We start from the raw sequence: 144,179 nt of genomic DNA on the forward strand, positions 1-144,179 counted from the left end.
ATCCTATGCATGTCTACTCAGAAGTAAGTTCATGTTTAGGGAGGAAGCACATAAAAAATATTTTATTTCTCCAATAAAAAATGGTTTAAAAATAAATAAATAAAAGATTAACAAGTTGTGAGTTCCTGCACCTTTTTTTTCACAAAAAAAGCTCTGCACAGAGGTCTCCAGTTTGTATACTGCTGGTTTAAATGAAAGGTAGGTTGGTCAACATTGGATGTGTGTCATTTCCTGTGTAAGAGCACATTAACCCATCACGCATATTTGCTAATTTTTCTCTTAGCTTGGTGTTTTTCTTGCATTGTGTATACTTTTAATATGTAATCTGGAAATTGACTTTTGCACCTCCAACACAGTGTGTGTTATCTTTCTCTGCAATGAAACCCTCTGAATAAAGCTAGCCAAACATGATCTGTAACATCTGAAGTCTCTGTGTGCCTGTATATACGCCTTTCATAAAGTGGGAACCTTGTGCTATACAATGGGCAGCCTAACAGCTTACTTCATAGCATAAGAGACCCTATCCTTCCACAGCACCCATTTTGAGGCCTTGCACTGAAGGAAAGATGTAAAATGCGTTGTAATGTGATCTCTGAATGAGGCCTCTGAAATGCAGAGCTTTACTTGTCAGTGGCGTAGTTAAGGCATCTGGTATCTGGGGCACAAAATTTTTTAATACCCCCCCCCCCCACATGGCCTCCCTGCAAGCTCAGAAGGCCACTTTTTTGCCTAGGTTCTGCTGTCAGGGGTGTGGGTTGGATCAGGCTGTAACAACCACAAAGTGTGAGCAACTACCCTTAGTGTCCCAATCCATTCTTTAGGTCACCTCACCTTATCTTACTATATGATAATTATATGGAGACTCAACAAACACAAAATGGTGATACTTATAACAAGGAACAGATGTATAAAGATTAAACAAAATCACAAGACAGCATATTGGTAGCATACATAGGTCCTACAAATAATACAGAGGAAAATTACAATAGGGATCAACCAGTATGTTGGATAGTAAACAAGAGGATATAGTATGATAAGGAGAACATTCACAAATCACTTTTCATAGCACCAAAAGCCTGTTTTATAAAATACACAGTTAAATCATAGGTATTAATATTTATTATTTATACAGTGCCATTTTTGTGCATGGCTGTTAACAGACAATCCAAATGATGAACAGCCTCCTGCCCCCAAGGGACCCTGCAGTTTAGACCAGGCTTGGAAGGAATGGATTTGGATTGGTGAGCGTTGGCAAAGAGCTACCTCCTACTGCTTCCTTGCACTCAATTTCAGATCTGAATGCCTACATCTGCCCTCCACTGCCCTTAACTTTCCTTCTCTAGCTTACAGCAGGCAAGGTGATTTTGAAATTCTTGCATGGCTGTTTCTATCTCATTTGTAATAAAATTGTTTCAGTCAAAAGTATATGGAAAATATAACAGTCAGGCCTCCTCTGCCACCACCACCTTTAAAAAAGAGAGAAGCCAAGAGGAACAAATGGTTAGGAATTGAAATTTAGGGGGCTGGAAAATTAAGTTTGAAGTATTGCTTAAAAGGTTAAACTGTTAAGGTGTGTGTGTGTGTGTGTGTGTGTGTGTGTGTTTCTTTTCCAAAAATAATATTTTCTTTTGGTTTGCTAATGAACTTTAAAGTACATTTAGATCATGGTGTATGATCACAGTTCAATTCTGGATCAATTTCAAATCTCAGCTCACCAAGACCATTTCTTTTGAATAAGGCTCTTTTATGAATTCTGTTTATGCACACATTTTTTAAAAACTGAACTTTTAAAAATATAAATATTAAAATAACTTGCTGGTAAATTACCTACTTTTTTTTTTTAACTACCCCTGCTTCTGTGCTTTTTAACAGTAGCCTGATCTGCAGACGTTACCAGATTATAATACTTCATGCTGTAAAAAGTTTCACCTGCTGGTTTTTGCAGGTCAGCTCTCTGTAAAAAGTACAAGAGAAGCCATGCTGTTTGTTTGCTTGGTCAAATGGCATCCCTACTTACTGGAATTTACCAAAACAAATATCAAGTCCTTCCAAATCTAATCATGAAGAATTGAAAGAAAAAGAATGAGAAGTTTATTGTGCTGATATACTGAGTATATTCTGGTGCAGCAATGCCAGTGGGAATTACTCAGTTACAAACTGCCCACAGGGTCCTGGCCTAAATGAGTAACAAAGACAGCAATTCCAAGCACACTTACTTGCGATTCAGCCCTAGAGGGCTTTGAGTCAACATGTATAGGATTGGCTAAAACCATGATTTAACACAAACTTTCCAAATCATGAGAATGTCTTGGACATCATGGGATGCCCAGAAATACATATATTGATATATTCTTTTAATATATCATTTGGTTTTTGGTTGCACTCGATTAACATATTCAGACTTTGGCTAAACCCCCTTGAGAGATTCTCCTGTAATTTCATGACTCCTGGAGTTGAATCTGCAAGGGGAGGGAAACACTAGATAATACAAGACTCACAACAAAACAGTGAGAGTTGAAAACACTGTTGATATAATTCCAGAGAAACTCCAGTCTAGAGGAGTTAACAGCAGAGAAAAGCAGAAATGACTGACAAGACTTGGACCCATAATTAAGATTTCAAATCTAGGCTAGATGTACTGTGTGATCAAATGTATCCCATGAGGATGTGGCTTTGAATAGATCATGCGGATACAATTCTGGACCTAGATCCTGCAAGCACTTATGCACATATCACTGGCGTTTTGAATAAAACATGGGCACAGAGCTACTCAGAGGTGGTACGTGGGCACAGAAGTACTTGTGGAGTTCAAATACGAGCATTTTAAATTCTCACCTCAGTACAAAAGATGGAAACAAAACAAATTCAGTGCCGTTCAATGGAACTTACTCTGCAAGGCAGACAAAAATTGTAAGTCTCCAGAGCTATAAATGAGGATGAGCTGTAACAGTCTTGACTGAGTTAATGTTCAGTTTTTCCCCCTGGAGAAATGAAAGATATTCCCTCCCCCCCCCCCCCACCGTCACAGTGTACATGATTGAAATTTGCCTGCCTATACTTTAGGAAGAGTGCTTTTTGCACACCTGGCATCCTATAGCTGGTCTTGGCTATAGAAATCATAAAGCACTTCCACTCACTAATATGTACACAGGATAATTAAAGGAGACAGATGTAGTTCTCTTGGGTGCTATCATGTTCCGGTGCCAGTTTATTCCTCATTGAGAAACAGCGCTTCAGGTCTGTGGCAGGGGCTCTGTCACTTTGCCGCTGCTCCTGCTGCCGCCGCCGCCGTCTCCTGGGGGTTCCTGAAAAAGAGTAAAGGAAGCACCCTGCTAGTTTCATTCACCAGGTTGACCAGTGGCTTGTCAGGGCAGGTGATGAGATGCACACTGCCTGCAAATGATGGTCTTTTTTTCACACGACTCAGTGTGGGTGTGTGTGGAGAGGAAGGAGCAGCAGTTTCCAACCTGTGTGCTATGAGACTGCAATTAATTCAATCACTGAGCTTCCATATGCCCAAAGTACCCACTCAGAAAGGAGGCTGCTTGCTGCAACTCTGCATGGTCCACTTCTCAGGCATTGTTGCCTTCCAATTTGCCTCTAGGGGAGATTAGTCATTCTGCCATGTGTTTGCATCAGGTGTGCCAAGATTGTTACATTGTTCGTTCAATTTCCTGTTTTTATATTCTCTTTTACAGCTAGTAAGTCACTTTGGGCTGCCCAGGGGTAGAAAAGTCAAGGTAGGAATGTTTTGAAATAAATAAAATTCCTCTCAATGCAGGGAATCATCAAAATTACCAGCCCTCAAAAGAGGCTGCCTGTTGCACTTCTGTGTAACTCACTGTTCTGAGAGTGCCTCCTTCCTTTCAGGAGACATTCCCCTTCTCACACACTCTGAACATGAGGGCTGGCTGAAATTCCCCCTCTTCCCGATGTAACAGCCACATGCGCAGGATAGGAAAAGTAGAAGGGCATTTTGGCGAAGCTCAAGGATGCGCTCACAGTGGCCACTGGCTGACAGGTGCCATATTTTCCACAGAATCCCCTCAAAACACAACTACCCTGGTATACAACGACATAGTGTCATTTCAAGAAGTGTTCTGGAAAACAAAATGGCAGTTTCTTACCAGCCAATTGCCGTGCGACAGGCAGTGGCAAAAATGACACACACACCCCAAAAATAGGTCATTTCACCTCTCCCTTGGGCAACCATTTCATCAACTTCAAGCTGAACATTTTCATGGGATAATTTCACCTCAGTCCGACATGTAAAAATGCATCTTTGGAGATACAAGACTGAAGCATACCTCCACTTCTAATTCAGAAAACAATTCTGTTAGCCTTAGCTAACAAATGTTTAAGACAACTTGCTTTATGGAGAAGACAAAAGTGTATAGGGTGAAGAGAGGAAGGAGAAAGGAGACAAAAGCTGTAAGAGAGTTCGTGAATAAAGAAACCTGTTAATGTCCAAGCCTTGCCTGCCATGCCCTCTTTGCTGGCAACAAGATACAAAATAGAACATTAAAGACTGTGATATATATTTACCAGCAAGGAGGGTGAGTTTATTATTAGTACAAGCAGGAATATTTCCTTCTGAAAGAGGAAGGAGTGGGGGGAATTAAGGAGCCCCCTGAGTCAATCAAAACGACAGGTTGGTGATTTTATTATTATATTTAGAGACTCTGGGGTCCCTTGGGGGCTGTTGGCTGGACTTTTGCACGTGGAATTTTCCATGCTTCATCTCTCTGTGAAATGAGAAGATGGATGCTGTGTAATTTCTGGTCATTAACTAGCTTTCCCTCTGTAGGAGGAATGAGCAGGAAGTGAAGGCCCAAAGACAAGTTCTCACCCTGCATCCTGGAACATCTCCCTTCATGCCTTCTTTTTGGTCTATTATTTTGTTTGGAAATGTAACAAGGTAAGGGACGGCTGCTCCTGAAGGGTTTTTCTTTTTCCAATTTCAGAGTTGTATGCGTGTGCTTCCCACACTCCCAGTTCCCTCCGCATTGCCTATTATCTAATCTATTTGCTGCTAAACACTGGAGACTTAGGGCCCAATCCTATCCAATTTTCCAGTACCGGAGCAGTCGTAATGCAGCCACAAGGTAAGGGAACAAAGGTTCCCACACCTTGAGGAGGCCTCTGTGACTGCTTCCCCATGGCAGGGTGCAGTGCATATCCCATAGGCACAGCAGCACTGGCACTGGAAAATTGGATAGGATTGGGCCCTTAATCTTGGTCGGGACTGACAGAGTTTATATTAAGCATTTCTCAGAGCAACTTCTCTGAGCAGATGAAGAAGAGGCAGGCGAGACCAGCTCACATTCCTGCCCTAATATTGTGGGAGGGAATCTGCCTTCTTTCTTTCCTTTTCACTGTTTTTTTTTTTTTCTGAGGGGGAATCTCTAGTAAAGCAAATCCTCAGCTGATATAAGGCTCCAAAGCTCTGCTTGGATTGATGAAGCCAAACCTATTTATATTAGCCATAGGTCTGTACTCTGATCCAACCATGGCTTCAGGCTCAATCTGGAGGCACACCACAAAGGCCTATGTGTGAAGCAGGTCAGGGACACACACTTTCACAGCTATTTGCATATGTATTCCATAAGCAGACAGCTGCTCACACTTGAAAACAAGAGTAAATGGAAGCACTAAGTGGAGATCAGTGATACTGGCAGCCTGCTCCTGTTCCTGCAGACCTGTTCCTGCAGGAACAGACCTGTTCCTGCAAAGTCTTGCAGTCACAGAATACAGGACATTTGCCATTTTTCTCCTTCACATGTCCAATGGCAACTGAACATTAGAAAGAACCACACAGATCATTTCCTCCAACACTTACACATTCCATGTATAAACCACCACTGTTGGCTCTGTGTCTTCATTTTAGAGTTGAAACAGACACTATTGCTGAAGTGATACACCTCCCACCCTCTACCCATTCTTCCCCATTTCTCCCCATGACTCATTTTTGTTGGTGGGTGCTCCTTTCCCTGCCATCATTCAGTGGGCCTACATGGCCTCTCTGAAAGTGGTCCGGAAGTGTGTGGCTATGTGTCCTTCCAGAGTGCCATTTATGATGACTGTAAAGCATCTACCACTGCCAGAACCCTAGTTTGCGGTGGAGCCCAATAGGATTGCATAGCAAGTCATGGTTCTGTCAATCCTTACAAACCTTCGCTGGTGAAGTTTCCTCAACTTTCCTAAGAAACGTCTCCAGTAAACTAGCAGGCAGTTTGGGAGAAAAACAGATTAGCTTTCCTGAGAAGAAGGGCTGTTGCATTTTTGTTATATGCATTTGTGAGTTACATGAAATTAGATCTTAGTATTCCATTCACTCCCTCCTTCCATCCTTTCTGTGCTCCATTATCCAATCCTTGGCAAAAGTTTTATAATCTGAATGAAGTGTGCAAGTGAGTACATTTATGCAATATATTTGCATGCTTTGGGGGTCAAATAGAAACAGCTATCTTTAGTACAGTTTGCAAAGTACAAGCTGGAGGCTACTTGAACGTGGATGCTGACATTTAGTTATTGTATGTGGTGCATCCTGGCTTTCACCTTTTAGGGTTTTGTTGTTATCCTTACACAACAGTCTACAACAACAGAAGTAAGCCAAAAGGGGAAAACAAGTCTGCAAGTTAGTTGGGAAAAGGAGCTTAAAGATCATGATACACAACGGAAAGTTGGCAGCAGTCTCCCATAAGTAGCATACCTAAGCCAGAGTCTTGAATGAGTACAGAGCTGAACACTGTCAAGTCTATAACTATGATGGTTTTCTCTTCCTTTTTATCAGGGTTTTCAAATTATGTTGCAACAAACTTTCATCAGTTAACAACTTTTCTAGTTTTCTTTTATTATTTTGAGATTTTTGCAGTCAGGTAGATGTCATTGATTGGTTTGTTTTATCCAGACATCGAGTCTTTCCCAAGGACCTGGGGTGTCTGGTTTTTGTCCTATTTTGCTGTTAAATATTGGTAATTTCTGTGGCCCCTGTTATTAATAATTGCTCCTCAATTATTTCTTCTTCTTCTTCTTCTTCATCATCATCATATATTTACACACAGTCATATTTTGACTATATTTTGTTTATATCGACCTATCGAGTCCTCCCCAAAGACCTAGGATAGGTAGCTGTTTTTTGTCTTCATGTTGTTGCGTTACAACTGTCACCGGAGTATATGTGATGTTCCTAGTAAAGCAGCCTTTTGTAATTGGCTGATGGTACTTGTGCTCATTCCAATGGTGTTCAAGTACTTTTTAAGCTGTTTTGGGATAGCACCCAAAGCCCCTATGAATATTGGTATTACTCTTACTTTCTTGTGCCACAGTCTTTCAATTTCTATTTGCAGGTCTTTATATTTGATGGTTTACTCTAAATAAAGACAGTTTTAGAAAACTGTTTTCTAAACTGTTGTTGTTATAACCAGATAACTAGGGACTTGGATAACAGGGGACGCAGATAACGGGGGATGTTAATTGAAACCGCAGATAACTGGGAAGCTCTGGAGGGTCTTCTGAGCCTGGCAGAGGCCGTGTGCATCCACCTGTGGTCTCTGCTGGGTTCAGAATGACAAAAAATAGAGAGAAAAATGCAACTTCCTGTTTCTCTGTGAAAACCAGAAGTGACTTTTTAATGCCTGTATTTTTGGAATATGTGTGCTGTCCCAAGTAAGCCTGCTTTCTGTAGTTGGTGCATAGTAATTTCAATAAGGATATTCAGCTTTAGTATTTTAGTATAGTGCCTAGAGCAGTGCCTCCCTTTAGGGGAGTGGTCCAGTAATGGGTGTCCTGACAGTGCCGCAGCACTTGCAGCACCAAGGGGTTTGTCACCCATGGGTTTGATCATGGGGCCAGGGGGTTTTTGCGCAAAAACTGGAAGTGCACTCAATCTGCAAACGGATTGATTTCTAGCATCAGGGAAGACCGCAGAGGGGGCAGTGGGCATCCGGGACCCTCCCCAAGGTCAGCGGGACCTTGCAGGTAAGGGGACAAAACCCTGGGTCCTTGCGGTGCCGTGATTGCAGCGGTGCCATTGGGATACCCCCTGCTCCCACACCTCGTGCTGCAAATTCTTACCTGTGGTTCAAATGTCTGAGTAGGACTTTAGGAACTGCTGGTCCAGAGTACTGATAATGATTGGTACAATTTTAGCCTCTATCTGCCATAGGTGTTCAAATTCAGTTTACAAATCTTTATACTTCATTATCTTTTCCTATTCTTTCTCTTCAGTTCTTGCACCTCCAGTTATTGTGGCATCATCTACCCAGATCTTTTTCTTTTTCACAATGGTCAAATCTAGGGTATTGTGGGCTAGGTGTTCTTACAGAATTACAGAAATCTTACAGAATTTTCACTTTCAGTAACTTTTTCAATAACTTCTATAACTTTCAATATCTAGCAGTGATAATTAATTAACTTGAAATATTCATCTGAAGATACTATTATTATTAATTAGAAGTAGGCCTAATAGGTGGTGATATCCGGGTGGCTTGTATATTGCAGGGTATCCTGGGCATTGTGTCTCATACCTGGTCAGGCCACCCAGCAGAGAGAGGAATAGGTGTTTCCTCATATTTCCATGGTGCTTAAATGTGATTCTTTTTCTTATAGGACAGAATGGCAACATTTTAAATGGGATAAAATAGAGGGGTGCAAGCTGAATACCATCTGGGTGAGTGAAACCAATGGAAGTTATTTTGCTAGTGTAATAGTTCATGGGGTGTGCACATGATTTGGATTCAAACCATAATGGGAAAAAATTATTAATGCCCTCAACTCATTGCTGTGATTTTGCTCCAAATCACCACCCTCCTAGCCCATTAATACAAATGAAAGGGCCAACTTACACATCTCAATGTGTAGCTTAACCCTAAGAACTTAGGGATCCTAATTCTTGGAGCCAAACTACATGATTGGTGCAAACACATATTTAAAACCCTCCTTGCCATTTATTTTAGAACAAGATAGCTTGAGGAAGGAGATGGGAAAGTAAGTCTGGGAGTGACCTACCCAATGCCATCTAGAGTGTCCTTGGCAGAGGTAGGATTTGAATCTAGGCTTTTCCAATGTAATTCAGTGTGACTGGATTTGGCTGGGAAATCTAGCTTCCACACCTGCCTCTGTCATGGACTTATGCAATTTGGGACTAGTTACTACCTCGGCTTCATTTCTGCACCTGAAAAATAAGAATAAGAGTAGCCTATTTTATAGGGTCACACAATAAATTACTCAAAGATATTTGCAAACGAAAAAAATGCTATGATAATGATAAATAGTGTACTGCCATCTAAGTTAAAATTGTCTTGATTAATAACCTATTAACGAGACTATTCCATGAGCTTTTTAACAGGCTATTTGGGTGGCCAGACTTGCTCTTGACAGGGAGTCACATCAAAGAAAAAATGGAGAGAGTAGTCTTCATGAACTTGTATAGTCTTAAGATTCTTGAGGAAAGGCAAAAATCCCACTGGTTGATGGGGAGAGGTGGGATGTTTTTGCTTGCTAGCTCAAGAACAAGTTATGCAAAAACTGAGGGTTGAAAGGCTTAGTAAGGAGCACACATTGCCCTTAATGTTTATTCTAAACCCCTTAAGGAGGCCCACTTTACCCTTCAAGAGCTCTCTGTTTTGTGGTCACTACACCGTCACTTCAACTTTCAGATTAACTTTCAGGTTTTGATGGTCATGAATATGGATACTGTGTTGAATGTCCTGTTTCCTCTTACTTTTTGCTGATTTTTTTCCTAATTTTTGGACACTTCTAACCCCCCAGAAGCTCTGTGCTGGCTCTGCTCTGTGCCTAAAAACTGCAAGGAACTGCTCCTGCAATAGTCTTCCCTCTTTGCTTGAAATGCCATTATATCTTATGTGGATTGTGGGTTCCTCTTTATGCGTGGAGTAGCCAGGTCTCCTACTGACATTGGCATGTACCAACTGATTAGGTAAAGTGCTGGAAAGGAGAAGCCAGGTGGGTTTCACTCCTCCAGTCAGGCAACTTTATGACATCTTCAAACCTCAGTTACTTAAGTTCAAGCAGAGGGATCTTCATGCGTTTCTGCCAGGTTTGCCAAGATATCTAGTGTTAGTTCATAGAAGGCACACCCCACTCCAGTAAGTGCAGGGACCAGCATTCCTGGGACATTGTAAGTAGCTAGAAGTAGGGACTGTATTTGTAGCTAGATGTGCTTAGTGAATAATTTTGTTGTGTTTGCTCTTTTTCACTCCAAGCCAGTTTGCAAACTTTCACTGTGGGGGTTTTGTGTGAGTAGCATCCCAGCTTCATCTGCTGGATATTACCGAACATGGGCAAGTTTTTCTCTGCATTCATCCAGCCAAGTTTAGGCATTTTCCATCAACAGGCATGCACTTTTTTCTGCCACCCTTTCCCCCACTTTGTTTATTCCATTTTGTTTTGAATTTTTAATAAACTGCTAACATTTTTACTCTTTGCATGTCTAGTCCATGTTCATGGGTAGTTCAGTGGGTTGTCTGATCGCTCACAGGAACTACTGTGATTTGATCTTTAATAAGAACCTCAGGGGTTCTATACTTTCTTGGGAGGGGGTTCCCAGATGGCCCTCTGCTTTGTTCTATAGCTTGGAATGAGTTAGAACTAACAGCCTCCCTTTCAGCCACTGGCCCAGGAAAAAGGGAAAGTAGAGAGCAGGAAGGGATGCATGAACACTAACTGCTAGGTGCTACTACCCTTGGCCAGCCAGCCTTCTCTCTGTACCTCCCTGTATCCATCTCCCTGATAGATGCTCATCACTATTCCTGTGTCTATAGATTCTCATCATCCCACTTCCTGTGCTGAGCAACTTTGGAGAATATGGTGACACAGCAGTGGGTTATGAATGCATAATTTTGTGGCTGAGCTGACAATCACATGAAAGCACATCATGCTAATTGGCCTTTAGTCCCACTGATCCTAGCTGGACTCAAACCAGTAGTTAATATGAAAACAATTTTCTGTCCTAACAAAGGTTCCCTGGAGTCTTCTTATTCTCATCCATGGAAACATTCTGGCCATTGGGAGAGCTTTTGATGTGAATTGCTTTCCTCCCTGTTTTGAAAGTACACACAGGATGTGGTGAGGACCCCAAGGATTATGTCTGCATATGAAGAATGTTCACTGTATGGAAATACTTTTTGTTTGCCTCACAGGGATAAATGAAAAATACAGGTTTAACAGGGTAGTTACCAATGCCACACACTTTTTTTTCCTGTTCTGATGGTTCCTTCAAGATGTTTTTGTTGACTCACTTGTTTTGGGTGTACAATCTGTTTCTGCATTTGGAGAAGAGAATACCAGGGACACATGAAAAAAGAGGATAACAAAAATAAGTGATTATTACTTTTGAATAATGTTTAGCCTTACAACTCAATATGAAAACAGGTAGGTGTCTGCTATTGTAGAAAGTAATGGAAGGGGGCTCAGATGTTATCTGGGTGAGACAGGGATGGCTTGGAGACTTGGCAGATCATATATTTCTTTAGCAAAAGCCATCACCACTCTCAGGCTAATACAGGTGAAACAGTTAACCTGAGAAGGGAGAAAACTTGCAAAGTTCCTTGGGGTGCTTTCCAATTCATCCGTCACAGTCTTTTTTTATGTGCGCATATTGAGAGAAGCATCTAGGAAGCTAAGGGAGGAACTGGATGTGATGGGGCTTCACTCAAGTGTTCACATTATTTGCCTATAAAGATGGACAAGGGGTCTTAGTTTAAGGCTGCAATCCTAACCACACTTTCCTGAGAATAAGCCCCATTGAACAAAATAGAACTTACTTCTGAGTAGACCTGGTTAGGCTTGTGCCCTACGTCTAATATTAGTTTTGGGCTGGATGAAGGTCAATACTTAGCACAGACAAGACAGATATTCTGTGAGCAAGTGTTTATCTGCTCAGGGGGATGGTTTGCACTCCTCCAAATGAAGTTGCAGTTTGGTATCTCCTTAGATCAGTGGTTTCCAACTTGTGGTTCATGGACCACAGGTGGTCTGCTAGACCCTAAAAAGTGATCCGTGATGTCTCAGAAAAAAAGATGATTGTCTTCTATCACTTCCAGCATCTTGCTGAGGGAGTGCTCCCCCACGAACCACCAGAAGGTATGGAGAACAGACACCTGCAGCCACAGCCAGCACTTCCTGCATCTTGCTAAGTGAGCATTCTCTCATGGACAACCAAAGAGCACAGAGAACAGACTGCTGGCAGCCAGCACTGAAGTATCAGCTGCAACTGTGGGCACTCCGTTCTCTGACCTCTCTGGTAGTCTGTAGGGAAGCACTCCCTCCAAAAGCTTTCCCAAGGACTACCAGGGAGGGTGGAAAACAGACTGCCTGCAGCCAGTACTTTCAGTGTCTCACTGAGCGCTTCTCCACCGGCTACTAAATTTAATTGTAATTTTTGTGCGTAGGGAGTTGCATGTGGTCCACAACGATTCTAATTTCTGCCTCAGAGGTCTATGGGCTTCTAAAGGTTGGGAACCACTGCCTAAGATCCAGCTTACAGCCCAATCCTATCTAATTCCCTGAGCGGCGATGCAATGGTGCAGACTCCACTGTACCCTGCAGGGGTGTTTTGACTTCTTGGGGTAAGGGGACATTTCTCCCCGTGCCCCAGGGTAAGCACCAGCAGCCATCAGGTCCAGGAAGGGGATTTGGATTCAGCGTGCCACTACCACTGCCGAACCCATCCCCTTCCCAGGCCCAATCCACACATCTCCCACCCATCTCCTTGGAAAGCTCTGGTGGGCCTTTCAAGGTCAGCCAGGGTGCTTGGGAAGGGTCTGGCCATCCTGCTGGCACCTAGCAGGCCTAACATCCAGCACTTTATGGCTGCCAGCACTGGCATAATATGAATATGAATTCTGCCAGCATGGCAGTGTGATAGAATCAGGCTGCCCATCACTGTAAGTCCAAGTGGCTTCTGTGGAACGGAGTGTTCTCCACCAGCTGATGCTAGTTCACCAGGTATGGCCTTTCTTGGATATAGTCTAGCTAGCCACAGGTACCAATGCTCTGGTAACCTCCAGTATAGTGTACAGTAATGTGTTGTGTGTAGGTCTGCACTTGAACACTGCCCAGAAATTGCAATTAGTCCAAAACACAGTTGATAGGCTACTAACTGGGGCTGGCAACTCGAAACCTAGATCACCAGTGCTCAAGAGCTTCATGGGCTCCCATTGAATTTCCAAGCACAATTTAGAGTTCTCGTACTCAAGTTATGAGCTTTACACAGTGCACTGAGATATCTTCAGAGGTCCTCTTCCAGATAGGATAAGGTGGGTTACTACACTGGAAACGGTTGTTGTACCCTGATGTGGAACTCTTCATAGGGTGGCTTGGCACAGGGTGGCTTGGCACCGCCAAGTGAAAACCTTTTATTCCCCCAGTTATAATTTCTGCTGTTGCTGACTGCCATAAAGCAGTCAGCACTGAATGTAAAAGGCGATCTAGCAGCAGTAGTGCACTCTGCCAGGGTGCTGGCAGGAAGGTCGGAACCTTCCTGTCCACACCACAAATCCCCAATTGCTTGCAGATCAACATAAGATGGTGGAGAAGGTGGAAGGGGCAGGAGGAGGGCAGAATGGGGAAGTGGGGAGGCTATGGGAGGGGGTGGATCCAGCGGTGATGCATGCAGCAGATCCTATCCCCTTTTCAGCAGCCTCCCCACTTCCTTTCTCTCCCCGAACTTGTGCTAGTGGAGGTCCAAGGAGACCTATTGCGGAGTGGAAGGCTTATAGAGGTGTAAGGGGATTTAAATCCCCTTTTGCCTTCCAACCCTCCTTTTCCTTCCTCCCTACTAGATACAATGCACCTGTTTTTGGGCATGACTGCACCACCAGAGAAGGGAAGAAAAGATAGGATTGAGCCGTAATGCTTTTATTTAATTTCCTTCCAGACTTTTTCCTCAATGAATAGCAAGGGACAAGGCTGGGGACTGGAGCTGATCAGGTTTCTTCTTTTTCTTTAATTTTTTTTTTCAGTTGAGGTGCTGATGCATAACAGGAGAAAACAGATGGCGGTTGCCATGACTTGTCTGGTACAGCTGGGATGAGCAGAGGCTAATTTTGAAATCGCAAAATTAGATTATGCATTAAGCAAGGATTTCTATGAGCATCAGAGACACCATTGTGATTAGGTGGGGAACTAAGTCCCAGTTATTCTGATCCTTTGCCCTGAATTTTCAGCTTTTTAAAGAGCAAACCTATAGCCTCCCCCACTTTTTCTTAACCTCCAAAAATAAGTGAAAAAAGCATACTCAGTATTCAAGGTAGCCGCTTTGGAAAAAAAAAATGTTAATCAGCTTGCACCTTCCATTTTGCAGCCAGTAAATAGAAAAGTATTAGATGATTAACACATAACTGTTTCTCTAATATTATTAAAATTAATTTTTATTTTATTAAGAGTACTTAAAATGTTAACACAACTTTAATTTGGACATATTTGAACACTTGTATTTAAACCTTTGCTATTTTATGCTGAAAATAATCTCTGTTCCCTTTAAACAGGGGGAAGGCCGACAGGAGTCTGGGGGAAAGCTGACAGGAGCCGAGGGGCATCCGGTTCGGGACTCCTCATCCCTATGGGATGAGGATGGGGAGGTTAGAGAACAACAAGACAAAGGCAGAGTAGGAGAAGAAATTGGAAAAGGTAGGGTGCTGGGATGTGATAGACGGTTTGGCACAATGAGAGGATGCGGGGACAAAGGAGCGAATAAGCAGCGCATCCTGGGGCATTCCGTGTACAAATGCTTTTATGCGAATGCCCGAAGTCTACGAGCAAAGGTGGGAGAACTGGAATGTCCGGTGACAAGGGAAAATATTGACATAGTGGGCATAACGGAAACCTGGTGGAATGCGGAGAATCAGTGGGATACCGCAATCCCGGGCTATAAACTCTACAGGAGGGACAGGCAGGGGCGTGTTGGAGGTGGGGTGGCTGTTTATATTAAGGAAGGGATAGAATCCAGCAAAGTAGAGATTGAAGGTGGGTCCAACTCCACCGTAGAATCTCTGTGGGTTAAATTACCAGGCTTGTGCAGCGATGTAATACTGGGGGCGTGCTATCGTCCTCCAGACCAGAAATTGGATGGGGACCTTGAAATGAGGAAACAGATCAGGGAGGTGACAAGGAGGGACAGGGTTGTAATCATGGGGGACTTCAATTATCCTCATATTGACTGGGTCAATTTGTGTTCTGGTCACGATAAGGAAACCGGATTTCTTGACATGCTAAATGACTGTGGCTTAGATCAGCTAGTCACGGAGCCCACCAGAGGACAGGTGACTCTGGATTTAATATTGTGCGGTACGCAGGACCTGGTTAGAGATGTAAACGTTACTGAGCCATTGGGGAACAGTGATCATGCTGCGATCCGTTTTGACGTGCACGTTGGGGGAAGAATACCAGGCAAATCTCTAACAAAAACCCTTGACTTCTGACGGGCGGACTTCCCTCAAATGAGGAGGCTGGTTAGAAGGAGGTTGAAAGGGAGGGTAAAAAGAGTCCAATCTCTCCAGAGTGCATGGAGGCTGCTTAAAACAACAGTAATAGAGGCCCAGCAGAGGTGTATACCGCAAAGAAAGAAGGGTTCCACTAATCCAGGAGGGTGCCTGCATGGCTAACCAGCCAAGTTAGAGAGGCTGTGAAGGGCAAGGAAGCTTCCTTCCGTAGATGGAAGTCTTGCCCTAATGAGGAGAATAAAAAGGAACATAAACTGTGGCAAAAGAAATGTAAGAAGGTGATACGGGAGGCCAAGCGAGACTATGAGGAACGCATGGCCAGCAACATTAAGGGGAATAATAAAAGCTTCTTCAAATATGTTAGAAGCAAGAAACCCGCCAGAGAAGCGGTTGGCCCTCTGGATGGTGAGGGAGGGAAAGGGGAGATAAAAGGAGACTTAGAGATGGCAGAGAAATTAAATGAGTTCTTTGCATCTGTCTTCACGGCAGAAGACCTCGGGTAGATACTGCTGCCCGAACGGGCCTCCTGACCGAGGAGTTAAGTCAGATAGAGGTTAAAAGAGAAGATGTTTCAGACCTCATTGATAAATTAAAGATCAATAAGTCACCGGGCCCTGATGGCATCCACCCATGAGTTATTAAGGAATTGAAGAATGAAGTTGCAGATCTCTTGACTAAGGTATGCAACTTGTCCCTCAAAACGGCCACGGTGCCAGAAGATTGGAGGATAGCAAATGTCACGCCTGTTTTTAAAAAGGGAAAGAGGGGGGACCCGGGAAACTATAGGCCGGTCAGCCTAACATCCATACCGGGTAAGATGGTGGAATGCCTCATCAAAGATAGGATCTCAAAACACATAGATGAACAGGCCTTGCTGAGGGAGAGTCAGCATGGCTTCTGTAAGGGTAAGTCTTGCCTTACGAACCTTATAGAATTCTTTGAAAAGGTCAACAGGCATGTGGATGCGGGAGAACCCGTAGACATTATATATCTGGACTTTCAGAAGGCGTTTGACACGGTCCCTCACCAAAGGCTACTGAAAAAACTCCACAGTCAGGGAATTAGAGGACAGGTCCTCTCATGGATTGAGAACTGGTTGGAGGCCAGGAAGCAGAGAGTGGGTGTCAATGGGCAATTTTCACAATGGAGAGAGGTGAAAAGTGGTGTGCCCCAAGGATCTGTCCTGGGACTGGTGCTTTTCAACCTCTTCATAAATGACCTGGAGACAGGGTTGAGCAGTGAAGTGGCTAAGTTTGCAGACGACACCAAACTTTTCCGAGTGGTGAAGACCAGAAGTGATTGTGAGGAGCTCCAGAAGGATCTCTCCAGACTGGCATAATGGGCAGCAAAATGGCAGATGCGTTTCAATGTCAGTAAGTGTAAAGTCATGCACATTGGGGCAAAAAATCAAAACTTCACATATAGGCTAATGGGTTCTGAGCTGTCTGTGACAGATCAGGAGAGAAATCTTGGGGTGGTGGTGGACAGATCGATGAAAGTATCGCCCCAATGTGCGGCGGCAGTGAAGAAGGCCAATTCTATGCTTGGGATCATTAGGAAGGGTATTGAGAACAAAACGGCTAGTATTATAATGCCGTTGTACAAATCGATGGTAAGGCCACACCTGGAGTATTGTGTCCAGTTCTGATCGCCGCATCTCAAAAAAGACATAGTGGAAATGGAAAAGGTGCAAAAGAGAGCGACTCAGATGATTATGGGGCTGGGGCACCTTCCTTATGAGGAAAGGCTACGGCGTTTGGGCCTCTTCAGCCTAGAAAAGAGGCACCTGAGTGGGGACATGATTGAGACATACAAAATTATGCAGGGGATGGACAGAGTGGATAGGGAGATGCTCTTTACACTCTCACATAATACCAGAACCAGGGGACATCCACTAAAATTGAGTGTTGGGCGGGTTAGGACAGACAAAAGAAAATATTTCTTTACTCAGCGTGTGGTCGGTCTGTGGAACTCCTTGCCACAGGATGTGGTGATGGTGTCTAGCCTAGACGCCTTTAAAAGGGGATTGGACAAGTTTCTTGAGGAAAAATCCATTATGGGTACAAGCCATGATGTGTATGCGCAACCTCCTGATTTCAGAAATGGGCTATGTCAGATGCAAGGGAGGGCACCAGGATGAGGTCTCTTGTTATCTGGTGTGCTCCCTGGGGCATTTGGTGGGCCGCTGTGAGATACAGGAAGCTGGACTAGATGGGCCTATGGCCTGATCCAGTGGGGCTGTTCTTATGTTCTTATGTAAAATGCACAGCCACACTGTTCAACACCTGGGAAGCCGAGCTATGCTTGGATTTTGCTGTTCCTGTTTGATGCCATCTCTGTGCATCTGGAAATGCAGCAGGGCTCTGGCACAGCAGCTGAAGGGGTCTGCACACTGGCACGGATGCCTTAGAGGGATTATGTGGGGGGTTTACAATGCCCCGCACAGTGTACCCTTTACTTGTTTCACCTCTGTACCGTCGCCCCTCATCTTAAGCTCAGTTGACCTATGGAAATGCAATTTCACCTTTGTATAGGTTTTGGCAAGCTGAAACAAACAAAAACTACACCAGTTTAAATACTGCAGGCGATTCTGCCTGCCATTCCATTTACTAAATACATGCTTGAGAGTGAACACGAATTGGAGAATGAAGCTGCTGTTCCCTCCATTGGTTTCAGTCCCCACCTGTCACTCATAATTTTTTAAAGAAACAGTATGCATTTTCTGTATGTGAGGGATTTTCAAGGTGAGTATACCCAATTTTAGCTTTTTGCGCTGTTTCTGGAATGTAACCCATGTGTAAGACAGGCTGACTGTATTTTATATAACATATTGATCATGCATGGATGTCTGCATCTCATTTTAAATGCATTTCTTTTGCCAAACAGATGTGAAGAGTAAAGCTACAGCTTGGATATTCTACAATTGTTAAGGTAAGATGCAGGCTTGACCAATTCTACAGTACTACTAACTAGTTTCCCCGGATCCTCATTAAATGGGCAAATTAATATTGTGGGAAAAATCTAGAACAGGGATCTCCAAACTTTTTGGCCAGAGGGCTGCATCAAATATCTGGCATAGTGTGGAGGGCTGGAAAAGAAATTTAAAAATAAAATTTAAATAAATAAATTAGAGATCGAACTTAGATGAGTGAATAAATGAATGAATGGGCTCATTCATTCAACCTCTCTGGCCCTCAGAACACCCTCCAGACACAATCAGAGCACAGTTCTGGTCATGTTCAGTTAAGTGGGCCAGAGGCTTTCAGGGGACAAGAGGTTGGCTGCGGGCCGGAAAGATGCTTGCTGCGGGCCACATCTGGCCCCCAGGCCAGAATTTGGAGACCCCTGATCTAGAGTGCAATTTAGTCCTTCTGGACAATATAGAAAAATCTTGAAGATGCATAAGCTAGACATAAACAGTTACATGTGCAAAAATTTCCTAACCAAAGGGATAGTGTTCTGAGAAGCTACACTAACAGATAAAGCCACAACCTGCTCTTTCCATCCTGATGACTAGATAACAAAGAGTAGACATGAGCAATGCTCTTTCCAGGATGTCTGTCAACACGCATGATATTGGATCCAAAGATGCTCTTTTTGAGCAGAAGGCAGCCCCCTCTTATTGCCCCATGTCCCATGCTATTCTGAAGGGTCCCCTGACTGTGTGGCCACTTCAAACTGAGCTATGCCAAGATCATATTGACACAAAGCAAAAGAGAGCAACCCTTACAGTCATTATGCCAATAACACAGGCCTACAAAAATTAGGGTCAGAAAAGTTTCTCCCAAAATTTATGGTGATTTGATATGAATTTGGGGTGCCAATTCCAAAAACGGCATCCGTTTTGCCCTATCACATCTAGTTTTGGAGATACAGTATAGCCTCATTAGTGAATGGTTCAAGCAGCTTCCTCATGAGGAAGCTTCTTGAACCATTCACTAAAGAGGCTATGCCGTGCCTCCAAAACTAGACATGATAGGGCAAAACGGATACCATTTTTGGAAGCAGCACCCCAAATATACCCAGGAATTGGTGTAACGTTTGGTGGAACATTTTGGTGGAAGCAAAATGTGTGTTGGCCTGTGTAAGTGGCCATCAGGCCATTTAACTCTATGGCGGGGGGGGGGCACGCTAAATCCAGCCTGCTCTTCATCCTCATAAGCAGCTGACCCATGTTGTCACTGTTGACCTGACCAGGAAGAATTGTGTGCACAGCACCCTTTAGTACGTGCAATTTCCCCTCCAGCTATGGTACATGTATGGAAGCCTGTTTCCTCCAGCTCTGCATTTCTCAGCATATGTCCCCTGCCACACCACTTCACATGGTCCACCTATAGGAAGTACCACTGGAAGTAACTGTCAAAGATGTCATCACCAGTTACTTCTGGCACAAGAACCACTGGTTGAGAAAAACCACTCCAGCTTGATCATGGCATAAATCACTGGATGAACTTATATCCAACTCTAACTCTCACACAGCAAATGAATTAGAAAGGTGTCCTCTAGCCTCTCAAATGCTGTAAGTATGCTTGAGTAATTGCAGTATATGAGTTCTTGGAGAATCCAATTAATCCAAGTCAAAATGTGCTAGATTCAAGTCATTAAAACTATGCAAGGCATTAGGCAGAATAAACATAATATGATGCAATCTATGACATATCTGCTGGGCATGGGGGGAAGAGATAAATGAATCTTATTTCCAAGAATTTTCATTATGATATTTTTGTTGTTGGTGGTGTCAGAGAAAGAGAGATGCCTGCACATGTGTGCACAGACCCTTGGGATCCAGATATTAGATCTGCATAAAATAGGGAGCAGCTGTCTGTGTTTTAAGGGAAAACTACAACTTCAGCCAAGATTCATTCTTCCTTTCTGCTCTTCCTTCCTATTTTGCATTCACGTCTCCTTTTGTCTCATCTTGGTATATCTAATACTGTTAGAGATGGTGAGCCCAATCCTATCCACACTTTCCTGGGAGTAAGCCCCATTGACTCTAAAGGGACTTACTTCTGAGTAGGCATGAATAGGATTGGGCTGGATGACATTGGGAAGTAGGAGGATAGCCCCTAAAATGTTCACTATCAGTTTTGTTTTTTTTGACTACGTAGATAGCTATAAACACTACTTTGAGCATGCACATGTGCAAGCTTGATCTCTGCGGCCTGCAAGTTTGCTTATAGGGTTGATACCCAGAGATGGCAGCTGTGCACATCTGGATTCTGTTTAGTAAAAATGGATGTCTGCAAATAATAACAAAAAACCAAGAATTGCCATATTTTTTATAACATGCTTATGAAGGTCGGGAATTCACTGCAGCTTTTTGGTCAGGAAGCCCAAAGCCGAGCATGTCAAGTATGTACTAATTTGAGAGGTGTATTTTTCTCAGCCTATGGCAGTACAAGAAGGCCTACATCTGAAAGTGAGTCTGATATTTTGGACAAACATTTTGACCTTGTGGTTTCTCAAAGCAGGCACCAGAATAAAGTTGCAGTGGAAGATCTTTTCATCTCTGTGTATTCACCTACCAAATTACTGTAATAAGTTGCCATGCATTCCAAGATATCCTTTAGATGCCCTTCTGTCACATACCGTGTTTCCCCGATAATAAGACACTGTCTTATTATTTTTTTTGGACAGAAAAACACCAGAAGGCTTATTTTCAGGGGAGGGCTTATTTTAATGAACATTGACAGCAATTTTAATAAACAGGTAAATGTGAACAAATCATGCCTCCTGAGTTCTTCTTTTATCCTCCATCATGCCCCCTGAGTGCTTATTTTATCCTCCATCATGCCCCCTGAGTTCTTCTTTTATCCTCCATCATGCCCCCTGAGTTCTTCTATCCTCCATCATGCCCCCTGAGTTCTTCTTTTATCCTCCATCATGCCTCCTGAGTTCTTCTTTTATCCTCCATCATGCCCCCTCACTCCCGCTTACATACCGGGTTTTTATGTTGTCCTGCCTCAGCTCTCCTCCGCGGCACTGCTCTCAATGGCGCCAGCAAGCAAATCACTGGGGAAGAACAGGATGACGCGCTCACTGCTGCAGCTCTGATTGGATGCAGCTCGGAGCGCGGCGTGCGTTTCACCCGGGGGGGGGACACGGTGCATACAGAGGGTACCGTAATGTAGCGTGTAGCGCAGGGGATCACCTTCACTACAGTAGCAATCTCAATAGGGCTTATTTTCGGGGGAGGGCTTATTTTAGAGGAATCTTACACAGTAAGGGGAGGGCTTATTTTCGGGATAGGTCTTATTATCGGGGAAACACGGTAGCTAGTGGCTTAGAGAACATTTAAATTATCCAGCCACATGGGTGGGTTAAACTAGGCAGCTCTTTCTCACAAATTGGCGCCTCGCACAACACACACCCATTAAATAGTGCAGATTTAATGGGAAAGACCCATGTAGTCTGCCCTTGTGCATATGGCTATTAAATTGTGCATTTAAATGCTTTCCAGTCCTGGAGGAGATGCTCACAGATAAACAGCTTTCGCACAACTGAAACAACATCTGAAGAACACCAAGATCTTCACTAGTCTTGAGCACTAAAATCTTACTGAAAAACCACAGGGTTCTTCTGGAGATTTTTGTTATTATCTTGAATGAAAATGTAACATGTCAACAGCTTTCTAGGGTGATGGGTGAAATCTTTTGGAGGGTCTACATGTCAAGATAAACTTAGTGTGAATGCTCAAGGCAGCCTGTGGATTTCCTTGATGTCCTCCTGCTTCGGCTCTCTCTAGCCCTGCTGCGAGTTCGGATGGAATCATAACAGGTTTTCACTCTGCAGTTTTTCTTGGACACATCTTAGCACCATAAATAAATCTTCCATGAGAAGATGGCTTAAGTTCAGGACCACACTGGATTCTCATTTAAAGCCCTGCAATGTTCCAGGCTCAGGTCTTTTGTCTTTTTCTAGTTCACTATGAAGTTTCCTGACACAAGCACTGCAACTGTTGACTGGATGGTTTTTAAAGGAGATGCCTGCAGCTGAACATTGTAGCTCTGCCATTTGGTGGCTACCTAGTATCTGGAGACTCTAGAAAAGGACAAGTTCTGGTAACAGTGGAATCTATTATTAGCTGAGGAGGGGTGTTCAGTACTGGAGAAGAAAGCTCACAGCCCAATCTTAACTACCCCCCCCCCCCCCCCGCTGATGAAGCTGTGCCAATGGAATATGATTGGGGTTAGAATCTGGTCCAAGTTACTGCCACTGGATATCACCTCCTCCCTCCTCTATTCTGCCTCTTCCCTCCCCACCCAGAAGCTTCTCCATTCCTCCCCCTCCCCACCCTGTTCTACCCCATCCCATTGCCTGCCTTCTGTGACAGCTTACCTGCCATAGCACAGGTTGCCCTTTATGTGGCACGTCAGGGCCACCACCACCATTTGTGGCAGTGCTTCTGGCCATTCTGCAGCATTGTAAAGTTTGCAACTGCTTGCAACATTGTAAAGGCAAGCATGCTGTCATACGTGCCTGTATGACTCTGCAGAGGCCAGTTAGGTTTGGGCTGTTACAAATGTAGTTATACACACAGCCTTTCATTATTCTTTCCAAAAGATAATAAAAATGACAGTACTGGGTGTTTCTGACTCAGCATTCTTCTGTATTTACAGTGGTGGCTAATGTCACCATTGTAAATAGATGTCTCATATATAATATATTTCACAAGTTAAATGAGATTCCATCTCCTGTTTGCCCCAGTACTTAGCAGTCAACAGTAGGCTGTCTGAGCATGGAAGCGTTGTGGCTTTTAGGCTGTAGCTGACCTGGCTTCTGCAAGTGAACACAGCTTTCCATCTGAGAGGCTTTGGGTGAAGATACTCAAAGGTGAGATCCACACTGGTGGACTTCCCTGCAAGGGTAACTCAAATTGGAGCAAAAAGAGAAAAAGCAGGGAAGAATGGGAGCAGCATCCAGTTCCTTTTCCTGAAATGAAACTGCAATAGTATTCAACTACTCTGTCTGTGGATATAGTGGTCTCCTTTTACAAATAAAATATAAAAAGCAACACTCTCTCAGAAGCCATGCCTTCCTGGCCAAAGGTGACAATAAATCCCTGCAACGTGAGTTAGGTAAAGATTCTGATTTGGTGATTCATGACTGAGGTTTTCATGCGGCTGTCCATCTGTAATCTGAAATGCTACAGCCTGGCCACAGATTTTCCTCCTCAAATGGGCCGTGAGAATTTGGCCTTAGTATTTGTTCCTGTAACCCATGTTGCTGTTCCATTGTCAAGTTTATCTTAACAATCTTTTCAGGACTAGAAACTTATGAAAAAATAAATAAAATTTAGGAGTTTTTCCTGTCCTAAAAAGAATCTGTAGACCACTCTTAAGTGTTCTGAAGGCAGTCTGCTGCCTATCCCAATTTGAACTTATTTGGAGAGGCCAAAGAATCTCATAAACTGAAAAATATTCCTCCATAATTGCCAGCTCACATCAGTGAGGGTGTTAAGAACTCTGGTTAGGAATTTCTGGCTTTTTGCCTCAGAGGGCAGAGAGCACTGGCAGATAGTATTACACCATTTATCACAGACTCATATCTTTCAGGACTGGAGAAAACACCCTATTCTGATTCAATTGCCTTCAGCTGACTAGAATATTTTATGTAAGTTACCACTGGCCTTTCAATGCCCTTGACAGCATTTGAAATTATAAAGCTGTTTTCTGTCTCAGTCATTAGCATATCTCTACGACACCAAGCTACTTTAAAATAACTTAAAATTTGTTGAAATCCGTAAGATGACTTCCTTCCAGAGGATAACCTTTGCAAGGGTTTGTGGTAGGGTTGCCACTGACATTTATTCTGGACATTGGACTTAGACCATTTGATCTCTGGTCAAAGCAAAAGGCAAGGCAGCTATGGCTCCTATTGCTCATTCCCTCCCCAGTTCTGTTGTCCTTTCCTCTCACGTGCAGTGGTGTTCTGCACAGAGATTCAAAAGGGCAAGACTGTATATGGAAAAGGAAGGTGTTATTGCTGATGCGTTTCTCCGACTTTCAACAGGAAATGGAAAGGTGTCTAATCTCCAGGTTACAAGGTAGAAATGCAAGTTTGCTTTGCCCCCAGCTATGGGCAAATTCAAGTCACATGGTTCCTCTCCAAACCAATTACTGTAAGCATCAAAACTAACCTCAGGCAGATTACATAAATGAGGTGCTGAGCAAGGATTTACAAGGAAAACTACAGTGCACTTATTGCTCTGATTACACTTTTATTGTTGATTATTCTTTTCTTGAGGCCACTGTAGCCTATTCATGGCTGGGAGTAATGATGCCTTCCTTCAACTATATGTCAGATTCTCTTTTCCTAGCACTGACATAGGTCACAGGTTAAATGTAATCCTTCACATTGCCATTGGAGTGATGTGATGGAGATGGCTGTGTGCCCTTCCTTCACATCACAGGCTCCTGTGATGCCCATGACATTACTGCCCATCCACATCACATCACAGGCTCCTGAGTGCCCATGACATTACTGTAAACAAGGGACACATTTCCTTCTCCCTGCCATGCCATTGCAATTTTCTAGTGCTTTAAAAAGCATGTTCTAATTTGTTTCTAGGATGAGGACTTCTCTGGGTTTTTTTTTTTTCAGAAATGGAAATACAAGAAAAGCTTTCCCTTGTCTACCTTTTCCCTTGCAGCAAGTCCCCATTGTGGACTTTTCTGTACAAAAATGTTGCCCCTTTGCAGTAGGCATACATGTCAGCTGTTTTTAAAGAAAGAAAAGAGACACAAAGCCTCTAGATTTTTCCCTGTTCAGAAAGGCTCCCACTCTAGATCAGGGGTGTCCAATGTTTTTGGCAGGAGGGCCACATCAGCTCTCTGACACTGTGTCGGGGGCCGGGGCAAAAAAAGAATCCCTTTACATTTAAAATTTGAATAAATTTACATAAGTTTACATAAATGAATATATTAAAGATGAACTTATATGAATGAATGAAGGTCTTGCAATAGCTCAAGGCCTATAAAAGGCCTTGCACAAAGCAAGGCTGGCCTTTCCTTTGCTGCTGCTGCTGCATCACAGATGCGAAACAGCAAGCAGTGGAGGGAGCTTTCATCCCACAGCTCACACGAGAGGTCAAACAGTCGCCCTCACGCTGAGAGAAGTTGCGCTGGGCCAGTGTGGGCTTCAACAAATCTCAGGAGGGCCAGAGGCTCATTGGAGACTGGGGGCTCCCTGAGGGCCGCATTGAGAGGCCTTGAGGGCCGCAAGTGGCCCCCGGGCCGGGGTTTGGGCACCCCTGCTCTAGATGATCAGTATCAGTGGAGCTTGGGATATAAGCAATAGATATACAGAAGTGTGATAGAGAAACCACTATAGGCTACACTGTAATACCCTCATTGTCTATAAACTCAAAATTGGACCCAGCTTGCATGAGAACAGGGTAAAAAGACTGGATTGGTTATATTATAGGAAGTAGCAAAGATGCTCCTGGGAGCTGCTGCATCTTGAAATGCAGGCATCCTGCCAGGCTAATGAGGCCACAGATTGATCAATTGTGACCTTAAGAAACAACTCCTTTGATACACAGTGACTCCTTTCCTGCTCCATTTGCCATTAACAAAACACTTTTAATCCAGCTTTAGGGGTAGATGGCAAACTACCATCAAGGCAAAGCCAAAGAAGATAAATTAAAAGTATCACAATCCTATCCTTTCCTTCCCCCGCCAATCCCACACTGCATCGTGTAAGGAGGAGGCGATCCCAGAAGTGGGTATGGGTAAGGGAACTTTTGTTCCCTTTGGTACCAGAACAGCATCCCACCCGTTATCAGGAAAATAAAGAAACTGGGATTTCCACTTGCATAGTTCAGCCAAAATTGATTTTTAGTATAGAATTTTGGAAACCCCAAATGTTGCCTTTGTTTTTCATTTACTTTTCTGAGCCTTGAACCCATAATGCCGTTGCGTGATCCTGCCAACAAGAGCCAACTACTTATTTTTGTATTAGAAATAGTAGGGGGAAGAGAAAGCATGGGAATTGTAGGATTCAAGCAAGTACTACACAGTGTTGTCTCCAGACTGCTGCTGTTTCTGAAACAGCCCAGATCATCAGGAACACTTCAAACTTCCATTAGCTGACCTGCTGGGTAAAGCATCATGTTTGCAAGCAGTCTGTGTCAGCCTGCAAGGTCAGCAGGCCTCTGATCACTTGGATGCTTTCAGCAAACAAAAATTAATGCAAGTGGAAGAGTCCCCACAGTCTTAGCGAAACAGCAAGAAGGACATTTTGCCAAATGTTTGTCCATATTTTGCTGTTCTATACATCCAGGTTAATATTTGTATGACTGTTAAAAACACTTTTTGGTAAGTTGCAGACTGACATATGGGCAGCAATCCAGTTTCTGTTCTCATGTGAAATGAGGCTGGCTGACAACCATATCAGTTCATTTGGAACTGTTTTATCAAATTCCTGGATTATTTGTTGCCTTATTGAACACCAGGATGGAGAAAAGAGGTGAGGCTAGATTCAAATATAATGTTATATATTCAGCAAGACAGACTTCCAGTATTTTTACAGTTCTCAGTAATCCCTCCCAATAATGAAGATGATTAATTTAATAAGGATCAGCATTCTGAAAGGAGGCTGCTGCCATGTATTAACATTGCTCACACATTAAACTGTCCCTGGGTTAATTCACCGGTATGTACCTGAGTACAGTTATTCACATATTCCACTCAATGCGAGTATAATCTATGTATGCAGGTTGTTGTACATATGAGCCCAGGACCAGTAAAAAATGAGCCCAGATACAGTCATTCACCCAGAAATGAGAATCTTTGTTCAGACAGGTCCAGTATAATGTGTGAATAACCTTATTAGCCTCATGGATGAATGATTAATCCTAAATATAAAATCAGTGAAGCTTATAGTCATGTAAATGCAACAAGACTACATCAGATCCATGGAGGTCTTCACTAGATCGATTAGCCAATTGTTCTGAAGCACTCTTGAATGATACTCAGCAGTGGACCTCCTATAGGGAGAATGGGGCAAAAGCCCCCACGTGGGAAGCCCTAATGAGGCTCCGAGGGTGGTTGGAAACTGCTTCTGGATTTCCAGAAGCACAGTTTAAGACCATGGGGAAGCTTCAGACAGCTTCTTCCGTCAGTCCTGGAGTCAAGCGAAGCTCCGTGGCAATCCAGGTGAGTGGGGGGGGGGCTTCATGGCATTTTGCCTCAGGGTGCCTCTAGGAGAGGTCCGCCACTGATGAGAATTCAGCCATTTCTTATCCACAGGTGTTAGGTTTCAGGGGTGTGGGGCTAAGCAGTAAGAGTTTGCAGAGAGAGCAAGAAAACCACAAGTCCTACACTACAAAGAAAGAGAGCTCATTATTCTCTATACTCCCCAATATATGCCTACTTCACACAAAGATATCCACCATTAATTGATTTTGCTTGAGGATAAGGAATGACAAAATTCTCATTCAAGAGAGAGTCATCAATTTATATATAGCGAAACCTTTTATGTTGCTGAAAAAACATTTTTCCATCTCTGACTTGCCATCTGCACTGCTGTGTATGTGCATATCCATAACAGCCATTTAGATCTCTGGCAGAACAACCTAACAAACTTGCTGCCTCTGTGACTTCATTCAAAATACACTAGGGCTACAATCCTATAGGCTTACCTGGAAGTAGGTCTCAATGAATTCATGAGTCTTACTTCTGAGTAGACATGCTGAGGATTGAGCAGTAGAGTTAATTGTCCATACTAAAGTTAATGAAGAGTTTTGCACATTCATTTCACTGGAGTTGAAATGTTGATTTACTTAACTCTTGTTTTAAAAAAATGCCAGTCAAAATGGCAGGGGGGCTGGGAAGGCACTATCCAGTGCAGTAGCCAGCCTCCCTTTGACTGTCAGCAGCAAACTGCTCTATATTCACATCAAAGAGATCAGCAAAGCAAGTCTTCCGGCCAGTTAAAATGGTCATTTTCTAACAGCTCAGGAGCAGTCAAACAATGGCACACCATCATTACACAAGTTCTTCCTAATTTCTGCGGCTGCTTTACATAATTGCCTGGCTAAACACAGAGTTGCCTACTAAGTGCTGATTCATTGCTGAGACTGGGTTTCCTCTGGGATGGTATCCAGATCCTTGGTGAATCCCTTCCTGCATCAATCTGGCTGACTAATCCTTTGTTCTAACTCAATATGAATCAAGGCTGGAGAGGAATCCCAGCACACTCTTCTAATATCCCTGAGCAATTTCTGAAAATAGGCCAGAACTGATACACTCCACCACCTAGTTAGATAGCTGAGGTGAATCACAGGCTCCAAACATTACGTAAGTGAATCACCAGCAGCAAGGAAGAACAAAAATATCTAAGAGTTTGGAGAGAGATGAAGTTGAATGACTGAGCAGGAGCTGCCTTATTATCCATTATCTGTACTCTAAGAAGACAGGGAACCTATCAGAGAAAGGTTCAAGTTCAGTTCTGTTCAGTTTTATTACAGTCACCGACCAGCATAAAAATAACAATACATTAATAGTATACAATTGAACATACATACAACCCATCACAGCATCCTAACATAGGCTCTTGACAACATAAAATACTAACAATTAATAGATCTAAGTCTAGATAAGACTAAGTTTTGTCTAGTTATTGAGGATTGAGTGGAGTACAGTAACTGAGGAAGGTACTTCTGAAAGTCTTCTCGTCCATATTGAATTAAAAAAATATTCAGAATATGAATACTCCTCTATGAGCAACCTGGAAGTCCACAATCCACACTCTTCCTCCTGATGCTAACTGCAGCGGCTAAAAATTTAGCCACCCTTCGCGTTACCTCTGGATTTGCATCTGATAGAAGAGAATTAATATAATCTTGACCTGGGCATTTGGTGAGCTGTTCTAACAGTGGGGAGATATGGGATAACCGTATATCCTTATACAAAACGCAAGCCAGCCTTGCATTAAGGTCTCCAGCAAGCACCACATGGGCCCTAGGATGGTGGCTGAGCAGTGTCCCTACATACTCCTCAAAGGCCACCCATAACGCCTTAGTTTGTGACTTTCTTGATGGGGGGGTGGTAAATAAGTATTGATTAATTCAAACTGGGGAAGTTGAACCAAGACTGACATTGCATGTTGTTTAAATGATGTAAGCGGACATGCATCAGTGCACACTGAGGTGGCAATCAACACACCCAAACCACCTTTCCAACGACCCCTTCCACTCCCCAAGCTTGCTTCCATAGAGTATTCCTGATATCCATTTTGCCGTAAATTCCCAGATGTCCAAGTCTCTTATACCATTATTATGTCCTTGCTATACAGGAATTCCCTTAAAGTGGGGTCCCAGTGAAGGCCACACCAGCCATGCACATTCCATGTTATAAGTTCAATCTTATTTTTATGCTGGTCGTCTACATGTCATTGGGGAGCCACTGAGATTCTGCTTGTGTCCTGATTGCTTCCCTCCCTCTCCTCTCCTTTTACTGTCAGTTCGCCTTTCAGCCCAATCCCGGAAGTCATGAGATCTATAACATCACTACTCGCTGTTTGTTGGACTGCAGTCACATCCGAGCAGTGCACAAGTGCTTCTACACAAACAGTGTTAGTCAAACCACATTGGGAAGCAGGACAAAAAATTCAAGTATTTTAGAATCACCCTAAGTACAAGTACAAACATTTGTTTTAATTGTAATAGATACTGCAGACAAGGCCTGTTCCTCCTGGTTCCTGATTATTACAAGCCTGATAAGATATGGTCCAGAGGCATTGCAGGATTAAGGTCACAATCCTAATCCACTTTCCAGCAATAAGGGCAATGCAGCCCTGAGGTAAGGGAACAAGCGTTTGCTTACTTTGCGAACGCCTCCATGGGTGCCACCCAACTGCAGGATGTAGCACATGTTCCATTTTCAGCACTATGCCAGTGCTGGGAAGTTGGTTAGGATTTGGGCCTCAATGACTTTTTAAAAAAATTAGTTTCAGGGCCTATGTAGCTCTGTAGAACAGAACTGAAGTTTGTGAGTTTCTCAGTACAGATATTCCCCTGTATCCAGTGATCCAGTTATCCTTGGTTCTCCGCTCCCCCCCCCTACTTCCTGCTTCCTGGTAATGCGCATGGGGTGTGTGCGCATATGGAGAAGGATTGTACTTCTTATTCCCTCTTATTCAACCTCTTACAGGTTTCTGTATCTGTAGGGAGGGCCAGGAATGCATCCGTCTTCTGATATGGGGGACTCCTGTAATCAAGTCAACCTTCTTTTGTGGGTTTAGAACACCTAGTAGTCTTCATTAATAATAAACACAGTGGGCTCTAAAAGCTTCAACTTTATGGCAGTTTTCCATACTATTGATTAATTCTTATTATCTATGCTATTGACTAATTCTATATGAAGTGCTTTGTGTTGCACCAGATGCTGATTTAGTAGTAGTGATTCAGTAGTAAAACTGAAGCAAGGAAAACATATGGAAAGAGTTTCTAATTAATTGTAGTACTTCCTAACCCCCAGCTCCAGTTCAAACGGAACATATGAAGTTCAGTCTTCATAGGTGGGCTGCCAGGAACAGAAGGTTAACTGTTGTACTACCAGTTCCTTGGTGCATTTCACAGCTCACCAGAGGGTATCATAGCACTTCTGAATTCTTTAGAAAACTTCATGCACATGTGACCCAGTGCCAGCACCTGACCGCATGAGGTCTCCTATAAGTGAATTGTTCAAGAGCAAATGATCCCTAAACTACCAGACGTTTTTTCCCAGCTCCCCTATTTTCTTTGTTGTCCTGAGAAATCTACTGTAATGCTACAGAGCCATGCCTGTTGAAGACAGCATAAAAGATGGTAGGTATGAGATTCAAAGTCTGGAAGCAAACCCAGAACCCACCCTGCCCCGTTTCCCTTGTCCGCTCACATGGTGGAGTTTGGATACTGCACCCAGCCCACCTCCTTGTACACGGCGTTCACATGAATGCAGATGAGGCTCTTCATTTTGGCCCAAGCTCTCTGAACCTCTGGACTGGAGAACTCATTGGCGTATTCTTCTGCAAGCACTTCCAGCATAACGCCAGTGAGGATCTGCAAGAAGAAGAAGAAGCAGTAACAATTAGGGGAGAGGTTCCCAACTTTCCCCCAGCATTTTAAAACATGAAATTGCCATTAGCCCTCAATTATTGCCAATGAGGACTGCTTGCTGTCATAACTGAACTTCTACCTTATTAGGGGTCCAAAATAAATGGTAAGTGCCATAAAGTGCCAAAGGTAACCTGCCATCCAGTGCTGTATCATCTGTCTAACAGCTGGATCTGGACATTGCAGGAATCACAGCAGCAAAAATCCTAAAAAGTAGACTGCATTCACTTCTGACCGTTTGGCGCATTACAGTATTTAGGTGCACACAATGTATGTCAACACTACAAATTTTTAAACAGTGTCAAACCTATTAAACTGTCAGGGCTCCCAACCAAACAACTATGGGAGCTGTAATTCTGTTCAGACAGCCCTAAGAAAATATTATCCACGCCCTTACAAAAACTGCCATTTTTAGGGCTCTTTTAGGGATTCAGAAGCCATTCTAGTAAAACCAATGTCAAACTGACTTCCAAAACGGAGACAGACACTGCAGATAGATAAAGGGGTAATGGTAGCAATCTCTTGCAGCAAACAGGACAAAAAGTCTTGTAGCACCTTAAGAATGAACAATTTTTTGGTGATGTATGGTGATGTTGGGGGTGGACTAGAATCCCAACACTGTAAACCAGGGGTTTCCAAACATTTCAGTATGAGGGCCACATTGTACACATTTACAGTGATGTCACTAGGGTTCGCATCACCCGGTGCGGGATGCCAGCACGTAACCCCCTCATGCAGTGGGTGGGGCAACACCCCAGGTGGTGGGTGCAGTGATGTACCATCACTCCATCCCCACTGGTTTTTGGGCTGTACCTTTTGATAGAACAAAGATAGAACACATTCTGCATGAAATTATGCATTGAGTGATATATAACATGCTGGTGTTATTCTTCCAAACTGTGATTTTAGTGATTTTGGTCACTAGTGGTGTCACCCCCCCCCCCGGGTGTCAATTAACTAACACCTTATAACAGCAGTTCTCAAAATTTTAACACTGGGACCCACTTTTTAGAATGACAATCTGTCCAAGACCCACCAGAAGTGATGTTATGGTGGAAGTGACATCATCAGGCAAATTAAAATAAATAAGTATAAATAATTAAAGTAAAACATAAGAACATAAGAACATAAGAACAGCCCCACTGGATCAGGCCATAGGCCCATCTAGTCCAGCTTCCTATAACTCACAGCGGCCCACCAAAAGCCCCAGGGAGCACAGCAGATAACAAGAGACCTCATCCTGGTGCCCTCCCCTACATCTGGCATTCTGACATAGCCCATTTCTAAAATCAGGAGGTTGCGCATACACATCATGGCTTGTACCCCATAATGGATTTTTCCTCCAGAAACTTGTCCAATCCCCTTTTAAAGGCGTCTAGGGTAGACGCCAGCACCACATCCTGTGGCAAGGAGTTCCACAGACCGACCACACGCTGAGTAAAGAAATATTTTATTTTGTCTGTCCTAACCCGCCCAACACTCAATTTTAGTGGATGTCCCCTGGTTCTGGTATTATGTGAGAGTGTAAAGAGCATCTCCCTATCCACTCTGTCCATCCCCTGCATAATTTTGTATGTCTCAATCATGTCCCCCCTCAGGTGTCTCTTTTCTAGGCTGAAGAGGCCCAAACGCCGTAGCCTTTCCTCATAAGGAAGGTGCCCCAGCCCCATAATCATCTGAGTCGCTCTCTTTTGCACCTTTTCCATTTCCACTATGTCTTTTTTGAGATGCGCGACCAGAACTGGACACAATACTCCAGGTGTGGCCTTACCATCGATTTGTACAACGGCATTATAATACTAGCCGTTTTGTTCTCAATACCCTTCCTAATGATCCCAAGCATAGAATTGGCCTTCTTCACTGCCGCCGCACATTGGGGCGATACTTTCATCGACCTGTCCACCACCACCCCAAGATCTCTCTCCTGATCTGTCACAGACAGCTCAGAACCCATCAGCCTATATCTAAAGTTTTGATTTTTTGCCCCAATGTGCATGACTTTACACTTACTGACATTGAAGCGCATCTGCCATTTTGCTGCCCATTCTGCCAGTCTGGAGAGATCCTTCTGGAGCTCCTCACAATCACTTCTGGTCTTCACCACTCGGAAAAGTTTGGTGTCGTCTGCAAACTTAGCCACTTCACTGCTCAACCCTGTCTCCAGGTCATTTATGAAGAGGTTGAAAAGCACCAGTCCCAGGACAGATCCTTGGGGCACACCACTTTTCACCTCTCTCCATTGTGAAAATTGCCCATTGACACCCACTCTCTGCTTCCTGGCCTCCAACCAGTTCTCAATCCATGAGAGGACCTGTCCTCTAATTCCCTGACTGTGGAGTTTTTTCAGTAGCCTTTGGTGAGGGACTGTGTCAAACGCCTTCTGAAAGTCCAGATATATAATGTCTACGGGTTCTCCCGCATCCACATGCCTGTTGACCTTTTCAAAGAATTCTATAAGGTTCGTAAGGCAAGACTTACCCTTACAGAAGCCATGCTGACTCTCCCTCAGCAAGGCCTGTTCGTCTATGTGTTTTGAGATCCTATCTTTGATGAGGCATTCCACCATCTTACCCGGTATGGATGTTAGGCTGACCGGCCTATAGTTTCCCGGGTCCCCCCTCTTTCCCTTTTTAAAAATAGGCGTGACATTTGCTATCCTCCAATCTTCTGGCACCGTGGCCGTTTTGAGGGACAAGTTGCATACCTTAGTCAAGAGATCTGCAACTTCATTCTTCAATTCCTTAATAACTCATGGGTGGATGCCATCAGGGCCCGGTGACTTATTGATCTTTAATTTATCAATGAGGTCTGAAACATCTTCTCTTTTAACCTCTATCTGACTTAACTCCTCGGTCAGGAGGGGCCGTTCGGGCAGCGGTATCTGCCCGAGGTCTTCTGCCGTGAAGACAGATGCAAAGAACTCATTTAATTTCTCTGCCATCTCTAAGTCTCCTTTTATCTCCCCTTTCCCTCCCTCACCATCCAGAGGGCCAACCGCTTCTCTGGCGGGTTTCTTGCTTCTAACATATTTGAAGAAGCTTTTATTATTCCCCTTAATGTTGCTGGCCATGCGTTCCTCATAGTCTCGCTTGGCCTCCCGTATCACCTTCTTACATTTCTTTTGCCACAGTTTATGTTCCTTTTTATTCTCCTCATTAGGGCAAGACTTCCATCTACGGAAGGAAGCTTCCTTGCCCTTCACAGCCTCTCTAACTTGGCTGGTTAGCCATGCAGGCACCCTCCTGGATTAGTGGAACCCTTCTTTCTTTGCGGTATACACCTCTGCTGGGCCTCTATTACTGTTGTTTTAAGCAGCCTCCATGCACTCTGGAGAGATTGGACTCTTTTTACCCTCCCTTTCAACCTCCTTCTAACCAGCCTCCTCATTTGGGGGAAGTCCGCCCGTCGGAAGTCAAGGGTTTTTGTTAGAGATTTGCCTGGTATTCTTCCCCCAACGTGCACGTCAAAGCAGATCGCAGCATGATCACTGTTCCCCAATGGCTCAGTAACGTTTACATCTCTAACCAGGTCCTGCATACTGCACAATATTAACTCCAGAGTCACCTGTCCTCTGGTGGGCTCCGTGACTAGCTGATCTAAGCCACAGTCATTTAGCACGTCAAGAAATCCGGTTTCCTTATCGTGACCAGAACACAAATTGACCCAGTCAATATGAGGATAATTGAAGTCCCCCATGATTACAACCCTGTCCCTCCTTGTCACCTCCCTGATCTGTTTCCTCATTTCAACGTCCCCATCCAATTTCTGGTCTGGAGGATGATAGCACGCCCCCAGTATTACATCGCTGCACAAGCCTGGTAATTTAACCCACAGAGATTCTACGGTGGAGTTGGACCCACCTTCAATCTCTACTTTGCTGGATTCTATCCCTTCCTTAACATAAACGGCCACCCCACCTCCAACACGTCCCTGCCTGTCCCTCCTGTAGAGTTTATAGCCCAGGATTGCAGTATCCCACTGATTCTCCGCATTCCACCAGGTTTCCGTTATGCCCACTATGTCAATGTTTTCCCTTGTCACCAGACATTCCAGTTCTCCCACCTTTGCTCGTAGACTTCGGGCATTCGAATAAAAGCATTTGTACACGGAATGCCCCAGGATGGGCTGCTTATTCGCTCCTTTGTCCCCACATCCTCTCATTGTGCCAAACCGTCTATCACATCCCAGCACCCTACCTTTCCCAATTTCTTCTCCTACTCTGCCTTTGTCTTGTTGTTCTCTAACCTCCCCATCCTCATCCCATAGGGATGAGGAGTCCCGAACCGGATGCCCCTCGGCTCCTGTCGGCCTTCCCCCAGGGATCAGTTTAAAAGCTGCTCTGCCACCTTTTTAATGTTATGCGCCAGCAGTCTGGTTCCATTCTGGTTCAAGTGGAGCCCGTCCCTCTTGTACAGGCCCTGCTTGTCCCAAAATGTTCCCCAGTGCCTAACGAATCTAACAAATAATTAAATAATTAAATAAGCATAAGCCAGCCCAGGTCCTCCAAGTGAATTTCCTCTGTAGCCTGCCTGCAATAACACCCCCCCCCTCCAAAATCAGTAAGGTTTTCAGCCCTACCCAGTGCCCAGCAATTTAAGAACTTTTGTTTAAACCAGATCACTGTCAGGATCCACCTGGCTTTGCAAGTATCAAAAAAGTTCACCTTATCAACTGAAGCCTCTGTTTTGATCCTTTTTAGTTGGGGGGGGGGAGGCTGCCTTCTGGAGCATTTGTTGAGCTCCAGTTCCATCAGATCAGGACCATTCTGGTGGCTTCACATTCCCCTTTGCCTGGCCTGACCACTGGCCAAGGCATGTTTGCTTACTCGCAAGTAAACGCGACCATGAGGCTTGGTTCTCTTTTCCATAGGGCTCAATACATTTGTCTGCTTGGAGGGAGGGACTTCCTTCTCAAGTGTTTTTTGGAGCTGCGTTCATTGGATCAGGACCATTCTGGTGTTGTTGGATTCCTCTCAGCCTGCCCTTTCCGACGGACTAAGGCAAGTTCACCTACACATGAGTAAACACGCAATAATTCTCAGTTTTTACTTTCTATAGGGCTCCATGCATTTTTTGTTCTCCAGGTTTTTGGCCATAACATTTGATAGAAGGGAGATATTTCACTCCGGTTTTTTGCATTGCATGCTGCTGGAAATTCCACATCCATCAGTATATAACATGATAGGATTTCTCCTAACCACTGCGATTTTAGTGTATCACCCCCCTGTGCGTGTCACCCCCCTGTGTGCGTCACCCGGTGTGGTCCACACCCCCCACACACCCCAGTGATGCCACAGCACATTTTTACATTTTTGAGTGCAGAAAAAAATCAGTTTTATAAATGAATGAATGAAATGTGAATGAATGAATCAGTTTTTCTTAGATCTCTTTGTAATCAGTATGATATCATCCAAAACAAAAGAGGAATGTGAATCACAAAGAAACAGTGCCATGCTTAAACTGAGAAATGATGTATAAGGAGTAAAAATAACAAACATTAGCAAATGCTCCAACAAAAAAATTGCTGCAGGCATGATAAAATCTTGTAGTGTGCTGATGGTGGGTCCCAGGCTGTAGTTTGGAGACCCCTGCAGTAAGTGATAGACTAGAAAATGCAAGAGGTTCAGTAATGGCCCAACCTTCTTCAACTTTCCAGCGCTAACGGGGCATGCACCACATCTTGTGTTGGGGGATGGGCATTCATGGAGACCTCCTCAAGGTAAGGGGATGTTCATTCCCTTACCTTGGGCCTGAATTGTGTCTGCATCACTAGGATTGCATTAGGCTGCCCATTACAGCAGAATCTGAAGGCTAAGGTACACATGGATAGTTGTTTAATGCAGTGGTTCTCAAACTGGTGGGTTGTGACCCACCAATTGGTGTAAAAGTTCCCTGTCCCTTTAAGGGGCAGGGAAGGGGAGAGGTAGGGATGCATGTCCGCATAGGGGGACAAGGGGGAGTGCTTGTGACTAACATTTCATAGGCAGGGCTGCAGCAGGCTGCCGGAGGTGCCAGGAGCCCTGCGCAGCTCTCCCTGAGGCTTGGAATGTTTGGAAAAAGCAGTTGCAAAGCACTTCCGTTTTGCAGGAGGCACTTTGCTCTTGCTGTTTCCGAATGATCCAAGATTTGGGGGACTGCTGCGGAGGGCTGCTCAGGGCTCTCCTGCAGCCTGCTGCAACCCTGCCTATGTAACGTTAGTCACAAGCACACCCCTTGCCCCCTGTTAGCGATGATAAGTCGCTGGGCATCATGTCGCTGCCCTAGTCTCTCCCCCCTCAAAGTAAAGCTCCCTCAAAGTTTGAGAACCACTGGTTTAACCTATCAGTCACCCAGGCACAGTCATAACTGTGGTTGAGATTTGTTCCTTGAGTGACTTGCAGCCATTTGCACTGCAAATGCTTTTCTGCACCACCTGCGGCTTGCTTATGGCATGCTGATCTGAAGTGCATAGGTGGCTCTGTGAATGCTAGTGGATGCAATTATCCAGCTTTGGTAGCCAGCATCTGCACTAGACATTATGGTCCTTTCTGAAAGTATCAATCAATTATACTTTGGAAATCACAGTTGTGATGTAGAACAATTATAGAGTGATCCATCCATTCATCATTCCCCAATGCAGCCAGTGTATGAATGGAGGATCTTATGGCTACCTTAACAAAGTGGTGACATCATAATAATGAACTCCTCTATGAAAGATTTAACCATTTTTGCCTGGTACACATTTGGTCCCTGTTGCATATACACAACAATGGGCAGAAATAGCTTAAGGACATAAAGAAAACAGCTCCCAGAGGTGACTGCAATTTCTGTTTTCATACAGAGGTCATCAAATTGCAACCTCTTGGAATAGCAAATTAACCACAGTGCAGCAGCCTTTCAAAATAAGTCTGCAAAAATTTCTATTTGCAAGCCTACCTTAAATTCACCATAAGAAAGTTTCTGCCCATCATTTCAAAGAGGGATTGAAGATTGTGGGCCCCTGTCAATTCATTTTAACTGAGGATGTGTTGAATGCCATTGATCAGAAGAGAACAGCGCAGGAAGTGGGCTGCAACTTTTAACTGATTAGTTGGCTGAAAAAATTGGTTAAAAAATTTAAATTGACTTAAAGCATAGGAACTAAGGCTTTTGTGGTTGGAATTGTCTTGAAAAACAAAATTCTTCCTACGGTGTTTAGGACCACGTTTCCCAAGTTCAGCTCTTCCTAACATTTCGCCCTTAACTGAATGCTGAAGGGCATTGTCAAAGGACTAAAATAACACCTACAGTGCTGAAACCATCCTGCTCCTGGTGGTTTCAGAATTTTAGGTCTTATTTTACAGTCCAATCCTGAGCTGCCTGGCACGCTGGGCTGCAGCGGCTCCAAAAATGGCTGCAGCCACATCCAGCATGCTCTAGGCAGCTGCCGGCAGCTCCTCAGAAGAAGGGGACTTTCACCCCCTTCCCGTGGGTAAAGTGAGTAGCCCTGTGATGGGGCTACTCAATTCTACGGTGACCCAAAGGATGCCATAGAATCAAGAGCCTCCGTGTCATTGGTGAGCCCGACACAGAGACTCTGGATCCAGTGGAGCAAAGCTCCACCGGTCCCACCTGCCTCCCGCCCTGCTCCCTCCCCCCTGAATGCCTCCCCCCCACCCTCTCCCTGCCCTCCCTCCACCTCCTCCCTCCCCGGAATGCCTCCTCCCTGCATCCTCCCATGGCTCCACCTACCTCTCCACTGCTAGGCGGTTCGAGTGACCGCCAAGCAGCAGAGCTCTGGTGCTTGCCTGGTGCTAACCCAGTGCCAGCCAGCACTGGGCTAGCACCGGCGCGGCACCTGTGCTAGGGCCCGCAAATGTGCGTTATGGCACGTTTGCGACAGTGCATGCCGGCGGTGAGCTGGCACGCCAAGCTCAGGATTGGGCTGTTACTCTTTTGACAATGCCCTTCAGAGTTAAGGGCCAAACGTTAGGAAGAGCTAAACTTGGAGAATGTGATCCTAAAGACCATAGGAAGAATTTTGTTTTTTATGACTAAAAGCAATCACTGATGAATTGGGAAACTTTTTTTAAGAAGTTAACTGTTTTTAATACAAAAATTGCAGATGACAGATATCATCATAGAAGGCGTACCCCCTCTTCACTCTCTCCCAGATGGGGCCTGCTGTTTTAACAAATGAATGCACCACCTGAAGTCTACTTTTTTTTATTGGTAGGCTACCGTAATTTGTGAATATAGGATTGATTAAAATTCATCTCATGACTAAGATTTCTTTAATCAGCTGACAGCTGTAATTGAAAACAGACACAGCTGCCATCCATCATCCATTAAGCAATCTCACTTATCTGATTTCATTGGCTATTCAGTTCTATAATAGACATTTCCTAAACAGAAAAAAGGTGTTCTCAAAACTTTTCTGCAAACATCTTCCCAGAGTCTGAAGAATCTGTGAGCCTCCCCCAACATAAGAGGGATGAAACATGAGGAATACCTTACAAGGGATTCCGCCTACTTAGCTATTGCGATTGTGCAATCATGATCACTGTTTGGCATGGGGGTTCCAGAGACAGTCTGAAAGACCAGGGCAAAGGAATTGACCAATGAAAAAATCGTGCAGCCAGAAGTATGACCACATGTCAAATCCATAAATTAAAGTCAGAGAAAACATATGCATAAGAAGATTAAGAATGTTTCAGGGCCAAATCTTATCCAACTTTCCAGTGCTGGTGCAGCCATGCCAATGGGGCATATGCTGCATCCTGCGGTACAGGGGCATTCATGGAGGCTTCCTCCAGATAAGGGAACATTTGTTCCCTCTCCTTATGGCTGCATTGTGGCTGCACTGACACTAGAAATTTTGATAAGATTGGGCCCTCAAGCACTTGTGGTAATGGGCTTGCAGCACTATTTGGACTCCACCTGAACTTTCAGACCAGAGTAAACTGTGTGTCATCATTGTCCATCCATCCCCCCATACTTGGGCACTGCTTACCAACCAGAACTCACAACAAACACATGTTTATTGACTTTCGACTTCTGTCTTTGAGCTTGCCACTTGGTTTCCTTTGAACTCTGAATGTCCAAAGTCTTGGAATTCTCTTTACCTTAAAGTAGAATGGTTCCACTTTGTGCTTGACAGCATGTGCCTTTCCCACCAAGGCTAGAACAGAGGACACCTTTTCGGGATCGTAGATGTTCTCCACAACACTATTAATAGCCCCCATGATCCGCCTGGCGTGTTTACGCAGCTGTGGACTCCTTTCCATCTCTAATGGGTCCTCCATGTGCTTGAACTGACTGAAGTACTGCTTGGCAAGTGGGAAGTTGACAAAAAACCTGCATGGTGCAGACAAGGAGACAAAAAGAGAGGGAAAAGAACAGTGAAGTCAGTCTGAAAGAAACAAGTTGTTTATAAGGGACCAGGAGTCTTGGACCAGATGCCTTGACATCTAGATGCCTTGACAACAGATGCCTTGACAACAGGGCTGAAGTGATCACCCTACTATCTGCACCACCAGGTCAACTTGAAAATGGAAGGAATAACTGGCCTGAATTCTGTGGCACTACAGCACCACTACTACACCTTTTGGATCAGCAGGAATCAGGTTATCTTAGGAGCCAATGAGGCCTTTTTTGTTTTTTTAAACACAAGGGAACATTCAAAAATGCTTCCATGTCTGCCAGCTGCACTGCAATCTGAAGTAGTACAGTCCTCTCTGCTACTTCATTATTTGATCTCCTCACTCTGGTTTCCTTGATCTGGCTTCTATGCACATTCATCATTCAGTGCCTGATACATCAAGTAATGGCTTGCATGCCTGAAAATAATCACTGTAGGTCAAACACTATAGTCAGAGCTTTTATATCAGCCAACATCACCTCAAACCACAATACAGGTTCAACCTTGTTATACGTAGATTTTTTATGCACCGACTTTACTCAACACAAATGGCCACTACAAATGAGAAGGAATGTGCTGATCCCTGCAGAAAGGGGAAAATCCATTCCTTTAAAATCAGTTTTAAAAACAGCTTTTCTCACTGTTGTAGAGAGACAGTCATGCAAGCAATTACAGATATAACCTGGAAAAATGCATGGATTTTTCAAAGCAATGAGAAGGGCCCTTTAAATTAAAGGAAAACAGTTGTTTAACAATAGCCTTGAGAGAGGGCAGCCAGCTGACAACCCATCAATCATTTCCTCTCCAGGCACTTAGCTTCACACTGAGGCAAGCGACCTCTCCTTTCCCTCTGAGCACCTGAAAGAAAATTAATCACTTTGCAATCACCATTCACTGGTGATCACTTGCTGGCTCAGAGTTAAGCCTTTCTAAGCACCTGGAGAAGACTGATTGATGGATTGTCTGTTTAATGACTGTCCTACATCACAAAAGTCAGCAAGGCTGTTTTTAAATCGCCTGGCAAAGGGAAACTGATTTTTTTAAATTGATTTGCTTTAATATGATTTTGCCATCCATGTGAGTTCTGGAAACAAAACCCTTGCAAATAATGAGACTCAACCTGTACTCTTGAGAAGCAATCAGTTGAGGCCAGTGCAGAGGGAGAGCATCCCCAGACAAGTTGCTGAATCCCCCCACTCCCCCCCCATTCCTAGACCCTTGTGGTAACTTAAAGGAAAAGCATGTTGAGGAGAGCAGTGGCGTAGCTAGTGAGGGGAGGGGGGTGATCTGCCCTAGGTGCCAGCTTTGGAGGGGTGTGTGTGACACAAGTGAACAAAATCACTAAAATTGCAGTTTTTAGGAATAATACCATCATGTCATATGCCATTCAATGTGGAATTTTCAGCAGAATGCAATGAAAAAAACTGAAGTGAAATATCTCCATTCTATCAAAACCAAAAACCCAGAAAACAAAAATGCATGGAGCCCTATGGAAAGGAAAAGTGAGCCATATTTTAATTTGGGATGTATGTATGTATGTATGTATGTATGTAGGTGTCCAATGACACCTGAATGGTCTCAATCTGATAAACACAGCCCCAAAAAACACCTGAGAAGGAAGTCCCTCCCTCCAAGCTGATGACTGTATTGAGCCCTATAGAAAGCAAAACTGAGTCTGCAAACCTAACCACACTTTCCTGAGAGTAAGCCCTATTAAACAAAATAGGACTTACTTTAGAATAGACCTGGTTAGGATTGAGCCCTGAGCCACATGGTTGCGTTTACTCATGAGTAAGCAAGCATGCCTTTGCTCCTGGTCAGGTCAGGCAGAGGAATGTGAGGCCACCAGATTGGTCCCAATCTAATGAACATGGCACTCAACAAATGCTTCAGAAGGCAGCCCCCCTCCTTAAAAGAACAGAGGCTTGAGCTGGTAAGGTTATTTTTTTCTTTTTTAGACTTGTAAAGCTAGGTGAGTCCTGATGATGATATTCTAGAAATATAAGAACTGACATTGAACTGGGCACTGGGTAGGGCTAAAAATCTCACTGATTATTTTGTGGAGGGGCTGTGATTGCAGGTAGGCTACAGAGAACATTCACTTGATGGAACAGGGCTGGCTTCCCCTTATTTCTTTGTTTTTCTTTAATTTAATTATTTATAATTATTTATTTTAATTTGCTTGATGATGTCACTTCCAGCCATGACATCACTTCCAGTGGATCCCAGATAGATTGTCATTCGAAAAAGTGGGTTCTGGTGCTAAAAGTTTGAGAACCACTGCCTTAACTCCTAACTGACCAATGAGACATCCTCAGGGGGAGGGGGTGATACACTCTAGTGACCAAAACTGTGAAAATTGTGGCTTTTAGGAATAATACCATCAATTTATATACTATTTGATGCAGAATTTCATTCACTGCTTATGGGGGAAATATTCATTGCATTTATTTTCTGGCCATTATTATTATTCATTTCATGTCATGACTATTACTATCTCTCAGTCTTACCTCCCTCACAGAGTTTTTGTGAGGACAAAATAAGGGGAGGAACCATGCATACCACTCTGAGCTCCTGAGAGGAAGGGTGGTATAAAAATGAGAAAAAATTAATTATGTCATATGGGGTGAAAAAAATTTATGAACCCTGGGTGTCAAATGACTAAGCTATGCCACTGGAAGAGAGTGGCCATTTCTGCCCAACGTTGCATATATGCAACAGGGACCAAATGTGTACATCTGTGGGCTGGGCAAAAATGGGTTAAGTAATGCCGGGCAGCCCAATCCTGAGCTGCCCGGGGTGCCCAGGCTCAGTGGCATCGAGAAGGGCTGCCGCTGGATCCTGTGCTTCCCGGACTACCATGGGAAGCGCCTCGGGAGAAGGGAACTTTTGTCCCCTTCTCCCAAGTAAGGTAAGCAGCCCCGCAATGGGGCTACTCACTTTACTGCTGACCAAAAGGTCGGCAGTAAGGTAAAGGCACTCATGTAGGGCGTGCAGCCCTTGAATCCTGTGGAGTGGAGCTCTGTGGAACCGCCTCCCATCCCTCCCCCAGGCACGCCTCCAGTCCACCCCCTCCCCAGGTCACACCTCCCCGTCACACCTCCTCCCCGCCCTCTCTCTGCCCCCTGCCAGCCTCCCCCCTCCCCGGAACACCTCCTCCCCGCCCCGTCCCTGCCCCGCCTACCACGGCATGGCTTGGCAGTCCGGGAGAATGCTGAGCCACGAAAGCTGGGCGACCGCCCCGTGCTAGCCCAGCACCGGCCGGCACTGAACTAGCATAGGTGGGAGCCCGGCAGTGAGGCCTGCAAACGGAGCCATGCCGCCGAGCACAGGATTGGGCTCTCAATCAGCCCTGATAGGCAAAATCCTCCTGCAAAAGCAGTGAAAGCACCAGAAAAAAGTATGTATGTTTAGGGTTGGAATATTAATATGAAATATAGTACATCGGGGAGTGGTTCAGAAATCTATGGGTCAAAGTTCACCCCCAATACATACCCTAATGAAGAGAATAAAAAGGAACATAAACTGTGGCAAAAGAAATGTAAGAAGGTGATAGGGGAGGCTAAGCGAGACTATGAGGAACGCATGGCCACCAACATTAAGGGGAATAATAAAAGCTTCTTCAAATATGTTAGAAGCAGGAAACCCGCCAGAGAAGCGGTTGGCCCTCTGGATGGTGAGGGAGGGAAAGGGGAGATAAAAGGAGACTTAGAGATGGCAGAGAAATTAAATGAGTTCTTTGCATCTGTCTTCACGGCAGAAGACCTCGGGCAGATACCGCTGCCCGAACGGCCCCTCCTAACCGAGGAGTTAAGTCAGATAGAGGTTAAAAGAGAAGATGTTTCAGACCTCATTGATAAATTAAAGATCAATAAGTCACCGGGCCCTGATGGCATACACCCAAGGGTTATTAAGGAATTGAAGAATGAAGTTGCAGATCTCTTGACTAAGGTATGCAACTTGTCCCTCAAAACGGCCACGGTACCAGAAAATTGGAGGATAGCAAATGTCACGCCTATTTTTAAAAAGGGAAAGAGGGGGGACCCGGGAAACTATAGGCCGGTCAGCCTAACATCTATACCGGGTAAGATGGTGGAATGCCTCATCAAAGATAGGATCTCAAAACACATAGACGAACAGGCCTTGCTGAGGGAGAGTCAGCATGGCTTCTGTAAGGGTAAGTCTTGCCTCACAAACCTTATAGAATTCTTTGAAAAGGTCAACAGGCATGTGGATGCAGGAGAACCCGTGGACATTATATATCTGGAATTTCAGAAGGCGTTTGACACGGTCCCTCACCAAAGGCTACTGAAAAAACTCCACAGTCAGGGAATTAGAGGACAGGTCCTCTCGTGGATTGAGAACTGGTTGGAGGCCAGGAAGCAGAGAGTGGGTGTCAATGGGCAATTTTCACAATGGAGAGAGGTGAAAAGCGGTGTGCCCCAAGGATCTGTCCTGGGACCGGTGCTTTTCAACCTCTTCATAAATGACCTGGAGACAGGGTTGAGCAGTGAAGTGGCTAAGTTTGCAGATGACACCAAACTTTTCCGAGTGGTAAAGACCAGAAGTGATTGTGAGGAGCTCCAGAAGGATCTCTCCAGACTGGCAGAATGGGCAGCAAAATGGCAGATGCGCTTCAATGTCAGTAAGTGCAAAGTCATGCACATTGGGGCAAAAAATCAAAACTTTAGATATAGGCTGATGGGTTCTGAGCTGTCTGTGACAGATCAGGAGAGAGATCTTGGGGTGGTGTTGGACAGGTCGACCCAATGTGCGGCAGCAGTGAAGAAGGCCAATTCTATGCTTGGGATCATTAGGAAGGGTATTGAGAACAAAACGGTTAGTATTATAATGCCGTTGTACAAATCTATGGTAAGGCCACACCTGGAGTATTGTGTCCAGTTCTGGTCGCCGCATCTCAAAAAAGACATAGTGGAAATGGAAAAGGTGCAAAAGAGAGCAACTAAGATGATTACGGGGCTGGGGCACCTTCCTTATGAGGAAAGGCTACGGCGTTTGGGCCTCTTCAGCCTAGAAAAGAGACGCTTGAGGGGGGACATGATTGAGACATACAAAATTATGCAGGGGATGGACAGAGTGGATAGGGAGATGCTCTTTACACTCTCACATAATACCAGAACCAGGGGACATCCACTAAAATTGAGTGTTGGGCGGGTTAGGACAGACAAAAGAAAATATTTCTTTACTCAGCGCGTGGTCGGTCTGTGGAACTCCTTGCCACAGGATGTGGTGCTGGCGTCTAGCCTAGACGCCTTTAAAAGGGGATTGGACGAGTTTCTGGAGGAAAAATCCATTATGGGTTACAAGCCATGATGTGTATGCGCAACCTCCTGATTTTAGGAATGGGTTAAGTCAGAATGCCAGATGCAAGGGAGGGCACCAGGATGCAGGTCTCTTGTTATCTGGTGTGCTCCCTGGGGCATTTGGTGGGCCGCTGTGAGATACAGGAAGCTGGACTAGATGGGCCTATGGCCTGATCCAGTGGGGCTGTTCTTATGTTCTTATGTTCTACCCCAAAATACACTTTGCCCCTTCTCTTCTTCTCAATATATATTTTTCTGGTGCTTCAGATTGCACCCTTCTGATTGTCCCCTGTTGCTGACATTAGCTGCACTTCAAACACATTGCTAAATTCATTGGCCTTGTCTCCAATTTCAGCCTGGTCAGTGCATGCAAAAAAGCACACCCCAACCATACTCCACTCCAGCTGTCACCTCAGCTGTCTGAGATTCTGACTTGCTCCTACAGCCCTTTGCACACGAGATGTTCCTAAGAAGTAGGCTCTTCTGGGTCCCACTTTATTATTTTCTCCCTACTTGGCTGAATCTCACGTAGGAGGTTGCCAGGAAAGCCGTGTGAAGCTGTGAATAGAATATCCGTAGCTCCTGCTGCCTTCCCTAGACATCTGGGATTTATCAGCCAGCCTAAAATAGGTTTTGATGTGTGAAGAGTGTGTGGCAGCAAAAGGAGGAAGAAGACTAGAGATTGTGTATGTGTGTGTGTGTGTGTGTGCACGCGAGAGCATTCATGTACGTTTATGTATGCGTGCATGTAGAATAAGTTATTTGTAGGATTAAGCAGAAAAGGAACTGCTTTTTTTCTTATCTGTTTTCTTTAGCTTTCCACCAAATTAATTCCAAATGCCAGTCTGTCAAGTCTGCTTTGACAGAGTAAAGAGTGCACATGGGTAGCGGATTACCACCCGCCCCCCCCCCGTCCCCAGTTTCCCCCTGCTTATAAACTCCTGGGTGCATTTACACAGATGGAAAGTGCTGTGTTGTGTGTTTTATTCTGCTCGCAAGAACTATTTTGCCACAGATGTTGCCAGCCTACCTTAATTCTCTCAGGGAGGTAAGCAACCCAAGATCAAGTGTCCAGAGCAGGCCCTTTTCTGGAAAGCTTGCAAGCTAAGCAACCTAAGGAGATGGCTTTGTAAAATTTGAGTGCAAAATGTATACACATCTGGACAATAGTGGTTTATTACTGAGTAGTAGTTATTTTTAAAATGACGAAATATGGGGTTACTTAGGGCCCAATACTGACCTAGGCCAACACTGGCACTGACTTCCAACACTGGTGCTGACCTCCACTGCCAGTGCTGGGTCTTTCAAATGTGCTGTAAGGCACGCCCATGACACCTTGAGCCAAGTCAGCACCGGCACCAGTCCGGCACCAGTCAGCTGGCGCACTGGCCAGATGCTGCCCAGAGCTAGGTAAGAGCACCAGGAGGCTCGGGGATGGGGGTGGGGGTGTTCCAGGGCAGGGGAAGGAACAGGGGCAGGAGGGAGCGGGACTGGTGCAGACCTGCTCTGCCGGAACCTGAACTCCATGTCCGGCCACAAGGCCAGACACAGAATCTGTCAAGTCTGCACCAGCCAAATAACCAGCGCTGACTTGAGAAGCCCCATTGTGGCACTCGGGACTTCCCCCAAGGATACCTCTGGCAGCTGCTGCAGGGCCGCAGGATGCAATGGTAGCCATTTTGGTGCTGTTGCAGCCAGCGGCAGCACTGCCTTTAGGATTGGGCAGTTAGTTAGATGCCTTTCTTCACTGCTTGGCTAAATTGGGCTTACCAAGCAGGATTCCACAGATTTATGTCTTCCAAAGAGTCCTTTTTCTTAGGTGATTTCAGAGTCCAAACAGCCTCAGCTGCATGGTTTCTAGGCCACTTGCATATATGCAAGTGCATTCACAACATATACAGGAGCTTAAGTCAAACCATGTCTGCTTCATTTGCATTAGGTAGGAAAAGAGAGGTCATTATAGTTGCTGTTTCTTTCAAAACTCCCAAAGTCCTGCCTTCAAATAAGATCCAGATTTCTTGGCCAATTAGAGCATGACAAGGTACAAATGACATCATGTACGAAAGCTGGGAGGGGGTGATAGGGAGGGTTAAGCATGAAATATAATGGCTTGCCTGTAGAAAAGCCCTTCAGCTTTTACATTAGGAATTCCAGGAAGGATGTACTTGGTACCTGGCACTTTTCTGGGGTAGTCTAAGCAGTTGCTTCTATTTCCTGTCTAAGTGTCAGACAATTAAATATACTTTAAAGTCGACTGTGTTGCTGAATGGCATTTTGCCCCATTAAAATGGAAGTCAGTATATCAAACTGCCCAAGGGTTAAAAATCATGGCCAATATGAGTTTGGTTAACTGCAGTATGTACCAATGTATCTGTGGTACAATTCTTTCTCCGCAGAATCTGAATTAAATTTCCCCTTTACCCAACTCAAAATGTGACTATCATATTTCCCCCTTTCCCATCTCTCAATATCCTCAGGGTTGTGAGGTCACCCAGTGAGAACCATGTCTGAATATGGAGTTGTACCCAGATCTTTTGGTTCAAGCCTCATGGCTACCAGTGAGCTATTCAGCAGCTGGCAACCCTTATATTGTTGCATTTACCTCATCCCAGTAATATCAATGAGCACTCTGTTGGATTGTCTTAAGTACTAAAGGGTTCTTTTCCTGTGGCTGCAATCTTAACCACACTTTCCTGAGAGCTAGCCCCATTGAATAAAATAGGACTTACTTCTGAGTAGACCTGGTTTAGATTATGCCCTATGTTCTCAAATTATTTTTCATACGTTATATTTCATCAGTCCTTATCCCAAGCATGTAAGGCAGGCTGGTATTATTATACCCATTTTGTAGATATGAGGAAGGAAGGACGGGGGGGGGGGGCAAGATATAGTGATATGTATAAGGCACTTCCATTTATTCATGGCTGAGGTGATTTTGAGCAGAATTTCCCAACTTACAAAAACTGAGCTGCCACACAACAGTGGTTTATTCAAATGGCCAGTTTCGATGAACCAGTTTTAATTCCTGTCACTTTGGATTGTGAAGTGGTTGAAAAGTCCATTTCCCCTGACATGTTTGGTGGTCACTGGAACACTTGCCTTGTTATAGGATTTCTTGTCTTACAGTAGAAAGCTGAATGAGATAATGCTAGGGCAGGGGTGCTCAAACTTTCAACTTTAGGGATGCTGGACCTTTAACAAGTGTATAGAAGAGAGAATTAGTTGCACCTGCTGCAGTTCTCTCTTGTATACACTTGTTAAAGGTCCAGCATCCCTAAAGTTGAAAGTTTGAGCACCCCTGTGCTAGGGTTTATTTGCAGCTCTGTGTTTAGGTGGGAACATCCGACAAGAGCCTTCACATTCCTGGTTAACACGTTTCTGTCATGCTAAACTGGAAGTACAGTATATGAAGACTGGCTTCAATCCCTGGTTCTTCCAGTTTTCAAAATGAATCTCAGGGAGCAGGACTGGGAAGGAGTTTTGCTTGAGATGCTGAAGGGTCACTGTCAGTCAGAATACACAGTACTGGGTTATACGTGAACCATTCATTTGACTAAGTGAAAGGAAGTTTATTTTAGCATATGTAATGTGCATCAGCTCATACCAACTGAATGCTGTCATGCCTCAGTCAGGTTCAGAGGCCAGCAGTAGAGTTCTGGAGCAGGCAGAGTTCTGAGAGGAGGGAGCAGAAATGGATACATTATCAGGTCAGAAGTCAAATTTCAGTGTAGCAAACTACGTAACAGCCCAATCCTATGCATGTCTACTCAGAAGTAAGTCCCATTAGAGTCAATGGGGCTTACTCCCAGGAAAGTGTGGAGAGGATTGGGCTGTAAGTCTGGAAGGGAGCAGAGGTAGATATGTGATCAGGGGAGGCAAACAGTTTCATGAAGATGTGGTTGGGGAACTGGGGAAGTTGGCATAGCTGCACTGGCCAAGGAACCAAGCCTGAAGTAATAATTTCAAAATTGGTGAGCCAAAACCTATTGATTCCCCCAGTTCATTTGCCTGGTTAGGCTGGGGAACAGCAGTACACTTTGTTGCCATCTTCTAGGTGGCACTCCACCAGGGCAGCAAAAATAAAATCAAAGATACCCTCTGCATGAGAGATGCCCCAGTGGCATAAGGCCCTGTTCGTAGACACCCACATCTTCCAAAGACTCACATTACAACCCATAACTAGCTGTTGTACAGAGGGGCAGGGACCAACACAGGCTGAGGATTTGGGTGCAAGTGAGGCATAGGGCACAAGCCTAACCAGGTCTACTCAGAAGTAAGTTCTATTTTGTTCAATGGGGCTTACTCTCAGGAAAGTGTGGTTAGGATTGCAGCCATAGATGCAAACAAAACCTTCTGAATATATGGCACTCTGTTAATCTGTTCTCACCTCATAATAGGGGAAAAATAGTTGTGTGAATCTAGGCTTAGAATCAGAAAAATATTATTGTATATTGTTGGGAGCCTTTGTAAATCTAATATTTGCCGTGGCATAACATGCAAAATGGAAATTGATAAAAAGCAGATGCCAGAATACTGATTCCATGGAATTCCTTCTCTGATTAATTCCATTCTAAGCTGCCTCTGCTGCATTTTGAGACATACATCTGGACAAACATGGACAAGATGTCCCTCATGCAATTCTGTCTTCCCCTTGGAATGAGTGGGGCTTACACAAGAGCCATGTTGTTGCACAACCAGTGGGGCCTTGTTTAGGTGATGTATATTTGTGAATTGTGCCCTTAATCAACAGCAGAAGTTGAGAAACAATGTTATTAAGGTATGAGATTGCTGCAAGCATTGGGAATGTGCTTTCAGTTCCCATGTGTTTGCAAGCAAAGATTTGTTCAATGTGCTGGAGGAGTAAAATCATTACCAAGGTTTGCCAGGGGACTGTAGTTTAGCATTACTATAATCTTTCCAGTATTAGTCCAAAGTTCATAAGTTTAAAAATGGAGGAGCTGCATTTGGCAACCTTGTTTCTTTTATCTATGCATCTGGTAAGACTTCAGAGGGATTCTCATAAACCTTTGTACACTGAGCAAAGTTTACTTATAAGCCTCTTAAAGTAAGGGTACAGTCATAAACACTAACAAGAGGTGTAAGCAATACTGTATGTGTTTTGTGATTCTGCAAATGTTTGGAATTGAGTACAGGGTTGCAGAATGCCCTATCCTGAAAGTGCAGGGAGCACACAGGGAGTGCTATGGGGGTCCCAGTGCAGGACTTTGCACAAGAGTCCCTAATAGCCTGGCGCTAAAATTAAAATGAGTTTATATCATCATAATAGAACTTGTATAGATGACCTTTTATGAGTAACAATGGATCAGTGTTCCTCCTAGATCTATTTGCCTGCCAACCCTGATTCTGAAGCAATTCTTGATTTGCCAACTCTGATCCTGAAGCAATTCTTCAAAGAAGCTTAGTTGAAATGGAGAAAGACTTTTTACTCTCCCCCCTTTAAAAAAAGGAGATGTTTGTTTTAGTGCTAGAGAAGTGGAGCAAGCATACTTCATAGAAAAAGTTCTTGAATGGGAGGAAGTAGCTTGCCTTACACTATTTTTGGCACAGTTTTTTTTTTAAGGGCTATTTCAGTACAGAGGAAGAAGGATATTTTCATTCTTTAAAGGCCTGTTTTCAAAACTCACTAAAATCCTCCAAAACTGACCGAGTAGAAGGGTTGTTGCTCTATGATGTCACAGGTATGCCTGCTTACACTGCAACAGTGAACACTGGCAGTGCTAGCAGGATGTTGCATCAAGAGTGTGTGTAACTGCAACCTTAGTAAAACTAGTTTTTCTAGCAATGGCAGAAAGAAGCTTCTCTCCCTAAAAAGGAAGAACTACAGCTGCACTGCATTTTGCTGTTAAAACATATAGCACAAGATGGCAAAGTTAGATGCAGCTATGTTTCACTGACAACGATGGAATGGGACAGGAATAATTCAGTTTATCCTAACAGAACAGCAGGGATGTGTTCAAGTCAATAAGCCTGAGTCTCAAGTTGAGTTCTGAGTCAACTCGTGAGCCATAGCAATTGGCTGTTGCAACTTGCCTCATGAGAAATTTTGAGTCTTTCAAGTCAAGTCATGACTTTCAAGAAACAAGTCAAGTCATAAGTCAAGGGTTTCCCCCGAGCATAACTTCACAGGAAAAAAAGGAGGTAGTGGTGGGGTGTGCATGGGGGGGGGAGGGAGCTGTCATTTAACATGCCCCTGATGCTCCCATTCCAACTGCATTCCAGTCACCTACATGTTGAAGACCCCCCCGGGTTTCCCCGCCTTCTTTCTCCCCTCCCTGGCTTGTGCAGAAAAAAAAACTTCAGCCATTTGTTCCAAGAACTCCTCTTCCCATTCTTTGGGTGCCTCTTTCTTGTCCGTCACTCCCTCATCCAGAAAAAAGACTGTTTGTTCCAATGGCAAAGAACCAGAGCCCCCTCCCTTGTGTCCTGGTTGTCCCTTGTGCAGCCAAAAAAACCCTAAAAAAACTCCTTAATAATAATAATAATAATAATAATAATAATAATAATAATATACCGCCTTTCTGGTAATCGGATTACTCTGACTTCATCTTCATTCAAGGTGGTTCACATAGGCAGGCTATATCTAAATCCCCAAGAGGATTTTTACAATAACAGAAAGGTTCTATCTTTCAAGAACCGCACAACATTTCAGATGGATCTTTCATGGTCTGGTACCACTTCTGGCCCCCAGTTGCCTTCCATGCTGGCTGACAAGCAGCTCCTTCATCTCTCACTTGAAGGGCAGCCAAGACACTTCTTTGCTCACACCAAAGAGCAGGTGGAATAACTCAGCTCAGCTTGTCAGCTGCTTCAAGGTCTCCTCATTCACAGAGCTGCCAGTGGCCTTGAACTGGCGACCTTCAGATGTTATCTTTGGGCTAAGTGAGGCTCTACCCTCTAGATCAGACCTCCTGCCCAGACCTCCTGCTCCTTAAGACTTCTTCTAGACCAGACCTCCTGCTCCTTAAGACTTCTTCTAGACCAGACCTCCTGCTCCTTAAGACTTCCTTCTCCCCTCAACCCCACCAGCCACCACCTCCAGGAACCACCTACCATATCTGCTGTTCCTGTCAGAATGAAGGCCATCTTTCGGTTTGCCCATGAGGTCTTTAGTGCAATGTGGAAGTGGCAAAAGAAAGTAAGCCAGAACACACACACACACAAAAGAGAGTTGGGATGCACGTCATTTTGAATCCCAACTCTTTTTTAGAGTCACTGGCCACAAGTTGCGAGTGATGTGAGTCAACTTGAGTCATCAAAAATCGTGTGCTTGTGCAAGTTGAGTCAACATAAGTCAAGTGCCCATCCCTGCAGAACAGTACAGGATTGTGCCTGCTATCAGTTCAAGTTCTTATAGACTGTGTTATGTCTCCCCTTGACTCCTACCCAGTAACAGTATCTAAGTAGCCACTGTTATTTTAGAAGCACTGTCCAAGCACCACAGCAGATAATGTTTATAACTACAGTCTCAACTGCTATGTACTTGGCCATATAAATACTACACCCAGGTGACATCAGCACTAGATTCAGGGTCATTTCAAAAACAGATGTGAGAAGAAAGCTTCCTTTTGAAAGAACAGACAAGTCAGGTAGAATAAATCAGACTTTTTATAAGCCTACTTTAGTCTAGAAATCCTAAGTAACCACAAGTGCATACACAATGGTTAATGGAGACCAGTCTCTCACTTCATCCCTAAGCAAGCATTGGAAAGAATGGAAACCCTTAACATTCCAGGGCTCTTGGCAGAACATAATTGTGAATACAATATTGTTGTTCATAGGTGGTAATGGGTAATTAATTCACACAGCCAGCCTAATTCTAACCAGTGCCAATGAAGCGGGGCCAGCATGGCAATGCTGCATCCTGTGCTGGTAGTGAGCAGACTGGAGGTCTCCTCGAGGTGAGGGGACATTTGTCCCCTCGCCTCCGGGAAAGCCCCAGCTTGTGCAACAGGTCTACTCGCACCTGCACCCGCAATGTTGGCTTTCAAGCACAGGGAGGGGGATAGTTTACAGTGTGTACCAGTGCCACCAATCGCACCCTCTCCTGGAACAGTGCCACCAATCCAACCTTCCCCTGCCCCTCCCTGCCCTCTGCCTGTTATACCCCTCTTCCCCCTAACCTCTGCACTGCTCAGAGCAGTTCTACCATGCTTTGGCATGTGTTCCCCTTTCACTGGCAATGGCAGACTGGCACTGACCTTCCTGTTGATGCCACTAACGCCGAGGTTGTAGTAAGAAAACTCAGAGTCTTGTGGACGTTGGTGCTCGTCAGGCACCAACTTCAAGCATTCCACATCCCCTTTGTTACATACTATATCCTTGCTGGCAAATGCCCATTCTTTTTGCTCCTACCAGGGCCTCTGAGAGGAATTTTATCAGGGGATACAAAGTTTCTTTTTGGCCCCTTCCCAAAGAGGGAAGGCATGAAACAGAGTGGGGGGGGGGGTTGGCAATGGAGGGGTGGACAGAATGGGGGCAAAACAGGCAAGGGGAAAGTGGCAACAGCCGGAATAGTCTTTGGAGCCCAGGTCTTCCAGTCTTCCCAATGCAGAGCTCAGGTCTGCCTGCCCGATGTTGGCAGCTAGATACAGTAATACAGAAAACCAAACACATTCCTCATTGTCTCTAAAATCTTTCCTATATAGAAAATCATTGCAGGAGATTAATATCATTGTATTTAGGCTCACACTAGAATGGAAAGTGTCCTGTGTACCTCAAAACCAACGTCTCAAAACACATAAACGAACAGCCTAACCGGTCAGCCGGTCAGCCTAACATCCATACCGGGTAAGATGGTGGAATGCCTCATCAAAGATAGGATCTCAAAACACATAGACGAACAGGCCTTGCTGAGGGAGAATCAGCACGGCTTCTGTAAGGGTAAGTCTTGCCTCACAAACCTTATAGAATTCTTTGAAAAGGTCAACAGGCATGTGGATGCGGGAGAACCCGTGGACATTATATATCTGGACTTTCAGAAGGCGTTTGACACGGTCCCTCACCAAAGGCTACTGAAAAAACTCCACAGTCAGGGAATTAGAGGACAGGTCCTCTCGTGGATTGAGAACTGGTTGGAGGCCAGGAAGCAGAGAGTGGGTGTCAATGGGCAATTTTCACAATGGAGAGAGGTGAAAAGCGGTGTGCCCCAAGGATCTGTCCTGGGACTGGTGCTTTTCAACCTCTTCATAAATGACCTGGAGACAGGGGTGAGCAGTGAGGTGGCTAAGTTTGCAGATGACACTAAACTTTTCCGAGTGGTGAAGACTCAGAAGTGATTGTGAGGAGCTCCAGAAGGATCTCTCCAGACTGGCAGAATGGGCAGCAAAATGGCAGATGCGTTTCAATGTCAGTAAGTGTAAAGTCATGCACATTGGGGCAAAAAAATCAAAACTTCACATATAGGCTGATGGGTTCTGAGCTGTCCTTAACTGATCAGGAGAGAGATCTTGGTGTGGCGGTGGACAGGTCGATGAAAGTGTCGACCCAATGTGTGGTGGCAGTAAAGAAGGCCAATTCTGTGCTTGGGATCATTAGAAAAGGTATTGAGAACAGAACGGCTAATATTATAATGCCGTTGTACAAATTGATGGTAAGGCCACACCTGGAGTATTGTGTCCCGTTCTGGTCGCCACATCTGAAAAAAAACATAGTGGAAATGGAAAAGGTGCAAAAGAGAGTGACTAAGATGATTGCTGGGCTGGGGCACCTTCCTTATGAGGAAAGGCTATGGCGTTTGGGCCTCTTCAGCCTTGAAAAGAGGCGCCTGAGGGGGGACGACGACATGTTTGAGACATACAAAATTATGCAGGGGATGGACAGAGTGGATAGAAAGATGCTCTTTACACTCTCACATAACACCAGAACCAGGGGACATCCACTAAAATTGAGTGTTGGGAGAGTTAGGACAGACAAAAGAAAATATTTCTTTACTCAGCATGTGGTTGGTCTGTGGAACTCCTTGCCACAGGATGTGGTGATGGCATCTGGCCTGGATGCCTTTAAAAGGGGATTGGACAAGTTTCTGGAGGAAAAATCCATTACGGGTTACAAGCCATGATGTGCATGTGCAACCTCCTGATTTTAGAAATGGGCTATGTCAGAATGCCAGATGCAAGGGAGGGCACCAGGATGAGGTCTCGTGTTATCTGGTGTGCTCCCTGGGGCATTTGGTGGGGCTGCTGTGAGATACAGGAAGCTGGACTAGATAGGCCTATGGCCTGATCCAGTGGGGCTGTTCTTATGTTCTTATGTCTGCAATAGCTGCAGTCGGTCAGCTGTGTCACTGAGCTCCTATACACTCCTTCACGGTTGCAGATCCACAAACTGAAAAGCTACTGTAGCAGGTCAGTTTCCCCCCAGATGTGACTCTGTTAAGGAAAGTCTGCCCTTCTGGGCCTGGTGTGTCTGGCTCCTGGCAGTAGTCGCCACCACGTGCCCACGGTAATACCCCCAGCATCCCACATGAGCAGTGAGTCTGGGTGAGATTGGAAAATGGAAGGACATTTCTGGTCCCCTCCTTTGGCTCCTGGGCCCCCTTTCTGATCCTGGGCCCGGGTACAAATTACCCCCTTCACCCCCCTCTCCTAGGCCCTGGCTCCTACCATGGTTAAAGTGCATTGCTTGGTTTGGGCCAGATATAAAATCTTGCTCTGCCAAGTAGCCATCCAGGTTTGAGGGACAGTTGAACTAGTGCAGAATCATACTCTCAGTGTGCCCCTCTCCCTTTTGTTCTTGTGCTGCTACATGAAGGTAAACTAAAGTGCCTAACCTGCCTCTAATATGCCTTTCTACAGACCAACTAGGCCCCCCCATACTGTCTCTGAATAGTGATCAGCAACATACAATGGATTTTCATTAAAATACATTTCTATGCTACTTGTGCTTATCCATCTTTTGCGCCGGCTCTCCCAAAAGTAGTAAAAACTGAACGACCTAGCAACGGAAGGGCTGCTTCCGTTTCTGCCTAAGTATTAAACCGTTGCTGTTGACCTTCTGCAGACAGCCGCTCGTCCTTTCTGTGCCGTTGTTATCTTGATTTCAGCATCCCTGGCTTTGATTTATCAAAGGCTTTCAGAGACGCCAGACAGAAAGAGCAGAGGCCACTGCTGTGCTCTGCAGCAATTGCCAGCTTTACAGAATCTTGTCCTGTGTAGTCATTTCACCACCACAGGCAATGCATTCTGCTAGATATAATGGCCCTTGAATTCACTCTGTCTTCATTATACCTGTGGATATTACCGGAGACCCAAAACATCCCTTGATTCATAAATCTAACTTTTCAATCTGTGGCTCTGTAAGCCCTTCATTCTGAGTGTCTATTTTAGTTTTCATAGACGTGAATGGCACCTGCTGTGGAAAAGGCATTATGGCAATTACTGCCGTTTGACCAGAAATTATCTGATCTCATGCTATGATACCTGTATTTCTTCCCCCAAAAGATCTTGCTGGAATGTTGATTGCACTGTGCGCATTTTTATTTTCAATCGCATTCCTTTTGAAACATATTCTTATGCACTAGTTTTCACAATTGGCATAACATGTTCGCAAACATGCAGAGTTGGGCTTGGCAGTTGATGACATGGGGCCTAATCTGGCTTCCCAAGAGCTTCGTCTACCCTCCTAGATCAGCATTCCTCAATATTTGTCTTCCACTGTGCCACTTTGCTTTGGAAGTACCACCTATTGGAAGTACCACTGGAAGTAACTGGCGATGATGTCATCACCATCATCAGAAGCCAAATGCAACTCGACAGGCACTGGTGGGAGGCCCAGAGCAGATGGGAGGGCTTTTTTGAGCATGCAAAAAATGCATTCTGGAGTTCTGCCTGCCAAACAGAGTTCCTACTGCTGCTTGTCACATTGAGTTGCTGGTCTAGCTGCCAGGTAGCATGGGGTCTGGGGGTTAAGCAAAATGAATTTGATATACATACTATATGTAGCATAGACATATCTTAGATGATGAACTTGACATCATCATTAGACGATGAACTTGACAAAAACTGTCATTTTTCAAATATTTATCATTTATTTTATTTATTAGATTTGTATTCTGCCTTTCTCCCCAAAGGGCACCCAAAGCGGCTAACAATCAAGTTAAAATACAAACAAAATAGTTCATGATTGTGAGCCAGCACTTTGAATAGCTGTCCAACAGAATAATGAATGTCCCTTGGGCTCATGTCAGGTACACCTAACCATTTTAGGGCCCAATCCTATCCAACTTTACTGCGCTGTTGCATCCACAATGCCGCCCCGCGGTAAGAGAACAAACATACCCTTACCTTGAGGAGGACTTTGACTGCCCCCCCACTGCAGGGTGCATTGTGTGTGAATTCCGCTCCCCTGACCTGTCTTCTATTGACACATGCACCTGACTCCAGATCTAGAGCTGATTTTCTCCCCCCTACCCCCATACTTCAGGCAGTCAGTTTTGAAGAAAAAAATACAGGTGCCTAGCACATTTATGCAAGTAAACATTTATACAGCACCTACATAAGAACATAAGAACATAAGAACAGCCCCACTGGATCAGGCCATAGGCCCATCTAGTCCAGCTTCCTGTATCTCACAGCAGCCCACCAAATGCCCCAGGGAGCACACCAGATAACAAGAGACCTCATCCTGGTGCCCTCCCCTACATCTGGCATTCTGACTTAACCCATTCCTAAAATCAGGAGGTTGCGCATACTCATCATGGCTTGTACCCCATAATGGATTTTTCCTCCAGAAACTCGTCCAATCCCCTTTTAAAGGCGTCTAGGCTAGACGCCAGCACCACATCCTGTGGCAAGGAGTTCCACAGACCGACCACGCGCTGAGTAAAGAAATATTTTCTTTTGTCTGTCCTAACTCTCCCAACACTCAATTTTAGTGGATGTCCCCTGGTTCTGGTATTTTGTGAGAGTGTAAAGAGCATCTCCCTATCCACTCTGTCTATCCCCTGCATAATTTTGTATGTCTCAATCATGTCCCCCCTCAAGCGTCTCTTTTCTAGGCTGAAGAGGCCCAAACGCCGTAGCCTTTCCTCATAAGGAAGGTGCCCCAGCCCCGTAATCATCTTAGTCGCTCTCTTTTGCACCTTTTCCATTTCCACTATGTCTTTTTTGAGATGCGGCGACCAGAACTGGACACAATACTCCAGGTGTGGCCTTACCATCGATTTGTACAATGGCATTATAATACTAGCCATTTTGTTCTCAATACCCTTCCTAATGATCCCAAGCATAGAATTGGCCTTCTTCACTGCCGCCGCATATTGGGTCGACACTTTCATCGACCTGTCCACCACCACCCCAAGATCTCTCTCCTGATCTGTCACAGACAGCTCAGAACCCATCAGCCTATATCTAAAGTTTTGATTTTTTGCCCCAATGTGCATGACTTTACACTTACTGACATTGAAGCGCATCTGCCATTTTGCTACCCATTCTGCCAGTCTGGAGAGATCCTTCTGGAGCTCCTCACAATCACTTCTGGTCTTTACCACTCGGAAAAGTTTGGTGTCGTCTGCAAACTTAGCCACTTCACTGCTCAACCCTGTCTCCAGGTCATTTATGAAGAGGTTGAAAAGCACCGGTCCCAGGACAGATCCTTGGGGCACACCGCTTTTCACCTCTCTCCATTGTGAAAATTGCCCATTGACACCCACTCTCTGCTTCCTGGCCTCCAACCAGTTCTCAATCCACGAGAGGACCTGTCCTCTAATTCCCTGACTGTGGAGTTTTTTCAGTAGCCTTTGGTGAGGGACCGTGTCAAACGCCTTCTGAAAGTCCAGATATATAATGTCCACGGGTTCTCCCGCATCCACATGCCTGTTGACCTTTTCAAAGAATTCTATAAGGTTTGTGAGGCAAGACTTACCCTTACAGAAGCCATGCTGACTCTCCCTCAGCAAGGCCTGTTCGTCTATGTGTTTTGAGATCCTATCTTTGATGAGGCATTCCACCATCTTACCTGGCATGGATGTTAGGCTGACCAGCCTATAGTTTCCCGGGTCCCCCCTCTTTCCCTTTTTAAAAATAGGTGTGACATTTGCTATCCTCCAATCTTCTGGCACCGTGGCCGTTTTGAGGGACAAGTTGCATACCTTAGTCAAGAGATCTGCAACTTCATTCTTCAATTCCTTAATAACCCTTGGGTGGATGCCATCAGGGCCCGGTGACTTATTGATCTTTAATTTATCAATGAGGTCTGAAACATCTTCTCTTTTAACCTCTATCTGACTTAACTCCTCGGTCAGGAGGGGCCGTTCGGGCAGCGGTATCTGCCCGAGGTCTTCTGCCGTGAAGACAGATGCAAAGAACTCATTTAATTTCTCTGCCATCTCTAAGTCTCCTTTTATCTCCCCTTTCCCTCCCTCACCATCCAGAGGGCCAACCGCTTCTCTGGCGGGTTTCCTGCTTCTAACATATTTGAAGAAGCTTTTATTGTTCCCCTTAATGTTGCTGGCCATGCATTCCTCATAGTCTCGCTTGGCCTCCAGTATCACCTTCTTACATTTCTTTTGCCACAGTTTATGTTTCTTTTTATTCTCCTCATTAGGGCAAGACTTCCATTTACGGAAGACTTCCATTTCCATCTACCTCCACATCATGTTCCAGACTGGGGAACGAAGAGTGATTAATGGCTCATGATAGCCACAAGGCTTAACCAATCAGCAAGTCTGCACAATCAACTTCTGTTCAATGCTTCTGAGCTCAGGTCTTTAAGAGTTTGTACTTCTGGCCCAAAAGTGTACTTGTTTTTCTGCAGTGCTTTTACAAAGGCAAAGAATAACCTAATGAACAATAGCAGCACAATCCTACACTTGGAAATAAGTCCCACTGTATTCAGAGGGGCTCACTCCCAGGTAAGCGCGCATAGGATTGCAGTCTGAATTGAGCCAAAAAAAAATACTAGCTTATCATGTTCCAACTTTCATCATTACTGAAAATTGCCTGGCATTTAAACAGGAAGGATCACAATGATTACATAATCGAACAACACCAGGTGTTTAATAGCTGAAATACACAATAGCTGTTTTTTTCTTTTACTGAACTGAACTAAGTAAAAGCTCTTAGACCCTGATTTTGAAAAAAAGCTAAAATGTAGTTGGGTGCCCTCCCACCCTAGTTTACTGTATTGGCTGTGTTTTTTAAAATCATTCATGAATTCTATTTGGTACTTTAGGATGTGATTCATAGAAATAGAAGCCATTGTGCTGCCCAAATAAACCACTAATGGGGATATTTGTCATGATGGTTAACCAGGTCCTGATTTGTCATCCTTGCACTTACAACATAACATATTGTATGACACTCCTGATCCAAGGTTGACCACTTTGTGTTCTCTGTCAAAGACAGCCTGTTTAGTCATGGAGCCCTTCAGGCTGATTCCCAAGTTTTGTCAAGGGTAAAGTTGTAGTGAACAGAAAATAATGTAAGAGACAGAGCCCTCCAGTTTCCCAAGGGAGGAGGTATTGTGGTTTCTCATAGTGTAGGTTCTCATACAAAAGGAAGCTGTTAATTACTCATAGACTTCCTTATAGTGACTTGCCAGAAGCAGTGTTTTAACTATTTATTCCTCTTTCAGTCTACCCAATTTCTGTCCTGCCCTTGCTCCAAAAAACTTAGGGTAACTTAATGTCCCATTTGAGGCAGGGATTAATCTGCAAAATACGGACCGGTCCGAGCAGGGCCAGTCGAAGACCCCCCAACAGCCTGTCAGATGCTGATCCCCCATATCTAGTGATGTGCCAATCTCCCCCTTTTCATGCAGCAATGTTCTAATAAGGATAGGGCTTCATGTGGTTGTTTTTGATGAAAAAGAAGAGGCAATGCCCTTAATGGCACATTTAGGTGCATGGTCAGTTTGACTCTGTTGGGGGCATTTATGTTGCTGTTGCAGATTACAAGGCTGTTTCGTAATTTACCTCACAGAACTGTTGTGAGGGTGGATGGATGAGGTAAGGGAAAACACTCAAGTTTTTTATGTATTACAGTGTATTCTGATACTCATTTACTCAGAAGTAAGTCATATTGTGTTCAGGGGGGCTTACTCCCAGGTAAGTGCATATAGGATTACAGCCTAAAAATGCTTTCTCAACACCACACAATAGTATTCGGAATCAGCAGTGTGGAGCCATAGATTGGCCAGGTGTTTCCTCTCAACTTTCAGATTGTAAAGGTTTTGTTATGATTTCAGTGTTTTGGTCAGATTGCATTACTGCTATCTTGTATTTATTATACATATGAGGAATGAATGCAGTGTGCTAAGTCGTAATTGGTTAAAAGAGCTTGACTCAGTTAGCTTTGCAAAGCATAATGCTGATCAAGGAGACACATCTATCCAAGAAGGCATTGATAATACCAGTGTGGTGTAGTGGTTGGAGCAGTGTTTCTCAACCAGTGATATTCGTACCACCAGTGGTACTTGAGGTGGTGTCCAGCCATACTTGCAGGACCCCCGGACCCCTGGCCCAGTAGCAGAGCCAGAGGGGTGGGGCAGAGTTGTAAGTCCAATATGGCTCCGAAACTCGCCATGTAAGCTGCCCCTCCCCCTTGCCCTTGAGAACATTCCAAGGAGCAATTCCAAGGCATCTCCTTCATGTTGCTTTTGCTCCTGGACAGGCTCCAAGAGTGGGGGGGGGGAGTGCAGCTTACACTGTGAGTTTCAGAGCTGTGTGGGTCTCACGGCTCCACCCTCCTGTCTCTGCTACTGCCACTGCCTAGCAGTGAGACCAGTAATGCAATGCAACAAGCAGCAGTAGGAGGCTTGGCTCGAATAGCAGAGCTCTAGTGTGTGCTTTTTACACACTCAAAAAAACTCTCCCATGTGCCCTGAGTCTCTTGTTACACTGTGTCTGGCCTCCCAGTCCAGAAGTAATTGGTGATGACATCATCACCAGTTACTTCCAGTGGTACGTCCAACAGGTGAACCATACGAAGTGGTACAGTGGGGGATAAACATTGAGAACAGCTTGGTTATAGGGTTGGACTGAAACTGAAGACTCCTGTGTTCATATTCCCACTCAGCTATAAAGCTCTGTGGGTGATTTTAGATCATTCAGTAATTCTAACCTAATTTACCTCAAAGTATTTTGGGGAGGATAAAAGGAAGAGAGGAGAGAACTGTATGCACTGCCCCAAGCTCCTTGGAGAAAGGGTGGGGTAAAAATATAAAATACCTGGTTAATTTTTGAAAATTGATGCTTACAAAAAACATGCTTACAGAGCACCAGACCAGGGCTACCCACCTATACGGCCAGCTGATGTGGGTTGCATCAGTGGCAGATTGTGAGGAGTCCAAGGGGACAGCAGATTTGGGGTGCCTTTCACCCCAAGTCTGCTGCAGCCCCCACCTACTGCTCCCCCCAACCCGCCACTGATGCAAGTCACAACGTTCTGCTTTCCACTCACTCAAGCGAGGCGCAGATCATTCCCCTCCTTACACTGGTCCTCATGCACTTGTCAAGCCTAGGAGTGCGGGACTTCTAGTTTTATTTACAGGGACAGCTCTTTCATTCACACTGTCCCTGTAAATAAAACCCGAAGTCCCAAACTTCCAGGTTTGATGACAGCACACAAAGAGCATGGAAAGTGTTTGGGGTTTTCTCTGGTAATGCAGAGGCAGCAGACGTGAGATAGCATCAGGTGGCATTCTGGATTGTGCCATCCCTGTACCATTTCCCTGACTCTAGAATATTACTAGAAAATATAAAAGATACAGCCTTCTTTATAACCTTGCAGTAGCATACAACAGAAGAGATATTCCACAGTTCTTTATTGTTTCGTGTGTCTTCAAATTTAGTGCTGGCAGATGAAAAAGATTACTTATTTCTCTGCAGTTTGTAATGCATTTCAGCAGATCATGGACAGGGTCTCTCCAAGAGTCTTTTTTTGTTGTCATTTTTCACATGACCATGATCAGTCATGAATTGATTAAATGCTTGTGGAAGTTCTTAGGTTTTTGTATCAAAGGAATGAAAGTATCAAATTACTCTGAGATGAGAACACAAATTCCGTTAGTTGAAACTAATGTTACCGATATCCTGTTTGTAAAATAATAGCAGTCAGTTCTTTAGAGAAAAGTCTTCCACTACATAAAATTTTCTTTGTAACTGCTTTGTGAACTTTTTTGTTGAAAAGCAATATATACATATACTTATTAATTATATAGTTTAAAACCAGCAAAGACTCTTTGTTCTTTATTGTGAAGTAGACTAATTGCCCAATCCTATCCCCTGCCACGTTATAGCATGCAGCTGTGTCAACAGAGTGTGCACTGCATGCTATGGTGGAGGAGCGATCAGACAGCCTGCAGGAGGTAATTTCTACTTGCCTCCTAGTATACCGACCAATCATCTATGGGTCTTCTTGGATCTGTGATGGCCATTTTACCGGGGTTATGGCAGGTTGCAAAATGGGAGATAGGATCCTGTGAAAGTCACTGCCACTGCACCCAGCGCCTGCTGCCCTTGACATACCCCCAGTTGCTCCCCCTCCCTGCTCAGTTACTCCACCTGCTGTCCCCCCTCCCACGCCAGCCTACCTGGCACCATCCAGGATCTGCAGCAGTGGGGACCTGCCACTGCAGCTGTCTTGCTACAGCAGCCTCAAATGGCCCAACAACAGTGCAATCTTCACACCATTACAGGGCCTTTTATGCCAGTGGAACACTAGCGCACTGCTGTCATAAAAGCCCCATAGGATTGGACCATAATACAGCCCAATCTCTAGAAACAGCATAAAACATGCACTTTCTTCTTGGTTGCTTAGCCATCACTTGCATCAGTTTCAGGAGTTGGCCGGGTCAGGTACTAACCAAGGGCCCATAGCCATCAGAGGGCCCATTAATTCCTCAGTTTTGGTGGTAGGGGTAGCACCCAATGCACCCTCAGGGGGTGACATAGAACCTCCAGCAACATGGTGTTCGCACTGGTTTAGATTTACTTTAAGGCTGAGGACTTCTGGCCACTTTGGAACACCCTTGAATACTCCCATTCTCTATGCATTTGTCTAGGTCTTCCTTGGCTCCACTTACTGTTTTTAACATCTGCACTGCTACTTATATACAGTAATTGCATACTCTTGGGTTTATCATGAAGTAATCATATTTCCATGCAGCTGTATCCGTTTCCCATGCTGCTGGTTGTACAATTTTGTGTTAAATGGGGAATGTCGTAAGAAGCAACCATCTCCTCGCCTCCTCTCAAAACAAGGCAAAAACTTTGCACAATTGCTAAGGAATTCTTCACTGATACTGTGCCACCCATGCTCCCCACACTTTAAAAAAACAAGCCAGTCTGACATTTGGCCAAGTGGGGCTCTATATGGAAATTGATATAATCCCCTTTTGACTTGTGGGTGTTGAATGCGCTGAATTATACATCCAGATCTCTACAACAATAAAAAGCATGCCATGTGCATTGCAACCTTACTTCACCTGTTGTCACTGCAGTGTAATGAACTAGTGATGCTATTACCAGTCTCCTTTTTCAGATGTGGGACCCAGTCTCAGAGAGAGTGGCTTATGCAAAGCCCTGGACCAACAGCATCTATGGCCAACCTGGGCTTAGAACTCAGCTTAGAACCAGCACAACACTCTTTCTGGGTGCAATCTTAACCAACTTTCCAGCACTGGCATAACTGTGCCAGTGGGGCATGTGCTGCATCCTGTAGTTGGGAGGCAGTCATGGAGGCCTCCTCAAGGTAAGGGAATGTCTGTTCCTTTACCTCAGAGTTGCATTGCTCTTGTGTCAGTGCTGGAAAGTTGGTTTGTGATTGCAGCCTCCATTGCGCTTCTCTGTTAATCATTTTAACCTCGCTTACGTGCAGGTGGTCCAGTGACACAGACAGCTCTTCCAAATTTGTAGTAGCTCAGCTGTTGAATTATTTACTGATGAGAAAACTGCAAAAAGCAAGCTGAGTACAATTCTGACTGCTTTTCCTCTTGACGAGCCTCTCCACATGACCTAGTTCTCCTGAAGGGGAATGATGATGATCAATTAACCAGCTGTGAAATATGCAGGCATGAGTGAGGGAGCTGACTGGGCTGGAGCTGCTATCACAGGTACTGAGAGTTGCAGAGCGCTTGCTGTAATGGTGCACAGGCATTTGCCAGGGGGGCTCTTAAGTGAATTCAGGGATGGGGATGAGAGAGGAACTTAGGAAGTATTTCCTACCTGGGGTTTCTTTGTATCCCTTCTCTTCCCACTTCATTGGTCTGTTTTTGTCACAGTCATATGGTGGGTTTTGAACATAAGAACCCTGCTGGGTCAGAGTAAAATTAAACGTATGGCCCAATCCTACCCATTGAGTATGACAGTGTAAGTTGCCTTCTGCTGTCACAAATGCAGTAGCACTGTCAGAAATGCTGGGCAATTCAGAGCTGCTGACAGAAAGAACCAGTGTCTGTGTGTGCCTGGTGCCACAGAGCCCAGCACATGCCAATCCAGGTAAGTCAGTGGTGGGGATGGACTGTGGGCAGTTTGGGGAGGGTTAGGAGTGGGGAGGGAGAGGACAAGGAGAAGGGAGTGGGCTGGAAAGGGGGAGAATCTTGGTGGCAAAGGTGCATGCTGGAACCGATTTGTCTAGCCTACCCTGCCCCCTTCTTGGACTTACACCAGAAAAATAGCAGGAATGGGTCCAAGGAGGTGGCCAGAAGGCCAATGAGAGAGAAGTAAACAAGTACTAACTCCTCATTGGTCTTTTGATTGGCTCCCCCGCCACAACATACAACATGTGCTCCATTGGCATGACTGCATGGTATAGCATGGTAGGGGATAAGATTGGGCTGTTAGTCCAACATCCTGTTTCTACCAGCGGCCAACCAGAAGCTTCTGGGAAGCCTAGAAGCAGGTCACAAATGCAGAACATTGATGACTGCTTAACTTCCCTGGGAAATCTTGGGCTTGTACTGGATAAGTCACGAAAGACATCAATGCAGTGCACAGCTATAGTGAAAAAAGAAAACTCCGTATTGGGAATCATGAGGAAAGAGACTGAAAATGAGGCTGCTGGATCATAATCCTTTAAATAAAAATATATTCACTTTGCACTTCTTTACAACGAATCTCTTTGTGGCATCACACCACCACAGGTGGCCTGGTTGGTGTTCCTCTTCCCCTCCTTCTGGCAGCCTCAGAGCTTGGGTAGGGAGGGTGTTTACTTCTCCCTCCTCTTCCTCCTCCTCCACTAACTATGCTTGACCTGCAGCACAGGGAGAGGGAGCCTCCTCGTCAGGGTCTTCCCTCTCTGCGGTAGCCTCCCCAGCCTCATCATAGGCTTCCCCTTTATCTTTCCCCCAAAAAAGCATCCACTCGGTTTGCAGCCTCACTCCTCTGATGGCCTGTGGCTGCCCTAGTATGCCTGCTCCTGCTTCCTTCTGAGGGCCATAATCAGTCCACCCCGTCCTCTGGCTGCAGGACCAGCAGTTCATTGGCTTCCCTTACCTGCTCTGGGGGTGGGGCTACCTTTCTTCATGTTGGGTGATGCCTCTCTGGGTGGGGCTACATTGCTCACTCTTGCCAATGAGCATTCCTGCCTCTCTGGGGAATGAGGCTGCCTCTTGATCCTGCTGGAAGACTCATCAGGGCCTGCTGGGTTGCCACTGCTGATGGGGGGAGGGAGGCACCCCGGAGAAAGCTGAGTCCAATGCTGGACACTCATTTTGCATTTTGTTGCCTCTTCTTCACAGCCTGCTTGGGTTTTCAGCATACTGAATAACAGCCCAATCTTAACAGCATTGGTGCCACAGGGTGCAGTGGCACCAAAATGGTAACCGCTGTATCTAGCAGCCCAGCTGGGATTGCCAGAGGTCTCCTTGAAGGAAGGGGCTGCAATGGGTCTCCTCTAGTCTGCACTGGTTGTTTTGCTGATGCAGACTGGAGGAGCTCCATGTCAGGTTTTTCAACCTGACATAGAGCATAGGATCCTGCAGAGGGCTCTGCCAGTCCCACCTGCCCCAGCTTCTCCCCTTCCCCCATCCTCTCCCATCCCAGAACACCTCTCTTCCTGCCCAGAAATCCCACAGCACCACCTGGCAGTGCACCTTACCAGGGGCGCTTCCCTGGCGCCTGCATTTGGTGCTGGACCCAGTGCCGGCACTCCTTGCTCTCCCAGTGCTATATACATAATAAATATAAATATAACAGGTATTTATATACCGCCTTTCTTGGTCTTTATTCAAGACTTTATTCAAGGCGGTTTACATAGGCAGGCTTTATTAAATCCCTATTAAATAGGGATTTTTACAATTTCAGAGAAGGTTCTTTCTTTCAAGAACGACTACATTCAAGGTGTTTCATTCCGATCTGGCTTCACATTCTGGCCTCCATCCTCCCACGCTCAGAGCAGATGGAATTGCTCGGCTTCAGCTTGTCAGCTGCTCCAAGGTCACACGGTGCTGGTGGCCTCGAACTGGCAACCTTGTGGATGTTATCTTCAGGCAGACAGAGGCTCTACCCTCTAGACCAGACCTACATGCTTTATGGTACATTTACAGCACCCAGCACCAGCGTTGGAGCTCAGCACCAGTACTGGGAAAGTATAGAATTGGGACCTAATTCAGTAGCATCTGCAGACTTGGCCATCTCCCTGCCTAGCAATGGCTCTAGTTCATCTATGTTAGATGGCACTGGTCCCAGTACAGATCCATAGTGTGGGGTCACTGCTCCCCATTGTGAAAACTGTTCATTTTGGCAAATATGCAGAGTACTAGGCTTGTTTTTTAGGAAGTTATGGTGAACTTAGATCCCATCTGGCTACAAAAAATGCACAGTGATGCCATTGTGTGAGAGAGAGAGCAGTCGTCATCGTCCTCATCCCCCCCCCCCGGTTTCAGACCATATGTGAATATTCCTCAAGTAAAACTACATTTCTAGTTTCTATGGTATAAAAAAACCCAGCTACAACAAGTGTTGCAATTGCAACCTACAACTATATAAACATTATTCTTGCTGCATTATTTTCAATGAAATGTGCCTTAGGATGCATATTCAAAAGCACAAACCACTCCTGTTCTATTGCAACTAGTTGCACATTCTGTCACCGATGGTCCTATGGATTAGTGTAAAAACCTGGTCGTGCAGCACTGGCAGGAATGAAGCTGTGTGAAGCAAGGTGCAGAGTGAAGACAATGCAAGGGCTTCATTTGTCCTCAGTGAGGTCATCTTGTAGCCATATCTGACAGCTTATAGCCCTCTTCAGATGTTATACGAAGCATGGACGCTATTCCCCAGTAAAGCATTCAGAAACTACATTGGAAAGCAAATCAAGGTGGGGAGGACTGTTTATCCAACAATCTCTTCAGATAAATGCTGTAAGTGTGATCAGCAGGGTATGTTGGGGTGTGGGGTGGAGTGGGATTTAAGAGTGTGTCAGCATTGAATGGGGCTTTCTAGTGCACTGTCATGGATGCAGTAATGCTTTGCAGATTTATGTGGCTCAGTAAAATAATCACATACACCACATGATCCCTGATTGGGTAGGATCATACGGAGAAGAAGCCCTTCCAAGTAATTTTTAAAAAATAGTGCTCAAGCAGCATCAAATTGGGCTATCAATGGCTGCAGACAAGAATAAAAAATGAACCAGGCTGGAGTTCGGGGGGCTTTGGTGAAGGTTTTCATCATCTCCCTTTAATGACAACTTTCACATAAAGAAAAACATCACAGCAAAAACATTTTGATGCAAGGTTAGTTCATGCAACAATCAAGGGTAAAAGGCTGTGCATGTGTTAACCTTGTGTGCTTTCATTCATCTCTTATCCCATGTTGTTGATTTAAAATACAGTATGCGTCACCTCTATTTGGCAATGATGTTATCTCACAGAGTACTCCTTGGAAAAGATCTACACTTCTTTACCAGATTTTCCTCTGTCTGGTGGTGACCACTGGTAACACACACATCTGTTTTGATTTTATTATTCTTGTACCCCGACATCTGTTGGGTCTATACACAATGACAGATACATTTATACACTGATAAAAAAAAATGTACCAGCATGTTTTCTCCTCTTTACAGACCAAGGAGTACCAGGGCCAAATCTATCCCATTTTCCAGCACTGGTGCAGCTGTGCCGACAGGGCATGCACTGCTTCCTGCAGTAGGGGGGTAGTCATGGAGGCAACCCAAGGTAAGGAAATGTTTGTTCCCTTTTCTCAGGGCTGCACTGCAGCTGCACCGGCATTGGAAGGTTGGATAAGTTTGGGCTCCTAATCACCGTGGCCACGGAGCAGAGTTTGAAATGTGAACAAAAAGCTATAGATTTTGAAATATTTTAAAACTCCTTCACCTGAAAATGGTGTGATTTCTATTTTATGATTAGCTTCCAAGCCTCTTCCTGAGTTCTCTAATAGATATAGGGCACAATCCTAACCCCTTATGTCAGTGCTCTCCAGCATCGACATAAGGGCAATGCAGCTCTGAGGTAAGGGAACAAACATTCTCTGATTTTGAGGAGGCCTCCGTGAGTGACACCCAACTGCAGGATGCAGCACACGTCCCGTTGGCACCGCTATGCCAGTGCTGGAAAGCACTGACATAAGGGGTTAGGATTGCGCCCACAGTGACTTTTCAATCCCCTCCCCTGGGATTTACTGGTAGTTATTACCAGGCTATAAGGAACATCAAAAGAGCCCTGGTAGACCAGGCGAAAGGCCTATCAAGTCCAGCATCCTGTCTCACACATGTTAATAACTACCAGTAGCTTCTGGACACCCACAAGCAGGAGAGAAAGAACCTCTTGCCCATCACTGCTCTCCTTCAGAGACATACTGCCACTGAATCTGGAGGCAGTGTATAGCCATTGTGACTGAGAGCCAGCGATAGACTAGCCCTCCACTAATATGTCTAATGCCTTTTTGAATCCATCTTAACTAGTTTCCATCACTATGTCTTGTGGTATTAGAGATTATTGACAGTAAGAAAAACCTCTGTTTATTGCTTCCTTTTTCAATAGCACAGGCCTACAAAACTGAGAGTCTGAAAAGTTTTTCCCAAACTTTATGGTGGTTTGATATGAACTTGGGGTGCTGATTCCAAAAATGGCATCCATTTTGCCCTATCACATCTAGTTTTGGAGATAATAGTATAGCCTCATTAGTGAATGGTTCAAGCAGCTTCCACACGAGGAAGCCAAGGTGTAGGCTTTCTCATGAGGAAGCTGCTTGAACCATTCACCAAAGAGGCTATACTATATCTCCAAAACTAGATGTGATCGGGCAAAACGGATGCCATTTTTGGAATCAGCACCCCAAATATGCCCAGGAATTGGTGTAACGTTTAAGGAAGCAAAATGTGTGTTGTGTTATTATTTACATGCTATTTGGCAACAACTGACACTGCTTCTTCCACACATCCGAAGTAGAATTTTACTTGCTTCCTGTCTTGCCAAGAGTCTTGGCATATAACAACAGATTTTGTTTGGTGAGCAAACTAAGGTGTCTGTCAGCAGGTTTTAAGAAACTCATAATGTGTTAACACTGGGCCCAATCCTATCCTACTTTCCGGAGCAGATGCAGCTGTGCCAATGGGTAAGCATGATAGTCACAGTGGCCTCCTCAGGATAAGGGAACATTTATTCCCTTGCCTTGTGGCTGCACTGCAGCTACATCAGCACTGGAAATTTGGACCCCTGTGTTGCCATTGTCTCCATTGTCATAGTTTGTTAATAAATACGTATAATATCCCAACTTTAAAGTTTATTTGGACAGCAATCCTAGGTTGCTACAGTCCTCAAGTTGCTGGCTCTGGTGTAATCTTTTCCTGGCATTACTTGGGCAGCTGGCGTGAAGATGGCAACCTTCATTTTCTTCCAAATTTCTTAACTTATCAAGGCCATTTATTCCTATTAGCAACTGTTACCCTGCACATGCCCGATCTCGTCTGATCTCGGCAGCTAAGCAGGGTCAGGCCTGGTTAGTACTTGGATGGGAGACAGCCTGGGAATACCAGGTGCTGTAGGCTTATACCATAGTCTTTCGAGACTGAAGGTTGCCAACCATGTTGTTATTCCTCATTATAAAGGCAACTGAGGTGCTGTAGGCATAATTAGTTTCTGCATCACACCCCCAGTTGTATTTGCCCAAGGATGTATTTGGTTGATGGTGCATTTTCAAGGACTGTAGGAATCTCTGCTTCTTCCAATAGTTAGCCAGATCCATCTTCCTGTTTCAATTTATCTGGATGAGACTGCTGGTCAACAGCCCCTGCTCTGTCTCTCTTGGTTAGTCATTCAATATCAAATTGCTACATTGAAGCAGAAGTCTCTTTCTTTGAATCACAGGGTGGATCTTTTGCATTTCCCATGTGGAAAATGTACCCATATGCCTCCTGATCTTGTGCCTGGCTCATCACATGTTCAGACTACATCAACCAGCATTTGGCAGTCTTGAATTGTGAACTTATTTGAACACCTGTTGATTTGAGATCTATTCTAGAGCCATTCTTGACCATGTCAGGGAGTCAATCCATTCATTCTTGGTTATTAGTCTACCACCAGCTGTCTCTTTTCATCCTATACATCCTCAGTTGAATTGTGGCATACACTATTTTCATTTGAATATGCACTGAATGAATTCAGTGCCAATTCCTTGTAACCACCTATGTACTGTCATTTGTTATTGAACCAATTTACAAGACGGAAGGACACAAAGATAGCTGCTAATCATCTTGTAGTTGATAAAATGATTGGCTTTTGATACGATACATGCACATCCTCCATTTCCTTGTTATCGGTGAGCTATACTTGGAAATACTTGCCTGCATTTGAAATTGGGGTTAGGTCTCTTAAAGCTGAAGAGAAATATCTGCTTTGTATCATTTCCAGTGTCAAAAGTATATTATGAATCTTACCTTAGGTTATCCTCACAACACTGTGAGGTAGCTTGGCAGAGAAGTAGCAATAAAAATCAACTTTTGGAGCTGAGCAGGGCTTTGAACTGAAGTCTTCCAGAGCCAAAGAAAACATCGGATAACTCTTTCACGTTGCCCACCCCTCCACCTCCCAAAGCTGTACATTGCTACCACAACATTTTTCTGAAGGTAGAATACACATCCTTAACTTTCCTCATTACTGGTTTCTATTTTCCCGTGCCTGGTGGCACAATGACCTAGAAATGGTGCTCTGTCCGCTACCTTTAGAAATAAGTTTTGCTGAAGGCAGGGAGAAGGAGGAATGTCTAAAAAATCCCCTAACCTATATTTGAAAAATCTGAAACAAAAGCAATTCATCAGACAATTCAAATTTGTCTTCTCTGTCTTTTCCCTGCAAAGTGATATTTAGATCTGCAGAGCAAAACCACAAACAGCTTTATTTTTCTCAGGCTGCTGTGGAAGCCTGCTTGAAAATTAAATTTCAGCATGGCCTGAGTGCTGCAAGAAACAAGGTAGGCTATAATATTCCTCTTTTCCAGTCCCATTGCTCATTCTTTGGGTTAAACTACCAGGGTTTTCTTGGGGTTCCCCCTATATTTTGAGTGACCATTGACTCTTATGTGTACTGACATGGTAAATCTAGGGATCATTGTGTTAGTTAACGCCAGTAACAGATGTAACATTTCTGAAATCGATATTGTTGTACTATTATTGCAGACAATTATCTGGAACACTCCTTATGTCTGCTGTGTTCCAATTTATTTTCTTTGGGGAAGAAAAAAGTCTAGAACAGCCATTTTCAACCTTTTTCAGCTCACGGCACACTGACGAGGCACTAAAATTGTCAAGGCACACTACCAGTTTTTTTTTACTTACATTAAATTACTACATTACAATTCATTTTTAATTAATATAATTAATACAATTAAGGCTGCAATCCTAACCTCACTTTCCTGAGAGTAAGTCCCATTGAACACAATAGGACTTACTTCTGAGTAGACCTGGTTAGGATTGTGCCCCAAATCATTACATGACAAAGGGCTCAATCCTAACCAGGTCTACTCAGAAGTAAGTCCTATTTTATTCAATGGGGCTTACTCTCAGGAAAGTGTGGTTAGGATTGCAGCCAAAGACTCACAAGAAGTTTGGAGAGTATGAAGTTTGGAGTATATGTGATTCTGCAAAGGAGGAGAAAAGTTATTAAAGTGTAATGCCAGAAAGTGCTGGCAAAGAGAGGTCAGACTGAGCACATAGTGGGGTGAGGGGCAATGAAGATACATGATTGAAAGAAGTGCAGGATTCAGCTGGAGTGGGGGGGGGAGAATGTGAGGAAAGTGATTCTGGACCTTTGAAAGATATGGAGGAGTGAAGGGAGGGACAGTAAGAGAGGTGCTGACTGTAATTATGAGATTTGGGGGGGGGGAGAATGTGCCTGTGGGAGGGAGTGGGGTGGGGAGAAGTGCCAATTGCCTGCTCCTATATTTAAGGAAAAAAGAGTGTGACCAAAAGCCCGATTCTAGGCATGTCTACTCAGAAGTAGGCCCCACTATAGTCAATGGGGCTTACTCCCAGGTAAGTGTGGATAGGAGTGTGGCCCAACACCCTTCCCCTAAAAGGCAAAAGACAAGGCAGGGAGGGTCGCTCTGGGGAGTTGCAGGCAAACTGGCACCAGAACTCTTTTATCCAGCCAGTTCTTGGACTGGTGGCCTCAGCAGACTCGCTCCCTTCTGACCTGCATGCTTGCTCCTGCTTCCCTCCTTCTCACTCACTCAGCAGGCTTTTCTAGCTGCCCAATCAGCATGCAGGGGAGAACAGGACCGGACTTGATGCCCAATCCTAGGTGTGTCTACTCAGAAGTAAGCCCCACAATAGTCAATGAGGCTTACTCCCAGGTAAATGAGGATTGGGTTGCAGCCTTCCTCTCACTCAGCAGCAGGAGATGCAAAGCAGCCACCGGCTGCCACATGAGGGTCAAAGCAGCCACTCCTCCCCCACATGAAGGGCTGCTGCCTGTCTCCTCTGGCCCTGCTGCACACCTGAGGCTGGAGGTCTGGTCTAGAGGATAGAGCCTCCATTTGCCTGAAGATAACATCCACAAGGTCGCCAGTTCGAGGCCACCGGCACCGTGCGACCTTGAAGCAGCTGACAAGCTGAGCCGAGCTATTCCATCTGCTCTGAGCGTGGGAGGATGGAGGCCAGATCAGAATGAAACATCTGAATTGTTGTGGCTCTTGAAAGATAGAGCCTTCTTTCAATTGTAAAAATCCCTACGGGGATTTAAATAAGCCTGCCTATGTAAACCGCCTTAAATAAAGTCTTGAATAAAGACCAAGAAAGGCGGTATATAAATACCTGTATTATTATTATTATTATGCTGCGGCATAGCAGTTGAAACCCACTGGTCTAGAAGCTAGATGAAAAAAACTCTTGGGCCAGGTGGGTGGAGAAGGGAAAAAACAGTCTGAATGCACATCAGACTACAAATTGGAATTTGCTTATGGTACAGATGTCTGTTAACATAGCATTGCTGTCACGGAGATGCATACTCCAGGGTTCATTCTGATGCACAACTCCTAGTATACCTATAAACCATGAGAGCTGGATTGAGACCTATATGGGTAAAGTCTTATGTACATCATGCACCAGCAAAATAATCTATTTTTTTTAGCCCTTTCCAAGACAGTCTATGCAAATAGTCTTGCAGATCTCAGTCTGCTCTTCGGATCCATGCAGCAAGGCAAGGTAGCGAAATGGAAATTGCGGTACACCCCAGTAATCTTGCACATGTGTTGATACATGTACAAATGCATTCTCTGGCTCTTTCTATAATATAACCATTTGCAAAACCGCTTTCTCAGGGAGTGGTAAGGAGGAAGCAACTTTCTTATTGCTAAAGTTGAAGAATACCCAAGACACTCTGTGGGCTTTCCATGGATATCTGGGTGCTGGGGAGTCAAAGCAGAAAGCTATGTGGAAATAAAAGGACAGACTTTGCACATCCCTACTGTTCCTTCTGTCACTCCTTTTTAAGAGCCTTTGAGTTGAACTAAACAATTACCCAGCCCAGGCCAGAAACTTTTACTTCCTCTTAGTGCACATGACAAACATCTCATGTATGTGTGTGGGGTTTTTTTTGGGGGGGGGGGTATATCACCACAGATCACAATTCTCACCGCCATTTTTGTGCCTTCAGTTTATTGTATACAGATTTGTGTGTAGTCCATCATATCTCAACAGAAAGTTGACCTGTTGCTGACATTACCGTCATTTAGCATAACCTGCAACTGGCTTCAGGTCAATGAAAACCAGCTGTTTGATAGGAATCTAGGAATCAAGAATCTTGACCTCTAGAGCTGGAGTCACTGGGTCTGTACAAAGAGTCTGTTACAAGGTCACCCCAGTTTAACAAGGTGGTGTGATGTAATTTGTGACCCAAGGATCAAAAGCCAGCTCTTACATGTTTGATAACCTATGAAACAAATGGTTGTATAACTGTAATAAAAGCTGACTTACATGATTTTGTAGGATATGGCAGTAAGAAATAATTAATGTTTAATTTCACCTTCCAATTCTCCAGGAATGTTTGTTCTTCCTTAAAGAGGGCACTCTGTGTTGAGCCAAGCCGTCTGGGACCTTAGACTGTAAGAGAGCGTGTCTTTCTGATATAGTTGAACAAGTTCTCTTATCTAAAGGGCTTTGTCACATGGCAAAACCCTCAGACAGTTTTACAGTTTGTACATTTTCTAAGTATGTGGATGTGGTAAGGTGATAATAAAGTAGTGAATGGGAAAGCAACTACTCTACAGTTTTGAGGAGTTACTACTGAAAACTACCTGAAATTTGATTGCCAAATATAGGTAGTTGCATGTTTACCAAGTGACTACTGAATATCACTGGAGAAATCCTGAGAGGCCTCACAATTGACTCAATGGTGAGAAAATGCTTAGTCAATATCAGGTAACAATGAATAGATCTGAAAAAATAACCAAGGATATTGCTCATTATAGATACAACTATACTCTGTAGCTCATTTTGCTATGAAACCTGGGTGTGCCCCAGTGTGGGTCTTTTTTTCTGCTTACAACTTGCAGTTTTCCTGAAGCTGTAACCATATGCCTTAGCAAACCAGGTAAAGAATAACATGACCTATACCTTAATTAACTGAGCAGCAGGGAATTGCTAGTCTTACTGTTTCAAGGCAACAGAAACAAATGGACTTGAAATCTAGAAATTCTTCACAATGAACAAGGAGTAACTTTCCTGACCTCACACTGTCTTCTCTTAGTCAGTCAGGAGGGCTAGGAATTAGAATCCTAGTGACATGGGTCCTAAAAGAATCCTAGTGACATGGGTCCTAAAAGATCATATAGTGCAACTGGCAGCCCCAGGAAAGCATTATGCTGAACCTGAAGGATCTTAATAGATTTCTGTCCAGTTAATAAATGTCCTTTTGCGTGAGTTCATGGGAACTGTTTGTGGATACATGGGCATTTTTCCTCACTGGAAAACACCTGCTTAAATATGAGCTCTAGGTGAAGGGTCTTGGATTTTAGTTGGAAGGATGTCTTGTAATAGGTGTGTGCCTACACTTGGTTTGGCAGGTAAATTTTCCAAAAATTAGCAGTACCATGAAGTATTCAGAATTGCTGAGAGCCTTATTCTCTGTGAAACTATCACATTCTGGAACAAGGAACACTCAGGGAAATGCCCTAAAACAGAGGACATCTCCTAACTCTAACCTACCCCCACCAAATCTCATAGGAGTGAAAGATTTGTGAGAAAAAGTCTTACCAGATGATTTCAAAAAGGTAAGTGTAGGTTAAGATTCTGAGTGACAGTTCTGTTTATATCCTGTAGTAGCACATTGGCACATATGCAGCCTAACTGTACAGGACTGAAGCCCAGACGTTGTTTTGGGGAAGATTGCTTTAATAACATCCTGTCTGGACTAGTTTCCCCTCAAAAAACTCTTCTGGGAAACTTCAGAGAAGGTGAAAACTAAGAAGGAATCACCTGCACATACTTGAGTGAGTGAGTGAGGTAATGGTCAGTGAAAATCCCCAAATTTAGCTACATTCTTGAGCTAAAATCAGGTCAAATACTCCTGGATTTGAATGAATTTTTTAGTTTCTCATAACACTCATGAGTACCTAAGGCTGCGATCCTATACACACGTTCCTGAGAGTAAACCCCATTGAACACAATGAGACTTACTTCTGAGTAGACATGACTAGCATTGCACTGTAAGTCCCTTTCTTTCTTCTTGATGAAAAAACTACAAAGTCGTTTAAAATAGCTTCAAACACAGTCAGGATGGGGAAAGCACTTTGCTAGGCAAGATAAATTAGTGAGGAATATTGGTCATTTCTGGGTGTCTTCTCAGGACTTAACTGCTCATGATGCTGGAGATCTGTGACGGGGGGGCACAATCCTAACCAGGTCTACTCAGATGTAAATCCTATTTTGTTCAATGGGGCTTACTCTCAGGAAAGTGTGGTTAGGATTGCAGCCAAATCTAATATTTTTTTTAAAGACATTAAAGAAAACTTTGGTGACCCCTAAATTAGATTGGGGCAGCAGTACCAGGAAAAGCGGGGGTAAACCTTTCCCCCTGTACCTCTTCCCTGATCAAAAACTCCCCCTGTATGAACCTGTGATTACTCTCATTCAAAAATAAGCCAGGCACTCATACTGTGTTTGGAACTGGAATTTAAATCAAAGTTCAGAAAGCATTTTTTAAATCAGCTCCAGCTGGGTGATGTTACTGTCTCCCATCTCCGATCCTCTTTCCCAGCTCAGGCCTGATATTCTAATATTAGTGAGAAGAGAACCAGCCCCTTGCTTTCATGCTGTATAGTCCTTGGGACTTTCAGAAACACAGTACAAGGGCATGTACTGAATTAACACTTTAGGGTCATTCTCACAGGGGGAAGGCCACAATCCACAAGGCACTTAAGGAGGTGTATTTGCAGCTAGCGAGCTCCACTGTACTAAACAAAACTGAGGTAGGTTAAGGCAAAGCAGCTGCCTTTAAGGGCTTGTGGATCATACTGATACAAACATGCATCAATTTTAAACTGAGGGTCTCGGTGTCTTTCCTCTTTATCCTACCAGGGAGACCAGATATAAACACAGATTCTTTCACCTGGCTTTTGGATAGATTTCTGTGCTGCCCGCCACCCACTGCTGTGTGGCAATTTCAGTGTGACATTTCCAATACAGTGAAGCTCCCTTGCATCCAGTGTTCATTTACCTGTCATCGTTTGCCTCACTCCATCCCTCCAGCTGGCAACCTTCATGCCAGCCCCAGGAGACAACTTCAGCATTATCTTTTATACTGACACTGCAACCCAGCTGATGAGCAGATGGTGCCGACAAGCTTCAGCAGCCCTGTTTGGGATTTATCTTGGCTCATAAGTTGCATTATTTCACCCAGGAATCTGGTGTATATATAATTCCATTAGCAAAAAGCTAAATCAGAACCACTGAGCAGAATGCCACACAACAATTCCTTCCTTGTAAACCCCCCCCCCCTTTGTACACACAGAATAAGATGACCTTTCTGACGGAAATATTGTTTCCCACAAACTACAATAACAGAGGTATTTCCCCTCCTATTTTCTTCTTTAACGTTCTGAAATCAGAATGCAGTGGAATAATTCCCAAAGCAGATAATTCCCCATCAGAGCCAATAAATTGATGGAAACAATTGTTGCCACCCAACCCTCTATCAATTTTACTTTAATTTTGACTTCTGATGTGCCATTTTAAATACCTGATCAGTATGGAGACCCCAACGTCCTCGCAGTTTGCATACACTCTGCTCCATGTCTCCTGAATCACCTTTTTCTCTGCATCTGACATCTCTTCGCTTCTTTCCCATCTCTCAATCTCCATTTCTCCTTGGACTTTCTCCATGAAAAACAGCCAGCAAAATCTTCCAGGGAAGCCAGGAAGAGAGAAAGAGATGTGTGAGTCTTCTCTCTCTCTGTCTGTCTCTGTGTCTGTTTATATATCCAGCAAGAAGAGATAAGGTGTTCTGTTGGTGATGGTGTGGCTGATAATGCTCCTGCCTCCCTCTCTGTGTTTGTGTGTCTGTCTATATAGACAGACAGAAGTATGTAATAATCAGGGAGAGAGATTGTGTGCGATCAGATTTTATATCTTCCAGTGCAGCCCATTGCTGTGGTTCATTTCAGCTCTGTCTGTGTGTGTGTGTGTGTGTGTGTGTGTGAGAGAGAGAGAGAGAGAGAGAGAGACTCTAAAGGGAAACTGACTAAAAGTAAAATATTCAAAGGTATTGCAAGACCAGCCTCTTTACTAATGTGTGAACGTGAGCTCACTTTTCTCTCTCCTCCCCTCTTCTCCAGTGTGTGTGTGTGTGTATGTGTGTGTGTGTGTGTATGTATGTATGTATGAGAGAGAGAGAGATGTGGGGGTCAGAAAAAAATAAAGGTGCACTAGTCAGAATCTTCTTGAGATTTTTGTTTCATTTGCAAACAGCTTTGAGAAATTGCAGCATTTGAAATGAACAGTTAAACTTATCCCAACAGCTGCCTGACTGAGATGGAGCATTTTGATTCCTGCCCCCCCATCTCTCATCACATAAGAGATTATTTTTAATTAAGATTCTTACCACCCTATATCTTTTTGGGGGGAGGGGGAGAAAGGATCTGCTCAATAAATATTTGCCTTCTACATAATCTGAATTATATCCTGTTTCCAAAAGAATGTTTGTAATTATAAAAAGACTTAGCCCCCTTCATCTTATCTGTGCATCAGACATCAGAGCAATAATCTGGTTTAAAGCATGTGTGAAGAAAACATGTTGGTATAAACTCATTAACTTTTTTTTTTAGATTGGAGATCAGATAACACTTTTCTTCCAGGCAGTGGTGAAAAAGGAATTAGAAGCAATGGGGGAAGCTGTATAGTTTTGTGTTTGATTCCATCTGTTTGTATGACATTCAACTAATTAAGGTTAGAAATATTGTTCCGAGTCCATCTGCAGATTGTGTGTAACAATGTGCACTCCACTTGAGTGTGACTGGAAAGTGACAGACAGACAGACAGACAGACAGACAGACATGCACATTGATATAAATATGGCTCACCCTTGAGAGCAGGGATAGGCAACCCACAGCTTGGGGGCTGGATCTGACCCACCATCTGAAATCATCTGGCTCTTAGTCCCCAAAAGTCAGGGCCTAGGAGAGGGGGGGTAAAGGGGGTAATTTGTTCCCATGGCCCAGGGTCAAAAAGGGGACCCAGGAGCCAAAGGAGGGGGCCCAGAAAGTTCCTAGGATCTGACATTTTCCTGTCTACTCAGACGTTGCCCATATGGGATGCTGGGGACACAACTGATGCCACATGGGTGGGTAGACCTGGGCTCCAAAGATTTTTCCAGCTGTCTCTACCTTCCCCTCGCCCTGCTTTGCCCGTCCCTGTCCCTATTCTGCTCACCCATCACCACCCTCCCAGCTCTGTTTCACCCCTTCCCCTTTGCAAAGGGGCCCGAAAGAAACTTTGTACCCCCGGATACAGTTCCTCTCAGAGGTCCTGCCAAAAGTTATACTCTCCCAGCCCATGGTAGTCCTGAAAATGAATTCAAGTGTTTAATACTATCTCTACAAGGCTTACAGTGTAAGCAGACCAAGGGTGGAAGCTTCCATTGAGCCTCACTTTTTCTGGGCATGTGTCTCTCTGCACTATGCCCACCTCTTTTTTTCTTAGCACTGTGGCCTAATTGAAGGTTGCACATGCGTATCAAAACATGCATAAGTTCTTACTGTTGATGGACCCAAAGTTTTGCCGCTATGTACAAGAAGGTTGCTGCTCTAGAAGGATATAAAAAGTGATACTTAAGGAGATGGTCATATGTACAACGCAAATCCAACTGTCTCAAAATGTTCAGTGCGCCCCTCTTTCTAAAGAGAAAGAGACAAATTTTGGGGGAAAGCACAACTTCTCTCTGAACACTCCAGACCAATTTTATATGTGCAGTGAATTCTGCCAAGAAGCAAAGCTCTAATCTCTGTGCTTACAGTAACTGCCAAAGCCCTGTGCAGATGTTATTAAAACTGGGTACAACCCACAGGGAAAGTAGCAAGCGCATGCCAGCCTGCTCCACCCCTGCACTGATGGACTTCCACCAGTGTGCTCCTGAAGCCCTGTCTCCAGCTCCCACAGTATTAGTCTTAAGAATAAAAGTACAAACTCTTATATGGAGCAACAAATGGTATACCCAGGGGAGCTCCTCCCTGTGAGTAGGAACACTGGGGGCCCCACTGCAGATTCAATCCCAAATGCTGCCTCTTCCAAGTATGCTATTTTTACTGGGGGGAAAACAACCTTTCAATGGAAATTTTTCCCCAGTAAAAAATAGGTCATAAAGGGTCATAAAATTGGAATTGGAACAGCAGGGAGGCAAAATACTAAAGCCCCCTTCCCCAGCCACATTTTTTTCCCCCAGGAGCAGCACACCATTCATAAAAGGAGCAAAACCCCACCAGGTCACTTTATTCATTATTATTCATCTGGTGTAATGTGTGGTTTGGTCCTTAGCTAAACTTGAGATATGCTTGACGTACAGTTTGATTTCATTTGGTTTTTGTGTATCATGCTTTCTTTAAAGAACTTAAGAAGAGCCCCACTGGATCAGGCCAAAGGCCCATCTAGTCCAGTTTTCTGTATCTCACAGTGGCCCACCAAATACTTTTTGAGACTAGACATTCTAGTAGAACCTGCAACCTTCTGCTGTGAATACTGGAGGAATTTTCTTTTTCCATTTGTTGTCTTTTTACTGTGTATGGGCCCATCATTGTGTTTTGCCTTACAAAAAATGGTGGATTAAATTCCAGGATTTGCTAAAAGAAGGCTGCCCCATCACTGCCATTTTGTGAGGCATGGGTGTTACCAAAAGGGCTGTTTTGTTTAGGGGAATTATTACACTGCCCTTATTGGAACATTAGGATCGTAGGCTGGATAACAAGACGGCGTGATGCAGAGAAATTCCCTTTTGCTTATAGAGGAGACTAAGAGAAAGATAACTTTCAATAAAAGGTTATGGTTTATCGCAAAAGAACAAAGGTAAACATAATGCACAAGGAGAATTGATAAGGGTATGTTTCCTGGTCCTAATGCTTGAATACAGTGTACCTAGCTTTCATGGTGGTTGAGTGTGTAGAGTATTTGGTGCATCCGAGGAAATCAGAAAAAGAAAGAGGGTTGTAGGGAAGGATTTTAGGGGTCCCTGCTATGCCAATCCCAGCTGCTAACTAAAGATGGGGATAGAAGGGAGGAAGGGAAAGGTGCAAGATAGTTACCTGTCCTGTAGAGCAGTTGGAGGGGGGGGAGAGTCCTGTGGAGGGGACCCTCTGACGCAACACAAATGTGTTGGGCCTTGGAGAGAGAGAGAGAGTGAGAGGAAGACCTCTCTTATAAGGTGATTAGAAGATAGTGCTTAGCTGAGCTGGAAGGTGGTTTGATTGCTAGTTGTTTAACACAATGCTGGGTGCTCAGAGTTCTGTTTTCATATGTATAAGTTTGAATGGGGATCAGGATGTAGGTATCAGTTATCAGCAAAATTCAATCAGGCGGTCAATGGCTGGCTTCCTAGAAGGAGGAACTTAACAAAGACTGTGTGGAAAACATCCAGGATGTATGTACAATACAATGAATCAGAAACAGAATTTCAACACCAAAATCATAGAAGGCAGTTCAAGTTCGCATACAGTAATGTAGGAGATGCTTAAACAGTGATTGGATTAAGACCCAAGACTTCCTCCCATAATGTGTGACTATGGGGGGTGGGTGGGTGGGGTGGTTGTGTAACCATGAGTTTGTGGCTTGACCAAAGTCCTGGAAATGTGACCTGTTATGCTGGGAGAACAGTTTAGCTTGCATGATATTATAGTCCATAACAGCATAACTAGATATAGAGAGAGAAAATCACAGCTAAAAGGCAAAAAGGGGGATTTTCACGTAACAAGGGAGGGAAGATTCAGGAGCTCTGTTGGGTGCTCTGCTTCTTGGGGGCAGGGCATGCTCAGCCATTAGCTGGCATTTTTGTTTCTTCCCCTCACTGTGCTTTGACTAGCTGATCTGGGCACATGTGCAGCACTTTTGTCAGTGTTCTGGGATTACTTCTGAGGGTCCCTTGGCATTGTGGACTTCATTCTTAAGGAGCCTAGGGTGGTTTGCTTTCCCATTGAACTGTATCCTTTTATTTGCAAAAATGAAGGGAAACACACATAGCATTGCTGTGTTTTGGGGCAGTGAGGGTTTCCCCATATTTCCCACGTGGCAGGGAACACCTATAGGGAGGGTTTTGACATTTATTTTTCATTCTGTTACATCCTTTTGTTGATGCATTCGGGTTTGTTTGGGTTTTGCAGCATTTTGTTCAAAAAGAAAAGAATGCACAGATTGTAGGGTGGATTAAAAAAAGAGATTAAGAGCCCAATACTCTCCTTCCTTCTTACTGGTGAAACAGCACCAAAAACAGGCATGCTATATCCTGGGGGGGGGGGAGCACTGGGGGGCTTCAGAGGCAAAACCCCCTTACCCCTCCTGCTCCACAATTTTCTTGGTACAAGTCCAAGGAGACAAAGGGGAGGGGAGGCTTGAATAAGATGGTCTGGAACTCACCATCACCATAGGATCCACCCCCTTTCACAGCCTCCCTGTCTTCTGTTCAAACTCCGCCCCCCCACTACTTCTGCCTTACTTGCTGTGGTGGTGTGCTGGGCAGCACTCCAGTGATAGTTGCTGGGTGTAGTTAGTGGGTATGCTGGGCAGTGCTCCAGTGATGCTCCAAGATGGCAGCAAAACATGCTCAGAGGTTTATGGCCTCCTCTCTCTCTCTTTCTTTTTTTTTTTAATAATGTTCCTAACTTGAAGTTATGGAGCTCCTTGAGTACAAAGAAACGTACATCTCTGTAGGTCAGTGGCATCGCTAGGGGGTGCGGGGAGGCGGGCTGCACTGGGTGCAGCGCTGGGGGGTGATGTGCCCTGGGGGTGATGCACTAAAATCGCAGCATTAGGATCTACCCTGTCATGCCATACACCGTTGGATGCAGAATGTCCAGCGGAACGCAATGCAAAAATCCCGAGTGAAATCACTCCTTTCCTTCAAAAGTTATGGCCAAAAAACCAGAAAAAATGAATGGATCCCTATGGAAAGTGAAAGTGAGCTGTATTGCACGTTTACTTGCGAGTAGGCTTACTTGCCATAGTCCGTCAGAAAGGGCTGGTTGAGAGAAATCCAACAACACCAGAATAATCCCAATCCAATGAATGCAACCCCCAAAAAACACCCAAGGAGGTCCCTCCCTCCCAGCTGCAGTCTATTGAGCCCAAAACGAAGCCACGTGGACGCGTTTACTCGTGAGTAGGCAAATTTGCTTTAGTTCATCGGAAAGGCAGGCAGAGAGGACTCCAACAATGTCAGAATGGTCCTGATCCAATGAATGCAGCCCCCAAGAACACCCGAGAAGGAGGTCTCTCCCTCCCAGCTGCGAGTCTATTGAGCCCTATGGAAAGTAAAGCAGCCTCACGGTTGCGTTTACTTGCGAGTAGGCAGACATGCCTTCGCTGGTGGTCAGGCCAGGCAAAGGGGAATGAGAGGACACCAGAATGGTCCTGATCTGATGGAACTGGAGCTTAACAAATTCTCCAGAAGGCAGCCTCCCCCCCTCCCCTCCCTCCTCTATCAAAGATAGAATCTCAAAACACATAGACGAACAGGCCTTGCTGAGGGAGAGTCAGCATGGCTTCTGTAAGGGTAAGTCTTGCCTCACGAACCTTATAGAATTCTTTGAAAAGGTCAACAGGCATGTGGATGCGGGAGAACCCGTGGACATTATATATCTGGACTTTCAGAAGGCGTTCGACATGGTCCGTCACCAAAGGCTACTGAAAAAACTCCATAGTCAGGGAATTAGAGGGCAGGTCTTCTCCTGGATTGAAAACTGGTTGAAGACCAGGAAGACCAGGAAACAGAGAGTGGGTGTCAATGGGCAATTTTCACAATGGAGACAGGTGAAAAGCGGTGTGCCCCAAGGATCTGCCCTGGGACCGGTGCTCTTCAACCTTTTCATAAATGACCTGGAGACAGGGTTGAGCAGTGAGGTGGCTAAATTTGCATACGACACTAAACTTTTCCGAGTGGTGAAGACCAGAAGTGATTGTGAGGAGCTCTAGAAGGATCTCTCTAATCTGGCAGAATGGGCAGCAAAATGGCAGATGCGTTTCAATGTCAGTAAGTGTAAAGTCATGCACATTGGGGCAAAAAATCAAAACTTTAGATATAGGCTGATGGGTTCTGAGCTGTCTGTGACAGATCAGGAGAGAGATCTTGGTGTGGTGGTGGACAAGTCGATGAAAGTGTCGACCCAATGTGCTGCGGCAGTAAAGAAGGCCAATTCTATGCTTGGGATCATTAGCAAACGTATTGAGAACAAAACGGCTAATATAATGCTGTTGTACAAATCGATGGTAAGGCCACACCTGGAGTATTGTGTCCAGTTCTGGTCACCACATCTCAAAAAGGATATAGTGGAAATGGAAAAGGTGCAAAAGAGAGCAACTAAGATGATTGCTGGGGTGGGGCACCTTCCTTATGAGGAAAGGCTATGGCATTTGGGCTTCTTCAGCCTAGAAAAGAGATGCCTGAGGGGGGACATGACTAAAATTGAGTGTTGGGAGAGTTAGGACAGACAAAAGAAAATATTTCTTTAGTCAGCGTGTGGTTGGACTGTGGAACTCCTTGCCACAGGATGTGGTGATGGCATCTGGCCTGGATGCCTTTTAAAGGGGATTGGACAAGTTTCTGGAGGAAAGATCCATGATGCGTATGTGCAACCTCCTGATTTTAGAAATGGGCTATGTCAGATGCAAGGGAGGGCACCAGGATGCAGGTCTCTTGTTATCTGGTGTGCTAGGGATGCTGTGAGATACAGGAAGCTGGACTAGATGGGCCTATGGCTTGATCCAGTGGGGTTATTCTTAGGTTCTTATGTTCCCACTAAGAAGGACAAAAAAAAGAGGCTTGAACTGGTAAGGGGCATGTTCTCTATTTTGCACTTGCAAAGCCAGGTGGGCCTATGCATTGATATGCTTGAAATAGAAGAACTTTAAACTGGGCACTGGAGAGGGCTGGAAATCTCACTGATTCTTTTTGGGGGGGTGTTATTGCAGGCAGACTACAGAGTAAGCTCCATTGACCACTATGGGACTTACTTCTGAGTAGACATGCATAGGCTTGAGCTCACAGGCTGCAATTCTATCTACACTTTCCTGAGAGTAAGCCCCATTGACCACTATAGTACTTCAGAGTAGATTCACTTGGTGAAACAGGATTGGCTTCCCCTTATTTATTTTATTTTAATTTAATTATTTATAATTATTTATTTTAATTTGATGATGTCACTTCTGACCATGACATCACTTCCAATGGGTCCTGGACAGATTGTCATTGTAAAAAGTGGGTCCCGGTGCTAAAAGTTTGAGAACTGCTGCAATATGGTGTTAGTAAGTTGGCACAGGTTGTGTGTGTGTGTGACTCTACAAGTTTTCAAAATCACTAAAATCAGAATTTGGAGGAATAAGACCATCATTGTTTCTGTAAGTATGTCCTGTGGGTGTTCTCTTATCTACCTCCTGGTTATGTTTCTGGTTTTCAGTTTGGTAGTCATCATTCAGCTGCTGTTCAATTTTCAACTGCCCCCAAAGTTCCAATTGCCTTGCACTGTCTAGATCAGTGTTTCTCAACGCTGGTTCATGGAAGTACCAGCAGAAGTAACGGGTGATGACATCAACCTGGCTACTTCCAGGTTTGGAGACTGTGAGAGGAACTTCACCTTCCGTTGGGAGGTAAGAGACTATGGGCAGGTGGAAGGGCTTTTTCAAGCATGTGAAAACCATGTGCTGGAGCTCTGCCCACAGGGCTGAGCCTCCTACAGCCCTTGGAAGCTCCTGTTGCAGGTTCATTGCTGGGCAGTGGGTACTGTGTGTACCACTCAACAGTGTCCCACATATCACCAGTGGTACAAGTACCACCGGTTGAAAACTGCTGGTCTTGATGACTTCTGCTCTACCCAGACTTTCTCACTTTCTCATTCAGATGTTTCAAGTCAGTCACCCCTGCCTGTGTCCAGTTTCATTTCCAAAAAGAAGACAGGGAAAACAAAAAAATGCATGTTTAATAGGCAAGCCACAAAACCAATTTGTTTTGGAGTACAGTGTGTTTTAGACTCGCCTGTATACGTATCTGTAATCAGTAGATCAGGCTGGTGAGGTCCCAATGTTTTGACCTGCAGCTTTTCCTGGTAGGTCAGGCTTGAAAATGGATTTAGCCACAGTGGATGCACAGTATTCATGGCTCTTCTCCTAAAGAAATCACAACCATTTTCAGCTTACTATCAGTTATAGCAGGGGTGCCCAAACCCCTGCCCGGGGGCCACTTGCGGCCCTCAGGGACTCACAATCCGGCCCGCAGGGAGCCCCCAGTCTCCAATGAGCATCTGGCCCTCCAGAGACTTGCTAGAGCCCATGATGGCCTGACGCAACTTCTCTCAGTGTGAAGATGATTGTTTGACCTCTCGCATGAGCTGTTGGACAAGGGTTCCCTCCACTGCTTGCTGTTTCACATCTGTGATGCAGCAGTGGCAGTGAAGGAAAGGCTAGCCTTGCCTTGTGCAAGGACTTTTATAGGCCTTGAACTATTGCAAGACTTTCATTCATTCATACAAATTCCATCTCTAATATATTCATTTATGTAAATTTATTCAAATTGGAAATGTAAATTAATTCTGCCCGCGACACAGTGTCAGAGAGATGATGTGGCCCTCCTGCTAAAAAGTTTGGACACCCCTGAATTATAGGAACAACACCTTGGAAAACAGTGTGTTTCTTTGTTTTGTGTTGCTTCAAGTATCCCCAAATGTGGACTGTATTGTAGCTCACAATAAAGTCTCCATATTGGGAGCTGTATGAGGTAACAACACAAATGAAATGTAGGACACAACCCTCCCAGACCTCAGTGCAGAATAGGGTAACCAACTCTGATGTTACTCCTAGAGAAGTCCCTCCCCACTCCCTGAACATTTTTACACAATATCAAACTATTAGAACCTCCAGGATTTCTTTCAATAATCTCCTGGAGATTAAATTATACATGGGATGAATAGAGGGATGTTCTTTTCCCTCTCACAGTATAACAGAACCAGGGGACATCCACTAAAATTAAGTGTTGAACAGACTCAATTGAGTTAGAACAGACAAAAGAAAATATTTCTTTGTCTAGCACCTAATTACTCTGAAGTGATGGTGTCTGGCCTAGATGCCTTCAAGCAGGGATTGGACAGATTTCTAAAAGAAAAGTCCATCACAAGTTACGAGCTGTGATGTGTATGTGCAACCTCCTGGTTTTAGAAGCAGGCTATCTCAGAATGCCAGTTGCAAGGGAGGGCACCAGGATGCAGGTCTCGTCTTGTGTGCTCCCTAAGAGCCCAATCCTGTAAGCTCGACGTGTTGGTTTACCACCAGCACGCATGGACCGCAGAGTAGCGGAGAGGAAAGCAGGAGCGGGGGAGGCAGGGAGGAGGTGTTCTGGGGAGGGGGAAGGGGGGGAGAGAGCAGGGGGAGGCAGGCCAGGGGGAGGGAGTGGGGAGGGAGGTGGGACTGGTGGAGCGATGCTCCACCGGATCCAGAGCCTTCGCGTCAGGCTCAGCCTCTGTCATGAAGGCTCTTACCTCACCTCCGACCTTTTGGTCAGCAGTGAATCAAGTAGCCCCATTGCAGGGCTATTCCCTTTACCCAGAGGAAGGGGACAAAAGTCCCCTTCTCCCAAGGTGCCGCCCGCAGCTGCCGTGGGAGCACAGGATATGGCAGCAGCCATTTTCGGTGATGTCTCAGTCGCGCACCACGGGAGCTCAGGATTGGGCTCTCAGGCATCTGGTGGACCACTGTGAGGTACAGGAAGCTGATCTAGGTGGGCCTCTGGCCTGATCCAGCAGGGCTCTTCTTATGTAATGCTGATTCCTGGTGACAATTAAGCCAATCTTGGAGGGGTGGCAGTTGTAGGACACTACTGCACAACAACTGAACATTCATATGTTTTTATCTATTAAGAAAGAATTAATATTGAGCACATCAGATATCACACCACAGAGGCCAGTCACTTCTCACACTCAAGTACAAGGTTTTTGTGAGGACAAAAGAGGGCTGAGGGAATGAAATGCCTGGCACTTGGAGCTCCTTGGAAGGAATGGACTCAAATTCCTGGTTGGGAGGGAGTGGACTCTGAGGGCAAATTTGAATATAAGATCCTACTAGGCCCAGTCTACCTTTCCATACCAACTGTATGTGTCAGATTAGGAATAAGGGGGGATCTGCTTTTTATAATTGTACCTTTTCTTCCTAATATGGTAATTGGCTTCCTATATAGAGTCAGCCAATTGGAAGGAAGTGATGGCCAAGAGGTATTTTTGAGTAGAACTGGAATTATATCTACCTTTCTTTTGACCTTTCTGCCTTTTCCTCTTGAACAATTGCATTGGCAGGACATGTGCCTTCAGAACACTGATGGATGAGAACATCACCTAAAATGTACCTTTCCCCTAAGAATGGTGGGAACTGCAGTAGAACAGTAAGGCCTGAAAATGTAGGCTTAAGCATTCTGACACCAGTAATGTTGGGAAATGTACATAGTTGGGAAGTCCTGTAAATGTAGGTTGCTCCGTAGGATGCTGAAGACCAGGAACATACAGATTACTGGACTATTTATTTCCAGTCTGAACTGTTCTATTGTCATTTTCAGTTTCTAATTAATTAAAAGCAAAGTTTCACAACATGGTGCAAGAACAGGAATTGCATCACTCATCACTAGCAATGTCACAAAATCCAATATGTGCTTATGACATTCAACAACCACTTACCACACAGCAATCAAAATAGCAAGGAATGTGTTATGTGGGGGAAGTATTGCATTTTCCCAGGTACAAAATACAGTACCTCAACTGCTCAGAAGGTGTGAAATCCCAGTAAGAACAGAACTACCTTGAGAGAATAGCAAGCAGAATATGTGAACCTAATGGAGAAGAAATATGAATTTATCGAATAGAAACATGACCATTCAGAAAGCCCAGGAATCTAAAACTGATGTCTAAGTGCTAGTTAGATGGCTCTACAAGCATATGCACCAAGAATAGAAAGCTGTGTTCAAATCCGTCCTCAAAATTCATTTTTGCTGAGTAGCATTTGGCCCAACTCCCTCTTTCTCATGCTGTACCATGCCTACATAAGCCTAAGTACAGCTATATAGATGAATCCACTTCTCTCCCTTCCCTTTGTAAAGTGCCATACCCAAGGAGGAGGAGGAGGAGGAGGAGGAGGAGGAGAAGAAAAGGAAATACTGTTGCAACATACTTACATGCAATGACGAATTCCCAGAGGAATTCACCTTATAGGTCAAAGTCTCAGGAAGCAAATGAGATTCTTTCCACTTTTTTGCTCTGTTTCACTTCCTCAGGTTTGTGTTTTCATTCAGAATTATGCATAGCTCATTATAAAGTGTTGCCACAAGGAGGAGTCATCTATCTCATTATGAAGCTCTAAATTCTGCAAACAGAAAATCCCTTATTCTTCTTTCACTATAATAAAGGTTGGGCATCCCTTATTCCAAGCGCTTGGGACCAGAAGTGTTTTGGATTTTGTATTTTCCCGTATTTCGGAATACTTTCATATACATAGTGAGAGATCTTGGGGATGTAGCTCAAATCTAAACCCAAAACTTATGTTTCATATACCCCTTATACACATAGCCTGAAGGTAATTTTATACAACATTTTTAAAATTTTGTGCGTGAAACTATTTTTGTGCATGAAACACAGTCTGTAATTTTATTTCTTTAGGAATAAAGTAAAAGAAAAAAAGCCATGTTGGCACTCAAAAGAGTTCCGTATTTTTGAATATTACGTATGTCAGAATTCTGGATAAGGGGCACTCAATCTGTATTCCAAAATCATATCAATCATATCTGCCTTTCTTTTCAGCTCTCTTCCTTTTCTTTCACAAAGCAGTTTTATGGCAATCCATGTAAATAAATGCTGCAACAGAGAAGAGGGTTCAGAAACTATTCCAAAGGTTTTACTATGAACCGTATGGGCAACCCAGTCCTAACTAACAGCTCAATCCTGTGAGCTGTGGTGCTGGCATTCCGCCAGCACATCTGGCCTGACTGTCACAAAAAGTGCCATAATGCACTTTCATGCCAGAGGTACTGATGCACCACTGGTGCTGGGCCCAGCATCAGTCGGCAAGGAGCTGTGGTGCCGGAGGATGAATGGTGATGGCTTCCGGCAGTAAGGGGAGGGGAGGAGCCTCCTGGGAGGGGGTGGAGATAACAGCAGTCTCTGCCGTTCATTTCCTTACTCCCCATTTCTGAACATAAGAACATAAGAACAGCCCCACTGGATCAGGTCATAGGCCCATCTAGTCCAGCTTCCTGTATCTCACAGCGGCCCACCAAATGCCCCAGGGAGCACACCAGATAGGGTGTTTTTTCTTTTAATTGGCATTTTACTGGGTTGGATCCAAAGACACTCTTCTGTGCACTGAAAAACTCCAGTGCTTACAGAAGGGCTAACTAGTGCAAAACCCCACTCAATAGCTGGTGCAGATATGAGGAGACCCATTAGGGCTGCCTGGCTGCTACACCGGTAAAGGAACATTTGTACGCATTTACACAGGGTAAAGGAACCCCCCCCCCCTTCAAGCTTCTTCCATTCATGCAAGGCACAGTATGCATTTAGTTTTAAATTATTAGTCGTTTTAAAAATTAACATCTACTTTGGGGGGGGGGGAGGTTGACCTTTGTTGTTGTCATTGATTTCTTTTTTTAAAACTTGAGCAGTTCTCCAAGCACTGATAGCATTCCCTGTGGTTATGACTTTCTTCAGAATACACACAGGATGTGTGACCCTATGTCATACAATCTGGAGAGAAAAATGGCAACCAGCAGGAGCTGGCTGCCAAGGCAATGATGTGCTGCTGGCTAGAAAAAAGGTCAAAAGAGAAAAAAAAAAAACCCTGCTGCTGCCACTCGTCCCAATAAACTGCATGGAACTCTGCTAACATTAGAACTCCTGCTGCAACCCACTGTCTCTTTTTCCTACATACTCCGCTGCTGCTTCTTGGCAAACACCATCTTTTCCCACAGAACACTAGAAAGATGCTTCATCCCAGGGCACTGGTTGGCAACCTTCAGTCTTGAAAAACTATGGTAGAAGCCTACAGCACCTGGTATTCCCAGGCGGTCTCCCATCCAAGTACTAACCAGGCCTGACCCTGCTTAGCTTCCAAGATCAGACAAGATCAGGCATCTGCAGGGTAACAGTGCACTACAGGAAAATTAAATGGTAGCTTCCAGGAGTTGGCTATGCAGCAAGTTGTAAGCCCATCCCATCCTCAAATGTGTAATGAAAAATATGAATGGGGTTCCAAAAATATGAATGGGGTTCCAAAAATGAACCCTGTTCTTGACCTCTTGTTACAAGGTGCACTCATTTCAGTGCAAAGAAAAATGGAACCAAATGGGTCCAGTCTGGCTCAGTTTTTAATCTGTGGTAAAATGAATGTGCATCCTCATCGCCCACACTTAGAGGTACTGCTGTACAAGTACATTCTAAACAGGGGAGGTGTGGTGGTGCATTCTAAACAGGGGAGGTTTCCGAGTAGTGAAGACCAGAAGACCGAGTGGTGAAGACCAGAAGTGATTGTGAGGAGCTCTAGAAGGATCTCTCTAATCTGGCAGAATGGGCAGCAAAATGGCAGATGCGTTTCAATTTCAGTAAGTGTAAAGTCATGCACATTGGGGCAAAAATTCAAAACTTTAGATATAGGCTGATGGGTTCTGAGCTGTCTGTGACAGATCAGGAGAGAGATCTTGGGGTGGTGGTGGGCGGGTCGATGAAAGTGTCGACCCAATGTGCGGCGGCAGTGAAGAAGGCCAATTCTATGCTTGGGATCATTAGGAAGGGTATTGAGAACAAAACAGCTAATATTATAATGCCGTTGTACAAATCGATGGTAAGGCCACACCTGGAGTATTTTGTCCAGTTCTGGTCGCTGCATCTCAAAAAAGACATAGTAGAAATGGAAAAGGTGCAAAAGAGAGCGACTAAGATGATTACAGGGCTGGGGCACCTTCCTTATGAGGAAAGGCTACGGCGTTTGGGCCTCTTCAGCCTAGAAAAGAGACGCCTGAGGGGGGACATGATTGAGACATACAAAATTATGCAGGGGATGGACAGTGTGGATAGGGAGATGCTCTCTACACTCTCACATAACACTAGAACCAGGGAACATCCACTAAAATTGAGTGTTGGGAGAGTTAGAACAGACAAAAGAAAATATTTCTTTACTCAGTGTGTGGTCGGTCTGTGGAACTCCTTGCCACAGGATGTGGTGATGGCGTCTAGCCTGGACACCTTTAAAAGGGGATTGGACAAGTTTCTGGAGGAGAAATCCATTATGGAGTAGAAGCCATGATGAGTATGCGCAACCTCCTGATTTTAGAAATGGGTTATTTCAGAATGCCAGATGCAAGGGAGGGCACCAGGATGAGGTCTCTTGTTGTCTGGTGTGCTCCCTGGGGCATTTGGTGGGCCGCTACCACGTTTTCCAGACTCACAAAGAGAGTCTGGTCCAACAAGAAGCTGACGGAACATACCAAGATCCAGGTCTACAGAGCTTGCGTCCTGAGTACACTTCTGTACTGCAGCGAGTCATGGACTCTTCGCTCACAACAGGAGAGGAAACTGAGCGCTTTCCACATGCGCTGCCTCCGACGCATCCTTGGCATCACCTGGCAGGACAAAGTTCCAAACAACACAGTCCTGGAACGTGCTGGAATCCCTAGCATGTATTCACTGCTGAAACAGAGACGCCTGCGTTGGCTTGGTCATGTCGTGAGAATGGATGATGGCCGGATCCCAAAGGATCTCCTCTATGGAGAACTCGTGCAAGGAAAGCGCCCTACAGGTAGACCACAGCTGCGATACAAGGACATCTGCAAGAGGGATCTGAAGGCCTTAGGGATGGACCTCAACAAGTGGGAAACCCTGGCCTCTGAGCGGCCCGCTTGGAGGCAGGCTGTGCAGCATGGCCTTTCCCAGTTTGAAGAGACACTTTGCCAACAGTCTGAGGCTAAGAGGCAAAGAAGGAAGGCCCATAGCCAGGGAGACAGACCAGGGACAGACTGCACTTGCTCCTGGTGTGGAAGGGATTGTCACTCCCGGATTGGCCTTTTCAGCCACACTAGACGCTGTGCCAGAACCACCTTTCAGAGCGCGATACCATAGTCTTTCAAGACTGAAGGTTGCCAATACAAATGTGAGATACAGGAAGCTGGACTAGATGGGCCTATGGCCTGATCCAGTGGGGCTGTTCTTATGTTCTTATGAGGTCAATGCCATTGAATCCATAATGTTCATATAGTGATTAATTGTCATATCTATTGACCGTCTCATGGGTGGCATGATAATTTGAATGCACAGGAAGTTGTCAACAAACTCACACAATGTTTTACTGTTGGATAGTAAGATGAGAGCAATCTTCAGTACAAAAGATAATTTAGGTAAATTAACCCAATAACTTGCATTTGACTGTTATTGCTGAATAGAAGGAGAGAGGCTGGTTTGCATACAAAATGATCAAGTCCACCATAAATAGGGAATGCTATGTTCTTCTGTTAGATACTCTGCACTCATTGTAAAGAGAAAGTAGGACACATACAGCCCAGTCCTATGCTTACCTTCCCTGCTGAGGCAGGCATGCTGATATGGCATCCTGCTTGGGGGGAGCGGCTGTCCAGAGGTCTTGCCTGGGTATAGGAATGTTTATTCCCTTAAACCTGGGGTAAGTCTCCATGGTGCACAGGGACCACTAGCACTTGGATCTGTGCTAGTGAAATCACTTCATGTTCTTAATCTATTTTTCTACACCAAGGTGCACTCAAAGTCATGTAGAAAAAGAATATAAATATTAAAATATAAGTATTGGAAACAGAAACAATAAATATGAAGAGGATTATAATCTTTAGCTTCATGTAGATGATACTTAGGTGTACAACAAGTACACGGTTGGCAGGCCAAGAGGGTACACCAGCAAGTACCACTCCATGCCAAAGGTCCCTCAAAGCCCTGCCAGACAAATGTTGAATTCAGGGATGAAGCTTCAAGAGTGTTTTTCTACAGGCAAGACAGTGTGCAAGCAAGGCACACTCTCTCTTCTTCCGAACATTCTTTAAATTGCACATGAAAGTAAAGTTTGCGCAGAGCTCAGATGAAACATTTAGGAGCAAGCTAGGAAGAGCAGCACTGCAGAAGACAATGAATGGGAAAGAATCTTGGAAGAAGTAGCATTTTTCAGACTGCCTTTCCAATAAAGGTAGATTTTGAGTACCATCTGAGTATTTGAACAGCCATCAAATGCAGGTGAGCTGCAGGGAAAACTAAGAAAGGCAATATATGATATTTTCCCCCTCTCCAAAACAGATGTAAAGGAAGGCAGACTTAAATAAATGACATCTTGGAAACACATGGTTTCACAAATGAGCCTGTGGGGGTTACCCAGCCAACAAAATGGAATCCAACTAACAGAGGAGGAAACAGCAAGAGAGACTGAGCTGTCTGTGAGAGCACACATTGGACTGTCTGGAAATACAAGAGACATCCAGAGCAATTGGAAATAATTGAGGAAATCCTTCATGCACTTGATTGCCAGGCCAACAGAGTAAAGCATATTTCTGATGCTCCAGAGGGCTGTGGGAAAACTTTTGTTTCTCAAACTTTGTTGCACATATTGTCTGGGTAAGGAATAAAATGCACTGTGGTTATTCCAGAACTGCAGCAATAATATTAAAGGAAAGAAGAACTGCACATCTTCCTTCAAAGTTACCATTTATAGAGGCAGAAAACTCAGTATAATTATTGCCTACCAACAGTGCTGAAGCAAAATACAATAATAATAATAACAATAATAACAAAATGGAAAATCACCATCTGAAATAGAATCTGTTAAACACTGTCTGAATATATAGCCAAGATATAGCAATGGAGTTTGGTTTAGACCAGGGGTAGTCAAACACTGTCCCAGGGGCCATTTGCAGCCCTTGGAGACCCCCAATCCAGCCTGCGGGAAGTCCCCAGTCTCCAATGAGCCTCTGGTCCTATGGTAACTTGCTAGAGCCCGTGCTGGCCTGACGCAACTGCTGTCAGCGTGAGGGTGACTGTTCAACCTCTTGCATGAGATGCAGGCCGAGGGCTCACTCTACTGCTTGCTGTTTCACGTCTGTAAAATAGCAGCGGAAGTGAAGGAAAGACCGGCCCTGTTTTGTCTTGAGCTATTGCAAGACGTTCATTCACTCACATAAGTTCCATCTCTAATATATTCATTTATGTAAATTTATTCAAATTTGAAATGTAAATTAATTCTTTTTTTCCCTCTGACATATTGTCAGAGGGATGATGTGGCCCTCCTGCCAAAAAGTTTGGACAACCTTGGACAAACCTTGGATAAGCTTGGACAAATGCACAACCCTAACTATCAACAGTGGTGCACAACCCTAACTACCTCAAAGTGGTGAGAACCGAAGGAATTGAGATGGAAACAACATCAAGTGTTTGGAAGAAGAAGATCACTACAAGTATTTAGGCATTCTTCAGGCAGAAACCATTAAACATTCAGAAGTTAAAAGATAGTTTGGTAATAAATATATTAGGAGGGTGAAGAAGATCTTGAAATCCAAACTTAATGCAGGAATCACCATCAGAGCAATAAATACATGGACAATTCCAGTCATAAGATACACAGCTGGCATAGTAGACTGGACCCAGGTTGTGTTAGAAGTGCTAGACAGAAAAACCAGGAAGGTAATGACAATCATGCCTTACATCCACGCAGTCTACAGTTAATAGACTGTATTTACCCAGAAGCATACGTGGGCATGAAATGTTGCAAGTGTACCAAATTGTACAAGAAGAGAAAAGGGCATTGCAAGAATACAGTGAAGAAATGCCTTGAAGCTGGTTTATCAAGAAAACATGCTGAATACTGGGGATGGCGATACAATAACAACAAAGCTGGCTTTTAAAAAAGATAAAATGAAGATCAGGTAAGAAAAATGGCAAGGCAAGTGATGAGATGAGAGACCACAGGAATCCCATAGATGGCAATGCTTCCCCTTTCCCACGCAAGCAGTGGGAAATGACAGGGCAACTGTTCACACGGTCAGTTTCCTGTTGCCTGCGAGAGAAGTGGAGATTCATGATATTACTTGTAATAAACCATGTATTTCCAGATGTACAAGTTGTGTGGGTATTGAGCAAGCTATCATATAGGCAGGCAATGCTAGACCCAAAACAGAGAAATCCAGAAGCAACAACAGCACCCCTAGAGTTCCCCAAAGCCGCTTCTGCCAGCTTTCTCCATTGCCTTCTCTGCCTGTGACACTGCTGTAGCTCACCTGGTGCATATACTGTTCAGTGGGTGCATTTCACAACCTTTCTCCACTTTACAGGCAACTTCCACAGCTGGTTAGAGAAGGATGAACTGTGTCATTCTTGGACATTGAAGAAAGAATATGATTCACCATATACTAACACAGCAAGAAAGAGGCGACTAGCCTTTCACATGGCTCATTCATGTTAGTATGCCAAACATCTTTCTGGACCTGAGGTTTTGAATATGCAAGCCTTGTCCATCTCTCTGCAAGTTAAGAACACATTCATTCTCCATGATCTACAGGAACTATTCAGTTTATTTTCTATCCAGGCATTGAAACTTCTGACTTGTTTGAGTTTAGTTACATTTCCCCTTCTTGCACCATTTCTCTTCCTACTCTATTTGTCTCGCTTGCTCCCTTCTGCAGATTTTTAATTAAAGCCCCTGTCCATTTCTGTCACTCTCCATTCCCCACGTCTCTCATCTCCATTTCCCTGTGTTCTTTCTCCCTTGTCTTCCTTGATTCCACATCTTGCCCCTTTTAAAATCAGCCCAAGCGTGCTCTGCCAAGGCTGAGCCTCCTGTGGATTGGAAATGACAGGAGCCTGACCTGCTGCTTGTCAGGGAGCAAAGGGATCAGAATCTTGTCAGTTTCAAACTGCTTTGGAGTCAGACAGGATGGGTCTCTTTCCAGCTATCTTACCACAGGAAAAAGATCTGAGCATCCTCCATGTTCATCAGTGTAGGAGGTGCTGAAATGATTTGGTGGGTGATTACAGCCCTGCTGCTCTTCTGCATCCCTGTAATTGCCTACAGTTCCCTGGCCTTGGGTCCCTCCTTTTGTTTCTGCATTTTTTTACATGAGCTTAGCCATTTCTTGCACTCTTTGTTTGCCTCCCACATTGCCTCCCTACCCTGCTGCTTTTCAGCATGAAGCTCTCTGTCTCTGTTGCCATCTTCTTCTTTGGCAGGGCCCCATGGCATTTAGCAGCAGTGCTGAAAATTCAACAGGTGCACCTGTTCCCTATTGCTGTATCTCCATGGCAGAAAAACCTGTGCCTGTTGAATTTTTGATTGTTGTGTATCTGTGTAAAGTTATAGAGCCCTGTTCAGCAATCCATTTGCTGAAGAGCTCCTTTGAAAAGTGGGTAGAGGGTGGTGGCCCAAAGCACCACCTCCTAACTCCCCAAAGAACTTGAAGGCAAGTCCAATTGCTTCAGCAACTGTTCCCTCCAAACCCCTCTTTTTTTAAATCTCTGGATTGTCATCTACAGGTCTAGGTGCCACCTCTGGATTTGGAGTAGGGGCTGTTGATTGCTCTTCCCTAGCACAGCATTTCTCAACTGTGGGTCTGGTTTGGTGGGTCCCACAGATCCTCCAAAGAAAACAAGGATGATCAGATAATGAATTGCCTCAATCCTTGAGGCTATTCAAAAATCAGATTGCTGCTGACTGTCCTGCAAACAGCTGAGCTCCTGCAGTTTGCAAGCTTGTGTAAACATAAGGTGATAAATGTTTGAGCATCTTTTTTCTGGTGTGTTTGTTTCCCCAAGTCCATCCAAAACAGGTAGTGGAAGCAGGTGAAGGCTAGGACACATAACTGAACCCCTCAGTGAGGTTACTTGTAAATAAATAAATAAAAATATTACAGGTGTGTCCTCGGTATCTTTGGGGATCTATTCTTAGACCCCTCTCGGATACCAAAAATTGCAGATAAACAAAGCCATGATTTTCGGCCCCTTTCACCCTCTAAAGGGGATCGGAGCTGTGCTCCAGGCTCTCTGGAGGGCTTTCTGAAGCCTGCAGAGGTAGCACATGTCAATCTGCTGCCTCTGCGGACTTCAGAACCCTTCGGAGGGTTCAGGTTCTGTTGAGTCTGGCCCAATGGAAGTCCAAGGAAACTGTGTTGAGCCAGAATCACAGATGAAAAATCCATGGATAATCAAGCTCCACCATTTTATTTAACTCTTGTAAAGCTAGGCAGATCCCAACAGTGTCATTTTAAAAATGTGGGTCCGGGTGCTAAAAGTTTGAGAACCACTACCCTAGCATATAACCTCTGTCACGAAGAATACTAACCACTCTCACCAAAAACTCACCATTCTTAAATCTCCCACCACCAAAAAAAAACAAAAAAAAAACCCAGAGCAAGACTTTGATTATATTAAATCTTTCAAAAATCACAGCAAATAAAAGTATTAGCAAATGAAAATAAAGTAACATTTTTAAGGGTAGACATTTTCTAGTCTCTGACATAATTTTGTTGCACAGAGTAAAGATGAAGCAAAGCCTTAACTCTTTTAATGAATGAATCTCAGGGTCACCATGGCCAAACACCATAGAAAATGGCACCTTTGTGGGGGTCTGTGGCAGTTTCAGGGAGGATTTTTGATAGGAAAACAGCACAGAGGTAGAAAGTTCAACCATTTTCGCATTGGTACCATGGTATCAATTTGGACTGAGCCTGTGCACAGTTGCTACTTTGCACTAAAAGCAATCCCTTAACTAGATAATGACATAATCAATGTCTCATGTATTTTGATTATCATATAGAGTCAGCCATATCAATGTATTCAACTGTGTTGCATGAACGCTAAATCCCAAATTGACCTGAAAGACAGGAGGGCTACAGCAGGGATCTGGAGATCTGCCAGTTCTGAATCACCCCTTCAAATGGTGTACTCAAAAGGTCCTTTGATATCTGGACCCACATCCTCATTTCAGCCTTACTCCACTAAGGCAATAAACACTTTCCAAGTTATATACCTTGGCAAAGAAGGATTGGCAACAAGCTGATACTTTTTACCCATTTCTTTTTTGCTGTTGTTGAAACTTAACTTTTTAATGAATCAGGTCTGAACCTGGCAGGGGGAGCTCTGAGAAGCCAGGTGGCTAATCTTAAATTCATGCCATCCTGCTTTTGGCCCTGGCTCTTCAAGCAAACACCGTCAAGAATCCTAGCTCAGGTTCAAAGCCAAGACCCGCTTCACATTCAGAGCATGCACCTAATGCTTCCATAAAGATTCATTGATTCATATCTTGAAAGCAAGAACCCATTAAGTCTTGCTTCCCATTACCTCTTTGGTCTCTCAGGGTCTAGGGCAGGAAGGCATTAGCTAGGCGGCTCACATTGCGTGCCTTTGAACTAGGGGTGGCTCTGTGTCAATCAAGTCTGTTTGAAATCGATACACTGTATACTGGCTCAAAGCATTTCATATAGTTAAGTTTATTGAATGTCAACGAGACAGAACTACAGAAACCCGTATTTCTCTAGAATGTGTCCAGCCAAGCAAAGATCAGTGATTCCGGTTTTCTTCATTCCAACGTCCAACTCCCTTTTTCCCTATTCTGCTAGCATCTTCAAGTTTTTTTTAAATTAAAACCATATCTTAACAAGCTTCAGCATTGTCAGGAACCTGGAGGCCACACTGCATCAGGAAATGAATAGTCAATACCAAGACCAGAAATTCCCAAACACTGCTTTAATTGGGAATCTGGATCTGGAAATCTGATCAATAATTCAGTTCACATTAGACTAAGTGAACATATGAAGTTACCTTGGGCTGAAGTTACCTCTCCTGCTTCTGGAATGGCTCTGATTAGCAGCCAATCAGAGTCACAGGTGGGTGAGAGAGCCCTTCAGGGTTTACATGTTTTAGAAAGCCAGGAAATCTACAATGTGGTCTGGCTGGTCCGGCCAGCTGATTGCTAGTTCATTTAGCTCACGCTTTTGTGCTGACCAGGGTGCACCACGAGGAGGCGAACTAGCATCACACCCCATAGTAATATCTACCCCACAGTGTGATTGCGGGTTTTCCCACCAAACCATATACCACATGGTGTCTGGCTGCAAATTGAGGGCGTATACTGGCCCATGGTCTGACTTTTTCAATGAAGGTAACTCTGTCCTTGAATGGCTGGATGAACTGGACATTTATATTTGATCTAGTTTAATTGTGATATAAGTCCATGTATTATATGCCACACGCTAAATAAATAAAGGGCTATACTCGCAACTTCGAGCACTCTGGTGGCAAGAGCAGTGTGCCTCCTTGCGGAGAGTCCAGAAAACCTCTGGAGCACCTCAGGGAGGAGGCCCACCCCAGCCGCCCTGCCCATGCAACACTACTGCTCCAGAGATCACAGGATAATATGTATGTAATTATTTGATTTTATCCTCTGTACAACAATATTCACTGGGTTAGACTGAGAGATAATGTCCTACCCAAGTGCAGCTGGCATGCTTCATCGCTGAACAGAGATTTGAATGCAACTCTACATAATCCAACGTTCTGCCCATTATACCAAAATGAGTCCTTTTGAGGACAAAAGATAAAGAGGAATGAATCTGAAGCAAGTCAGATGTAGTAGGCCCAGCCAATAATTCAGGTACTCATCTTGGTTTCTTTGTTGATTCTCATATTATGTCAACACTACAAATCTAAACTAATTTAACTGCCAATGCTTTAACTGCAGAACTGTGGTTCTACAAAGGAAGAGGTATCTCCCAACAAGAAATCTTGTCGTCATCAACATTTCTATTCTCTGGCTCTTTGGGGAAGTCATGACAGTTATACCGATTTGAAACTGGGTGACAGATCCTGTAAAGCTATCCCCTGTGAGGGCTTGCTTACAAGTTTCCACAACCCATGTCCACAGGAAAAACCTGCACCTGTTTTGTCAGTCCTGTAAGAGATGTCCATTCAGAGGATCCCTCTTCTCCCCAGTGTTTCTCTGAACTAGCTGTTTCTCTGAACTAGCATGTGTCATAATGACACATGTCCCAGAATATTCTGTACTGCAAACGACCAATGCTACCTGAACCTCATCCCAAGTTATCCCAACCAATCTTGGGCTTACAGTGGCAGATCTCATGATCCACCACAAGTCCCAATGCGGTGTTGCAAAAGACATGCTGCTCTTGTATGTTGTGGGACCGATGGCACAAATGGTTCTGTAGCTGGCACACGTCCAAGGGGAGAAAGGGGTTGAGGAGGCTGCTGATAGAGGGAACAGGATATGGCATGTCCCATCACTATTAATCCATCCCTTCCTGCAACCTCCCCATCCCATTTCTCCCTCGTTTTGCCACCTCCCTGCCTCGATGCACCCAGTTTAGCCCCTTCCCTGCCCATTCACCTCTCCCCACCCCCACCACTGCCTTACCTGCTCCAGCAGCTGCAGTGGGTTCCAGCAATGAACAGGGAGCACTTGTGGCAGTGCTCCCAAAATGGCCACCAACAGAGCAGTGTCGGCGCCCACTTTGCAACAGCAGAATTCCGCTCCACTGTCGCAAAGCTCTCCGGCTGACAACCCAATCCTACATAGAATTGGGCTGTTAGCCTTTTGCATGTGCAAGTGAGTGGGCATGCCACAGCAGCTAATTTAATTAGAGCAAACTAGTTCTCTCATTCATGTAACTGAGCATTAACACTTTTCCTGTTAATGTTAATGTACAGCTGCAGAAAATGTACAGACACTGTACAGTTGCAGAAAATGCCAGTTTTTATCTAGCATTTTATTCCTCCTGTAACAAAACATTTGCTGTTGGTTTTTCATCAGGTAATACTTCCAGCTGTGATTGTGAGGGACAGCATGGGAGAAGACGAAGTAGCAAAGTAAGGGGATGGGGTATTGGCCAGAGAAAAACAAAGGTGGTGCCTGCCAGCCTGCCATTCAAGACAAAATGCCATTTGTGTGTGTCCTGTTGAAAATTCATGAAGGAGGGATCCGGGCAAAATGAAGGGATCCAAGCAAAGGCAGTGAAACTATTTTAAATGATCTGCTGGCTGCGACACAACCAGAGGGATTTACAGATTAGCAGGGATGGAGGGAGAGAGCGTATTAGAGGAGGGGAAAATAGAGTGCATTGTGCGGAACAGAGAACGAAGCCAGTTGTTAAAGTCTAGATAACAGAAAGAGAGGAAGCCCTGTATCCAAGTCGGGAGGGAATGAGGCACTGGTAATGAGTTCTGGAGAAAGTCTGAAAACAAAGACAGACACAAAGGATAAGCCATTTTGGCAGGGAAATAGTTCCAGATGTGATTAGACTTTTTTAAATGGACACTTCACCTCACCTGTCCTCACTTTGAGATTGTTCCTGGCTCCAAAATATAAAAGTCCACAAAAGATATAACATGGATCTGATTGCAGAATGTGACACCTCTATAGCATCCTTTTCTTCCTGAAGATTTGAACTCATAGCTCTGTAGAGGTACAGTTATTCCGACCAAAGATGGGAAGTCTATATACAGTAGAAGAAGGGACATGCTCCACTCGATAGAAAGCCACTTGTTTCCTTATTCATTACTCAATAACAAGAGAAACAGCCCAGTCTAGAGACTGATGGATCACTTCTTTCCTTGAGCATGGATAGAGGTGTGTGTCCTCATTTGCCTGGGCATTAATTGCATCTTATCCTACTCTAATCTTCGCTAAAAGGAGTCACAAGAGCCTGCAGGTGACTCAGAAGAAAACAATCCTCTGGCAGGGCATTGCATCCTGGCATTCGTGGGCAAGGCTGAGAGCAGTGGAGCTACTATCTCTTATGTGCCCTAGAGAGAGCAGTGATGCCCCCATCTTGGTAATGGGGAAAGGATCATGTGCACCACCATCTTGGTCATCAGCACCCTGGCGTTTCTATTGCGCAGACACTTCTTCAACAAAGTCAAACCGTATGTCCTTTCTATGCTCTTATCGTAAAGAAAAGCTGTTGTTGTTGTTGCTTGCCCACACTGGAGGAGCGGGCCTGAGGTTCGGTGGGGAAAGTGCAGTGCATGCCCGCGCAATGATACTTCTGTCTGTTTTTTGAAGGCTGGACTGGCAGAGACACAGAGGGCTTTTTCACCTTGTTCCCTTTTACCATAGGTCTCTTTAATGGAATGATGTGATTTCTCATGTAGCTGTCAGTAAGAATTGCCTTGAAGGGCTGTAAGATTATTGTATCTTTTCCCAGAAGTCTTCATTTATATGAGTGATATACAGGGATAACACAGAGTTTATATAGAAGGCTGTTATATAAGAAATGTGAAATAGAACTGGGGTTTAGGTACCTTGGGCTTCTGTGGTGGGGCATGTATGGTGAGTGGCAAGGATGTGCCATTCCTGTGTTTCTTCATTTGTATGATCAGCTTTTTGAATGTCCTGACAAGCATTTAAATTAAAATATATTATTGGCTGGTGCATTAGGGCTGCATTTCCTACAATCTTTGAATCATTTTTTCTTTTTCTAATAACGAACCATACTCTCCATTTCAACAGCACACTGGAAAGAAAACATTTTTTATAGGATTGGTTAATGTGTAGAATTTGAAATAAAAAGTGTTGAGTTTGTGTAGTAGTTTAGAAAACTTGGATTTGCCTTTCTTTACATCTTAATAATAGAATTGGGATAATCTAAAAATGGCACTATGAGGAAGGGTTTAGGGAGTGTACTGCTGAAGACACTGAAGTAGACCATGCACAAGATGGAATGTTCAGGGATGTCTTTGCTTCTTTGCCAAAGTGTTCAGCAAAACCCTCCAGATCTTCCTAAAGATAGTGATGGCTCAGAGTCCTTTCTTAGGAACATATCCTAAAATGGGCTTCTGCTTTTAGTACTTATGTTCTGAGACTCTTCAGCATTTGGGAGATGGTGCCAAATAAGGGATATGCACGGGGTGGGGTGGGGAGGGACCATTATTTAAATGTTATTTATGTTAAAATGTATAATTTGCCTTTCAATTCACTTGAGCCCTAGTCTTCATTCCATGGTAAACTGCGGATCTGTACAATACCATTTTGCAATCCAGAAAAGGAACCCGTTTCTTTAAGAGGCAAGGCTAGAATCATGTGACAAGTGTGACAGATCAATCCCCTTTTTCTTTTTGAACTTAATGTATTTTGTTTATTTGAATGATTCAAAAGCTGAAATCAGAATATCAGGCAAAGGATGTAGAGTTTCTGATATTACAAGGTGTGCGCCACTTAATGACAGGGATATGTTCTCTGATCCCCATTGTTATGCGATTAGATCATTAGGTGAACATTCAATCCAATGTATTGCCTTTATTGTGTAAACAGACATTCCCTGCCAGACGCTAGCTGGCTGCACATGCTACTGGAGATAGATTGCCTCTTCTTTACATTAAGAGCTTCTCTGTTGTGTAAACAGACACTCTGCTGCAGGCTATGGGAGACACAATTGCCTCATTAAGAGCATCTTTATTGTGCTTTGACCACCATCATATATGCGGTCCACTGTTAAGCGAATGGTTGTTAAGTGGCGCACACTGGTATACAGTACTGTAATACAATAATTATTATTTAATCTACACTCCTTAGAAAGAAGTTCCAATCAGGATGAAACTTAGATTTTACAGTTTATAAGCATGTAGAAATGCTCTGATTCAAATTAATTTAGTGTAAATGGTGAAAGAGAAGAACAAAATGCACAACATGCTGAATGGTATCACCTGAATTCTGACAGTATTTAGGCAAAAACCAGCAGTCTGTGCAATTTGTTCTTCTCTTTTACCATTTACACATTGACACCATCTCACTGTGGAATCGAACATGAATGACCCTGTTCTGCAACAATTGCCAAGTTGCACCCAAGGTTTCCTTCACAAATGAAATGCAAACAAACCTGAGTTTGCCAGGGTGCGTACATTCATAAATGAATAGCAGTCAATCCTGACTTCCAAATGTGTGTCTATGATTCCTGCATCTGCAAACTTCCATCTGCCATACTCATATGTTACATATGAAGTGCAGTGGTGGTGTCAGAGGATGACCAGGTGGGGCACTGGTCAAGAGCCTATATGCCCATCAAAGAGTGCAGCTGACTAAACTGAATTCTGAATCATAGTGTTAGTGGCAGCAGTAGCACCCAATGTGCCATCAGGAGGTGAGCATGTGGCACCATGAGGGTACAGTATAGGGCTTTGCCCCAGAACTCCCAGCAACCAGCACCAGCACTGTTTAGGTGTGGTGAAAGATGATCTGAAAAAAGCAATCTGTGAAAGTGTTCTAAACCTGAGTCAGGTGTTTAAGGGCCCAATCCTATTTGGCCCTAGTGCTGGCGCTGACTTCCTGTGCCGGCGCTGGGTGTCGTAAAGTGCCATAAAGCACGTTTACAGCACCCTCTGTGCAGGGCGCACTGGCACAGGTTCATCACCAATCGTAGCTGGGCCCAGTGCAGGACAGACAGCACTCAGAACAAGGGAGAGCTCCCTGTTGGGGCTGGGGGCAAGCGTTCTGGGGTGGGGGGAGGACAGGGAGGGTGGGGCAGGGGAAGGAATTGGGATGGGAGGGGGTGGGACCAGCGAAGCCCTGCTCTGCCATTTCCTATCCTCCATGACAAGCTGAAAAGCCTGACACTTGAGTGGCTCTCAAGTCTGTGCCAGCAAAATTGCCAGAGCAGATTTGAGAAGCCCCATTGCAGGGCTTGCAGCTTTCCACGGGGAAAGGGGACAAAAGTCCCCTTCCCCCGAGGAGACCTCCAGCAGCTCCAGCAGTGCAACTGGATGCAGCAGTAGCCATTTTGGGACCGCTGCACCTGGCAGCACAGATGGGTATAGGATTGGGCTGCCTGTGGGCAATGGTGTTTGTCTAAGGTCATGTTATATTAAATGCATGGTTTAATATTGTGCATGTGCACGTGAATGTGCATGTTCATGTATGCATGTTGTGTTGGCTGGGTCATGTCGTGAGAATGGATGATGGCCGAATCCCAAAGGATCTCCTCTATGGAGAACTTGTGCAAGGAAAGCGCCCTACAGGTAGACCACAGCTGTGATACAAGGACATCTGCAAGAGGGATCTGAAGGCCTTAGGAGTGGACCTCAACAGGTGGGAAATGCTGGCCTCTGAGCGGCCCGCTTGGAGGCAGGCTGTGCAGCATGGCCTTTCCCAGTTTGAAGAGACACTTTGCCAACAGTCTGAGGCTAAGAGGCAAAGAAGGAAGGCCCATAGCCAGGGAGACAGACCAGGGACAGACTGCACTTGCTCCCGGTGTGGAAGGGATTGTCACTCCCGGATTGGCCTTTTCAGCCACACTAGATGCTGTGCCAGAACCACCATTCAGAATGCAATACCATAGTCTTTTGAGACTGAAGGTTGCCAACACAATATATGCATGTGCACATGTTTTAAATACAAATAGCAGCCACAGAGTGGTTCAGGATCAAGACTGTGGAATATGGGTTAAGGGGTAATTTTTTCTTCTCATACTACAGTCCTAACAAAAATGCCAGCCTCTGGAGCTGCCATTTGCAGTAGAAGGGCAAGTGCTAAAAAAACATAGTTGCTTTTTTTTTAAAAAAAACAAAACAAACCTGTTGTATCAATGCCTTATGCAGATCTTGGTTACAAGGTGCCCCTGCAACATGTGGAGTTTTCTTTGCAAACTTGGCACTCTCTTCTGCAATCGTGGCTCTGTCAGGATTTTCCGTTACAGGCAGGCAAATCTATTTTTCAACGGAGCCTGGAGTCTGGCTGAAAGTGGGTAGGTGAAATTGACATTTTAAAAGCCATACTACCTCCGCCAATTACAGTCCAAAATTGGGCATAGTTGAGCTCCGCTCCAAAGATGAGATGATCACATTCCCACTCAAAGCAAATTAAGGTGCACTCACATTTTGTGTTTCACAGATTAACAAGCAGGTAGCTGGGATTTTTGTTTTGTCCATGTCAGCAAAGTTGCTCAGGCAAGAGGTAATTTTCAGCTTCACTTGCCATTTCTAATTAAGCATAGTGTGGCATGCAGTGTTTAACTTTTATTTTCATGAAGAAGTGAATACACTTAGAGTTGCCATATTTATATTCACCGAATCCAGGCAGTTTAGTCTGCATATCAGGCAAATGATTTGCAAATTATGCAAACTGAATGACAAATTTTGGGTGCAAATACATTTTTAGCTCTAATTTGAATGTACCCTTCACCTTTCACAGGTGAAAATAGGGAATTACTTGGTATGCTTCTGTTCTTAAATCAAATATCACTTTGCAAGTCCTGCTCCTGCATTGTCATAGGATGTTGTGATGGCATCTGACCTAGATTCTTATAAAAGAAGTTTGGATAGATTTATGGAGGAAAAGTCCTTCGCAAGTTACAAGCCATGATGGGTATATGCAACTTCCAGTTGCCAGATGCAAGGGAATGGCAACAAGATACAGGTATCTTATTGTCTTGTGTTCTGACAGATATGGTATTGTGTGCACCAGGGGCATCAGATGGGCCACTGTGAGATACAGAAAGCTGGATTAGATGGGGCCTTGGCCTGATTCAGCAGAGCTTTTCTTATGTATCTTATATGTTATATTCTTCTTATGCATGTTATACATTGTTGAAGACCTTCCTTTCTGCTCATTTTCCCTGCAATAGTCTGTCCACTGACTTAAAACTGTAGGAGCCCAATCCTATGCAATCCAAGCCACCAGTGCAACTTGTGTTCCTTAGGTGGCAGCTACTGAAAAAACAGCTTTATAGTACATGCTGAGTAGCACACCAGAGTGCTGGTGGGAAGGTCAGATCAAATCTTACAGCAGCACCAAATCCTAAGGAAGGGTGGGTCAGTCTAGCCTTGAGGGTGATACTCATAACAAAGGAATTCAGTGGGAATGCTGGAGATCGTGAAGGGACACATGTCTACTTGGAAATCCTTGTTTCTGTGTGGTGTGATTGTGTTGGAACAGTAGCAGCTTAAAGGGCAGAGAGTGTATCTGGAATTTGTTCAGGCCCTGTGGTCATACATGCATATATACATACATCTTAAACAATTAAGATGAAGAACTTATGATCTCTGTCTAAGAGCCTAATCCTATGCATGTCTACTCAGAAGTAGAGTCAATGAGGCTTACTCCCAGGTGAGTGGGGATAGGATTGGGCTGTCAGTTGATAACTCTTATATACAATAATCATTCAGAAATGAGCTGGGTCGCTAGTAAGATACATACAGGGGGTGAGGAGGCAGCTGAAGGGGTGGATCCAGCAGCAATGGCACATGCTGGATTCTATCCCCTCCAATCAGAAGCATCCTGCTCCTTTTTTCTCCTTGTCCAAGGAGACCCATTGTTGAGCACGAGACTTACAGAGGGATAAGGAGAAATAATTCTCCTTTCCCCTCTGCTTTCCCGCACTGGAAATAGTACACACTTTTTTTGGCGGAGCTGCATCATTGGTGGAGGAAAGATAGGTTAGATTGGGCAGTCAGTGTCATGGAAGCATGAATGTCTCTTCTGTTTGTAGGCACCACAGTCCTGCCTATAAATCACACAGGTAGGACGCATGAATGACAGTCAGGAAGTCAAGCAGATAATCCATTATGCTGAGAATAATATAGAACCGTGATCCTTCGGTAACATAAGTGCATCAGTTGCTCTTGTACCATGTATGTAGTGGAAAACAGGCAGTAGTACTTTGGTCACAGGGAGATGGATGAATATAATTTAAATCCAAAAGGCAAAACAAAGTCTGACAAAGGGCCCAAATCCGAGCTCCCTTGGCGCTGGTGCTGGGTGGTGGATACATGTTTACGGGACCTGGTGAGTAGGGAGTGCTGGCACTGGGCCATGCCAGTCAGCCACTGAGCCCAGTGCCAGCAGAAGGAGAATGCACCACCGCTGGGGGTGAGAGAGACCACCAGGCAGCAGTGTTGCCTCTGGGGGCAGGGGACGGTGGAACAAGGGCATCGGTGGGATGGGGGGAGGAACCAGGGCGGGAGGGAATCCAAGAATCTTAAGGAACTTAAATGTTAAATTGTTTATATTCTCCATAAAAATATGTAACCTATCTTTCAAATCCACCTCCATGCTGGAGGACTGGAAGATAGCTAATAAAACACACGTTTTAAAAGCAGAATGCAGAAAATTACAGGCTGGTCAGTGTAATATGTACTTTGCTTAAATTAGTAGAAAGCATAATTAAAGATAAAATAATTAAGCATCCAGAACAGTGTTTTTCCACCCTTTTCATCTAATGGCACACTGACAAGATGCTACAATTGTCAAGGCGTACCATTAGTTTTTTTGACACTTAGCAAGGCACAATGTGCAGCCAGTGTGGAGTTCACATCTCCCAATAGTCCTACTAATAAATGATCCTCCCTCGACTCTCACCTCCCCGGCACACCTACTGACCATTCACACATCAGTGTGCCACTGGTTGAAAATTGCTGAAAGAGGGTCAGCACAATTTCTGCAAATTAAGTCCTGCCTCTCTGAGAGTGTCAACTGGCATGTGGACAGAGGTGATTCAGTTGAGTGTGTATACTTGGATATCGAAAAAGTTTTTGACAAAGTTCTTTATGAAAGGACACTTAGCAGTCATGGAATAAGGGGACGGGTTCTTTTTAGGAATGGTAACTAGTTAGAGCACAAGAAGCAGAGAGTAGGAATAAATGGGCAATTTTCACAGTGAAGGAAAGTAAGAATTGGGGTCCTTCAAGGATCTGCACTGGGACTAGTGCTTTTTAACTTATTCAAAAATGATGTGAACAGTGAACAGTTTTTGGTTGCAGACTGCATCAGAACAAATCAGGGTGGTAAAAGCCAAACCAGATCAGGAAGTGTTCTGAAAGGATCTCTTCAAAGTGGGTGAACAGGCAACTAAATGGCAAATATGGTTCAATGACAGTAAATGTAAAGAGATGCAAATTGGGATAAAAAAGATCCCAACTTGACATGCTCATGGGGTCTGAACTATTAGTGATAAACCAGGAAAGAGGTCATGGTGTACACCAGGGGTTTCCAAACCCCAGCCCGGGGGCCAGATGTGGCCTGCAGCAAGCCTCTTTCCGGTCCGCGGCCAACCTCTTATCCCCTGAAAGCCTCTGGCCCACTCAACTGAACATGACCAGAACTGTGCTCTGATTGTGTCTGGAGAGTGTTCTGAGGGCCAAAGAGGTTGAATGAATGAGCCCATTCATTCATTTGTTCGCTCATCTAAGTTCCATCTCTAATTTATTTATTTACATTTTATATTTAAATTTTTTTCCCCTCCACACCACGCCAGATATTTGATGCGGCCCTCTGGCCAAAAAGTTTGGAGACCCCTGGTGTACACTCGATGAAAATGTTGACCCAGTTGGTGACAGCAGTAGAGAAAAAAAAATTCAATTGTAGAAATAATTAGGAAAATGGTTGAATAATGTCCCAGTCCTTTCCCTCCTCTCCCCTGCCAATGCAGCTGAACAGCAAGAGTGTTTGCTGTATCCTGTGGAGGGACAGTCCCTGGACATTTGTTCCACTACCCAGGGGTAAGCCTCTGGCTCTGGGATAGGCCTACTTGAACCAGGCGCCAGCAATTTTGATGGTGCAGATCTGTGTGGACCCAAGAAAGTGAAATGGCCTGGAAGGGACATAGGATATTGCCACTGATATTGCCCCTTTGAGCCCTCATTCTGCCCCCATTCTGCCCCCCATTCTGTCTCCACCCTGTTCCACCCACTCTCTGCCTCATTTCACCCACTCTCCACCTCCCTGACACCACCCATGCTGACATACTGGCATTGGGGGGTGCAGCAGCTCTGCTGGTGGTCAGCCCTTCACAACATGCAGCAGTAACCCAACTGCTCCCAATGGTGGGTTGTGTTTGTGTCTGCCATAAAGCACCTTATGCCACCAGAATGGTGTTTGGTCAGCATAAGATTGAGCTGTTAGATGACTCAGGGCCCAACCCTATCCAATTTTCCAGGGCCGGTGCAGCCGTGCCAATAGGGCTTGCACTACATCCTGTGATAGGAAGGTAGTCACAGAGGCCTCCTTAAGGTATGGGAACATTTGTTCCCTTACCTTGAGGTTGCACTGCAGCTGCACCGGTGCTGGAAAATTGGATAGGATTGGTCTCTAACATGATATTGCCCCCATGTAAACCTTTGGTACAGCCACATTTGGCAAACTCACACCTAGAATAGCTGTTGTAGGGTGGGAAACGGGACAAAAGAGAGTAACCAAAATTATGTCCCACTGAGTTCTATGGGACAAAGTAAGCGTGCAATGTGACACAGTAGAGAAGGGGCAAAAACTCTAAGCCCACAGACTGGGAGCACCAAGAGATTCAATTTGGAGAGCTTGGCAAAAAAGATCTAGGAACAACTACTAGGACAACTACTACTTTATAGGAGATGCTAGTCAGGTAGCTGATTTTTTAAATCTAGTATTTTGATACAGGTTCCCCTGCAGTTACTGGAATATCTTTTCTATTTGAAGGATTTAGAGCTTCCATTGGTAAAGAAGTAAATTGTCTTGTAAACAGTTCTCAAAAGAAAGCTAACTGATGAACTGCATCCAGTCCCAGTGCTATCACCTGTGGTATTATGGATTGTAATAACATGCTTTCGCTCTTCCTCTGTGGAGATAAAGGGACTATTTTTAGAATGTAATTAATCCCTTATTCAAAATCAGATATCTTAGAGTCCACCACCATAACTCATCCAGTGACACTGCTTATCTGTTAATATTCCAGGTTTTTTTTCCATTTGCTGATAAAACTACCTTAGATGAATCATTGACATTAAACAAGAAATCCTAGCCCCTCCTTTCATTCATCTTCATTGTATCTTGTCTTTGATGTGCTTTGCTCAACATTAAACAAATGTCCAGTGTCTACTAGGGTTCGTGTCACCCGGTGCGGGATGCCAGCATGTCACCCCCATGCAGTGGACGGGGCAACACCCCAGATGGTGGGCATGGTGATCTGGCACCATGGAAGGACTCATTCTCATGAGTTCAGTTAATGCTGGTGTGCTTGGGTGCATCACACTGTGTTTTCAGTGCACTGTTTGGTGCTGCCTCCTTCCCTGTGAACCCAGAAAACTGGTGCAGTGCAATAGCACTGTGCTTACTTTCCCTTTGGCTCTTAGGAACATTTCCTTATGTAGCCTCTGTTTACCATCATTCAGACTTCAGCTGCATTTTTATTATTTGCTGCCAATTCTTGCTCCTGCCATGAATATCTTTGGTGCTGCAATCGTTTTGCTTTCAACAAGTCTTTAAAACCTTTAAAGAAAATTTAAAAATTAGAAGCATTCATACCCACAATTACCTATCACAAGTTTTTCCCCCCCCTGCAAATTCCTTCTATCAGTTCTGCAACCATTGTTAAACTAGGTTAGAGTGTGACCAAGTTGGCATGAAAGTTCCATGAAAGGCTTTCCTTTTTAGGTGTTCAAAGAATGTACCATGAAAGTACAGTGACAGGCTCCAGCCCTGATCTGCAGCTGCCCAGAGTTATCCACAGTAAACTGCAGCTGGCCTTAATGCTCAGAGATGTGAAAATCTATACGCTAATGGTTACCAAAAAATGGATGTGCAGTGGATCTTGAGATCTAGCTTCATGCTTCAGTTCTGTTCAGTATTTATATTTAAGTTTGGCATTTTTTTCTTTCATATGAGAGTAAGCTGTAGAAACACCATGAACCCAGTCAAGGTCTTTGGTGGTTATACAGAACCTACCCAAAGAATGTATGCTGATTTTCAAATGTATTCAACTGGTGGGCTTCTCCATAAATCTATTAAAAATCAAGGTGCACTTGCCTGTTGACCTCAGTGGGATGTGGCTTGCACCCAAAAACTCTTCTGCAGTGCAATAAAGAGGAGATAACCATCTGGTGCTATGCCTGAATAAAGGGTAGGAAATTAAGGACTGTTCTGCTTCTGGTTGCTGCCTAGGAAGATGAGCTCATATGAACTGACAGTTTTTGTTCCGTCTTTCAGAGAAACAACAGATGAAAACAAGCAGGAGCCTCTGCAAGGATCAGAATCCTCCTCAAGGTAAAACAGAATATTTGCACAAATCTCATTCAGTTCCATGGGCTTTGCACAGGTGAATTTCCTGGGGGATCATGTCCATTTATATTGCCTTTTTAATATTAATTTAAATGTATGTATATAAACAAATACTTCCACTTAATATAGGTTTAATCCTGTGGGCACTCTGTGCCATCGTAACTCATGCTGGAACATCGGCGGGGCTTAGATATGATTGGACTGAAAAAAAAGGAAATAAAGAAATCCAAACATGAACATAAAGTGCAACCTACCTACATATCAACAATCCATAAAAGTAATAACAAAGCCAAAATTTCATTTTTAGTAATGCAACCATCACTGTTTAGCTCCATCAGTATATTTAAGAGATGTAATGATGTAGCACTTTAGTGATGGACATCTATTAAAATGCAGTATAGATTGAAAAGGCATGGAAGACAAAGCATCCAGCAGAAGAGGTATATTGTGCTGTAATGACATGAAAGTTCTACTGTGTATTATGTATTATACAGAATACATTATGTCTTATGTTTAGGGAAATGACAAAGTAAACTCTGATTCTTGCTGGAAGCCATTGGATCAAAAATGAGTGGGAAAGAGCTGCATTGCATGCTGATGTCAGCTGGTGGGAAATCCACAGCCTTTTTATGAAATCACAGTAAGTGTGCAATTAGGTAAAATAAAAGCAAGAGAGCAGGATGTTAATAGGGCTGTCCAGGGCTGGCCCATCCATGAGATCTGCTGATAGGGGTTACATAGTGGCAGATTGCGAGGGGTCCAAGGGGATGGTGGATTTGGGGTGCCTTTTACCTTTCGTCTGCTGCAGCCACATGCCTCCAGCCCACCACCAATGCAAGCTGCAACTGGAGGATGCAACAATCTGCTTCCCTCTCACTTGAGCAAGAAGGTAATCATACCCCTCTTTACTTTGCTACTTGTGCACTGTCATCAAACGTGAAAGTTTCATTTACAGGGACAATGCAAACGCAGACCTGAGATGGCATCAGGCAGCGTTCTGGGTTGCGCCATTGCTGGGGCTGCATAATGGAAACAAAAAGTTCAGCCAAAGAAGCACTTTCTCTTTCCGTGTACAATAATGTCTCTATACAAAATAATTTCCCTGTACAAAAACAGAGGGGATGTATTCTGGAAAATTGAGTGTTGTGTGAAACAGCTTGAGGAGACATTGTTAAAGATAAGGCAGGTAACTGGCACTAATTGGCTCCAAGCTTCTCAGAATGCACTGCTTCCATTATCTAGAATAGCTATTAATCATGCTGGGACAAATAGCACTGTAAGAAATCAGCATTATGGGAGGTATTACTGTAGCAGATTCTTCAGACATTTCCAGTATGCCTGCAGAACATACTAGATATTTCCATACCCATGACATTTCCAGAAATTTCCAAACCCATGAAGGTGCTTTAAGTCAGGCCAGTGATTCTCAAATGTTTTTTCTCCGTGACCGACTTTTTAAAACACTCTGTCAGAACTCAACTGGCTTTACAAGACTTTAATAAATATTGATCTAGAAAGAAATAATATTTTTAAAAATTTATTTACAAGTACAGGTCCAACCGTGTTATACACTGATTTTTTTATACACAGATTTAACTCAGTATGAATGGCCACTGCAAATGAGAAGGAATGTGCTGATCCCTGAAGAAGGGGGAAAATGCATCCCTTTAAAATCAGTTTAAGAAACTGCTTTTTGCTGTTGCAGAGAGACAGTCATACAAGTGATTACAGGTATAACCTAAGTATCCACATTTTTTTCCAAGTACCCATTAAATCAAAGTACCCATTAAATTAAAAGGAAACAGTCCTTTAACAATAGCCTCATTAATGCAAGAGAAGGCAACCCACGGACAATCCATCAATCATTCTCTCTCCAGGTACAAGGCAAATCCCTCCCTTCCCCCTGAGCACATGAAAGAAGGCTAAATGGCAGTGATTATCACCTTTTCCATTCTTGCCCCCTTGCTGGGGCTCCTGGTGAAGGGAGAGATTGCTGCCTCCTAGTGAAGCCTAAGCGCCTGAAGAGAGACTGATTGCCTTGGTGTGCATTTCAAAAGGTCAGCAAGGCTGTTTTTAAATTACCAGAGCAAAGGGACTTTATTTTTCAAATTGATTTGCTTTGGTGCATTTTTTGCCATCCAGGTGAGTCCTGGGAACGGAACCTTCACAAGTAATGAGACTCAACCTGTAATACTTTGTTTGTTTGTTTGCAAAGCCTATATCCATTTCTCATAATGAGGCAGCCCTAATGAATAGCCTCAAAGTTTGAGGGGCACAATACTAACCCACTTTCCAGCACCGACATAAGAGAAATGCAGTTCCAAGGGAAGGGAACGAACACTCCTTTACCTCGAGGAGGCCTCCATGAGTGCCCCCCAACTGCAGGATGCAGCACATGCCTCACTGGCACAGCTATATTAGTGCTGGAAAGTTGGTTAGGATTGTGCCCTTAGTCATGGTGACCCAGCCTTCATCTATCCCCACTACCTTCCTTGATGGATGGGAAAAAACACACCAGAAAAAAGATACTGAAATGTTGATCTCCCTATATTGACACAAGCTTTCAAACTGCAGGAGCTCAACTCCTTGAAACTACAGAAACTTAGTCCTTTACAGGGCAGTTGGCAACTATCAGGTTTTTGAATAGCCTCAAGGCTTGAGGCAATTAGTTATCTAATCTTTCCAACACCCTGTTTTCATTGGAGACTCTGTGGGACCCACCAAGTGGGTCTGGACCCACAAATGCTGAGTTAGGCCATTGGTCTATCTAGCTTAGTACCATCTGCAATGACTGGCAATGGCTCTCTAGAGCGACCATTTTCAACCTTTTTCAGCTCACCGCACACTGACAAAGCACTAAAATTGTCAAGGCACACTACAGTTTTTTTACTTCAGGCACTTTATTTGGGCACTACAAGCCCAATCCTATACATGCCTGCTCAGAATTAAGCCCCATTGTAGTCAATGGGGCTTACTCACAGGAAAGTGTGGATGGGATAGTACCCCCAGAGCCCAATCCTATGCATGCCTGCTCAGAAGTAAGCCCCATTACAGTCAATGGGGCTTACTCCCAGGAAAGTGTGGATGGGATAGCACCCCCAGAGCCCAATCCTATGCATGCCTGCTCAGAAGTAAGCCCCATTATAGTCAATGAGGCTTACTCCCAGGAAAGTGTGGATAGGATTGTGGCCCAGCTCCCTTCCTCTAAAAGCCCCAAAGTGCAGGGAGGGTCGCATTGGGGGTTGCAGGCAAACTGGCATGCAAAAGGGACTTTCAAGGACCCTTTTCAGCCAGCCAGTCCTTAGGTTTGGGGCCTCAGCAGACTCGCTCACGATGTACCTGCTTGCCCACTTCTAGCTCCCTCTTCTCACTCACTCACTCACTCACTCCACAGCTCCCACCTCCTGGCTCTTCCAGTCTTCTCTGGTTGCCCAATCAGCACGCAGGCACGCAGGCAACAACCACCTTCTGCCCAACCCTATGTATGTCTACTCAGAAGTAAGTCCCATAATAGCCAGTGGGGCTTACTCCCAGGAAAGTGAGGGTAAGGTTGCAGCAGTCATGCGCAGTAGCAGGAGCAAGCTCCAAGCGGACTCCTCAGCTGCTGTGTGGGATGCAAAGCAGCCTTGACCAGCCCCTTCACTGGCTGCTCCCTTCCTTGTGCTGCCTGCCTGTGAGGCTCAAAGCAGTCGCTTCTCCTGCAGGCGGGCGCGCTGCTGCTGCCTCCCTCCTCTGATCCCGCGGCACACCAGAGGCAGCCTCGCGGCACAGCTGTTGAAAACCGCTGCTCTAGAGTCTCAGATTAAGGTAGCAATGTTGCTTAGAATGATAATCTGATTCTTAGGGCGCAATTGAGCCCTGGACTTGTGCTGGCCCAGGACACGTTTGTACCTCCTCAGGAGGAAGCTGGGCTGGTGCTCAAAGAAACACTGGCCTGAGGAGGTCGACACAAGACTTCACGCCTGCTTCCTCCATGTGGGTTGCGTCAGCCCAGTTGGGCAAATGCAAGGAGGAAGGTAGGCAGGGGAAGGTAGGGGGGAGAGAGGCATTCCTGGGCAGGGGAGGGCAAGCGGGGGGCAGCCCCGGGGGCGGGCAGAGAGTGGGAGGCAGGGTTATGCCAGATCCCAACCCCTGTTCCTGGGGAGTTCGGAGCAGCTTCAAGCTGCTCCGCTCTCCTTGGACTTGCGCCACCTCCAGAGGTGGCGCAAGTCCAAGGAGACCCATAGGGGCCAGTAGCCCTTACCCGGCGGTAAGGGGAAATGTTTCCCCTTGCCTCTGGCTGAGACACTTATGGCTCCTATCCTGCGCTGGATACAGCGCAAGCCTCTTGGCTTGCCTGTTCCAGAGCAGGATAGGATTGCGCCCATAGTGTGCTTGTACCGTTATAACCTCATTTTGCTTTTCATTTCAGGTTCACTAGATCATCTCCCTGTTCAAGTCAAAAGCAATGATGATGCCAAAGCCTCAGCTTGCCTAAAGAAATATTTATCTTTATACTACAGTGTGAAGAAAAAAAACAACTGATCAAGTTAATGTCAATAAATTCCTTGTAACCAAGACCAGTTTTCCCTGTGAAGTTTAGGAAAGAAGGAATTAGATCACTAGACAGTTAAAAGCCCAATGGTTGAGATGGCATGCAGCCTTATGGAGGTCATCCCCATGGTGTCAGTCAGAAACCAGAAAACCTGTGTGAGTGATGTGATCACAAAGTGACAAGAGGTACCCAGGAGATACGTTGCATTCCTTGCATGCAAGGAGCTACTTGCTGTGTGGATTTAAATTTTCTTACAGAAAAGTTGATACAAAAAAAGAAAAGAAAAAAGGAGTAGTTCTATGATTCTGGCAGCCTTAAAAGCCCCATATCCCAAAACAGTGGAGTTCTTGGATCATCAGAAAGCTGATCAGAGGATTTCACAAACCGGAAGACTTAGGTTGCACTTTCAGTTCAAGCATGCCCTCTTAGCACTGGAGAAACAGGATTGCCCAGGGCTGGCGCAAGATCTCCTGATGCCTGAGGTGTTATGCCACATGTTGCGCCCCAGCCCCTGATTATCTGATGATGCGCCAGTCTCTGCACCTCCCACTCTCCAATCCTTTAGCTCATCACTTTCTTCCCTCCTCTTCCTCTCTGTTCCACTTTTCCTTTTCTAATCCAGGAAGTGGAAGGATGAGGAGTAGAGGAGGCAAGGAGGTGGACAGAGATGGGCACCAGTGATGGGCACCAATCTGCTGCCTGAGGCAACCACTTCAGTTGACCTCATAGGTAGGCCTGCCCTGGGGTTTCCATTATCCTATCAATGTGATAATTAAAGAAGTGTGTAAGTGGGGGTGGCAAAGGGAACAGCATGTTCTCAAATCAGTGCTGAGGAGTTATCCCAGCAAATGCTGTGCAACTTACTACCGACTCTTTTCCCTGACTGACTCATGCCCCGGACATTAAAACCCAGGTTGCAGATGACCATGGGTGGTTCAGAGTCTTTCATCTCAGATACAGAAGGCTCCCTCAGAACTATAGAAAAACCCAACAACTACATCTGAAGTTAACAGGGCTGTTGTTTGTATTCACCTCACATGAAACTCTTATAGTCTGGCTCGGAAAGAGAAATCTAAGGTTATGTGTTGTTTCCTCCCTTATCCCCACCCCAACATGTTCTTTTTGTCCCTATGTATAAGTGACATTATCTCAGTTTTATCTAGCTGAGTGGAATTCCCAGAGAGGACTTCCAGCATCTTTCACTGCCCTTTCTATTGTATTATGTATTTACATATAAAAACCTGTACTCCACTTGCCTCTAAAGTAAGCTTCTTTACTTCTTCCAAACTACATAGTGCATGTAATATGCATGCAGCAGAAGCCCAAAACAGACCTTCTAAAACAGAAAAGGTGATTCCAGGAGATGGAAATAAGGAGAGAAGTGGTGGGTGGTGGTGGTAGATACTTAATCCTTTCCCTGCCTGCCATTTCTCCACTCCAAACTCAAGTATCTTTCCCCTGCCTTCAGGAAGACGTGTTTGCTCTGGTGTTTGCAAGTACAGTAATGTTGGAGGAATCTCTTAAAACTGGTTTCCTCCTTTAGGGGGGAAGCAGAGTAGCTTCAGCAGCAGACCCCCCCCCCCCCTTTTGCTGGGATTCAACCCAGGGAGCCTCCCACACCCGGCTGACTGCTAATCAAGAAACACAAACAACATTGGCTGGTTGAAGTTGCAAAGGAGATTCATTTACTCACGATTCATTGGGAGTAAGGTTACAGCATCTGATTGAGATCAGAGGTACACTAACTTAAAAGATAACAAGGCCCTGAGGCTGCCTCGTCCTGCGTGCCATGTGGTCAAGATGGCATCACCAGCAGAGCCCTGCTGCGTGCCATCTTGTCTGCTCAGTGGTCAGTGAAGAAGAGAGTAAGAGGGCATGCTCAGAGTGAAGGGAAGGTTAAATAGGGTGTGGGGCCACGCCCCCACATAGGTCATCCAACGGGGACAGGTAGGGTCACTGGGCTATGGCTTAACCCTTTCAATGGACAGTATCCTGCCACCTGTGGAAGCAGACAGAGTTGTACCAACTCCAACAAGTAATGCATAGTTTGTTCCCAAGCTCTGTTACCCCTACAGCAAAATTAAACCTTACTATTGAGATTACTGAAGCACATATTTGAAGGCATGGAAATAGGAGCTTCAGGGGCTCATAATGCTTGCTTCAGATAGGAGGCAGGCATTAACTCCCTGAATTCTTGTTGAGTTCATATTTTAATCCAAGCCAGAGAAGAATCCCCCTCCTAATCCGCCCCCCAGCCATCCAGCCCCCACACCTTATGGGGCTGGTGTGCTGTTGCAAGCAGTAAACCACAGCAATCAGGAAAAGGAAAGAAGTTTCTCCCAACTTTGGCACCTGGGACACTGGTGCATACCTGGCCAGTCTGCAAATAACTCCTGCAAAATGTAATTATCCTGAGAGCTACTACACTATAACAGAGTACACCATGCACCAGTGGGGGGAGAGGAGGGCCCTCCTTCCCAGCACTCTCCCCATTAGGGCACAATAATAACTGCTAGATATAGAAGGGAAGAGGAGATGGGTGAGGAAGAGACTGCCCTCTCGCATTTGCCACCAGCAGGGCACTGTCACCATGCCAGCATAGTAAATGGGGTGGGGAAGGGCTCTGGATAGAGGGATGGGCATGTGAACTTGCGGGGTGTGAAGGGCTTATTTTTGTTTCAGAAAGCTGAGCTGTTATGTAGACTTGAAGAAAGTGGCTTAGCTACTGAGCCAGGGAAGGCACAATTACTGTTACAAATCTGTACAAACTCCAGACACTTGTCCTCTTGTTCACCAAGATAACATAAACACTGGGTAGGGTTGTGGACAAGAACGACAACCGTTGACACGTGTAATCCTCATGCTTCCTTACCTTCCTTCAAGAAGTTGCATTTTCAGTTTTCCCAGTTCCCCAATTCAGCACATTCATGTGCTCTGTATGTGTGAATAGGCACATTGGTCAACAGTACTGTGCTAAACATTTTCAGAATAAAATGTCTACGTGCCTTGCTTCATTTTCCATGTGTTTTCCAGTTGCAAAAGTCTGGAGTTTTGCAAACATTAGCATTCCTTTAGGGGGCAGCAGTGGTGGAGGGCGTACCACCCCAGCTTATGAAGATGTGCAGACCTGTGAGGCCATGCAGGCCATGCCAAGTCCGTGGCATGAGATCATCTGTGGAAACACCATGTTGCAAGATTGTCCTTTCTTGTTTTTAGTAACTGATTCCAATGTAGCTCTACCATACCAAAATGGAAGCACATGTCTCCATGGTAAGGACATTCTAAATAAGCCTTGTGTGATGCCACACAGTCTCTGATGGAGGCTCACTCTGATTACACTTCACAATCTCTGGCGCAAATTGTAAGCTTTCTAGTGAGTGGGGGCAGGGACTGACCTTGGCGCAACTGTGCAGATTGTTAATTGCAATGAAACCTGCTGCCAGATGAGTGATAGAAGTTTACCTTTGAATTTCTGGAGCTTCCTAACTTCTTCTTTAAGTCAGGACTTTGATTTTTTTTTTTTTTTTGTCTTTAATGACTACAAAGTCCTTTTAATAAGATTTTCTTTTTCCTTCTGGAGCATTTAATTAAGTCTTTACAACCTCCGCTCCCTATTCTTAATGATGTTTTCTGGCCCGGAAAATAATGTTTCTCATCAAGAGGGAGCAAAGTCGCTACTCAGTCGGGGCCTTTTCCATTTTTGCAGTTGCTTACAAGCAAAAAAGGAGGACACAGAAGGTGCACCTAATTAGAGACAGTCTGGGAGAAGAAGCCAGCAGACTCTAGAGGCAACTGTGGGTTTGGAGAAAAAGCAGTGCATATGAAGTAGAAGGAAGAGCTGCAAAGTCTGGGCAATGAAGGTTGTTTTGCATGCTGTGATGGGGGGGGGACTGTAAAAGCTTGTGGACTAGTACCATATGGCATCTTTTTTGTTTACATGATACCTCCCCCCCGCGCAATGTGATTTGTAATCCTCTCATATTCTCCTGCACAGATATGACTTAAAAGCTTTTCCATGTTCTGTGCATTAGTAGCAGAAGTAGTATACTGTTGGTTCCTAACTTTATGTAAATAAAGTCATTTTTTTGTATTCTTTGTAATTACTGTTGTAAGCCGCCTTGGGTCCCTTCAGGGAGAAAGGTGGGATATCAATGTAGGAAATAAATAAATACATACATAAACAAATAAGGCAAATTATATAAACTATCATAAAATAGATTTTGGAGTCTTCTCTAGATTGTCCGCAACTGATGGGATAGCTTAGAAATTATGGGTGTTGGGGTCAGGTGGAGTAGTTGGAACAAGCTCTGTGACAGATCAGGAGAGAGATCTTGGTGTGGCGGTGGACAGGTCGATGAAAGTGTCAACCAAATGTGCGGCGGCAGTAAAAAAGGCCAATTCTATGCTTGGGATCATTAGAAAAGGTATTGAGAACAAAATGGCTAATGTTATAATGCCATTGTACAAATTGATGGTAAGGCCACACCTGGAATATTGCATCCAGTTCTGGTCGCCACATCTCAAAAAGGACATAGTGGAAATGGAAAAGGTGCAAAAGAGAGTGACTAAGATGATTACTGGGCTGGGCCACATTCCTTATGAGGAAAGGCTACGGCGTTTGGGCCTCTTCAGCCTAGAAAAGAGTCGCCTGAGGGGGGACATGATTGAGACATACAAAATTATGCAGGGGATGGATAGAGTGGATCGAGAGATGCTCTTTACCCTCTCACTCAACACCAGAACCAGGGGACATCCACTAAAATTGAGTGTTGGGAGAGTTAGGACAGACAAAAGAAAATATTTCTTTACTTGGCGTGTAGTTGGTCTGTGGAACTCCTTGCCACAGCATGTGGTAATGGCATCTGGCCTAGATGTCTTTAAAAGGGGATTGGAAAAGTTTCTGGAGGAAAAATCCATTACGGGTTACAAGCCATAATGGGTATGTGCAAGCTCCTGATTTTAGAAATGGGCTATGTCAGAATGCCAGATGCAAGGGAGGGCATCAGGATGAGGTCTCTTGTTATCTGGTGCGCTCCCTGGGGCATTTGGTGGGCCACTGTGAGATACAGGAAGCTGCACTAGATGGGCCTATGGCCTGATCCAGTGGGGCTGCTCTTATGTTCTTAAGCTCCTTTATATAATTAGTTGGATTGATAATTGATCAAATATCCCATCACCCCATTCATGTTCTGTGTGGATATTTGAACTTGATTACAAAAGAACCTTGATGTGAACAACCTGGTGTGACAACATGAAAGCCATTTGCGGCTTGTAAATCTACAAAAACTGGCAACCGATATGTCAGAAACTGCTGAAGTGGCAAAGAGAACCAACTACACTCCTAAAAGAGGGGGCAAGCAATCTTCTGGGTGCTTTGAGAACTCCTGGTTTCCATTTATGGAGCTCATGAAAAAGCGATTCAAACTAGATGCTAGACTACAACTGTAAAAAAATACAATTTTGTGTGTGTGTGTGTGTGTGTGTGTGTGTGTGTATACATATATATTCCTGCAATAAGGCAAACAAAGCAGTTAGCCTCTCTTCCTTCTTGCTGGCTGCTAGGATTGGCCCTGGATTTCAGTCTAGGACTGGTTGACTTGTCTGCTTGTGGCCTGTGTGCATGAATTAAGTGAAGAAAAGTTTGTTTCTTGCATGTTTAATTCTTCAACTATACCATGCATGCATGACACCAGCTATAATTTGTGGCTTGGCCCAATTTTCTGAATGATCTACCTGCATGTAGTTTATTTCCTCTTTTGGCACAGTTGCAGTTTGGATTATGTTGACCTTTAGGGGCCTTGGGTAGTATATGTTAACACATATCTGTGTATTTTAACAAATACCTGGACCAATTTGTTCCCCACCCCCACCGCTGGGGGTTGGGTTTTGCTCTGTTTTGCTTTATGTTTTAATGTTTTAGGGTTAAATTTAGCAGTGATGTTTTAATACTTTGATGTTTTTCTTTTTACTTATTGCTGTGATACATTGTACATTTATTATGGAGCTTTGTAAGCCGTGGCTGCCTTGGGTGTTTGCTTCGGCATGGGAAAGGTAGTATATAAATTTTTCTAATAAATAAAATAAATAAATATGTGTAATAATGGTACAACTTATAGAAAAGAGCATTTCATGTGAGCTGCACCTCCAAACACGCGTTCAACTTTTCATCTCGCCTTCCAAGTCCTACCTAGTTGCCAGAATGTTTAATTTCAAGAGTTGAAAACACAAGGAATACATTTTTCAGAAGCAAAATTTTTCCAAGATTTGGAAGAAGGCCATACTTTTGCTAACAGATTTCCATGGAAGTGGATCCTCTGAGAATGTTGCCCTGTGCTATTTTGATGAGTTTCAGCCAGAAACTGAGCTAATAGTGGGTGGATTTGATTTTAAGAAGCGTGTGACTAAGGCTTTCTGGCCCACCCTGAGTCCTCACTGTCCGGGCTAAGATTTGTGTTCATCCCAGAAGGCCCTTGATGGGTGGGAATGGGAAATCTTCCCATCATCCTCCACAGCCAAAACCTCAGGCAGTTTCATAAGAAAAACAAAACTGATGCTGATTGTGCTGAGCGTATAGACCTCAGATGAGGAACTATTGGCATTCTTCCAGGCTCTCCTTTTCATATCCATTAGGCCTGCTTAGAAATTGGAGACTATATGGAGCTATTCCAAAACAGTTGAACTCTTGCTTCAAAGCATTCCACAACCACCTCAGAGATCAGGTACACTAGACTGGAGAGAGCAAAGAATAAACAGGTTTCCAGGCTTCGTTAACGAGGCAACGTATTACTCAGGTCTTGCATTCAGACTGAAAACATGGAATGCTTGATATTTTGCAAACAAGTTTTATCTACATGTATGAAACAGGTCTTCCTTCTAGGTCATGTCAGAAATTGGTTTCTGACCAATTTCCTCTTGTTCCTTATTTGTATTAAAATAGGGAGAAACCATGAGATACCACTTTGGCAGTGGTATAGCTAATGATTGTTTAGCTCAGTGCCAAGCTCAAAATGATGCCTCAGAAGTGATGTCACAACTGGAAGTGATGTCATACCCGGGCTTTTAAAAAAGTTGGTTTTTGGTTATTGGTTTGAGACACTGTGCTTGTGAAAAGGGACGATTATTCTTCCCCTGCTAAATATAAGAGGAGCACCACTTTTAAAAGTGCCTCTTTACCCAGTTAGCAAGGGGTAACTGTATTATGATATATATTGGTTCCATAATATCATCTCATCAGCTCTCAGAACAATCAATCACATTGGTCAGTCTTGAGTTGAGGTCACTTTTTGTTTCATAAGGCAGTTGTGTTTTCATTTTCTGGTTAATTGGCCATAACTTTTGACAGAATACAGATATTCCAATTAGATCTGTTTAATTCCATTCTGCATTAAATTATGTTTCCAATGATATATAACATGATGGTATTATTCATACATGTCACAACTTTCCCGCTAGTGTCAAGTTCAGCATGTTGCCCCCCTAAAGTTTGTTGCCCAGTGCGACTGCTACCTCCTGCACCCCCTTAGCCATGCCATTGCTCTTAGGAAATATAAGCCAAGAGGGCAAGCCCACTCATCAAATAAATAATAGTTCAAAAGTAGGCACAGAGACAATTTAAAAAGAACACAAGACAAATTGGGATGCATTTTCATGAGTATATTTTTCTGCATGGGATACTATTATTAAAAAAAATTATACAGAAGTATGCATTTTATGAACACATTAAACTGTTTCTTTGTGACTCTTCAGAAAAGCAGGAACAAAATGTACACTGGTCATGAATTTCTGCCCTTACTGACTAAATTCAGTCTCCATGGCAGAGCGAACTGCAGTTTTTTCCTGGTGCTGGAGCACTCCAGGAGACTAACTAGTATTAAATCTTCCATCACTAATTAAACTGCTTTCCTTATTTATTTAGATTGGGACAGCAGGGTGTAGAACCAGTTAAGAGTGTCAGCCCCAGGGCCTGGGAGACCTGCTTCAATTCCCCACACAGCCATGAAGCTTGCTGGGTGACCCTGGGCCAGCTGCCATCCCTCAGCTTAATGTCTGCCACAGGGTCGCTGTGAGGGTAAAGACAGGGGGAGAACAATGTGTGCCACCCTGGGCTTCTTGGAAGAAGGATGAAATATAAATGTTCCAGGGTCAGGAGTATTTTTCAATTGCAAATACTTTCTGGTTTTTTGTTGTACAAGAGGGTCAAGGCAAGAAATACAACCACAGGTTAGCGCCACCCTCACATCCAGCACGTCTGGCTTTATAGGGTTGATCTAGTTTAAATCCTGACTCAAAAACCTGCATGTTAAGTGGTGACTATCTCTGTCCAGCGTACCATCTCTCCCTGTAACTGTTTGCTGTGTTGTTGTTTTTAAAGACTATGAGCGCTTTTGGGATAGAAAGCATTTTTTCCATTTTTTTGGCTATTTAAATCACTCTGTGAAAATTTTTTGTTCGAAAGTGGTATAGAAGCATTATCATGCCACTTCATAAAGGGTACAGTTTAAAGCTATCATCTATTACCCTTATGTTAGTAAAAACCTTTTGAAAATTCAAAGGTAGGTGATCCTGGGTCCATTCCCCTGTTCATGCTTACACACAAGCTATTTTACACTCATATACCCCATTCACATACTACTGCTTCACACTCAAACACATTGTATAGGATAATGCTGTATAGGATTGTATAGGATAATGCTGTATGGGGTTGCTGTATTTCCCATTCACTACACCCTGTACCACCCATAGATCTAAGATGCTGACAAAGTTATTAAAAAACACACAAGTAAACACACTTCTGAGACACTAGAATCCTTGTAAATATCTACAATGTATGGCCATTGTTAAAGAAGTGGTAGCACTTTTTAAAGACACAGACCTCTTATAACCATTGGTGTGAAGATATGGTTCATTTAAGACAGTGGTTCTCACACATTTAGCACCAGGACCCACTTTTTAGAATGAGAATCTGTCAGGACCCACCAGAAGTGATGTCATGACCAGAAGTGACATCATCAAGCAGGAAATTTTTTAACAATCCTAGGCTACAATCCTACCCACACTTACCCAGGAGTAAGTCCCATTCACTATCATTAAAAGAATATGCATAGTAGCTTGTTAAAAGTACAGGTCTGTGACATTTCCCCAAATTCAGTCACATACCATGGTAGCATCAAGTCTGATACATTAAAAGTAAAATATTGAAATGAATGGGGATCCACCTGAAATGGGCTCACAACCCACCTAGTGGGTCTTGACCTACAGTTTGAGAAACACTGCTTTAAGTGTTGAATGAATGTTAAGTGTTGAATGAATGTTAAGGAATGTTCATTCCTAGGATGAAAGGAAATCAGATGAATTGTTAAGTGAGAGGTGTGGCCAAATCCTCCAGAACAAAAGTGAAGGACAAGCTGGAAGCTTCTCAGGAATAAAGCCTTCAGATTCAACTTTACAGTTACTGGTAAGTGTTTGTTGTCAACATCCAACAGTGCTTGTATGATTAAGCAAGGCCACAAATACCACAATTGGTTTTCCAGTGGTCCAAATCTTGTATTTTGTTCATTTTTTTCTTCTTTTGTCAAACTGGCAAATACACAATTTTTTATCTGCATTTTCAGTGCATTCATACTTGGTTCTCTAACTAGTTTTCCAAAGCTGGCATTGATTCCCTACACTGATAAATAGAGTCTCCAGTCATATCTACGCTTTAAAAACATAAACTACTTTAATGAACTACTCCCTCCAGCTTGGAACCTGACAGACTGGATGATTCATGCAATGGAATGAGAGGGAGTATGGTGGGCCCAATGCAGCTGTATCAACAGGACGTGGGCCTCATCCTGGGGTGAGGGGGCAATCATGGAGGCCTCCTCAAGGTAAGGGAACGTTTGTGCTGGGGCTGCATTGTGGCTGCTTCGTCACTGGAAAGTTGGATAGGACTGGGCCCTTAGACTGCAGCAGGGTTAATCAGATGGGTTCCCCCTGCAGCCATATTCTCACCTATACCAAAAAAAATCTCACTACTATTAGGAAACCAGCTCAGCAGTTTCAGAGGGTGGAACAGAGAATCTATCTCCCTGCTATGCTGATTTTGTACTTTCAGGGTTTTTGCACATGGAGGAACATTTAAAAAGAGGGTCTCCCACCCATCCTTGCCATATATCCACCGGATACCAACTCTTTCTGCTGTCTTTGCAATCCACTCCAGATTATTGTTCTGTGAGATGGTGAGGAGTTCCCCTGGGGAGTATAGATGTGCCCTAACTAGTGGCCCAATCCTATACTCACCCTGTGTGGGCAGATCACATGCTCCACCAGCACACACTATCACAAAAGCACTGTAAATTGCTTTGCAACCGTGCTTCTAGCAGCATGAGTGGGAAGACCGGAGCCTCCCTGCTGATGCCAGCACAAACGGATGTCCGCCAGAGCGGGAGAGAGAGAGAATTAATTGCATGCATTGGATTTCTAGGACTGGCGCAAAAAGGAGGCAGAGCTGAAAGAGATGAAATTCACCCATGGTGAAAATCCCCTGGAGTGACACCAGGAGCGTGCCTGGCCCAAAACATTTTAACTATCCCATTTAATGCTATTCATGCTCTAGTGGAGATGAAAATGTTTATACTAAATGAGAAACTCTAAATGCTTTGTAACTGTAATAGAGTATAAGGTTTATATGTGCTCTCATTTATGGGGATGGCTGGAGAGGCACTGTTGTTAACCATTTAGAATATTTCCCATGAAAGCTTTGGAGTATGGGTAGCCAGCACTGGTCTGTGGTGGACAGGCTCCTGCTCACAGCCCGGCAAGGCAAGAAAACAGTAAGAGGTTTCTGGTTAGGGAGATGTCAGGCAGCACAGCTAACACAGAAGATTGGCAGTGACACGTCAGGGAGATAAGAGGCCAGGCATAGGACCAGAAAAACAGGGCAGAATAGGAGTGCAGGTTAAGGGCAGGAGAGTCAGGGACCGGGGACAGGCAAGGCAAGCAGGCAGCAGAGGCCTCAGGATGAGGGTCCAATCTCAGGCTGTAATACGTGGATCATGTTTGCAAACAAAAGCTGCAAAATTAAGAGCAGGGACAGCAAGGCTGTAGCACAGCCTGAGTCATAGATCAAGGGCAGGTGCTGTGAAACATGTAACTAAAAAGCTGCACAGGGTATACTGCCTTCTAAAGGCACTGCAGCCTTGTGAAGCTGGTAGCCTTGTAATTTCAGTCAGGATGCTGGGCTGGCAAGTCTCATACCTACTCAGTAATAATAATAATAATCATAATAATAATATAGGAATTTCTATACCGCCTTTCTTGGTCCTCAGATTTTTCCTTAGACTTTATTCAAGGCGGTTTACATAGGCAGGCAATTTAAATCCCCATAGAGATTTTTACAATTTGAAAGAAGGTTTCTATCTTTCAAGAAACCACAACATTCAGATGTTTCTTTCTTGATCTGGTCGCACACTCTGGCCTCCATCCTCCCACGCTCCGAGCAGATGAAATAGCTCTGCTCAGCTTGTCAGCTGCTTCAAGGTCGCACAGTGCCGGTGGCCTCAAACTGGCAACCTTTGGATGTTATCTTCAGGCAAATAGAGGCTCAACCCTCTAGACCAGACCTCCTGCCTTGGAGCTTGGACATAAGAACATAAGAACAGCCCCACTGGATCAGGCCATAGGCCCATCTAGTCCAGCTTCCTGTATCTCACAGCGGCCCACCAAATGCCCCAGGGAGCACACCAGATAACAAGAGACCTCATCCTGGTGCTCTCCCCTACATCTGGCATTCTGACTTAACCCATTCCTAAAATCAGGAGGTTGCGCATACACATCATGGCTTGTACCCCATAATGGATTTTTCCTCCAGAAACTCGTCCAATCCCCTTTTAAAGGCGTCTAGGCTAGACGCCAGCACCACATCCTGTGGCAAGGAGTTCCACAGACTGACCACGCGCTGAGTAAAGAAATATTTTCTTTTGTCTGTCCTAACCCGCCCAACACTCAATTTTAGTGGATGTCCCCTGGTTCTGGTATTATGTGAGAGTGTAAAGAGCATCTCCCTATCCACTCTGTCCATCCCCTGCATAATTTTGTATGTCTCAATCATGTCCCCCCTCAAGCGTCTCTTTTCTAGGCTGAAGAGGCCCAAACGCCGTAGCCTTTCCTCATAAGGAAGGTGCCCCAGCCCCGTAATCATCTTAGTCGCTCTCTTTTGCACCTTTTCCATTTCCACTATGTCTTTTTTGAGATGCGGCGACCAGAACTGGACACAATACTCCAGGTGTGGCCTTACCATCGATTTGTACAACGGCATTATAATACTAACTGTTTTGTTCTCAATACCCTTCCTAATGATCCCAAGCATAGAATTGGCCTTCTTCACTGCCACCGCACATTGGGTCGACACTTTCATCGACCTGTCCACCACCACCCCAAGATCTCTCTCCTGATCTGTCACAGACAGCTCAGAACCCATCAGCCTATATCTAAAGTTTTGATTTTTTGCCCCAATGTGCATGACTTTACACTTACTGACATTGAAGCGCATCTGCCATTTTGCTGCCCATTCTGCCAGTCTGGAGAGATCCTTCTGGAGCTCCTCACAATCACTTCTGGTCTTTACCACTCGGAAAAGTTTGGTGTCGTCTGCAAACTTAGCCACTTCACTGCTCAACCCTGTCTCCAGGTCATTTATGAAGAGGTTGAAAAGCACCGGTCCCAGGACAGATCCTTGGGGCACACCGCTTTTCACCTGTCTCCATTGTGAAAATTGCCCATTGACACCCACTCTCTGCTTCCTGGCCTCCAACCAGTTCTCAATCCACGAGAGGACCTGTCCTCTAATTCCCTGACTGTGGAGTTTTTTCAGTAGCCTTTGGTGAGGGACCGTGTCAAACGCCTTCTGAAAGTCCAGATATATAATGTCCACGGGTTCTCCCGCATCCACATGCCTGTTGACCTTTTCAAAGAATTCTATAAGGTTTGTGAGGCAAGACTTACCCTTACAGAAGCCATGCTGACTCTCCCTCAGCAAGGCCTGTTCGTCTATGTGTTTTGAGATCCTATCTTTGATGAGGCATTCCACCATCTTACCCGGTATGGATGTTAGGCTGACCGGTATGGATGTTAGGCTGACACCAAGCATGGTAGAGGGTATCACAGTTGACGATCAAGTGTCAGGCAGACCACAGCACCGAATGCTACTGCATTCATAAAGAAGGCTTCAATGCTGATGTCCGTCTTGCGTAACCAAACCATGCCACTATGTGAAAGTGGCAGTGATTGCATGAGAAACGGGATCTAGCAGCCAGCGCCTGCAGGTCCCTGCTGCTCCAAGGAAGAAGTGCTGCCAATTAGCTGGGATGCAGTGGGCCAGCCAGTGACATCACTGGCCATTACCTGCTTCTAGCTCCAGCCAGGGATAGCGGAAATGGTCAACAGGAAGACAGGAGGCAGGGTTGGGGCCAGATGAAGCAGAGAGGGAGTGATAGGAGATGGAAGAGGTGAAAGAGGAGGAGGCAGCAAGTGAATGGAGAGAAAGGGGACAGAAAGGAATAAGAGGAAGAAAGAGGTGGAAAGAGAGCAGCTGGTGAAATCTGGAAGAAGGCAAGAAAGGATGGAAGGAACCGGGAAGAAGAGGGGAAGGAAGACTAGCCAGACTAGAGAGAGAACCTGTGCAGGGAGGAGAAGGAAGAGAAACTTGCGGGAAAAGGCAACACTCGACCAATGGTCCCTCCTAGAAGCCCCTCAACTCCTGGGTAGGCCATTGCTAGAGGAGTTGTGAGGAGCTGCCAACCCAATCTATTCTCCAATAGAGGGTGGGCCAGGGGGTAACCCCACCTGGCCACTGATCTCACAGAGACAATAAGTCAGCAAGTATCCTAGGCACTGCAATATCCTAATTGGCCTTGTCCAGGTGGGAATCCTGACAGAAGAGCTTCTACCTGACTCAAGGGCACAGGGACACCAGCCCGAAAAATGAGGGTGAAGGCATCCAACAGAGAGGCACCAAAGGTCCTTGCCTTTTTCTGTCTTCGTTAATCCATGGTAGGAATAAACTCCTGACCTGAATATTCTCTAAATTTGATTTCTTCACTCAGCTTTCCTGGTGCTGAATTTAGCAAGGTCATAACACATTATTGTCATAAGGTTTGCCAGTGGAAATTGGGGATATAGTTCTCCTTTAGGGGGAAGGGGCTGTAACTGAGCAGGAGAGACTCGGTAGAGCCTTTTGTTTGTAGGCAAAAGGTCTCCGGTTCCTTACCTGGTATCTCCAGATAGATATAAGGGCTCAGTTCAAAAAGTTGAATTCTGAAGTGTTGATAGTTATCAAAATTCTGGGCCATTTCATCACAATGCTTTGAGGTATCCTCATTTTCAGTGAAAGAAAAGAAGGGAGAGTATCCACACCGAGTTCTCACTGCTTGAGTCATGGCTAATTTGTCTGCATTCATTTTGAGGCACCACCAGGAACAGCCCACAATCTTTAACATCCTCAGAAATGTGGGATCACTGCCCTAGCAAACAAATGCTGCTTGTAACTTGGCTCACGTGTTGTCTAGGCTAAGAGGCAGCATGGGTGTCCTGTCTAGTCAGTGCTTCCAGCTGTCATCCAGAGGTTAATTCACTTAGCGAAGAATTTCTCTCCAAAACGCATTCCAACTCACCACCCAAGTGCAATTCTAGGAACAACCGCCAGGTTAGTTGTTATCAAAGGGCATTGCTCTCATCTCAACAATCTCTGCAAGCCACAATACTGGCACATCCAGGGTCTTCCAGATGGTGGGAAGGGTATGGTTTGGTTTCCCTTCCTAGCCCCAGCAACTACCCTTTCTGGGTCTGTCTGTGTCAGGATGCTCTGTCTGTCACAGTCATGCCAGAAGGTACCCAAAAATGTGTAGAAGGTCCCATGCACGGACAGTGTGCCTTACCTCTTCTCCCCTCACCCCTGCATGGTGTGTTGTGGCTGTCCCAGTAGATCACCACGTCTTCCATCTGATGCTATTGTGCATGGGCAACCCAATCCTATGTAGCCCCTGCACATCAATGCAGCAGCACCTTCAGCTGTATCCTGTGGGGGAGTTTCAGCATGTTGAGACCTCCTTGATGTAAGGGAACATTTGCTCCCTTGGCCTGGGATAAGCCCCAACAGGCACTATGGGTCATCTCGGACCTGTGCCAGCTTTATAGCTGGTGCAAGTCCATGTTGGCCCATGAAGGTGGATAAGGCCTGGGAAGGAGGTGAGGCTTCAGATGGTGCCACTGCTGCTGAACCTGCTCTCTTCCTGGGCATGTTTCACCCTTCTCCCTGCCTCCCTCCTACTCCCTACACAGCCTTACCTGTATTGGCGGGTATCCTCGATCCATCATCACGCAGATTATGAATCCATAAAGGGGTTTATGCCTTCAGAACACTTGTTCTAGCTACATAAAGGCCCCTTCGGATTAGGCTATTAATAAACTTCCCCCCCCCCCTCCTTCAGACTTGATTGAATTTTCATTCTTTCAGTCTACCTACTGTTAAACCCAGGGCAAGAATCAGCCGCAGGCCTCCGCAGCCAGGCACCCAGGCAAGCTCCATGATGGGGCCCTCCCGCGGGCTATCGCTGATCCCTTGGCACAGAAATCTGCCCCCCCTACTCACTAGAGGCTCATGGAGCTTCATGCAACCTCCACCCATGTGGGGGAAGCCTCTGTGAGATTCCCTGATGCTAGGGGAGGTTTTCCGGAAGCACAGTTTTCGCCCCCGTCGGGAGCCTCAGAGAGCAATACCTGTCTATGGCAGGTACGCAACTGGCAAGAATGAGGTTTCCAGCAGAGGCCTGTACCTGTTCTGTCTTACAGCAAGTCCATACTACAAACTTAAGCTTCTTTGCTTTCATGACTTTCTCACAAATGGGACTGTCCAAGAACCAGACAGACTCAGCCATTCTACAGATTGCCTACTTACTAGCCCGAGCAAATCCTTGCCATCATACACCCATCAATGCTTCACTGTAACTGCACTGGAGCTGCAGCCCACTTTTAAAGCACACCTATAGGATTTAAGGAACACCTAGGCGAGGCCTGGTCTGACCACTACGCAATGACATATCCTGTCAGCACAGCTCCTACAAGCAGCAAAACACACACATCTTCAGGTGAAATGGTGAGAAGTTGCTGTCAAAACAATTACAATCCCCATTTCCTTTCCCAAGTGGATATTCAGAGATTTATGACTTCTGTTGCCACTTGCCACCCTCCACAAGCTGTCGCAAATGCAGATTTGTGCTTTGAAATGCAATCTTTAATGCCTCATTGTTTAACACTGAATGAAACATTATCATTTGTTCCGGCTATTTCATGTTCCTAGGAGGATTTTCCTGGCCATTTCCCCCATTTTTAATTCCCAAACATTTCAAAGCAAGCAGCTCTTAACTGAAACTGTCTTGCTTCAAACTTTCCATCACTGATGTTTTTTCTGATGTTGATGTAACTCTATAATGAATTCAGTCACTTCTCATTTGCTAAGCTGCACAAATGCAGAGAGAGGTGTGGGCAGAGATTAGAATCCAGGGATTCTGCTCCCTGTTTCTATTGGATGACTTCCCATACCAGATCGTAATAGGCCTGTCAGGGTTGAACTATGATTAACACCAACAGGGCTGAAGAAGCATGAAGACTGAAGCCCACCAACATCACCTCCAGGTTTTGCCTGCATTGCATTCGGTAAATAGATGTGTGTGAGAATTTAGAAGAGCTTCAACTAGACACGTTTGTGTAGAAGTTGGCACCTTGCACACTATGCTTTTCAGTTGTGTCCAGAATCACGACACAAAGAGTCATTAACTGCTAAGAAGTTTTGAGAGGCTTGAGCAGTGCTGGCACCAGGTTGCTGGGATCCCCCATGTTCCCTGCCCACCCTCTGGTGGTGTGCTGGATGCTACCTGTTATATAGTGGGTCCATGCGAATAAAGGAAGGCATAGTGATAACAGCTCAATACGTTTATTCCATCTTCAGAACAGAATCCAGCAAAATACAAGGCAAACCCCTGGCTTTTTATAGCCTTTAACTCCGCCCTGACTTCCCGTGATTGGTGCAATTGAAACCTTAACTAGAGGGCCAATCAGATGGTAGGATTTCAATCCATCACCCGATTGGCCAGAACTTACATTAACTAGAGGAACAATCGGATGGGAGGATTTCGCTCTTGCATAACTTACATACATAACACTACCATTGCCCCAGGATCGAGGGGTTGGGCATCAGCAGGAGTGGGCAGGCCTTTGAGGCATGGGCATGGGTCTTTGAAGGACAAGGAGGATGGAAGGGTGGGTAGAATTGACTGTAGAGATGAAAGTGAGGTGGGATGAGCCTCAGGAAAACTGGGGGAAGAGGATGACTGTCCTGAGAAATAAACCTCAGGAGAACAGCCTCTGCCCCCTGTGTGTGTGTGTGTGTGTGTGTGTGTGTGTGTGTTGAAATTGAGGCAAAATGGAGAGAATATTGTGTTTTCTTCCTCCATAATCCTCGCCCTGCCTTCCTTCCTGCAGAATTCTAGCTCTGTCTCTGCATTTCAGCCTCTAAGGAAAGTGTTGCATTGCTCTGAAACAGAGATGAAAAACTACTCCAAGATCCCCCAACATCTGTTCGCAAAGCACCAGGCCGTGGCCTTGCTGGCACAGCTCTCTCAGATCCATTTATCACCTCCACCAATACCCCACATCAATCATGGCTCCCTCCCACCCTCCTTCCCCTGCTCTGGCTTGTCCTCCGGCCTCTTTCCCTCCACCTGCTGTGCCGGAGTTTGGAACCCTTCCGCTTTCCATTAATAGGCTTGCCTTTCAAATAAACAAGGATTGAGGACCGTCTCAGAGTGACAGCCTATAAATCAAACAGCTGCCACTTTTGATTTGGGAAGAGGGAAATAAAAAAGAGATGATGAAAGTCAGAGAGGGTACTAGGGAGAAAAGGATGATTTAGAGGTGATGGGAGGCTGTGAATGGGGTAGATTTATAAGAAAAACAAAGACTGAGATTGAAAAGGGAATTAACAGGATATGGGAGAGCAGATTAACACCATGTGAGTCAATCAATCATTCATTCCTAAGGCTATTAGCAAAGCAGAAGCTGTGGTCTAGTGGAAAAATAGAACTGGAAGGATCTCAGATGGATTCCTGGATTGTTAAGAGTTATCACTCCGATATATTATCTCTTATTGGGCATGGAAAAGGACACACATATATACATATAAGAGAACTACAATGTAGAAAGAGAACCTGTTATAGATTGCATAGCAGAATTAAGTTTAACCATCACAAACTTGCCATGATAGGGAAAGCTTCACCTGGTGAATTCCTGCCTGTCACACAGCTGTTAAAGGCATAGGAGCTTTGTGAGGGGGGAAAAGGTACCCCTAGCTAGCCACAGAGTGCTCAAAGAGCAGAGCAGAGACCAGCATTCACAAGAGCAGCTTCAAGGTATAAGTTATCAACAGGAAGATACAACAAACATGAGAGACCAATAATGGTATGGCAGCAACTGGTTGGCAAGTAGTTTTATCAGAAACACTGTGAGAAGGAATGGAAGGTGAACCAAGACCTCATTCCTCACCCTTCTGGCCCATCCATGAGGCCAACTGAAGGAACTGCATCAGCCAGCAGACTGGTAGAAGGTGTCCAGTTCCATCCACCTGCTTGTCTCCACTGCCAGGATCAGAAAAGGAAGAGGAGGACAAGACAGAAGAGTGGAGGAGGAGAGCAAAGTGGTGGGCTAGAGTGTTGGAGGAGCAGAGGTTGGCACATCATTAAGTAAGGAGGTCAGCATTTGGCTTGCCACCTCTGGCACCAGGAAGTCTTGGGCTGGACTGGCTACAGAGTAATGTACTTGGATGTTCTTCGCACCTGGTTCATCAACCAAAACATCTCTTTTGCCTCTGTGTTGGCAAGCAGACCAAGCAGTATCCTTCAGCATGCTAGAACTGGTCCAAAGCCTCCCAGTTGCTGACCCCTGTAAAAAGGGCTTTTGAACTGACCGCGGATTGGCTCACTTGCTTGAGTAACCTAGAGTTGGTCAACACTGCTTTGTAATACACTTGGGGTCCAATCCTATCCAATTTTCCAGTGCTGGAAAATTTTCCAGCTGTGCCAAAGGGGCATGCACTCCATCCTGTGGTAGGGAGGCAGTCACAGAGGCCTCTTTAAGGGATGGGAACATTTGTTCCCTTACCTTGGGGCTGCACTGCAGCTACACCAAAGCTGGAAAATTAAGAACATAAGAAGAGCCCTGCTGGGTCAGGCCAAAGGCCCATCTAGTTCAGCTTCCTGTATCTCACAGTGGCCCACCAAATGCCCAGGGAGCACACAAGACAAAAGACACAATCTGCATCCCGGTGCCCTCCCCTGCATCTGGCAATCAGAGGCAGCCTGCCTCTAAAACCAAGAGCTTGCACATACCTACTATGACTTGTAACCCATAATGAACTTTTCGTCCAGAAATTTGTCCAATCCCCTCTTAAAGGCATCCATAAGAACATAAGAACATAAGAACAGCCCCACTGGATCAGGCCATAGGCCCATCTAGTCCAGCTTCCTGTATCTCACAGCGGCCCACCAAATGCCCCAGGGAGCACACCAGATAACAAGAGACCTCATCCTGGTGCTCTCCCCTACATCTGGCATTCTGACTTAACCCATTCCTAAAATCAGGAGGTTGCGCATACACATCATGGCTTGTACCCCATAATGGATTTTTCCTCCAGAAGATGTCCTTCATCCAGGCAAGATGTCATAACTACTTCCTGTGGCAAAGAGTTCCACAAACTAATTACATGCTGGGTAAAGAAATATCTTCTGTCTGTCCTAACTCTCCCAACACTCAACTTTTGTGGATGTCCCCTGGTTCTGGTGTTATGTGAGACAAAAAAGAGCGTCTCTCTATCTACTCTGTCCATCCCCTGCATGATTTTGTATGGCTCAATCATGTCCCCCCTCAGGCGCCTCTTTTCTAGGCTGAAGAGGCTCAAATGCCGTAGCCTTTCCTCATAGGGAAGGTGCCCCAGCCCAGTAATCATCTTAGTTGCTCTCTTTTGCACCTTTTCCATCTCCACTATATCCTTTTTGAGATGTGGCGACCAGAACTGGACACAATACTCCAGGTGCGGCCTTACCATCGATTTGTACAACAGCATTACAATATTAGCTGTCTTATTCTCAATGCCTTTCCTAATGATCCTAAGCATGGAATTAGCCCTCTCCACTGCTGCCGCACATTGGGTCAACTCTTTCATCGAGCTGTCCTCAAGGACCCCAAGATCTCTCTCCTGATCTGTCTCAGACAGCTCAGAACCCATTAGCCTATATGTAAAGTTTTGATTCTTTGCCCCAATGTGCATGACTACATTTACTTACATTGAAACGCATCTGCCATTTTACTGCCTAGTCTCCCAGTTTGCATAGGATTGGGCCCTTGACCTGCTGTTGTGGCACCTTGTGCTAAGAACTATGAAGGCTATTTGGAAGGGGAAAAAAGAGGATGGATTGACCCACCTAAATTCACGAAAGCTGTGACTTGTTTCTTTTCCTAGCAGATGCCTGTCTACCCAGGAGTCTCTGGAATACAAATGCTTCTGTACAAACCAAATCAGAACGCCTTAAAGATAAATTGATTTTGCTGGGTGTGCTCTTGAAGGCAATGGCCAGTCATCGATGAAATCACCATCTCCGGGAGCCAAGAGGAGGACAAGGCACCCCAAATGTGTTATGTTAGCAGGTCTTTTTTTTTTTTTTTAATTGGCAGTACTGTATTTTGCTCATTAATTTTGTTGTGCCCTAATGGAGGATTTTTTAAACAAGACACACATATGGAGGGAAAAATATGCCATCCCTTTGGGAAACTGGAGCCTGAAAAGACTGTTTCATGGTAAGATTAGCCCAGCTGTCTGGATACAGATTGTTGTTGTTTTGAAAGGGGTTCACTCAATTTTCTCTATAATCCTGTTGATGATACCATTGATGGTGCTGCAACTGGATAAGGCACGAAGGACAAGGCATAAAACAGAGAGAGTGCTTGGAAAGGGATAAAGCCAAAAAGGAACCAGAACCAGAACCAGGGACAGGGGAACCAGAACCAGAACAGGGGAACCAGAACCAGGGGACATCCACTAAAATTGAGTGTTGGGAGAGTTAGAACAGACAAAAGAAAATATTTCTTTACTCAGCATGTGGTTGGTCTGTGGAACTCCTTGCCACAGGATGTGGTGATGGCGTCTGGCCTGGATGCCTTTAAAAGGGGATTGGACAAGTTTCTGGAGGAAAAATCCATTACGGGTTACAAGCCATGATATGTATGCGCAACCTCCTGATTTTAGAAATGGGCTATGCCAGATGCAAGGGAGGGCATCAGGATGAGGTCTCTTGTTATCTGCTGTGCTCCCTGGGGCATTTGGTGGGCCGCTGTGAGATACAGGAAGCTGGACTAGATGGGCCTCTGGCCTGATCCAGTGGGGCTGTTCTTATGTTCTTATGGAATCCCCATCACTCATTCTTGCCCATGGCACTGGAGAGGAAAGGGGAGCCTATGTTCAGCACACTCTGTGGCAATGGTCTTGAACTGGTCAGCAGCTGGGAGTCAAATCAAACTCTACTCTGCCACACCCAGTGGGTATGTGAGTGGCCATGGTTCCTCTTCTCTTCTTGTCCCATGGTGGCCAATCAGAGTGCGCCAGTAATATATGCTACTTGGTTCATCCAGCACTGCACTCAGTCTCAAACTAGCAAACAAAGTCGAAGTCAGTTGAAAGCTTCCACCCAGCTGGAGAAGGAAGCACAGGGACCCCTATTTGTGTTCCCTACTGCCATACAGGCTCTGAGGCTTGTTCTATCAGATAGGCAGCCATCCTCATACTAGTTTCTTTCTTTCTTTCTTTCTTTCTTTCTTTCTTTCTTTCTTTCTTTCTTTCTTTCTTTCTTTCTTTCTTTCTTTCTTTCTTTCTTTCTCATTAAAAAAGAAGCATTGGGAGCCTGGAGGTGCCACTGTGAACCTGTCTTTCATGTTTTCTGACAGTGTCAGAATGTTCCCTTCATTTTTGTTTTCCCCAAACTGTCATCGCTCACTGTGTTCTCCGGCTCACGCCATTGATCTAAAAACCTCTCTGAGCCCCAGGAAAGAATTTGCTCTGTTCTTTGGTGGGTTGTGATCATCTTTATTTATTTTTTAGGTTTCTTCTTCAAAGTGATTGAGAGAACTACACTCTATGCCCATAGAGCAAACCTGCAGAATGGGAGCTGCTCTCCCTTGTCAGCCAATCTTGATTTGGGTTAGGACTGGGGCCAGGGGAAGGTTGACATGTCTCTCTCCCTCGACATGGTCCCAATCCTGCTATTTACATTTGCAAAATCTAGCATACAGGTTCCAACCATGTGATCAGTGTAATGTCTGACTAGCCCTTCTTTTAAGGGGGGATGCCACTGATTTGATAAGCACATGGCTTCTCCTGTTCCCAAGCATGGCCTTAGAATTGTTCCACCTGTCAGATCAGCATGCACCGTCTCTCACAAAAGCTGCAGTGATGTTCAGCATTTCTTCATTGATCTATCTCTCACAGGAGTTAGAATGTTCATAAACTTTCTGTGTTATCCTTCTCTGGCTATGCATTGACTTGAAATGCAGTTAACCCAGTACATAGCCTACATGCCTAACATTAACTAAAAAGGATACATAAATAATTAAAGTGGTGTGTGATAATTACAACTGATATGAGGCATGTGAATTTTGGACTTGGGGGCCCACAAAATGTCAAATGAAAAACTGCCCTTGTAATTACTGTATGTATCCCCCCCCCTCAATTCCACTGAGGTTTCTGGGTTGTATTCTGGAATCCAGTGAATTCTGATCTGGTTTTTAAATATATAAAAAAACTCTGCTAGATTTGGCCAAAAGCCCATCTGTCCAGCATCCTGTTTCACACAGTGACCTGCCAGTTGCCTTTGGGAAGCCCAGAAGTGGGAAAGACTACCTCTTTCCCACTGTTGCTTCCTTGTAGTTGGGCTTTGCTACACAACCAGAGGCAAGATTCATGAGAAGAGAGGGGAGCAGGGGATAAATTGCACCCAGACTCAAGGTCAAAAAGGGGGCCAGGAGCCAAAGGCGGGGAGCTGGAAGTTTCCTGACATGTCAGAAAATGTTTACATGTACAGTATTGTGTGAAGATTAGCACTCACATTTTGTGTAAGCCTACACAGTTTTATATATCATAATTCATAGAAATTATGATCCAATAATTGTACGACCCAATGGAGAAAAACTGTATACCCTAAAAGAAATGTTGTTCCCCCTGATAAAATTCCTCTCAGAGGCCCTGGCCGGAGGACATGATAAATGTAAATATCAAGAGGCATTTGTTGAATATTCTTGTACACTTTATGCCCAAATCATGTTCCTGAGGTTTAACTTCTCATACCCACAGTAAGAGATACAAACCTGGGCATGTTTGCCAGAGGCAAGGAGCTCACTTTGCCCAGCATGTTGCAGAACAGGGAAATCTCCACACTTCTATGTAGGAAATGTGTGATATTCAAACATTTGTTTTGTTACAAGCACCACAAATGAGGCAGCAGAATGTGCCTAATATATGATGGCGTGCAGACTATTTTCACCATGTAGAAAAAAGATATGTGCAAAGCAGCCCAGAGCGACAGTAGGCAAGAAAGGCCAAGATTCTTAGAATTCTGCCACCTGCAACAGCTTGAGAGGATTTAAGTCCTATCCAAATGTTCAGTGCTGATGCAGCTGCAGTGTGGGCCCAAGTTAAGGGACTGAATATTTTCTTACCTTGAGGAGGTTTCTGTGACTGCTTTCCCATTGCTGGATGTAGTGCATGCTCTACACAGCGTTGCACAGCTGCATCAGCTTTGGAAAACTGGATAGGATTGGGCTCTTACAAAGCCTGCAGTTCAGGTAAGGCAGTTCAAAACCTGCCTTACATGAGTTCAGTGAAACTTTCTCCCAGGTGAGTGTGTATAGGGCTGCATCCTACAAATGGAACAGATTGGGGTATCTGTTACTGATGGGTTTTAATCCCCTCTAGGCACTTGATGTGTTCCTTTGTTCATTGCTAAGTCTCAATGCTCAACTTGTAGCAGGGACTAGGAGTGATTTCAGCTGGCTTCACCAGGCTGCATCTTTTTTTCTGATTCAGGGACTAACCACCTCCACCATTGTTGTTTTTGATGCCTTTCAAGACTATAGTAAAGCTCTCCATTCAAAACC

The 144,179-nt window shown here is 44.6% G+C and overlaps 1 protein-coding gene and 2 pseudogenes across 2 annotated transcripts; 1 reads left to right on the forward strand and 2 right to left on the reverse strand.

Moving 5' to 3' along the window:
• Positions 1-3,027: 3,027 nt before the first annotated feature.
• Positions 3,028-80,365, reverse strand: CYGB (cytoglobin). 2 transcript variants are annotated; one of them, XM_066617134.1, is made up of 4 exons: positions 79,917-80,365; positions 40,646-40,877; positions 31,378-31,509; positions 3,028-3,305 (listed from the first exon to the last, which is right to left on the reverse strand). In XM_066617134.1, exons 1-4 carry the CDS (start codon positions 80,057-80,059, stop codon positions 3,234-3,236), a joined length of 579 nt encoding a protein of 192 aa, XP_066473231.1. In that variant the 5' UTR covers positions 80,060-80,365; the 3' UTR covers positions 3,028-3,233. The 2 variants fall into 2 exon arrangements, with proteins under 2 accessions (XP_066473231.1, XP_066473230.1); XM_066617133.1 differs by having other exon boundaries at positions 31,346-31,509.
• LOC136642402 (5S ribosomal RNA) lies at positions 72,112-72,232 on the forward strand (annotated as a pseudogene).
• Positions 80,366-93,430: 13,065 nt separating the features above from the next.
• On the reverse strand, positions 93,431-93,551 carry LOC136642710 (5S ribosomal RNA; annotated as a pseudogene).
• Between the last annotated feature and the right edge of the window lie 50,628 nt (positions 93,552-144,179).

The sequence above is a fragment of the Tiliqua scincoides genome, chromosome 2, assembly GCF_035046505.1.
Source record: "Tiliqua scincoides isolate rTilSci1 chromosome 2, rTilSci1.hap2, whole genome shotgun sequence".
Classification (NCBI taxonomy): Eukaryota; Metazoa; Chordata; class Lepidosauria; order Squamata; family Scincidae; genus Tiliqua; species Tiliqua scincoides.

Excerpts from the sequence above, each read along its gene's own strand:
- CYGB (XM_066617133.1), bottom strand. The coding sequence starts at position 80,059 with ATGGAGAAAGTCCAAGGAGAAATGGAGATTGAGAGATGGGAAAGAAGC. Across the intron at positions 40,878-79,916 it reads GGGGTCTCCATACTGATCAG|GTTTTTTGTCAACTTCCCAC; the intron begins GTATTTAAAATG and ends TGCACCATGCAG. Across the intron at positions 3,306-31,345 it reads CAGTATCCAAACTCCACCAT|GAACCCCCAGGAGACGGCGG; the intron begins GTGAGCGGACAA and ends ACTCTTTTTCAG.